Below are 144,179 nucleotides of genomic sequence, written 5' to 3' on the forward strand. Positions count from 1 at the left end.
CTTTGGCAATGCACAAGCTAATGGCTCCCAAATTAGAAAACCTTTCTTAATGTGTAGCTTTTGCCTAATTTCATGGCATTACCTCTTTGGCATGCCCTTGGCAACTCCTCTATATGTTTAAGTCTCTTTCCGCTTGTTACCACTTCTGCCACATCACTCCTGTCAAATGCCACAGCAAAGGAGCAGATTTGCAAAGGTGGCAGTTTTTAGCATCTTCAAAAATTTTCAAAGCAACTCTACGTAGAACGGTGTGGCTGCTGGATTGGATGGTGAGCAGCTATTAGGAAAGGCTAAAGGAAAGGCAGAATTACACAAAAGTACAGGGACAGACTTCTGCTAGTGGAGGCATGACTGAACCATTACTGAGGAACAACAGGCTTTCCTGAACGTTGCTACATCTCATGCAGTCTATTTATGAAATGCTAACAAGAATCTGCAAAGAAAATACTTCAAGTCAAGATTTTAGGTTTCCTCTTGCTGTTTAAACCTTCCTGTAATGGAAACAGAAAGATTTCTCTAGCTGCAATTCTTCTGCATTCTTAAAATGTCACATTCATCCATGGGTAATTTTATGTGTTGGTTACAAGTACACAGGTAGCTTCCTGATGCAGCCTTTCTGTATAATGTATTTTCTATTATGATTTCTACCTATTCTTCAGACTGAAGTTGCAGGTCCTGCAATAAATATCCCATTTTAGAGCAAGCCAGTTGCTCAGTATGCCAGAAGCCCGGTTTAAAAGACCAGACTCTACACGGCGTACTTGTATTCACTACCTTCCTACCTGCAGTCCTTTCCTCCCACTACAAAGGTGACAATGCCAGAGAAATTAGAAGCACTTGTGTGGCTTATCATTTGCCCTGAGGTGATTCAGCATTTGATTTAACTGAAATCTTCAGTTGCCTCTATCTTCTTTCTTCAGGGAAAATGTTGCCCTATCTGGCACAGAGGAAGGTGAGAAAAAGAAAATCTTACTACTCTAGTAGTTATATCCTAAATTACATGGTGGCCTCGGGGGGAGGCTCAGAATGGTGGTTTATCACCTTCTGCCAGTTTCAGATCACAGCACACCCACTAGTGCCAGGCAGCAGTCTGAGCATGAGTACTACACCTCGTTTTGCTGTTACTGACTGTAAAGCTGGAAATCAATGGTGAGCACTCAAAGCTTATTTTAATGAGTTAACAGCACATAGTATAGGGTCACAGAATCAGAAAAGTAAAAGATAGGAAAGCCATTTTACTTCATCTAGTCTTGTGCCAGCTTGTTCCCTAAAACATATTTTCTAGATTGTGGCTGTCTCAAATCGGTTTCTTCCACTTTCTTTGAAGTGTTATATCCAATCTATTATCACCACCAAAGCTCTGTCAATACAGCAGTCATCACTAGTACTGAGCAGTGCCAGGAATTAAGTTTTATGAAGAATTTTCACTTTTTATCCCTTTGTACGGCCAACAACCCAAAATTCCAAAATTCTTCAGGAACGAAATTGCAGGTCCTGGGGAGAAAAGGGACGTGTTGAAATGGTCAAAACATCTTAAAATCATCCTATATTAATGTCAATTTTTCAACTGTTATATTCCAGTATACATATTAGAAGGTATACTGTACACATACTTAATACTTGAAATGAAGTCATTTATTAAACACTGTAGATTTTCAGCTTAAATATTGATTGGGAAGTCTTCATATGGTTCAAACATTTTCCTGTTCACTTTTTTTAAGAGAAGTTCCAAGCCTGCAAAATAGGCATTATTTCTTCAGAATTTTGATATTTACACACTTTTACTGCACATTTTCCAACAGAAAGCTTGTCAGAAATGTCGTCTTGCACATTTTATTTTTATTTTGTTCGGCCAGTAAATGCCAGTCTAGATATAGGGTAAATACATTCCTATTTTGTTCCTTTCATGTATACCAAAGTATGTACAGTGAACTCCAACATATTCTGAATATAAGTATAAACATTTTCCAATTCAGCTCATGCATTAACCTGTTGCACACATGTCCTTAAAATGAATTTTATTCAAGAGAGAGAAAAACACATCATGTTCTAGTTTAAAAGCAGGGAAGATGTGTGGGAGGGAGTTTTCTCATCAATTCTGAATGGAAGAAAGAGGGATGATCTGCTGTCATTTAAAAGACACTTGTGAAAAAATGCCTGTAATTTTATAGTTCCACACAGACTTATCACGGTTCTAAGCATTAAGCAACACTTACATTTTAATAACAATTCCCCAAGGGACTGTGACAACTGCTAGTGTTCACAGAAGAACTGCACTGTCAGCCATAAGAAAAGTTCAGCATTAGCACGAAGTCAAACAGTGCTGATGTGGTAGGTTAGGCTCCACCTTTAATTGTTTATACTTATGATATTATTTTTTAAAGAGTCCAAGTAAATCATATGATCCTGAGAAAGCAGAGAGAGGCTATAGTAGCCTTGGAGAAGGAAAATTGCCCAGGGTTTTGTTTTCTCATGTTGTCACTTCAAGGAAGGGCCCTGAACTTTGAAAATGTGCTCAGATTTAAATTATTGAACAAGTATTTTCAGAATTAGGGCTAATGTTGAATATTAACCAGATACTGCAAGTTTCTAATGGCTGTATTTCTCTCCACTCCTCCAATGGAGCCACTCACTACTGCAAGTTCCTAATTGTTATACCTGCTCCCTCTTACCCAGGAAGATACATGGCGAAGATACATGGTGTCTTTATATTTTGCAAAATTAAATAACAAGGCAACAGGACTCAACATAGCTTACAGAAAGCTTTGTGTCAAGACACTGCAGAACAAAGCTTTAAAACTTGGGCTGCTAAGCTGCACCAATACGATATGCATGCACACCCCATGCACATGTAAAACAGATTATTGCATATTGTGTTATTTTTATTCATTTGTATTTTGGTAATGATGACAACGTGCATGGCATGCTTTCACCACACACAGAGAAAAGACAGTTTGAGCACACACACATGCACACACACGTAGCCTTCTTTCATGCAGTTTGGGAGAGGATTGAAATTGTGGCCTTACATAATGTATAGCAAATAAGTAAGCAGCAGCTAACTGTAAGACAAAAAGTAATTCTATCGCACAATAGTCGAACCCCGCAAATGTGGCTTCTCTTTATTAAATTTTGGTTTTCATTACAAAGAAAACGGCATAATTAAATTAAGACAAGAAAACTGAACAGAAGAACGAGTTTGCTCCCAGTTGTTACTCCCATCTCAGCATTGGCTCTACCAGTGTTTGGAGTGGCAGCCTGGTTTTATTTTCATGCACTTAAATTATCATTTTCCTCACAGAGCTGCTGAGGAAAAAAAAAAGTGACATTTGTGCAGCAGTAGTGAAGCAGTGAGATAAATGTCCTGCATTTTCCAGCCATTTGCTGACAGGCTTTCTGGATTAGTATTAAGGGAATTTGCAGTTTCCTGGCCCAGTAGCATCTCTGAGTACTGTGATGGTGTTCAGCGGGCCTGGCAGCTCAGCCTCCATACCCTGACATGGTCATAACTCTGGTCTGTGGCATTTTATTTGTGGCAAGATTTGTGGCAATACACAAATCTTGCCATTCTGTAGTTAGGCCATAACTTGGAACAGAACTGGGAAGACAGCACAACTTTTATTTAGCATAATTAGTCTGGGATTGGCAGCTAATTCTAGGTAGTTTTTTCCCAGATGTCATGGTAAGGAAATAATGTTGTTAGACTTCACCACCAGCTTATAGCTGGAGCCTTGGTGCAAAAAGGCAGGAGTACTCCTGGACTGTTGAATGTCTATATAATTTTATTTTCTAAAGAGAAACTAAACTCTAGTGTCATAGCCAGAATTATTCTAGCTTTGGGATCACATCAAACAAGTCAACACCTCTCTAAAAAGCAGTCTAGAGCAGTTGCAATGAATAAATATGCTCACTTGTGCCTATTTATTTCAGTGATATCAACCCAAGCCAGCTCAATACAGAAAAAGATTTAGAGCTTGTCTGCTTTCTTCAGGTTTCATCAAGATGCTGTACTTCATTTTAAGCGTACCATCTGAGCAGGCACACAGGGGCAGCATCCTAATAGCTTTCATTTTACAGTGAGTTAGTGCTTTCAGATGAGGAAGGTTTCCTCTGATGGCTTCACTTGCTTATAGCAGTCCTGACCTCCATTCATGGTGGCATTTCTCTAGCAGCTGGATGTGGGCCATGAAGCAACTAAAAACTGCTGTGCCCCACCTCGGGGTCACACAAGTAAAATCCTGGGAAGTTCTGCCATCTCGTGATCTGACTCTTTTGAACAGCCAGCGCCAGTGAACAGCTACAACCACCGTGGAGGCAACTCGTGCTTCAGCCCGATAGTCAGGCAGACGCACTACACACACGTCATGTGTACATTTGACGTGATGCTGATCGCTGCAAGCTGGCTGCAAGCCAAGCACTGTGCTAGTCAGCAGCTGTGACAGTGGCTTTAGTGGCCACAATCACAGGTTTCTCTGTCTCTTCTGCAGCTGCTCAGGAAAGAGCACAAGCATGAAGCCAAGGAAAGAGAAGAAGCCTGGGTAGCTGCTTCAGTGAGGACAACACAGAATAGCTTCCTTTAGCACATTGTTGTTCTGGGAGCAATAAAGAGGCATTGTCAGGGAGAAGCAGTTGGTGCTGCAGACCCAGAGCAACCGATGGCTGCAGAAGACAAAGATCCATGCACTTCAGCAAGAGGAACACACACAGAGGTCCTCCTGCAAGCACCTAGAGTACCTGAAAGTTTGTGATGCTCCATTGCTGCCTGCAGGTGCTAGCCAATACAGTGCTGACAGCCTGACAAGAGGAGCTGTTGTGATGAATGTGGGCACATCCCTTGAATTACAGATATTGCCACTGCCTTGCCCTCAGCAGTGCTCAAGATTGCTACTGACTGTTTGGATGCAGGGACATTACTGTGTGTTGTCCTATCTTCTGAGTCTTCCTGTTTTCTTCCAGCTACCACAGCTGACAAAGACTTGCGTATACCAGGAACTGTCTAACAGTCACCAAAGCAGCTGCAGGGTAACCACAGAGTGTGTTTTGGGGAAACAGTGATCCCTGGTGTGCAATATCAACCTCAGAACCCAATTCTGATGTCTGGGCTGCAATATCGTCTGCAGCATATAGGAAGCATTGCAGAGAGAGAAAGACACCAATTTTCCAGGCAGTCTGAGCGCACTAGGAGATGCCACCTCCTAAGGGAGAATTGCTGGGGATACAGTAATCAGGGATGTATCACATAGACACGTAGACATTCATTTGGCAAAAGAGGCTTTGACTGACATATTGGGTCACCTGTCCTAGCTCACGGGGTGTGACACCACTAGCCAAGGCCCATGCCCTCCTGGGCCCATGGTTGTGCTGCACCTGCCATGTGCCTTATTGAGGGTACAGTGGTATGAGATACACTTACTGAGAAGAAGGTAATAAGCGTACCTTTGCTATGTGATCTATTTAAGCATTTTGGCTTATTGGCTCAAAGAAACGGTGGCTACTCTCTGTGGAATACCTCCTCAAATGCTTAGTAAAATGGTATTTTCTTAAAAGAATGGAAGAATAGCTCTCTCTGGCCAGGAGCATTTGGTTTAATTGGCAAAAAGAGAAAATCAAATCACATTTGAACAAACAATATCTCTGTATTCCTTAAACTGCAACTGCTTACAGGCTGTGCAAACAGTGGGGGCTTGAACTGTAGGATTAGAGACATCTCAGTTTGGAAACTTTAATCTTGGGATTCAAAGTTCCTTGTTGCCTCTTGGAGCCCCCTTGAGAACCCCAGAGGCTGAAGGAGTTCATGAAGCACCAGCTGCACCTCCAGAGGAATCAAAGCAACTCAGCTTCCATGGGCCACTGTCTTCACTACAGAAGGAATCACTAGCTGAAGGGTTATGACACTTCAAGGTATGTTCCTTGCAGGAGGTAGAGTCATTCATGCCTGTCAAAGGGAAATCATCACCAAAATTCATTGCCCAGCAGCACCAGCCCTTGTACTGATCCTTTGCAGAGCAGCAGGAAATACCTCGCCAGCCCCAATGTTTCCAGTGTCCAGGTCTGTGAAGACTGCCTGTATCCACCTCTGATTTGCTATTTCTTTTGAAGCACTGCACCCTGATTCACTTCGTTTTTCCACTTTCTCATTGCCTCCACTCTTTCACTTTTCATGGTATGAAGAAAGGAAGGTTCGTTAAGTGGAATTATATCAATGACAAGATAAATATTTCCAATCAAAGAAAACACAAATGCAACCCTAATTCATATTTAGCAATAGCAATATTTCTTAGCTGCTTCAGTACTCTTTGCCTATAATCTATCAGCCAGGCCTAGATGTGACATTGGGGAGCAGGGTTTGTATGTGCTATGATGCATCGTGGGGCCCTGGACCCTTTGCAGGAGCCTAGGTGAACACCCAGCTGCACAGCAATGCCGTGTCAGGATGAAACAGCCCACAACATCCCCTGTGTCCTGTTTTCCACACAAGGGAAGCCCAAGCACAGAGGCCAGAATGAAATCACAGCACGGCCCAAGAGCTCCACTGATCTAGGCGATCACAGGGCCCAGGATCTGGGAGGTAGAACCCAAAGGACGTTTGCTCTGCAGGGTAAACATAATCTCCGTTACCCTGCCTCCTGTGTAGTGTCCTCAGCTCACAATGACACCCCTTCCACCCAGACCGTCCACTCTGTAGTCTCTGCATCTAGGTGGGACATCCGATACACTTACCACTGAGATTGTATGCTCTGGAGCAGTATCAGCTGCCTAAAGCAATCACACATAATGTATTATTAATATAGATGAAAGAAGCCTGTTGCTTTGCTTGACAATGCCTCTGCTTTTTTCCCAGCTACTACTGGAGTTTCTGAGTCACAGGTTCTTATGGGCAGCTATTCCCCATGCGCAGGGTTTTCAGAGACTGTTGCTGAAGGGGCTTCAGGTTAATGTAAAGGCAGTCAGACAGCAAAGAGGAAGAAGTAGAAGAGCAACACGAAAGCATGCTTTTTTAATTCATTTATCCACAAGATCTGCTTCTGCAATGCCTTTCCTGTTCCCTGATTATAGCAATTTTCCTTCTTCAGCAATTCTTAGGTTTTGCCTCCTTGCCCTGCTGCCTTTTTGGTTGTCCTCCATATGTAACCCATCCAAACCCAAGACTCTCTCCTTCATTTCATCATGTTCACATAGTTTACCACACATTTGTTTGCAGATGTTGTGCAGCACTTAGCAGCAGTGTTCCATGAAAGCTCTGAGGCACTTTGAATGTAAATTTTCTGCTGCTTATCATTCAGATTTTGTGATAGCAAAGCCAAACACAAAAACCAGTAATATAGCAACTGGCACTTATGTTAAACTAGGGGAATATGCTGCCTATATGCAGATCTTTTTATATCAATGCACCGTGAGTTACTACTAAGCAAATTCAACATGCACAAAAGTCCCCAGGCACAATCAATATTGATACACAAAGTTAATCTTTCTTTGTTGTGCTGTCCATGCTGCTAGCACCTGGTCATGCAACACTGAAATCAACTGAAAGTATTTATTAAGAGTTAATGAAGGCCAAATTCTATCACAAAATTGTTCTTGTGAAATAGAAAAGGAGGTCAAATATAAAAGCAGACCTACAAACCCACTTGAAATTAATCATGACTTTGCACATAAATCAGCCATCACACTATTTGCACTTAGTGTCATAGCAACTGTCCAGCCTACAGCAACACCATCCTCACATTTTTAACCAATTTACATCAAATACACATTGTCCATGTCATTGTTAATGTCCCTGGCCTACAGACATCCCTGAAAATGCCACTCCTCTCCTCCAGACTGAAAATAGCAACAGCTGTCTCTCAATTTGTTTTTGCTCAGTGAATCCCATATATTGCGAGGAAAATATGTACTCTATTGCACAACATATCATGAAGCATCTAGATTGTTTCACTGATGAAGAGCCTTCCCGGATGATTATGAGAAGCTTTAATGGTTAAACCTCAGCAGAGGAACTGATAGATTTGTGGAACAAAAGGGTGGGTAGTTGAGCCACTCTCCGGCACCCCATTGCAGATAACTCCAAGTCTTGCTGTATATTGGGTGTGGGTCTCTGAGCTAGGCATTTGTGCTAAGTATTTTATCTCCATGGAGAAATTTATGGGTCAAACAATGTTGGTATAATTATTTCAGTACAGCTATATCAGCATAAATCCTTGCATGAACACTCTCCTTCCTAACTAAGACTTCTCACATGGGAATTTATTCTAGCATAGCTATAGCACTATAATTAGATCAATATAGTTCTACCGGTAAAAATTCCCATCTAGAAAGTGCTGTCAAAACTACTAGAAGAAACAATACCAATTCACCTTCATTTGTTCAGCCACATTTCTTCACTCCTATTTTTGTACATAGAGAAAGGAAAATAAATTTATTCTCTGTATAACGCAGAAGGGAGAATTTTTTACGTTGTCTGGTATTATATCTTCTTCTGTGTCAATGGTAATTGCTATAAAACTTCATATCAAGAATATGGTAGTATAATGTAACTCAGAACCCAGAGAATCACAAGGCAATACAGACCCCCAAAAAGACTCAGTAGAGCTCGGTGAGCTATGATTAAGGGGGAAAATGGCAAATTTCCCATTTGCACTAATTAAATGTAATCACAGCTGACAAGTAACTGTTCCCCCCAGGGACTTACTGAATCTGTTTGAAAGCTCTAATTCCAGATTAAATCAAAGTAGAAACAGTTCCAAAAAGCATCAGAGATAGCATGGTCACTATTGGAATATTAAAATACAACATAACATCAGCCATCTGACACAAATCAACTGATTTCTTATCTGGCCAGTTCTTGTCATGATGAAAACCCCTGTTCATCCCAGTTCAATACCATTCTTCTCCTCTGCCTGCATTCAGTAATTTGCTCCTTTCTCCACAGCCAGCAACAAACTGTGGAGGTGGAACAATGAACTGTTTCATGGCAAGAAAGAGAAGAAAATAAAATGCCTTTCACTGGACATCTTTTGCTCTTGGTCTCTCTCTTTTCCTGAGACAATGGCTGCCTACACATTTTCAAAAAAGAGAAGGCTAAAGAAGAGATTATTAAAGTTATAATGGTCAAAGAGGACACCCTTTTCATAGCACATCTCTTACCTATACAGTTTCAACATTCAAAGGGCTAGATCCTTATCAATTATAAGCAGGCACCGGCTTATAAGTGCTGGAGGATCTCTGCAGGCACCCGTGGTTTGACACCGTCTCTCCTTGTAAGCTATGAGGCCTCTGTGCTGCAGGTCACTGCAGCAGGACAGGCACATACGCCCCCGATGGGGACCACGGATGGGCTGATGCAGGCACAGGACCCTGACGTGCTGGAGCGCGGGTTTGGGAAGTGAAGCCAGCACTCCTCACCTCCGTGCACATGTGGGAAAACCAGTGTAGCCCTGTTGCACAGCATATGAAGTGGTGCACCCATCAGATGTGCTACAGCGGCACAGTGCAGGCACCGGGCTGGGCAGAGCTCCTCCTTGTGCCGCAGCACAATCCATTTGCTTGGCTTGCCAGACCCACTCTAGTGCTGTCACCATCATCGTAAAACATCCCCAGCCAATGTAAGTCTATGTTGGTAAAACTGTAAAGCAGAGACCAAGCCAAGCACTGAGATTTCCCAAAGCTGCCAGTTATCTCCCTTTAAGACATTATCCTAATAATTAGTAAAATCAGTGGAGCTCGTGGTGGGTAAAGGAGTTTGCCCACATGGAGCGACCAGTGACACTGGAGCTTTCTTCTCTTTTTCAGTGGTGCACCAAGAGGTCGAATATTGATTTCCATAAGGATTCCTGAATTTTTTTTAATAGGATCCCAACAGATGCTTACGGTTTTAACCTCAGCTGGTGGAGCTGAAATCTGTATTCCATCCTCTCAACCCCAAAGATCTTTTTCCATGAGATTTTTATTTTAAAAATATGTTCTTATTGTTCCTCTGAGTCTTTTCAGATGCCTGCCCTTCTTTAAGAACAGTGTCTTAGGCTGTCTCAAGGGCTTTGCTTAAATATTAGTTTATTTTCTCCTCCAACATATTCTTTTCGTTAGAAAAATACTTTGTCATTTGCTACATGGTCTGGGTCCTCTGAGAAGTTCAGCAGCTCCTGAAAAGTGCGAGTGCTTAGCTCCTCATAGGGGAGGCTCAAGACAGCATCCCTCGGAGAGCACTGAGAGGGAACTGGGAAAAGGATGAATGCAATTCCCATCCCACTGAAAAGCAGATGAATAGCTGCTGTGAGAACAAAGCTGCGTTCGCTGGCAGAACGAACTGAAACTAATCCAGCATTATAGGCCTGGAACTTTGATTCTTCTTGTAGCATCTTCACATTTATATTCAACCTCCCAGATTGGAAAAGGACAGGAAAAGGGAGAGCATTCCATGTCATCCAGGAAGAGAGGCCAGTAGCTCAGGCTGCTTTACACAACTCTGGTTTTGCTGTTTAGCATTTTAGGAAACTTAAGTCTCTTGGGCTTCTACCACTGTCAGTCACTCCTTTAGTTCAAATAGATGAGAAAAGTGTTAGGATTCCTTATCTCTGCTAAGGACCCATATGAAATGTGGTCAGGAGAGCTCAAGAAGATTCCTTGTTTAGCTTAAGGGGTGACTTCCTTTTTAAAAATCCCAGGAAATTACATCCCCACACTTCCAGCTTCCTTCCCACCATAAGAAAAGCCTGATGTGAGGGAAAAGTTAACAACACAAAGTCAAACACTGAAACGTTCATAAATGTTAGCATAATGGTAGGCAAAATTTTGAGTAGAAAAAAATGTATGCAACAATATAATTAAAGCTGGTAGCATAATGCATAACCTCAAGGGGCCTGAACTAAGGCTGCCCCAGCAACCCTGACTTTTAAATATTAGGTTTCACAATGCTCATGTTTCTCTCTCAGAGGTTTCTGGACTGCGATGTTCCACTGTCACCTTTGCTTGTGGCTGTATGGAAAGCAACATTTTTTAAAAAACCTGACTTCAAAGGCAACCTTGAAAAACATGGATTTTTAAAATACTCTAAATAATATTTGTAGGGAAAAAAGAAAGTAGTAACATACTTTAATTTGCAAAGTTTCAAGTTCCATGAAGTCTGCCTCTTCCTAAAGTCAAACAAAATGCTATGGTTACAGTGACCATGAAAAGGTACACTGATTAGGACCCACTTTTGAATTTCATAAAATAACCACAAAACATTCTTGCTAGAAAACATACATCTTAAATCCCAGTTCCTACATTGAAAACCTAGTCTGGTTGCTGAAACTTGGGAGCCACAGCGTTCCCAGTACGAGAACTTCTCTTGTACGCTCTTATCTTATTTAGCAAAATTCTGCTGAGCTGATGAATGAAGCCTCTACTGCTAAATAACACCAGAAGCTCCTCACAAATGTACCAGCATCTTCTCTCCTTTCTGCAGAGGTGAGCGTGCACAAGGGTAACCAATTCAGCAAAGGGAGTCTGCTAACCTAAAGATGGGTGATTCTCTGTGACGCACATCTAACACAGATTCCCAGGCATATCTCCAGCTCTTTGGTTCCTACTACTACCAAATTCAGGAAGTTTGCTTAACAATCCCTGTTTCCATCCGTGGGATTTGCTAGCCTGGTTGTAGGTCAAACTCTAACATGCAGAGATCCTACTAATACACTATGACATAATATTTCCCATTAAGTTACTCAGTGGAAAGAGAGAACCAGCAGATGGCATTAAGACTGACAAACTGGACATTGCCATCATTGATGGATCTTAAAAAAGCAGGTCATCCTGAAATATTTTGAAAGCTTCTAAAACAAGTGCAAGACCAAAGGTCACAAGGTCAGCATGTCTGAGTGTTACTACAGTATTTTGTCATTCGTCACCGGTTTGGAAAGGCTTTTTGTAACAGCTGGGTGATTTCAGGCATGCAGTGTGACTTCTTCAGGACAACCTTTTAATCTCATGAGCTTGATTTCTTGCAGTACAAAGTAGCTTAAAATAAAACAGAAAAGCAGACTTTCAATAGATCAAACTGCAAGCTTCTCTAATGAGTGACACCTTTTTCCTCTAAAGTACTAGCTTTATACAGAAGACTGAATTTTGTGTTGTTTTAATGATAGTAAAATTCAAAAAAATAACTGCAGGATGTATCTATTTTGCTTTCAAATCCAATCTCAAATCCAAATTTCCCAGTTAGAAAAAAATTAGTGTCAGGGTCACTGGGAACTGAAAAAGCATAGAAATTAGAAAGTGTTCATGTAACCTTAGAAAAAGCAGATGAAAAAATCTTTAGTGAAACACTGGAGTTCCTGAGCCAAGGGAAAGTGATGAAGATGGTGCACAGATAATTTTCATAAAAATCAAAATTGTTGTTAGCAGATGTTAAGATTCTTCAGTGGGTGATAAACACTAACATACAGCTCCTGTCCATTCCCCCAACCAGTAAGAGTTCATCTGATATCAGACATGAATCAATGTGTGGATTAATGGTGTCATGACCCCCAAAGTTAGAATATACTGTAAGGCTTCAACAAAGTTTTTCATTTCAGTATTATAAGCAGCACCGTATACTGAAAATCATTAATATTAAAAAAAAAAAAAAAAAGGTTGTCATCTTTGGAGATGTAGGTGAAAATCAACACACTAAAATCTGCAGTTTTAGATACTCCAAAATTTGATCTGGCCTAGTAATTTGCATTTCATATCAGACATACAGTGACTCACAGTAATTACAGACATGTAGACAGAAAGAGAGACTATTTGCATATAGGCTGCACATCAAAGATGAGTATAAACCTTTATAGCTGGTTTGTTCTTATCATTTGACCCTTTTGGGACTCAGTTAAATGCATATTTTAATAATACTGTGGTTTCTAGAAAGATGGTGCTCAGGATTTATTTCTGCCACCAGCCCCTGTGAGCTGCCAGATAACTCCTTCAATTGACAGGGTGTGACCAGAGCCCCGTATGGCCCTTTTGTCATCCTTGCCTTACCGTGCAATAGGTTGGCTTCCCCTGTGCTCCACCTACACACTCTGATACCCTGTTAGTGTGATGTAATTTAACACTATCCTGACCACAAGAAGGCAAAGAGGGAGGCATTTTTACACTCCACAATTAAAAGAAGGAATAGTTAGATATACTAGAGCGGCATGGGGATGGGGCGTGACGTCCAGGGCTAAAAGCAGGAAAAGAAGGGAGCATGACAAACCTTGCCAAACAGCATTCCACATGTGAGAGTAATAAGGAGTTGTATCTTTTCTCCAAAATATAACAGCACGTAAAACGTAGGGAGGAGAAATCAAGCAACATGTAATACAAAATCCATTGCCTACACTGTGACAATTAATTTGAAATTTTGATTAGAGGAAGAGGAGCAAACAGAGTGTCCAGACACTGGCACCAGGCAAAATGCCACCCAAAGGCAAAGGCAAACAAACATAGCCCAGTGGGCTCTGCAAATCTCTTCTCTGCAGTTTTGAGCTTGTACCCAGCCAACAGTCCACTCATTTCCTTTAACAAAAACCACGGTTCATGACTGTAACCTCCCCAAAGTCACTAACCCACCGGCTTGACACGAGCACTTACAAGCATGACTAATTTTACAGTTGAAATGAGCAGAGTCCTTGCACAATGGGGAGACAGGAGGCAGAAGTGTGGAAAGCCTTCCACCACCCTCCTCCCCAAATCTGGACACAAGAAAAGGTAGCAGCGTGCAGACAAGCCAACCCTTTGTCTGCTTTTGTTCCTAGAGCACACATCAGTGCCACTACAAAACAGCTGCAAGCTGGAAGGGGACTCGGCGCATTCACATTCATCTGCTCGGCCAGGAGTCAGGCCAGAAGTGCTCACTAATTCCTGGATATTTAATAGCAGCACCAAGGCAATCGGAGAAAACCAAAAATCTGTAGTGGGCTTGAGTGTGCACTGGCTTTCTCTTTATAAAGGGAATGGTAGAATAAATCAATTAAGCAGTGGATGTGCCAAGCTGAGTTTCTAAGTGATAAGCTACAACATTTTCATTTGGTGTGGCTGGTTTTTAATTTTGCAGTATTCCTGCTAATGGCTGCAGGGCTGCTCTAAATCCCAAGTAGAGAGCCTTCATACTAGTATGAATGAAAGCAAATACATTGAATGTGTGAGTTAAATGGCAGGGTTGTTGTGATTTCTGTATCACAGCAGGGGGATATGGACAGATTCATCATGACGCTCTACTATAGAGGATTGCTTCACTGTGAGAAGATGAGAAAAGAAGTAGATAGGGAAGTAATGCTCTGGCCACCACGTCCAAGTGGGGCAGGAATCCTGGGCAGGCCACGGCCAACATGAGGAGGCAGACGACAGAGATATGCTTTACCTCACCACTGCCTTTCAATGATCCTATTTTCAGTAACGGTTTATGGGAGACACATCTTAGAAAATTCCCATATAGAGCATCAACAAAAAGCTTCTGGTACATTCCCAAATAGAGAGGTTCCAAGTCACTTGGGCCATTCACAGGATCTCCACAGAAATATCACTGGTATCATATTCAAAACCTTTCCCAACTTACCCCCTCCCTATTTCCTGTGCACTAGACTCATCAAATCTAGGCCCAGGCTAGAAACCCGAAAAAGGATTTATCTTCCATTCAGTGTAGCTCAGTCAACAGCTTAGCACCTTTGAGAGACCGCAAAAGCCTAAACTGAAATAAAGCCAGCTAAGCTGGTTAGGCTGTGGGTAAGCAAGCACCATGAGGATTTTCCCATTGTGTTGTGGAGCAAACACAGAGGAAGAGCTGCTGAGGCAGGACCTTCCCTGTTGCTCCTATAATACTGTCTTGCCGGCAGTGTAAATCAAAACTCCAGCAGGCAGTCACCAAAAGGTTGCCCTGAACTGACTCACTCATGGCCTCACCAGCCAGGGGCAATCCCTTGCTTGTGCCCTGGCTGGCAGCAGTGCTTACCTGCATCCAAGGAAGGGTCTGGCTGCTCTCTCCTGTCTTTTTGCCACAGGGCAGAGTTCCAGAACCTGAATTTATAGGAGAAGAAACCAACATAAGTCCACACAGCACCTGGGTTAATTTTGCTGTGCAGAGGGAAGTGATTGCTGCCCAATACTCAGCCACAAAACTTTCTAAGTGTCTGTTGGAAGGGCAAGGTGAGATATTATGACCAAAAAGTTCACGTCAGTGTTGTTTTTCATGGGAATTGCTCTGAGAGGCTGAAACTACAAGCAAGAGTTACACTAAGAAAATCTGTAGGTAGAATTTCTATAGATTTTTTATTTTCCATTCATTACTACAGTTTCATCACTTTATATTCTTTTATAATCTTATCAGTAATGACCTTAATGCTTGCTGCACTTAGACTAACAATCTTCAAAACGTTCTGGGATAGCCTCAAGTGTAGGGGGTAAACACACTGTTTCCTTTAATAACAAAACATTGGTATTTTTCCCAGGGTATAGCAAACAGAAGCAGAGAATGACAAAACACAAGTTATAATCTCTTCACGGTTCAGATGCCCTGACGCCCTGAGACTGTTAATGTCATTTTCTATGCTTTGGCATCTTTGCATCTTTGGTACCTTCCTTTGGAAGAAGTACTTCTCTTCATTACCTGTTAGCCATAAAATCAGCCTTCCTGAAAGAGAACAACTGGTATTTGGTATCTTCCGCCCACGGGTATTTCCACAGGGTTCCAGTTAGGCTCAGCAAATGCTGCGTTTATCTGTCTTTGGCCCTCTTCTGTTGTCCTAATTGCAAGTATGCAATGCTCAATATTGTTTACGTTTTGCTCCACTACAGCCAGTGAGAGTTTCACCACTAATTACAAAAGGAGCCAAGTTACATATGTGATAATATATCAGCCCTAATTGTACTCCTCCATCAGCTGTCATCTTTTATAATTATTTCTTAATCTCAGTTACTTTATTTTAACTACTTTGGAGTCATCATTTTGAGACTGAGGACAATCACATTTATGTTTCTTTTGGTTCTTTGAATGACTCAGCCAATTTCCTAAGCCCCTTCCTTCCCCTCGACCCAGCTTTGATCCTACCAATACTTGGCTTCAATTCCACTTTCCTCATTATAGCTCCAATATTGATGAGTATACAGGTCAACTAACTGGGCTATGCACTTTGTGCCTCAAGTGAAGTGGGTCCCGAAACTGAACCTTGGATCTCAGTGCATTGTCCCAGTTTGTACCTGACAAGTAGCCCTGGAAGAAACAGAAAGTGGCAGATATGACCTGTTAGCTGGTCTTTAGGCAAGTAGAGATGTTTAATTAGTGGATTTACTGGCAGACTGCCTGTCTGGCTGCATGCACCTCACCGCCTCAGTAGCACAGGCGTGCCCAGGTTCTCTGTCCGATCTCCCTTCTGGCTGGTGAGCCCATCCCACATGGCAGCACTTGCACTCTTAACTCTCTTTTTTGTCAAAGATTGTGCTTTTCCACTGACATTAGGAAAGCACTTTCGATCTCAAATGGTTTCCTAATTTTCAAAGGACATAGGAAGAAGGTTAAGATTGCAAAGTGAATCAAAACATATTACAAGATGCCAGTGTTAATGTTAAGTCTGCAAACAAGTTACAATGCAGACATGTCTGTCTTTGCCAGAGGAAGCTTCCTCTTACACAAAGCTTGCTATATTATACTGACAAATCACTCCTGTTCCAGCAAAGTACCTCTAGCACTAGTATAATAAAACCTCTCCCCTATTGCTCTTGCAAATGAAAGAAGCCACATGGATGAAAACATAGTTTTGTCATTATAGAAGTGCTGGCATCAGGAGAGCCTGTAGCAGAGTCGGTCTGAGATAACATCGCCAGGACACATCTGTAACATAAATGTGCCCCACGGTTATCTAATCACTAATTTGGCTAAGAGGCAGACAAAAAACAGGGTCTCACCATTAGCAGTTGTACCTGCAGGCCTTATTAACAGGCTGTCTACTTAAATATCCACCAGCTGTTTTTATCACTTTCTGTGGACTGGAGCAGCAAAAAATTCCCAAGCTATCAGTTTAAAAAAAGAAAGATGACACCAATATAATTTTAGATTATTAGTTATACTTTAGACGTAACTTTCTTTTTTGCTAGTGAAATCAGACTTCATGGAGCTCTTCCATACTCTGTATTTACCTTTGTTTCATGAGCTGTTTTATGAGCTGTAGTAATAATTTTCTTCAAAACACTGCTCATAGGTGTATCGCCTTTGTCTTGCAAAAGCTGGTTCCTTTGTAGCAATGGAAAGGAAAGAAATGTTTTCAATATTAAACTACACTCTATGGTGTAATTATGCTCTACTGTGCTTTTCAAACTTTGAAGTGATAAATCAAGTGAAGTGGAAAGATGTGAGTGAGATAACCCACCTCCTTCAACAAATAGCTTGACTAGTAGGAGAGAAGGGAAGAGACCAGGCTAACAAACTGACATTCAACTACTTGCTGAAAACTGACCACTTAAGAAAGGTACCTGACCACTGGATCTCTTCCCAGGAAAAAAAAAAATTAGTTTATCTTATGTGCACCTAGTTGGAACACACTGAAAAGAAGGCTTTCTTCAATTTGTACAAAGCACAGCTTCTTTCTGATGAGACACTGATGGTAGAGGGGAGGTCTTGTGAAAAAGCACTGCAATTGTTCTGGAAATGCCAATACCGTGACCTTGTGGACACAGAAGTGGATGGACGAGCAAGGACCTCAATTTCCACAGGACTGAGAATCCAAAGCCCCAAGAGTTCAGTGCAATCTGACAAATTTTCAGTAAACTCCTCGGTGGCTATTTAACTTTAAAATCTGCCTTAGTCATAAACTGTGAGACATAAAAAATAAAATGTGGTGCTAAAAACAGAGCGTAATAGGAAGGTTATCAACAGTGGAACCCCAACAGAAGGAACAAAGCTAAAAATTCAAAAGTGCATAAAACAAGTAAATTAAGCCCAGGTACTGAAAATGTAACAGGACGAAAATATATATAGGATATATAGGATATATAAGACATACTGCAAAAAGAAGCAAGAAAAGACAATTATAGTCCGAAGACTGAGTACTTCCTTGGAGTTCTGTTAAATTATATATTTTCCCATATGGATAAATCTTTATGACATAGCATCATCATTATTATTATTATTGCTGCTGCTGTTGTTGTTGTTGTTATTATTATTATTATTTTATTGTTGGAATGCTTATTTAACAAAAAGCCAACAAGCATTTTCAGGCCTATGATGACAGACTATGCAAGACCACTGATGGGCCACAGTGAACAAAGCCGAAGTACCTGGGGAGGTATCACTGGCGTTGCTCAGGATAGACCTGGAAATCTCCCTTAGTACTTACAGATTGAATGCCAGCTTTCAAAGGAGACTCTCTTTGCCTTTGCAGCTTTCAACCCCAGATTATCAAGCAACCAGATTTACCCAGTGGCAGAGTAACTAAACTGTCCAGTCTCTGCCAATCAGCACAGTAAAAATAGTGATCCAGTGCCATGAAGAGACTCAGTTGTATCAGTAAATTTGCTTCTCAGGATTGTACAATGTCTAGAAACAGATTTAGCTGAGTTTCTGTGAAATAGCATGGGTGGGATGGGCTAACCTTTTACAAAGAGGAGTACTGTGAGTACTGAAGCAGTCTCCTAGGGATTAAACAAATGGCAGGGCACCAAGGCTCCTCAGGTCCTTCTTTGATTCTCCCACTGTCATAATATGTGTCCTTGTCCCAATCTCTTAGGTCAACCTGTTCGACTAAAGTTAGGCACATAAATCCATATTTAGGTATTGACCTGCTTTCTAGAAGTGTTCAGTGTAATTCCCACTTTGATCCCAGTACAGCAGGCCCTCTTCAGCCGAGGAGATAAATGCCTCTTCTCCCTAGCAGTTGAGGATTTCTAAAAGAAGTAGTAAATGTAATGAGATGATCAGCAGGAAAATGGCTATACATTTTATGTGTCAATATTATAGACCAATGTTGTGATCACTGGATTTTTTTATTATTTCAGATTAAAATGCAAGGGAGCATACAGCATTACCCAAAATGGCAGGACAGTCTTGCAAGTGAACCTGGATAGACAGTTCCCCCTACTGCATCTGCATTTCCTCCTGTATCATCATTGTCTTATATTCAAGCCTGGGTAAACACTATCTTTATTCTTTTATAAACAAATTCTCTTTATTATTTTATTTGTAGTAAGACTTCCAAAAGGAAAAGCAGAAGTTAGAAACTGATGCTATCAGATACCTGGAAAGGATCAGGAATGCATAGACAAAGAAGTCTCCTAGTGCTGAGAAACAAAGAGGCAAGTAACATGAAGTTTCCTCTAGGCTTGTGGTGCCTTTGGAGTGCAATGAAGGAAATGCTTTCTCAGATTTGCGTATTCATTATGTTTTAAACCACATTCTCAGCAGTGGCTGCATGCTTTTTCTGAAAGTATCTTACTTCTGGAAATGAAACATGAACAACCACCTGACATCTTAATGAAAATTACCTACATTTGTTTACGCTTACAAGGCTTTTAAAGTAGACTATGTTACAGAGAGTTTAAAGACTTGCCAAAACAAGCAGACAGACACTTGTGAAAAGTCACAGAATCGTAGAATCGTATAATCACAGAAGTCTGAGGCAAATGGCTTGTGAGTGAAAGATCTTAATGAATGTTTTTAAATTCACAACTTACGTAAACATCTTCTGTGGCTCCACAGCAAGAACACTGGACTGGCATGCAAAGAGTTCATTTGCAGAAGCCCAAACTGGCCACTATGTGAAACCAGCGGCTGTCAAAATTAGACTAATACTCATCTTGGTTTTCCTGAGTTGCTACATACCTCTTAAAAGTCACTTAAGATTTTCAAAAGCTTTTAGGAATTTTGGCTAGATGGATCTCTAGGTGTCATACCTTGGATACCATGAAGGACACATTAGGCTCATGTTCAAGGTGTGGCATACAGGAACTTTGCCAAATCATCTTTTTTAAAGGATATCTCAGTCTGGGTGCATACCAGACTGCTAGCTTCTCTGGAGAAGTAGTGTTTTAAGCTCTGTGTGAGTTACAGCAGAAATCCTAGGGGATACAATGGGAATATTTTAGCTTTCTGGAGTGCTTGCAACTCTACTGTTACCTATAAATTTGGTGTTATCAGTTACTGAAACTCTACTCAATTAGTAACTGTGTGGTTACAGAGAAGTGCCTATTAAGTCACCTTAAAATTGCAATAGGTGCTACCATGCCATTTCATATACATGCATATACTACAGCACATTGAAGTACTATAACTGCATCTTCCACATGCCCCAGAACATTTTAAAAATCCTGAATAATAAGCAGGATCTCAGAACAGTGTTAGCATTTTAGTTAAAAAGGGTGCATGTATGCTTTCAGTTTCACCAAGCAACTTTTATACCAGTGAGTTCTGAAGGCAATATGCTTTATACAATAGAGACCAAATTTTCAGTTAGTTCTGTCCCAGAAGAGCATCTTAACATAAAAAACCCTAGACTTGCAGAGAGAAATTATGTGTGTACTCATCACTTTTCATCCAGTTTTGCAGGCATGCATGCATTTGCAGACATCATTTTTAGACACCTGAGAACTGAACCAAAGCTCAAACAAACTGCTTTTAAGTTCCCAATACTGAAGTAGTCTCTCCTCAGTGCAAGGATGTAAACAAGAGTAAGGGTGTATTGACAAGAAAATCAGCCCCCACTCTGTTACTTCTCTTAAAACATGTATTATTTCTATTTAAATGTATGCCCATCTAAAACATCTGAACATTTTTGTGTTTATTTATATAGTTTATTTTGAGAGCACACAAATATTGCTTTCAAACTATGTATTTTCCTTTGAAGTCAAATTGTATTTAGTAGTTTACTTTGTGTAACAATTACTATTTTCTTTGGTCTACAAATTATGTGGATTGTTATGTACCCATATCTAGCTCTGAGATCCAAATAAAACTAGAAATAACACATAATACACAATGTAAGTAACACTATAAAAGAATATAATAATATAAATAACTCTTAGCATTGGCGGCTATCAATAGTTTATCCCTGTCCTGGTTTCAGCTGAGATTGAGTTAATTTTCTTTAGAGTGGCTGGTATGGGGCTATGTTTTGGATTTGTGCTGAAAACAGTGTTGATAATACAGAGATGTTTTAGTTGTTGCTGCACTAGCCAAGGACTTTTCAGCTTCCCATGCTCTGCCAGGTGCAGAAGAAGCTGGGAGGGGACACAGCCAGGATAGTTGATCCAAACTGCCCAAAGGGCTATTCCATACCACATGACGTCATGCTCAGTATATAAAGCTGGGGAAGAAGAAGGAAGGGGGGGACATTTGGAGTGATGGCGTTTGTCTTCCCAAGTAACCATTACGCATGATGGAGCCCTGCTTTCCTGGAGATGGCTGAACACCTGCCTGCCCACGGGAAGTGGTGAAGGAATTCCTTGCTTTGCTTTGCTTGCGTGCGCGGCTTTTGCTTTCCCTATTAAACTGTCTTTATCTCAACCCTCGAGTTTTCTTACTTTTGCTCTTCCGATTCTCTCCCCCATCCCACCAGGGGGGAGTGAGCGAGCGGCTGCGTGGTGCTTAGTTGCTGGCTGGGGCTAAACCACGACAGTCCTTTTTGGCGCCCAACGTGGGGCTCGAAGGGTTTGAGATAATGACGGATTTGATTGGAATGTGCTAGATAAAATTTATAGCTGTTATTGCTGTTAAGCTATTAATCGGCAGGCTTCTGTGCTTGCCATAGGGCTTGCCTGCCTTACTGTATGTTAGAGTCTAGGGCTTGGTAGTGGCTGCCTTTTGCTTTCACTGCTTGCCGTGCTGCTGTACTGCTGATCATCTTACTCTGCTGTGCCTGGGAACATTTTGATAACAGCAATAGCCTTGCGCCTGGGCTGGCAGATGGCCAGGACATCACTGCTGTTTCTGTGCTGCTGTACTGGACAGGCTGGAACTCCGGTGTGAACTCGAGTCAAAGGGACTGTGACCTGTGGATGAATCCACGTGGGAGCAGGACACCCCAGAGCGTCTGTGCCCATGGATTAGTCCATGCCAGAGCAGGTATATCTTGAAACGTCTGTGGCCATGGTTATGTCTGTGCCACAGCAGGTATCCCTCTGAAGGGATTGTGGCCCAAGGATAAGTCCACGCTGGATAAGGTGCACCTCGAAGCATCTGTGGCTGTGGATGAAGTCCATGCTGCAGCAGGTACACCTCGAAGCATCTGTGGCTGTGGATAAAGTCCATGCTGCAGCAGGTACACCTCGAAGCATCTGTGGCTGTGGATGAAGTCCATGCTGCAGCAGGTACACCTTGAAGCATCTGTGGCTGTGCATAAGGCCATGTTGGAGCAAGTTTACTTCTGAAGGTACTACATTCTGTGGATAAGTCCAAGCTGGAGCAGGGGCAAGGGGAGGACTTCATTGCAATGTTAAACCTGATGGTCTGTCCAAAGGGACCAGAGGTGGAGATTGTAATGGAAATACCTTTAAATTGTTGTATCCCGGGATTTGAGTTGCATGTTGTGGGAATTACTATAGCAGGAACCCCTTGTTGCTAGCCAGGCTAGGAGCAAGGGGAGGAGTTCATTGCAATGTTAAACCCTATATCCTGGTCCAAAGGGACCAGGGGTGGAGATTGTAATGGATATACCTTTAAATTGTTGTAACCCATGATTTGAGTTGCATGTTATAGGAATTACTACAGCCGGAACCACCTGAACCAATGGAGGAGAAGCCTTACAAGAAGCAGTGCAAGTGCAGCAGTGACCTGACCTGAGCTGGCTTTGGTGCCCAATAACTCCAAGCAACACACCACCTCTCCTGTCCTGAGTAACAACCATAAGAGATGAAGCCCAAAGTCATGGACTAAATGAACTCAGTGGACATTTTGTGGACATTTTACAAATATTTTGTAGGGGTGGTCCATAGACTAAGGGAATGATATGTGTGTATTATATCAAAGGATGGGAAGGGTGACGGTGGGTAATGAGAATGTATTGGATAGTGTGAGACCTGAGCATGACGTAAATGGTATGGAATAAGGGGTGGATACTGTCCTGGTTTCAGCTGAGATTGAGTTAATTTTCTTTAGAGTGGCTGGTATGGGGCTATGTTTTGGATTTGTGCTGAAAACAGTGTTGATAATACAGAGATGTTTTAGTTGTTGCTGCACTAGCCAAGGACTTTTCAGCTTCCCATGCTCTGCCAGGTGCAGAAGAAGCTGGGAGGGGACACAGCCAGGATAGTTGATCCAAACTGCCCAAAGGGCTATTCCATACCACATGACGTCATGCTCAGTATATAAAGCTGGGGAAGAAGAAGGAAGGGGGGGACATTTGGAGTGATGGCGTTTGTCTTCCCAAGTAACCATTACGCATGATGGAGCCCTGCTTTCCTGGAGATGGCTGAACACCTGCCTGCCCACGGGAAGTGGTGAAGGAATTCCTTGCTTTGCTTTGCTTGCGTGCGCGGCTTTTGCTTTCCCTATTAAACTGTCTTTATCTCAACCCTCGAGTTTTCTTACTTTTGCTCTTCCGATTCTCTCCCCCATCCCACCAGGGGGGAGTGAGCGAGCGGCTGCGTGGTGCTTAGTTGCTGGCTGGGGCTAAACCACGACAATCCCACAAAAGGTATCTTGAACTCTCAGTGAAAAGTCAGCGTAATTCTTATCCCTCAGTTAAGTGCTGTAGAAAACTTAAGCAGGAAGCAAATTTTCAAAGACCAATAACTCTGAGTAATGTTTTGCATCATCTATAGTCTTCTGAAGTTAACAGGACTCTTTCTTATTCCTGTTACTGGGGAACATTTTCATCCTGATATGCAAGTTTCAGCTATGCCTGTAAAACTCCAGCCTTTTAAAAGCTCCATATTAGTAATAAAATAAATTTGGCTTCCATACACGGGACACCCTGGAAACCCGTTCATTACAATGTTGCTAGTATTGCACGAGTCTCCATATGGCAGCAGATGTAAAGCTTTTTCCTTTCAATGTCATTGATCTGGTCTTAGCTCCAAGGAATAAGAATTCCTGGGGCTCTTTTGTGTGAAGGATCTAAGCAGCTTAAAAGGGTAAATTTATTTTATGGTTCCACCAATTCACATTCACAATTTTCATTCTCTGAAGAAATTTACTATAGGTTGGTTTTGACCCAATACTATGGTACTCACGGGGTTCCCACAGAACAGCACATGAAAGTGTTGGGGTATAGGGAATGGAGATTAGAAGTTATTTTCTGAGCAAATTGATTAATTGACCCTGAGCTCTTCCCAGCATCAGTGAAAATAAAAATAGTATTGTCCTGAAAACTCCTGGGAGGAGAGAGTTAAAATTGTGTTGTTTGTGGGGTTTTTTTCTTCTTTAAGCTGAATGAGAACATTCATAGACCATTACCAGTGATGTTCTGCAAAATATTTACATCTCTGTGGTAAGCAAATTATAAACCACATACCCAAATTAGCTCAAAAGAATCCCACTCTGAAAAGACAGAAAGGTGACCTGCTTCAAATGAAGTCCTTCCTTTATTGCAGAAATCTTTTTATGTCACTCAGAAATCTGAATAATTGCTGTGCCCTGAAGAAATTATCTTTCATATCAGATATGTCCCAGTATTGGTCAAAAAGGATTAGTTTACTTTTACATCAGACACAAAGAACTGTATTAAGACAAGGCAAACTTTGCCCACAAGTAGAGCTGCGTAGCCTAGCAGGGTCTGTACAACTACATAGACACAAAGAATGCAGCCACCACCAACTGCATTACATGAATCAGGACATAACTCTGCTGTATTGAAAAAACAGGCGCTGCAGATCCACCTGCTTTTGTAATGTAATTATCTGCCTACCTCAGCCCTCTTACCTCCCCATCTATCAACACTGCAGCCACAACATCCACCTGTAAATACTTGCCTCCTCTGTGAAAAATGAAAACATATTTGTTGATTCTCCAGCACTTAGACCTGGTCACATTTCAGGCTTTCTATATCAGGACGCGTGGTCATACCATACCACAAGTACAGTTTGATCTTTGCTCAGGAGAGGCCCAAAAACACAGAGAAATCTGACAAGGAAAATGGAAGCAATGTTTAATTGTCAGGTTAAATAAAATAACAGATTGGGCAGAAATGTCCTGCAGTCTGAGTGACCATATCTGACTCCTATTTAAATGTAGCAAAAAAATCTAGAAAATGAAGATTATCAAGAGAAGTGGATGTACACCACCAGTACTGCATTTTTCTCACGAAAATCATTGTGAGGAAGATATGTGGCTGAACACAGCAAACAGTCTGTCCTCCTGTCCCATTAAAAAAAAAATTAAAAAACCAAACCAAACAAACAAACCCCAAACCCCAGCAGCTAACAGATGCTTTGTATAATTTTCTGACACTTCAGAATGACATCTTTTACAGTGCTCAGTGTTGCCATAATTCTGCTCTCACCCCAGTTTACAGTAAGAGTACATAAAAGTCACTGGAATTTGTACTTTTGACTGTGACGCAACAAGAATTAAAACCATGCAGAGATTTTCTACACTTCAAATGTTAGTGTTTCTTAAGCATTTTTTACCAGTTATCGCTCAGCTATTCTGAATCTCCACTGATGTAAATAAGACCAGAACTGGGTCCAAGAAAATGAAAAATTGAAAACGAAATCTTTAAGATTTGTGTATTTACCTATGTCCAGCTGAAAAGAAGGTCTGTTACCAAAAAAAAAAAAAAATCACCAAAAACCAAACCTAAGACATCAGGAAATTTACTGAGAATCTGATTTATCTCCCATATACACTTCTGATACAAGAGCTTTCAATTTTTATTTTATTGATGCACATATTTAAGTGTAACATGCTCCTTTTTCGAAGAACTCATAGGTAGGCAAGACTGAAACAGAGAACATGAAAGAACATGATGCAAAATATGAAGCAACAAGGGAAAATTAGAGAGACGTCTCAAGGGCATTACACAGACCAATAGCAGAAAAATTTTTGAAGATCATGAAAAAGCTGAAGTTGTTTACAAGATTTGAAATGAATCTATCTATTATTTATATTCATTATCAAAAATGCTATAAAACTCATTTACCAGCAACAAAGATTTCAGTGAATGAACAATGCACATACCCATTTCAGGACACATGGCTGATAATGCTGTTAGTGAAATTATGTAAACTTTATTTTTTGTCAGGCAACAGCTTCTGATTAATAACTTGGAAAGTAATATTTTTCATGAAAATGCTCATCTATCTCTACTTGTACGACATTCTACAAATTGCATACTTTACATATGTAAAACATAACTATGTTCATAAAGCCAAGATTTAGTCTACGCAACAGATTTTAGACAGACTGAGATACAAACAGCATACCCCCAACTCATCCTGTATACTCGTATTTCAGCACACACCCTGTCCCCATGGACTGGCAGCAGAAGATTCCAGAAAAAGATTCAGGAGGTAGAGAAGGGTCTCCAATTTGATGTGCTTAAAGCTGAACAATCAATGCTTAATACAACATGATCAACTTTTGCAATATATTTGAGTCTTGGTTAAAAAGCTTTAGTAATTACTTTATGAAATCGATGTATTTTTTCAAACGCAACTAAATACGTATGAGATCTGAGGCGCTTCTCGGTGCACAACACAGTGCTAATTCTGTGAATGCTGTGAAATTATTTTCTTATAGTGACCAGGTTCAGTGGATGTGATTGACTGATATCATTTAGATCAGTGGTTTCCAAACTTTTTTGATCATGCACCCCTATTAGTAAAACGTTTTTTGAGCATGGACACCCAGTATACATATATTTATTTATAAGTTATATACGTGCATTACTGAAGTTCTAATATTTTCTTCCTGCACCCCAATGGATCATCTCACACACCCCACTTTGGAGACCATTGATTTAGATGATCTAAGTAACTTAAACAACTGCAGTGCTTTGGATGACACAAACACCTGGGCTTCTTCCCTGCAGTGTTGCAGAAAACAGTTGGATGCAGAAATCTGTAGTCCCTATGGTCAGATATAGTTTGCCAGTCACAAGTAGAGGCTATCAAACCACAGATTATATTCTGCATATCGATTTTGGTTTTAAAATAATGCAGCAAGTAGTGAAACTAAACTAGTAGCCAAGCCAGCCACTGAGTAATCCATTGATACAAAACTATCTGAAGCACCATAAGAAAGCAAAGCACAAAAGTATTAAAGTATCAAAATATTAAGAAGAGCTCTTAAGGGGTGCAAATGAGACATATGAGAGCAGGATGCGAGGACACAGGTTGGCGAGAGAGGTGGTAGATGCCCCATCCCTGGAAACATTCAAGGTCAGGTTGGACAGGGCTCTGAGCAACCTGATCTAGTTGAAGATGTCCCTGCTCACTGCAGGGCGGTTGGACTAGATGACCTTTAAAGGTCCCTTCCAACACAAACCATTCTATGATTCTATGATTCTATGACTTGCACAAAGAGCGGGCATACTATGCAGAATAGGCCATGAACTGATGTGGCTTTGGGAGCCCATTAAGTTCTGAAGGTTAAAATTAGTCTGGACAAGACTGAGGTGCCATCAGCACAACAAGGAAAGGAAACTGAGAAGCACTGGCTAGGATCAACACAGCCAGTCTAGTTGAGGCACTCAACCACCACGTTCACAGAGGTTCACAACTCAGCATATCTTAAATCAAGGTCTGCTCTGGCCTGTTCAGGTAATGATGTAGATTACTTTTATCTGCTTAAGAATGTGGATATTTCAGTCACATAAAGGCCTTGCTCTAGCTAATTATGTGTTTTCTTCATTGTAACTAAATTACTGTAACATTGTCCATGTTGGAACTACCTGGGATTTCAGACTGATACAAAATATACAGAAGATTTTCCTGCCAAGTCCATTACCACTGTTCTACAGCTCAGACTTGCATCTTACCAAGCAGCAAATAGAACCGAACACGTTCAATTTGATAATTAAAGCCCCAAAACAACTTAGGACCTGACTGTCTAGGAGATGATGGCTTTTGCCATGTGGTATTTCCACTGATCGGAGTTTAATGAAGACAATAGATTTAGATGTTCAAAGAGAGAGCATGCAAGAAGGTATTTTCCATGCAAGCACCTTGTGGTGGGACAGCTTACACAACTGGAGTGTTGTGACAGATGGAGATGAGCCCTTCAGAAGAGACAGGCAGAGAAGAGGAGGAAGGGAGCTGCCCTCCACGTGAAGGAGCAGCTTGGATGTGTAGGGCTCAGGTGTGGGTAACAGCTTGTGGGTCAGGTTTGGAGGACAGGTTGCTACGCATGACACTGGTGGAATGTGTTACAGATCACTGACCAGGGTAAGGAAGCAGATGAAGCTTTCTCTGAACAAGCTGAGGAAGTCTCTATGTCACAGACCCCCATCCTCATCAGGAAATGTAACGCGTCGGGATGCCAGCCACCCAGGAGATTGCTGGAGGGTGTCAAGGACAACTTCTTGTTACACAGGTACTGGATGGGCCAAGCAGGGCCGATGGGTGATGCTGTAGTGACCATGAAATAGTGGAGTCAAGTTCCTGAGAGGGGTGAGGGAGGAAGGCAAGTAGCAGAGCACGAACCCTGGGCTTCAGGAGAGCCAGCTTTGGGTCGTTCAGGGAACTGGTAGGTGGGATATCATGGGAGTCAGGTCTGAAGGAAAAAGTATCCCAATAAAGTTGGTTGGGCTTTGAGAAGAGCATCCTCGAGCACAAGAACAGTACACCTCTACACTCAGGAAACCAAGCAAGCATACCAGGAAGCCAGTTTGGCAAAACAGGAAACCCATGATAGAGCTCAAACACAAAAAAGGCAGCATACAGAGCATGGAAGCAGAGACAGCCTACAAAGGGAGAATCAAGAAACACTGCCCAGGCATGAAGGGACCGTATCAGGGAAGCCAAAGTTCAGCTGGAGTTGAGACTTACCAGGAACATCAAGAGCAACAAGAAGACCTTCCACTACTACATCTGTGGTAAAAGACTGAACAGAGAAAATATGTAACTGCTGCTGAATGGAGTGAATGACTTAGTCACAGCAGACACCGAAAAGGTTGAGGCACTCAGTGCATTAATTTCAAGAAGTATGTGCATAAATTTCATTTCAGTAAAGCTGTATAAAGTGCAATTAAAGCAGAACTTTTCCCAAATAGAATGAGGAAAGTTCATGAAAAATGGTATTCACAAATGTATCCTTGAAAACATGTTATATAAAGATTTGCCAGCAGACCTTCCTATTCTGTAATCATGCAAATAATGATTCATTGTCTTTCAAATCCTCAACTGTAATAATAATTATTACTGTTATTATCTAGTTGTACCTAGGAACAGGAGCTGTATGTAGGCTCACAATACATTAAGTAGTATACAAATACAGAAAAAGAGAGCAAGTGCCCAAAGAACCTGTACTCTAGTCACTCTCTACCTCTCTTCTACTGCCTAGAATGAAGATGAGACCATCAGAGTATGTGTCATTACTCAAATGTCAGCATTACAGAAGAAAGTAGGGGGGAGAAAGTACTGGCAGCCTTTTACCACCCTTCTTAGGTAAAAGCTTACAATTATGTACCACAAGGTAGACTAATACATTTTAGAGAAAAAGAATCTGGAGGAAAGATGGGCATTCGTCCCTCTGTGTCAGGCTGCTCACCATCTATCTCTAAACACAACACATCTCCACCAAAACATTTCAGGGATGCTACATTTCACCTCAAGGCTCTCCAGAGGGCAGTTGCCCTTCATCAGGAGGTAAGCCTGCTCTCTCAGATGAGCGCCCAGAACCCTGCTCCATACCCTGTCACCCTCGGATTCCCAAACTAGGTATTTCCCACTTACCTCACCTGCCAAGGTCCAGGTGCCTACACCCTGGAGCAATTCACAAAATACAACCAGGAACAATAGCTGTAAGACAGGAGAAGGTGTATGTTTCTGCTCTACCTATTGACTTACAATGAGGATGTTCACCTGAGACGACTTGTTTAAAATCTTCTCTCTCTAACCAAAGTTGCCTGCTTCCTCAGAACTGCAGCTTACCTGTGATAACACAAAGCAGACGAACATGAGGTCCAAACTCATCTCCTCCTTCTGAAGCTGTGATTTCTAAGGATGCAAGTACCCTTTTGCTCTCTGGGTACAATGTTGAGGCTACCCTGGGAGTGGTCTCCCTTTATAGGTTCCCGGTATTCCAACCATTCCCACTTAGAAAAGGTCTCCAAAGTCATTTGCATGAAACTCACAATATTCTTGAAGGTACCGAGCTCTTAAAGGATAAGGTAAACTCCAAAATAAGAAGCAGAATTAGCTCTTTAGCATTGAATTAAGTAAGATGTGTGGCTACTTCTTTATTCCTTCATTTTTTTTAAATTATGTGAGGGTTTGCTCTGAAGAAGGAGAGTATGATCAGCCAACTGGCAATGAAATACATAATCACCAATTTAAATTGAAAGTTCTCTTCTGTTTTGGGGCAATGCTGCTGCATTTTTGCTTTTGATCTCACAAGACACCTAGAATTTTTACATAAATTTAGGTCAAATAAAACAAAAAATAAAAAAAAAAGAAAATCATATTTTAAGGGCCACCTATTTTCTTTAAGATATTATGTAGTGGGAGTGTGTCCCAATGACTCTAAGGCAAACAGACGTCCTGGAAGTCTAAGCTTTGGGGTTAGAAATCTCTGGTAAATATGCATAGGGTCACAGAAGCAATTTTTCTGTGGCTTGGGAAACTGGAGGGCCTCCCAGCTCTGCAGAACCCCATAATAAATATGATACTCTTAAATACTCATGCACTCTCCTGGTTTCTAGGCCTGAGACTCGCAGAAAAAATACTGCCTTGCTAAGACAGCTTATATACAGAAGTTAAAAACCATGAGAAGAGTGTGTAGGTGAAGGAGCTTAGTAGGGAATGCTGCCCATTTCCCATTCCTCTGGGACTCCTTATCTTTGAGACAAACTTTGTCTGTTGACATTCTTCTTGAACAATCACTCTGCTCTGTGAGATTTACCTTGGAAAACGCCAGAGAAGTTAATGACTTTCAGTTGAAACTGTTCAGTCTTCGTCCTCTGCCCTGCCATTGTAAGAGGTCAAAGTTACTCTCCAGGGCTACTACTAGTAGACCAACTTTTATTTTTACAATGAGATTTACTGTCATCCTCTGTTTTGGTTCTGGTCATAAAATCTCTGCAAGGGGAAAACAATACACATCTCAACTTCTTCCAGTTTTCCCCTCCAAGTGATAAAGTTATCCAACTCTCAGAGAGAGTCTTGAGAGCAGTGATCTCGGAAGACTTCTCTTCTACACCATAAATCAGGAAGCTGTGCTTACACATTTTCTTGTAATAGTTGAAACTATTTTGTACTACCAAGTAGGAACTGCCAGCCCAAACACTGCAGATAACGGGGTGTTATTCCAAACACAAGTTACAGAGCGGCTGCTGTTCCATAGCAGCCTTCTGCAGCAAGCAGAGTGCCCTATACTTCTGCAGTGTGCTATACTGCAGCACTGTGCAATTCCATTTACCTGAAGCTTTTGGGTCTCAGGAGAGATCTCCCTGACAAATGAGGAAAAAGATGAGTTCTAGAAGACACACCAGGCAAAAAAACACCTTCTAACAATTTCTGTGGTGTATTTCCCACAGAGCCATACATTCTGATTCTAGCCGTTTTCTTCAGATTAAGTGGTTTAGAGGCCCATAAATATATGCCCCAATATACTGTTCCCTTAGAATATCACTAGAACATGGCAGAAACTGTGTTTAAGAAAAGTTGAATTGCTCAGAAGACTTATCTAAAGCAACTTGGAATTTTGCAGCTGAAGATGTTCTATCCTTAAGAAAAACACATCATGCTTGTATGAATCCATGTGTGTTCCACTTCCCAGGAACACAGCCTTAAAAAAATTTTATTGCCCTTAGTTTACTATGACAAAGCAAGTAACCATCATCCTATAACTGCCAACAGCATTTTGAAGCCATCAGGTACCCTGTGTTGCTCTCGGAGTGAGCAGGAAGTGTAAAACAAGCAGCTTTATTCTCTTTCCTTTGATTTATTTTTCTTCCCACACTACCCAGGCTTGCCTGACCTTTTAATTCCCTCTCTCCACAGCAATGCAATCTTTCCTTCTCTTACCCACCTAGGTCAGTGCCACATCCTCTGAATATAATAGCCTCATCAAGAGCCAATAGACATGAAGTCTATTTACTGTACCTATACCATCTTCGAAACACAGTTTGGGCATGCAGAAGTACAGAAATATTTAATCTTGAACAACCCAAAAATTTGCAAACCTGAATGCAAATCAAGGTATGGTCTTCAAGTCCTCCCCGTGCTTCTACATGGTGACAGCCAATAGCTAGTAGCAAGCCCTCAAAACATGAGTGTTCAGTTAGAAGATACCTGGGCCTGTGAGACATGCAGCAAACCCCGGGCAGGCCAGGGCATGAGGGGGAACGGGTCTGTTGGATATGGGCCACAGCCTACCACAGTGGCCTGAGGCATACGTGTTTCAAACGGACACCTTTGTGTACCACAGAGATCATTTCGCTCTTACAAAGAGCGAAAATCAGGAATTTTGAATCAGCACAGCTCACAGGAAGCAGGACCAATTTCTCTGCACCATCCCCAGCAGAAAGAAACCACCGGCCAGCGGTCAGTCACCCCCGCCTCCTAGAGCGTCACCACAGCCCACTCGTGGGGTCTGACAGCCCCTAGAAAGTTGCCCCATACTTATTCGCCGTATGCTTAGCGTGGCTTGACGAATAAGAAATTGTGAGCGGACAAAGCCACGGCACCCAGCCAAGGGCGCCCATAAAGAGCGCGTTCAGCGGCCGAAGTAAGCGCCCCGATTCTCCGAAACACCGCAGCGTGCCGACGCTGGGTCACCCGGCACGGCTCCCGGGGCGGACCTGGAAGCCTAACGGCGCGCAGCCGCCCCGCCCCGCTCCGCCCGAGGCAAGGCAAGGCCATCCGCCCCGCAGCCCCAGCCCGCCCGCCCGCCCGCCTCAGGCAGCCGCGGCCACGCCCCCGGGCGGGGCGGGGCGGCCGCTCTGCACACGGCTCCTTCCCTCCCTCGCGGGGCAGACGTAGCTCTGTGACGTCACCCGGAACGGCCTCCTCCCCGCCCCCGCGGGGGGCGGTGGCACCACGGGCAGGCGGTGCGCGCGCCCCCGCCTCGCCTCGTGTGCGCCTTCCCCCCGCCCCCCCGCAGCTCCTCACCGCCCCTCGCCGGCAGCGCGCATGCCCCGTCGGCCGGCGGCGGGCGGGAGGAGGCGGAGGCGGAGCCGGTGGGCGGGCGCGGCTCCCTCCTCCTCCTCCTCCTCCCCCTCCCCCTCCTCCTCCTCCTCGCCCTCCCCGCCTCCCTCCCTCCTGCGCCTTCCCGCCGCCCGCCCCCCGTGCACGGCGCGTCTCGCCTCGCGCCGCCGCCGCTGCCGACACGGCCGCCGCTGCTGCTGCGGGAACAAAGGAGGGAAGCGGCGGCGGCGGTGCCGCCAGCTCCGCGCCCCCCGCCCCCCCGCCCTCCGCTCTCGCGGCAGCCACCCGGGGCCACACGCGGCGCCGTCTCCGACACCCGCCGCGGGGTTTCTGGCCCCCGCCGGGAACAGGTAGGTGGGGGGTGGCGGGCTGGGCTGGGCTGGGCTCCCTAGGGCCGTCGCGGCGGCGAGGGATGCCCGGGTCTCCCCGCGGGCGGCCCCGCGCCCTCCGGCTCTCCCGGCGGCCTCCTCCCGCCCGCCCAGCCCTCGGCGCGGGGGGAGGCCGCGGGCCGGGCCGGTGCGGGGCAGCGCCGGTAGCGAGGCAGTGAGGTTTCCCTGGCCGGCGGCGGGGCCGCGGGGGCCGGCAGCGGCGCGGGGCCTGGCGGCGGCCGGGCCGGGCGTGACTCAGGGGTTTACGATGAGCGGCCCGGCCCGGCCCTGCCGCCGCGGCTGGGCCCCCTCGCCCGCTGTGGCTGCTCCTCGGCCCGGCAGCCTCCGGGTCTTTTGTGTTCCGGTGTCTCCGGCGGAGGAGGCGGGGGGACACAATTAAGACGTACCGCGCTGCGGGCGCTTGGCAGCGGCTCCCCTTTTGTCTGACTCACCCAGCCGGGCTTCACCCTCCTCGGGAAGCGCCCGGTGTCGGTCCGCCTTCTCTGTATCGACCCCTCCGCCCCGCTTCCCCCGGGCGCGGCCGTGCAGGAGCGAGCGCCCCGAGCAGCCTCGGTGAACCCCCCCTTTTGTTCTGTTTCCGTGTTTCTCCTGTTTAATTGTGGCCTCTCTTCGAGAGGAGGATGTCGAGGTAAATAAGTATTTGGGTCAGCAAGACCATCGCTGACGCAGTTCCCGGGTTTTATGGTTGGTTTCGGTGCACGTTGGGGGTCTTTATTTCCGTCGTTAGGCTAAAATGTGGGATCGCCCGGTGGGAGCGGCGGGGCCTGCTGGCGGGAGCCGGGCCGTCCCCGCCGTCGCCTCGGGCACGGACGGGCGGCTTGGGTGCGAGGCCTGGGTCGCTGGCGCGATTTACGCCCCCCCCCCCCCCCCCCGCCCCGAGTTTCGCTGGTGTCGGCGAGGGTGCGCGGCGTGGATTGCTGCGGCGGTTAACACGCTGAATGAAAGGGCTCCTTTTCGTGTCGGGACGTCCCAGGGCTAAGCGGGAGCATCCCTGAGGTTAAGACCTGCTCCTCTTAGTGGCAGAACAGGCCTGCTCTTACTGTCTTTTGTTTTTTCTCCCCAAAAAGGGGAACGGTTGGGTTTAACTACCGACCCCCAAGGGCATTTGTGAAACGGTGGCCGCCCGCTAGGCCCCCGATCGCACCCAGCCGTGCTGCGAGCGGGCGGCGAAAATGGCTGTTGGAGAAGAGGGGCTGGTGATGCTGCATTTTCTCGGTTGCATTTCAGCAGCCGCACTCCCCGCTCCCGCTGGAAGGAAAGGGCAGTGGGGTTTCGCCGCGGCGGGCGGCCGGCGGGGCTCGGTGGGTCGCGCAGGAGCCGGCAGCCTGCGGGAGACGGAGGCAGGAGCCGGTGTCAGCGGGCCGGTGGAGGCGGCGGAGCGCCCCGGCCCGCGGCCCCGTCACGTCGCGGCCGTCTGACAGGCGGAAGCGCAGGCGCTCGCCCATGTGACCCGCCGCGGCGGGCGGGCCTGGCCGGCTGCGGGGACCGCTCCCCCGGCAGGCGGGGGCGAGCTGGTAAAGGAGGGTTTAGCTGCCTGCCGGGACGGCGAGGGGAAGGCAGCAGGAGCAGGGTCAGCCGGGGTGAGTGCATGGCAGCTGGCTTCCTGCTGGCGGTAGGCGCTTGTGGAAGAAACACGCGTGACGCCCGGGGCACCTTCCAGAGCCTGGAAAAGCGCGAGTTCTTAAGCGTTGGGTAACAACGATTTGACCTTTCGATTAGGGGCGTGAATGTCAAGTAGTGGAAGAGTGTGCTGACAGAGGAGCTCCGGAGACTGGTTGGTAGTAGGTTAATACCAGGATTGGCACGTAAAGCTCTAGATGTAGTGAGTGGTGAAGGGTGTTCACAGCACGCTAATTTGGAAGTGGAGCAAGTCGGTTGAGGGTGGTGGTGGCGGCAGTGTGTTTGATAGCACTTTGAGCTTACCTGCTTAATAAAAGGGCAGAAGTACGGTCTTTATTTCTATCATATAGATATAGGCCTACAATACAGATGACAAGATTTTTTTTAGATTTCTCTAGGTGGGTCATGGTTTCCTCTGACTCCCTGAAGAAGACTCCTTACTTTTCTTCTGACTTGACTGGTGTGTATGGCTGTAAAACAGTATCAGAATAAGTGTGAAGCTGTCTTGTAGTCCTGAAAGGAAACTATTTATACCTGGAAGGTATTACAAAGGCATAACTATTTATACCTGGAAAATGAGCTCCCATGACCCCCAGCAGGCAAGAAGATGAATTTTGCTTGTTTACTTTCTCCTGCTCTGGGTTTACTTTGATCCCAGAAATTTAGTTTAACTAGACAAAGGCAGCTGTCAGTTGCGGTTGTCATACTAGTGGAACATAAGTTTACCACTTGCACTGTGGTATTTCTTAATTAAAAGAAGTATTTCTCTATACACTGCAATGAATTCGCTTTCGGCGTTTTTGGCTTCTCACAAGCATCAGCAGTCAAATATCTCTTACTGTGACTGTTCCTGAATAGGAAGACAGCAATCTAGAGATTACACTAAAATGTCTCCAGGTGCCATGTACAGTGCTTCTACTAAATTTAAATTTTGGGAGGACAAGTGCAATATTACGTGTCCTCAATTTGTAGCAGATTGCTTGATTACTGTGTTCCAGTTTTATTGCCCTTGGGAATCAAGGATTTGGTTGCTGTTCAGTGTTTCTACTAACCTTGCTTTGCAGAGGTTAACCAGCAGTGAAGGTGAAATATTTTTATTACTGACTTCTGCAGTTCATGGCAGAGAGTTAGCATTGTCTGCCGTTGGGAGGCTGAGAAGTCTTGCTATAAATTTATTAAGACAAAGGATTTAACTGGCCTTTTTTTTAAATGTGCGCTGTGTAATAGAACATATTCAACAGTTTAAAGTTGTTAATTTTATTTCTCTTGGAAGAGTAAGACCCGGTCTAAACTTGTTTCAGAAATGCTCTTTAGATTCTCGGCTGAAGGGCCCGTTGTACATGTGTTGTTGCCAGTTAGTACTCAGTATTGGGTTTCATACACAACTTCTGCAGTGTTCACGGCCTTGTTTTGGAAACTCCTAAAGATAGGAATACAGACTTTAAATGGCTGCTGCCAATACTTCAGGGATTTTTATTGTTCTGTTTGACAAATGTATCATGAGAGTAGGAACTGCTAACACTGGAATCAGCATCAAAATGATGCAAGATCAACATTACTGAAAAAGTGGGACTCTTCTGCTGGAGTTGGGGGAAAAAATAAGCTATGTTATTTGCCAGAACTGTTTAGTAGATATGAACTTGGTCTTTTTTTCTGCATATTCCCCATTAGTGCTCAGAGGTTGGTAATAAAGGGCTTTTTTGGCTGTCAAATTGAATTTGGTCATAACCTGCACATGCAGCTCAGTGCCCAACAAGTACATTATTTCTCAGTATTAATATGATGACACTTTTTCTTCTCTTAAAGGTTCATAACGATGTTACTTAGCAATACAATTGCAGTATTGAATGGTATATTAACATCCATATAACCCTCTTTAAGAATGCTGATATCACTTTTTGGGGGGCAGGGTGAGCAGACATACTTTAATTCTATAACCCTGTAATTGATTTTGGTGACATGCCAGCTCCTAATGCAGCTCTTGATTTTATTTACAGCATCGAGATGACTCAGGAGACAAACCAGACCCCAGGGCCCATGCTGTGTAGTACAGGATGTGGATTTTATGGAAATCCTAGGACAAATGGGATGTGTTCTGTTTGCTACAAAGAACATCTTCAGCGACAGCAGAATAGTGGTAGAATCAGCCCAATGGGTAAGGGTGTGTGGGTGTTTTTGTTTTTTTTTTACTTCTTTTAAAATAAAACATATAGAAGATGATGAGAAATCCCAGAACATTTCTCTGGAGAACTTCTGAAAGCTGTGTTATAAAACGATATCAAAGAGAATACTACTTTAAATCACAATAAAGATAAAAATACTTTTCTGTGTAATGTGTTCTGGTCTGCTTGGCATTCAGCCATAACTTGCTTTCTGACTTAACCTCCTCTGTTAGCATATTCTTATACAATCTCTGTATTTTGGTTGTTAACAGTATAGCCTGTCTCCAAGTAAGAAGTAATATGCAGTAGCAGTGAAGATTGTATGCAGACAGTTCATAGCTGTATACAAGACTATTTGACTACCATATATTCTACAATTTGTTCATAACTAACTTGTCAAATTCTTGTTATATAGGAACAGCCAGTGGTTCAAACAGTCCTACCTCAGACTCTGCATCTGTACAGAGAGCAGAGACTAGCTTAAACAACTGTGAAGGTGCTGCTGGCAGCACATCTGAAAAATCAAGGTAAGAAGAAAGTATTACTTTGAGGTTTGAATGAGCTGTGAGTGTGCAGCAGGTTGAAGGCCTGCAGTAATCCTGCCCTATTGCAGTGAGTTTCTGCAGAGTAAAAAGACAGTCTACCTGACAGTGCCTTATGAATCTGTGTAAATAAGAGCTGATTAAAATATTTGGTGTTGGACTGCTACATTTAAAAGGATGGTTTTGATTTATCTGGAGAAATACTTGCTACAGGTTTGCCTGTTTTTCTTCTAGGGAAACTAAAATAGAGTAAATAACATGTTTTGAAGCTAGTAGAAGCAGAGGTCAGGAATGTGTATCAGTAATTGAACAGGTAGTTTATTAATGGGTCTGGACAGTTTAAGCTTTTATTATGAACACAAAACTAACGTAAATTGTGTGTCACTGTGCTTAAACAGAAATGTGCCTGTTGCCGCTTTGCCTGTAACGCAGCAAATGACAGAAATGAGCATTTCAAGAGAGGAAAAAGTAACACCGAAAACAGAGACTGAACCAGGTATGTTTGCAGAGGAACACCAGGTACAAGTGGTGACTTAACAGAAGCTGATGGTTTGTTTGTTTTCTAAGTAGTCATCTCCTGTTATGGTGATGGTCTTGAGGAACTGTTAAGATAATTGTTAAGGATGCTTTTTGAGCACTGTCTTTTCAGAATCAAGAAAAAGGACTAGTGCCACAATAGAGTTTTAAGATGCATGTTCAATGTTAGTAAAAAAAATTGACACCTGTTTTGGCTCCCAAACCTTTGTTTTAAAAAGTAAGGCACTCTAAAATTGCATTTGGGCAAGATGTTCAGTTTTGAAGTCAAAACGTTGAGATTTCTGTGCATTTTCTAGCAGTACAATTCCTGCTGACTCATGGCAGTCAAAATGGCTTGTTGCGTTTGGAGAATGGAGTTCTTAAAAAAATTCCATTCTACAGAGTAATGAGGCTGTGGGGGAAGGGAATACGTGGTTTAAAAATACTAACAAAAGCTGTTTAGAGTTCTTGAACTAACTGAGTAATCAGTAGATATAACCAAAGCATTGTTCCGCCAATGTAGGGTACTTGCAACCTTAATTGCTGGGTGTGAACTGTCAATTTGAAAGTTTTATTCTTGTACTGGAAGGTTGTAGCTGTAGTAGTTAAAGTGTAAACTACTTCTTGGAGGGAGGCAGGGAGGGGCAGCTTTCTTACCTACAACTAGTGAGTAATTGAATTCATATCAGTTTGTTCAAATGGATATCTTAACAGACTCGTTCTGTACTTATACATATCCACACATTTTTATTTAATTTAACAGTTCTGAAACAGTCTTAAACCACTGAAAGCTGACGTTTGGTAGGAAGTCTATTCACTCAGGCTGAAGATAAAATTCATTTTTTCAGTTTTGAAGTCAGTGAGATGAAAATTGCAGAAGATCCTACTGAGCACTGTATAAAAGTGATTTTTATCTAAATATATCTTTGCCAGCAAAGACTGCTCTAACACCTGATATTTAATTGCTCAGTATTTGTACAGAGGATTTTACCATTTGCAGTAAGTCACGCTAAGTCAAGATTGTGACGTGCACTAAAGTACAGTTATACAAGGTATTGGGTTTTTCATTATGTATAGACTGAGAGGAGAATTTTGCAAGTATTAACTTCCTGTAACTGATGTCAGCTGAAGAGGCTTTCTGTATGTAACTGAGAAATAATTTAGACTTTCCTACAATATTTATAAACCCATCTTGCCTTGTTATGAATTCCTATGTGAAATGTGGCAAGCAGGAAAGAGGAATACATAAAATGGTAGCAGTGCTGAAGTAATAGGTGACTTTATTCTTATTAGAACTGCCAGTAGGAATTTGTCACTTTGCCAGGTGTAAAGGACAATCTTCAGTTACTGTTGAGATATTACCTGTTTTTCAGGTACTATGGGTCAACTGTGTGATAGGTAGTGTCACACAGTACTCTATTGATTAGACTAGGGGAAAAAATCCAAAAGCAGCTCAAGATACTTATGTATTGTTGTAAATAATCTTGCAGGTTGAAACCAGTAAAAGCTGTCACAAGCTTGTGTAGAGATCACTGGAAAAACTACCAGAGAACTTAAATGTGTCTGGAAAAAACTTGTGGAACTAAACTGCCTTCCTCAGTGTGTACCTGTAAATTCATGAGACAGCCTCAGCTGCTGTAATGCCCACGTCCTCTTTTAAGTGCTACGGTTTGGCACAGATTGTAGGCAGCATAGGCTAGTGTCCTTATATACTATTCTTAGGGTTTGTTGGACATGTAAAATATGCAAAATGTTGGCTGTATTCAGTGGTACATTGATCTGTCTTGCAGGCAAGAGAAGCTGGCCTAGACATTTTATAAAAATCCCTGTCATGTCTGGACTAGTTGCTTTTTTCTTCTCCCTTTTTCCAGCAGCATCCAATATGTGTTGGTCTCTCCTCTCAAGGAGGAACTGAAACAATGGTAAATAATTCATGTCGCCTCATAAAAAAGCTAATAATTTCTCTGAGGTATAATCCTCTAAGATAATGCCACAGTCATGGAGTTGCTAATGAAAACACAGTCTAGCTGTCGTTTTCAGTACAGTTAAGTCTGATCCTAGCAACTGAATTTCATAACCATCTATCGGATAGTAACAGATCATGAACAAACAATGTAGCTTTCAAGCAAAATAGCTTGCTCTCCTTTTAATGTCTTCAACAGTATGAAGTCACATTCTCTTCTGCCAGATTTTCATTAGCAAATGAAATTTTGCATATTTCCCTTACAAGCCAGAAAGTTAAAAATAGGATTACATCTGGTCAACTGATTATTTTTTTTTTAGCAGTCTGTAGCATGAAATTATACTTGTTTGCTGTTGGAATTGAAGCAACCGACTTGACGAGGTGGTGAAGTTGAGAACAATGAAACAGTGAAGCTTAACAGGCTTATTTTTCTTGATTTGTTTGGTTGGTTATTTTGGTGTGTTTGTTTTTATTTCGCTCAGGTTGAGGTTGCAACCTGGATTCTCATTCAGAACAAATCCAGTGCTAAGATATAATTATCTTAACATTTGAAGGAAGAAAGGCATGATGGATGTAACTGACCTAGTTGGTTGTAATTCACATCTAATGTGCTATGTTTTCTTGTAACTTCATAGTTCAACTTACTTGTTTGTTGTAATTTTATAATTGAACAGTGGCATATGTTCAGTGCAGTTGTGTCTGAACTGCTCATAAGTCAGAGAAATCTAAAGGCCTGTATGTCCAAACTCAAATTCATAAGTGGGCACTATTTACAAAATACTTCTTATAGGATTTTGATAAGCTTTTACACTTCTTATTAAGGATTGAATTCTAGTACAGTCTTGACCAAAGTCAGACTATACCTAAAGCATTTTAGAAATATCATTCATAATAGCTTTTTTTTGCCATGCTGAGTTACTGGAATTAAATGCAAAACGTAGCAAACTCCTTTCTTTGTGTTATGCTATGAGAGCAATATATCTACCAAGTTGGTGAGGCATAGTGGAGCCCTTGAGAAACGTGGGGGTTTTTTTAGCAGGTATTCAAATGGAAAAGAAAGATCTGTACAAGAAAGAGTGGTTACTATGTAACTCAATTCTAAAAACAAACTTTTGAAAATAAGTATGTTTAAACAATCATATTGTTTCAAGTTACAGCATATTTTTAGCATTTTCTTGTGCTTTCGTAGGTCATTGTCTTGCTGAATGATGAGCATCCAGTCAGGTCTGTCAGTGTTTCCAGAAGTAACTAGTATCAGTATCTGTCGTAGGGAGTAGTGTGATGAGCTATCATTTTGTGAAGCCGCAGCTCAGAGTAGCACTGCTTATAAAGAAAGTGAACCAGAAATTGAACTGATTATGGTCTTGTGTGAACTCCATATTTAAAAAAATACCCAAATACTGTTAACTTACTGTATAATTCCATCCATGTTGTAGCTTACCCTTTCTGTTCCTGAATTTATCAGCTTCAGAAGACAGCACGCAGTGGCGGTTGGCTCGCTTGCCTCTTGGCTTTCTACCAAGCCAGTGTGATTAGAGTTATCTTACTGCTGTCCTGCGTTCAGGTTGAGTCCCTGTTGTAGGTTACCCTCACTTCTATTGTAGATAGAAGTAGTGTGTTGTGTCTGTGATGTGTACAGTGTGTTGCAGGTAATGTTGTGAGTAAGAAGCTGAGTAGACAGCTAGGTTATGAGATACAGTAGGCTCAACGGTAACTACGTGATACTCCTTAGATCTTGTTGTAATGAGTGCCTTGTTAATTCTGGCTTGTCTTCACACACGGCTATAGTATTTTAACCATGTTGCTATCTGTAGACAGTTCCTTTGTAGATGTTGGTAAAATTGTCTGATATAACAGCTGTCTTGTGTTGAAAATAATTAGCTCATCTTCATGTTTCCCATGTCTGCTGTAGCTTCAGTAGATGCCCCAGTTGAAACATTTCTGAAGTGGAACCAGTAGTCTCTTCTAAGCCCTGAAGCTGTCCACCTTGGAAAACAAGACTGGGGACCCAACTGTTGGTCCTGTGCTTGTTGGTGATAGGATGCTATTATTATTTTATTTTAACAGCAGTATACCACACACATCAAGCCTTCATGCTGAACAAATTAAAGCATATTTCTGTGTGATACTGAAACTGGGGTATCTTTAAATTGTATTAATGTAGCAGTAAAGGTATTCAATGTGCCTGTTAGAGTTGGGCACATGGGAGATCAGTTGCATGCTGCAGAATATTTCTATTCCCTTTGGTACGAAATTAAACATGATGGAATTTTATTATGCAGCCTTTCATCATGGGCATGTGGGTTGGCAATGGCAATTGTAGTTCCTGAAGAATAAAGTATTTACGCTCAGGAAGTTTGATAAAGCATAATAAGTACTGCCCATCTCTTCAGACTAAAACTTTATATACAAATCCATTGTGTTAAAATGCAATGTAAGTATTGCACAATCTCTAGTACAGCTTTCTGCTCTGGTACTGCAGAAGTGCAGTCTAGTGTCTTTCTGATTACTTTTGACTCACCTTTTTTCTCTCATTTTAATTTCTCCAGTTCTTCCATGGTGAGACTTCGGGGTTAGCTTCATCAAGTCAGAATGCTTAAATCAATTTTTTTTGTTTTCAAGACTTTTCTCCACTGGTATGCTTACCACTTACTAGTACCATGAAAGTCATGCAGTTTAAGCTGTTGAGATCTTATTTTGGTTCATTTTTGTTTAGTCAGAGAAGCTTCTAAAAACTTCTTGGTGTTACTTTGGTAGCCCTTTCTGGTTGCTTTTGGTATGGGGAGGGTTAAAAAGTAATGTTGCTTTATTTTTATCAGGTTTTATTCAACTGAAACATTGGATTCATTCCTTTCCAGTGTGAAATCTCAGTGGGAAAATACCTGCAGTAGGCATGCTCTTTTGCAGCAGGCATACTGGTTTATATAAAGAAAACTACTGTCAGTTTTGAAAATGCTGTTCTTAGAGTGGTTTTTAATTTTGAGTGGCAGTGCCACATAGTTACTGTGGCTTAATACTTTGAGGTGTGAGACACCTTTGTTCTGCAGTTTGTAGGACCTTTCCATGTATAGGTTGAGTAGCTGTCATGCTGTGGCATGTAGCTAACTTCCCTCATCAGTGGCATTGCTGTTCCCATGTGCCTTTTGTAAAGATGCATCTTATCTTCAGACTACACGTGAAGGAAATTTTCCCAAATTCATGATGCAATGCTGCTATTTGTGGGTTTTTTTCAGACACCTCTCCAATACTAGGATTATGTTAGTCTTTATCCTACCAGATCAGTGGTGGTCTTCCTTGTACATGATGGTAATGCATCTTACAGTGCCTACAGATAATAATTTAAGACCAAAATAATAGTTAATAAAGGCCTGCCCAGTTCTGAAAACCTGTTGCTCCTAAGGTTTTTTTTGGCCCTAAAATAGGAGAACTGGTCTGGTAAAATTCAAGTGAAGTAAACCTGATCGGGTAATCTCTTGAGCCAAAGGTTGGGAAGAGAAATGACCAAGGTGATGGAGAGGGGTACATGCCAAGAGGAACTCTGTTAAAGTGATAAAATCTGTTTTAGTGGTGAGGGGTTTGCTTCATCTGAACACTGTTGCTGAGAAAGCTGGTGTTCAGGTACCAGTAACTACTATCTTCCAACTTTCAGCATTTGTTCAGTTATTCATTCCATGGTGATCATACAGCAATTATTTGGAGCATTTTACCTGATGATTAACACTGTGATTTCTGGCATAAAATTAATTTAATATATTGAGGACTGGAATTGTACTTGCCCAGTTGGATTTGGCTTCTGTGCTAAAGGAAGGCTTTTGTGACAAGCAGTGGTGAGGATAGTATCTGATGAATTTATATTGGCTCCTGATGTCATGGCAGACAATTTACAGTATTTTTCATCTGAGCCACAGGTTGATGAAAAAGGATTTTTGTTCTGAGCTTTGAGTAAGGGGCAGGGTAGGCAGCTTTGCCTCTGTCCTAGCCATTACTCCAGAAGCACATTTATGAAGGTTTAACATGATAAAAACTCATGATGAGACTTAACTCTGCTGGCATAAAAGAATAGGAGAATCCTTTATTCATGGAGAGTAATAAATCGAACATTTTAATTTGGATTTAGGTGGCTATGTCCCATCTTGTCTTGGGACCTTTTAGTGCCCATTACTGCATGTTGTGTACTGCTTTTCCTTCTTGGAACATATTTTAGTTGTGGGGAAGGATCCTGTTCAGCAGCCCTTTCAGGAAATGTGCCTCTGAAGTTTTAGGTTCACTTTAATCGCTTTCCAGTTCCTGGGCTGCCAGTTCTCATAGTTTCTTCATGCAAAGGAGGAAGTATACCTGTAGTAGTGGTAATATTTTTCCCCTAGATGGATTCGTTCTCGATGTCTTTGTTTTGTGGTAGAGTGATCCACTAGGCTGTCTCTTTGCCTTGGTGATTCCTGGGAAGTTGCTGTTTCCACTTTTGCCTCCTTGTTGGCATGTTAGGCAGTGATAAAGGTTGCTCCTCTTGTTTTCGTTTTCTCTTAGTGCACCTTGTGAGTGACTTTAATTATTCAGGTCACCATTGATTTGCCCCTTCTTCTGCATTTTCTTTTGCATCTGATTGAAACAGCATGCATGCTCCCAGGGCTCGTATTTATAAGTTGGTTCTGATGCAGATGAAGCTTCCCCTAGCTAGCTATACGCTAAATTGCAAAGTGTATGAGCATTTCTGATTCCTCTTTTTCACCTGCCGTGGCTCATGAATTTTTAAACAAATTGGCAATATAAAAACATCTAAAAGGAGTTTGACCATGCTTTTTGGGAGGTGTTTGGTCATTTTTTTAAGGCCATAGCTGATGGCTGTTAGCCAAGGTGCATAATATCCAGCAGGTTTACACTGTTTATGATATCACTGGTTTTTAACCTGGTTTTTGGTCACAGGCTCTCAAATAGATTAACTGATACCGAAGACTGCTTTCCTTGGGATTTAAAGACAAGTTCAGAGGATCATATCTCTTCATCTAGAAGATGTTAACCATCAAGACAAATAAATTTTTTTCTCAAAAAAAAAAAAAACCAAAAGCAGCAGGAGAAATTACTCCAAAAAGTAGCAGTAGTGATTGTAGTTCTAGTGCCGTAATAGTTTTCTTATCCCTCAGACTTGGCAAAATAGCACTGACACTGAACTTCCTAAATTTTTTAGAAAAAAATCTGTGCAAGGTGACAAAATAAAGGTAGTAAATGGCCTTAGTTGTTCATTAGGACTGTTGCTATAATGTATAAGTAAACTATAAGAAAATATTAACAACCATTGTTATACTGAATTTTCTTGGTGATGAGCACTGAAGGTTCCTTGTTACCTCTTGAGAGCTTGTTACTTTTAAATCTTGTTTAGATTATGGCTGTCTTGTACAGTGAATTGTGAGACTTTCTAGGTATTAGTGGTAATAGTGAGCTGGTTTTTAGAACACCTATGAACATGGTAATGCAAATGCAATTTTAAAAAACAAGTATGAAGATTAAAGATGGAAAAACAGTCAACATAACTGTTTCTTCATGTCTGGGAAAAATCCACTTTTCACAGGACACAACATTTACTGATCCAAAAGATCCAAAAGAACTAACAAATCCTATTTGTATGCATAAAGTTGATTACAAATATGTCCTTAAAGCTTATATACTCCATTTATTCTAGAATGTGTCTTGTAGTTTGTTCTATTTTAGAACAATAGATGTCATGATACAGCTGTGAGTGTTCAGGAAAACTAACTGTACCAGGAGCAGGTGTTAAAGTTGTATACAAACACACCTCTCAGCTTTCCTCTGTTCCAGTTGATATAAAGAGGATACTAAAAAAAGTTAGTTTGATTGAAAAAAATACTTTTTTAAACAAAATGAACAGATTCACAAAAGGACAAGTTTTTGTCCTTCAGAGAACTTAAGTAAAAAGTTACTCAAGTTTGTCTGAAGGTGTTAATGACAGAGGCAGTAGAAAAATGACTCATTTTGACTATACCTGCTTGAACACTAAAGCTGAATACAGTACAAAAATACAGATATTCAATGTAAATCTGCAGTTAGTTCTTTAAATTACTGGAAGTGTCAAAAACATGAGGGCTCTTTTGAACTGTGTGTGTTTTTGTAGCTGTGTTCTGGATCTGTTACAGAATCAGTGGCTTTGCTGGCTGCTGTCTTGGTGAACTGTTTTAGGCATCTGACTTCACAAGTGTAGTGGCAGAGTAACCCAGTACTATGTTAGTAACACGTTACTGAATTTCATTTGTTTCTAAAATATGTTCCTATTAGTTATATTCTCTACAGGTATCCCCTCTGTTCAGCAACTTCAGCTGTGACAGTATTGTTATTGTTTTAGATTAAATGTTACTTTATCATACAAGTTTTTTAAATATTAAATGTGTACATGGAACTTCTGGAGTGCTTTCCAAGCCCTTAACACCTGTATACACATGTATAGGTGTAACGAATAAGTGCCTTATATTTTCTAGCTGGTGGAACTGTGGGGAAAATCTGATTGTCTTGTGTAGAGCCAAAAGGGAAGAATCGAATATCTAAAAATTCCTATTTCTGATTTACATTTTCGTAGGCTAGTCTATGTAGTACTTTAGACAACAAAACATTAGGGTCTTAGTAGGGGAAATTAATCCTTAACAAATACATGCATGCTACTGAAGTCAAGAAAAGGAAATTTATTATTTATTTCCTTTGCTTGCTTTAACAGTTGTTACTCAACCAAGCCCATCAGTTTCTCAGCCTAGTACTTCGCAGAGTGAAGAGAGAGCTCCTGAACTGCCCAAACCAAAGAAGAACAGATGTTTCATGTGCAGAAAGAAGGTTGGCCTTACAGGTATGAGAACACTTTGTCAATTGTGAACAGATCTGTATGATTAGTTGCCTCTTGCTAGATTAAACTTGATGAAATATCTGTGCCATTAAACTTATTTGCTTCTTCAGAATCCAAACAACTTGGTACAGCTGTTCATTTTTCTTAGTCTGTATGTTAGAGTGGACAAACATATCCCCTTTGTAGTGACTAAGCCCTTAGTTTACAACTTAATTAAATACGAAGCTTCCTAGTGATATTGTTTCTTTTTCTATGTACAGGATTTGACTGCCGATGTGGAAACTTATTTTGTGGACTTCACCGTTATTCTGACAAGCATAACTGCCCATATGATTACAAAGCAGAAGCTGCAGCAAAAATCAGGAAAGAGAATCCAGTTGTGGTGGCTGAAAAAATCCAGAGAATATAAATTAACCTGCTTGTGAAAAGACTGACTGACTTTTTGTTTTGTTTTTTGATATATCCTAGGAAAACACAAAAGAGCAGGTGCATGGCCATTTTCCTTTGTTGTCCAAAGTTCTACTTTTAGTCTTGTCTGTCTTAAGGATATTTCAGAATGTTTGGGTGTTTGTTACAGGCAGAATTGGATAGATACAGCCCTTGAAAATATATATGCCCTCCCCAGAATATAATTGGATGATCAGAAACCTGCACAGGAATACACATGCACAGAGGACAGACTCTCTAGTTCATATGTGCCAAACAGATGTATGGTATCTGCAGGTTTGCAGCAGATCTGCCTTTTGAGATGTGTTTGAGGTATATAATCTTTGGCTAGTGTTATGTGCCTGTTTTGGAGAAGGAGACATCAAAAAGGTTGGCAGTCTACTTCTATCATTTCAAATCTCATTCTAATTTTAGTTTCCACACTCCATTGTTTTCCAGCAGAATGTAAGCTACGTAGAGGGGTCCACCATCCCAGTAAGATCAGTGTTGGCGCCATGTTTAAGAAAGTCACTTATTAATTGCATTCAGAAAAATGGAAAAAAAATCAGATACATATGTGAATAAAACTGTTTTGGAAAAGTTTACATTAACTTTAGAGCCATGAAAATAGGTTCCCAAAGGAAACGTCCTGCTAGGAACTTATGAACTGGCCTGCAACAGAGTTGTCTGTTTTTTCTTGCATAGCTAAAAATGTTGTGTAGATCAATACTGTAAGATTGGTTTACCAAAAAAGTTACATATGTTTTTAGACACACCATAGCAGCTCTATCAAGCAACACGTGTCTGAGTAAGTTGCTAAAGTATTAGAGCAGTTTATTATTCATATACTACTTATTTTCTGTGTGTTCTGAGTTCAAAAGAATATTAGGAGTTAATTTTTTCTAGTTCTAAATGTAACAGTTGCACTGTTCTGCATGGAAAACCATACCCAACATGGCTGCTGTAGACTTAAGTGGTAGCTGGAACCACTCTTGGAGGGCTGCTTTATCATTTTTAACTGTACTTGGGTGTAGGACTGTAGTGTTCTTGGGTGTATTGCATGGGCTGCATTATCTACAGCATTTTACAATAACAACTCTAGAAAAGGCAGTATACTTCACTGATGCTTGTCTGGTAATATCACTTCTGTGTTATAATGGAAGGGGTTTTTGTGATGTATGAAACTTGTGTTTTTTATATAAACAAGTACAGTTTAGACTAGTGATGTGGTAATGCCTGTTCTCATCTGTAAATAGTTATGTATGTACACAAGGCGCTATTCCTGAACTTCTGATTTTTATTGCAGTGTTCAGTCTTAGTTTTTACTTCACTATTAAAAGCATCAGGTTTTTGCTTCTAACTTTGTTCTTCTGAGTTATTAGATATGCAGACCTGTACAGATAGTTCATATTTATGTATTGCACATAATCATGCTACCCAGCATCTATGCTATATTGTATTATGTAAATAATAAAAATCATGTACAGAAGGAAATACTTCCTTTTGTGATAGTTCTTTGGTTTTAGTTATTGCTGTAATCAGAAGGTGACCTTGTAGAGGGAGAGGTGCAAAGTTAGTACTAAGTTCTTATAGATGTCATCTTCATGCTTAAGCCTGCCTGTGTCCTTATTTCTTATTTGGATATACCATCTTCTTTTAGGATAACTTGCATGAGCAGTTGGAATACAGATAACTACTTGATGGCCCGACAAAAATGCCAGCAAAAAGTAATGTGCTTAAAAGGGAGCAAAGGAAAGCATTACCAATGAACTTCAAAGGTTTATTCTTTCACCTACAAAACTTATTTCCAGTGGATCTGTTATAACAGTCAGTACACTGACTATGCCATTCTGTCCACATCTTCACCAGCAGACCTGGACAAGTTATTGTCAGGGTCAGCACCCAAATGCAGATGTTAAATATGCCAGATTTATCCTTCCCAGTGAGAAGAAGGACAGAGCACACAGCACATGTTGCCTTGGAGGAAGACATCTTCACTGCTGGACAATGCATGAAAATTGCTTATATCAGAAATGGATAATGTGCATCCCACCAGTCAGCTGATACTCACATGATTAGTTTCTACTACAACCACTGTATATACCTCCAATAAGGGAACACAGGCATGCTCTGGGACTTCATTTTCCAGGATGAATTTTATGACTTAATCATGGAACTGCTTTAAAGCACCAAAAATATGATTTTTCTACCTTTTGTATTAAAGCAAAATCAGCTACTCCACTGCAGCATAAAATGCTTTTCTCCTTTTTTCTCTTTTTTTTTTTTCTGTAACTGGATATTTGAGGAGAATGTGTCTGGTTTTGATACTGTTGTGGCTAGAGTGTTTTAGGACAGGTAATAGGTAGGATAGTGGTAGTTAATGATTATGATGGTGTTGATCTCACTGTCTGCTTTTTCATCTGAACAAAAGTTGTAGTTGGGAAGATGTGTTGAAGTAATTGATCTCAGTAGATCTGCGGAGGAAAGTATGGAATGAAAAATCCCTCATTGTCCTGTAAAATCATGAACTGTATCATAGGTAAATTGCCCACAAGTGACTTACTCAAAAGTAAGTCTGCAAGCTCCCCTTAATTATTATTTACACAATTATTTATAAAATTATTATTATTTACACAATTATTTATAAAATAATTATTAATTATAAAATTATTTATATAGTGTCTATAATCATTCAGGAGCCCTAATTCTGTTGAAGCTCACTAAACACTCAAAGAAGAGGAAGGTTGTTTAAAAAGAGCAGGTATTGACAAGGGGGGGTGGGGGGGGAAGTATTTAAACTTGGGTACAAACACTGTGGTACATCTTACTTGGCAAAGAGTAAGAATGTAGTTTCAGACCCCACTCCCCGGGGTCTGACTCCGGGCTAACTCCCACTGCTAACTCCCACAGCACGGCCAGTCACAGTTTTAATACAGTGGTATTAAAATGCTTTGAGAAAAAGAGTCTGTCTTCTATAATGTCTAAACACAAGCCATTCATAAAGCTGCTGTCATTTGCTCTTTCAGTTTAAAGTGACAAACAGCTACGAATAGTATACCCATCTTCCAAGAAAGAAATGAGATTGCTTCACATGAGACTGATCCTCCTTTAATGTTGGGCTGTTAGACTGAGATGTTTTTAACTTGTAAACACATGCTGTTCCTGGAAGAGTCTTCCTCTGTCCTGAACAAGTTTATCAGATGATGGGAACTCTTTTTAGTTAGGGAACAAAAAGGAACATACAAACAAATGAGTAAATGAAAGCAGCTAGGTGACTAAAAACTGTTCAGTGATCTTCAATCTGTGAAATGCTTGCCTAGCTAGTGTTACAGTTGTGCAATACTGTGTTCCACAGGATTCTGTGCAATCACCCACAGCTGTTACTGTTAAACCTGAAATTTGAAGTGTAATGATGAGTTTCCTGTGGTGTTTCCAACCTGTTGCTGTAAGGCTTATGAGCTGCCAGGTGACTTGGTTAGTTGTGGTGCGTAAGGATGCCATGACTATCTTCCTGGTACATAGCCCTTTGAAAACATGCTTCTGATAATCAGTTGCTCTGCCATGTGTTTTGGAAGGTCATTATTCACAAGTGTAAGGGCATGTCTTAGACACTTGCTTGTATTTGTCATGTCTCTTAGTCACTCAAAGGATACTTAAGGATTTGACTGTGTCTGGTGTCTATAATGAGTCAAAATGCATGTCGGTTTCTCGGTGTTCCTAAGCAGCTCTACAGTATCACCTGATGCCTATGCTTGAAGGAGGAAATGCACAGCAAATAAGGAAATTGGTTTGTTTCAGGTATCCAGGTGTGTTAAGTAGAAATTATTCAGTAAGAAAAGGAACTTTGCTCTCTGTATAGATGTGTGATTTTTATGTTTGTTTTATTAGTTTCTCAGCCAGCCAAACAATGAAAATGCTTCCCCCCCCCCCCCCCCCCCCCCACAACTGACGTATTACTGACTCCCTTGATCTTTTTTGTAATTAAACTTAAACACCCAGGAAATTTGATGGACTCTGGTCTGATTCAAGAGACACAACGGGCTCTGGCAGTACACCTGAAAGCACCTGGACGCCATTGGAATTAATAAATTACAAACCCAGTTAACTGAGGGGAACAGTTAGAAAACCTGAGGTGGAAAAATAATGAGAGTGACTACCTGTGGAACTGTTAAAACATAGTCCAGGAGCAAAGTTCTCTCTGAGAGTGTGGTGAGGATTAGTTATCACCACAATGAGGTCGATATCTAGCAGAAGAGAGTTTTAAGTGCCATTTCACAGCCCTGCGTTACCCCTTAATCTACTGTAAACACTTCAGCAGAATGCGCTTCAGCCTTTAAATTGCCCATTGTAGTAGTAATTTAGTGATGGCCAAAGAAGGAATAGGGTTGGGTTGGGGTGGGGTTTTGTTTGTTTGGTTTTTTGCTAGACTGAAGAAAATACAGAGACTGTTTCTGCTTGAAAGGGCACATCAGCACAACGAAACAGAACCAAGGACCAATTTCTGACTTGTATAAAGAATTTAATTCAGCGGAAGAAGCAAGTCTGGGCATGTGGGATGCAAAATAGCAGAGCATCAGCAGCCTGTGATTTAAATGAAATGAAAATAGAGGTGTAAAACTTAAAGATGGCAGTACTGAAATAAATGCAAGAATCACCACCTACAGTGGCAACCCAAAACACTGCAGCTTGACTGCTTATTTGTGTAGGTACAAATCTGTACCATTTAAAAAAAAAGCGTCAATTATTGAAATGACTAGAGTGACAGCTTCCTGAAGAAGCTGTGTCTCAGTATTGCCTTCTGTACTAGATGGTAAGATCTAGATGACAAAATTTTTTTTAATGCCAATTTCATTTCAGTGTGCGTTTCTCTCCTATAAGCTTGTGGCCAGTATAGTAGCAATGTTGGAAGTTGGGTTTCTCAGGTGAGTGTTACTTTGGCTCAAGCCCCCCTAAGGAAGATATCTGTATCTTTACTAAACCTCTTTGTAGTCCTAGCTTTTTCCTTCCTGTATTAACAACCAGCTCACAGCATTTATTCCCAAGCAGCAATAAGCCTGGTTATCACAAACTGAGGTTTATTTATTATGGAGAGAAAATTAAAAATAAATAGGATAATTATATCTACTCTTGCACCTGACTACAAGCATGCAGGGTAGACTATATTGTGTAATTAGTCCTGACCCAAGTTGTAGTCTAACAGTGTAGTCTAACAAGAGCTGGTGGAAGGCCAGGGCTTACGTAAAGCTGATAAGGGGGATTCAGGCTGGAAAGCGGAATGTCTAAACAAGAATTACTGTCCTTGGGAGAAAAGCACGTCCTGGAGAAATATGTAAGCTAAGTAAGATGTTTTGGGAACCATCTGAAACAACTAGTAGAAGTGCGATAAGAAGCACCCTCACGTGAACTATCCTCATTATAATACCGAAAGTCACATCCCTTGAGCTGGAGACCCCGGCCCAAGCAGAGACCCCTCACCTTTGGGCATGCGCAGAATATTACAGTAGCACTGTAGCTTTAAGTTGAAATAAGAGAAATGTAGACCAATAGAAAACTGCTTTGTGTAATTACTTATGCATATGCATAACTAGACTGTATAAATACTGTACCTGTATGACCGAACTGTGCGCTAGCTTTGTGGAGCTACCACCTAGCACCCATCTCTGCGCAGACATGAAATAAAATACCTCTGCCCTGTGTGTATATTGGCATCTCACACACCGGGTAAACGACCTCACACTTGTGGGATAACAGTTTTGGCAACCCAGATGGGACTGCGCTGTCAGCTTTGCCTGGTTCATGTTGCCACATCCGACAGGGAGAAGGGCCCTGAGTGGAGTCCAGCGCGCACCGACCTGTTGATCGGGGACTCCTTCAGCTCCTCTCCTGCAGTCAGGCGGTAAGTGACACAGTGCAACGCTACTGAAAAGAGGTATTTTTGGGGATATGAGAAAAGGGGGTAAGGGCAAGATCTCTCGGGAAGCAGTCACCATCTGTTCTGTTCTGGGCTCTGCATAAGTCAGCATCAGGGAAGATAACGTGGCAGTAGCATAGTTCTGTTTGTTTCTACACACTGTTCTCTTCTGTTCTGATTAACAAAGGGAGATGTCCCTCGTTCTGGTTTGTGTAGAAACGCTGGGGTTTTCGGTACTGATATGGGTGCTGCTGCTTCCCAGGAGGCACCCCTTTGCTCTCCTCTAGGATGCATCCTGAAGAACTGGAATAAATTTGGGGGGGATCCCATGACTAAAAATAAGCTAAAACGATTTGTAATCAATGGCCACATTGATTGGTGGCCACAATAGGAATTGGAAGGTGGTGAAAAAAGGCCTGAGAATCCTTGAAATATAACACTATATTGCAATTAATGTTGTTTTGTCGGAGAACTGAAAAATGGGATTAAATACCTTATGTGGATATGGTTTTTTTGTTAAGAAATGATTGGGATATTAGGAAGAAATGTGGTTTAGTGGATCCTAAACATCAGATTGGAATATTTGCGTTAAAAGTGAAAAAGGGAAAATAGTGTTGTATTGAATTGGAAAATTCAGAAGAGGATATTTAGCTGGTGGTGGCTCCCCCAAAACAGCTGGAATCCAATAGCTCAAGTGATAATGGAGTTGTGAGTCCTACCTCTAAAAGAACAAGGGGACAGAAACAAATAATTCAAGCTCCCCTCAGACAGGCTGTAGGGCCTGAACGAACACTGGTGTATGTCCCTGTGCCTTCTACTACTTCTGATTTATTACACTGGAAACAGGCAGTTGGATCCTATCGAAACAATCAAGAAGGAACGTATAGTACTGTTAAAACTGTAATGATGACTCATAATCCTAACCTGGGAGATGTACAGGCTCTCTTAGAATATTTATTTACCACTGAGGAGAGGAGAATGATTTTAGAGAAGGCTTGAGAGGGACTGATCCAACAATGGGGGTGTGTGTGTGGGTGTGTGTGTGCGTGTGTGCCTAATACCAATATGTACCTCCCGAAAGAGAATCCTGAGTGGGATCCAAACACAAGTGAGGGATTACACAGGGTAAAGGAATATCAAAAGTTAATTTTGTTTGGGATTCAACATGGAGTGCAAAAGCCTAAGAATTTATCTAAACTATATGAAGTAAGGCAAGGGGAGAAGGAAACCCCATCAGCCTTCTATGAGAGACTGCGTGAAGTAGCTCGAAAATGGACAGATCTGGATCTGGAAGATGGTAGCAATTCAAAGTTATTTAACATGCTGCTTATTGGTCAAGCAGCAGCAGATTTAAGAAAGAAATTACAAAAGGTAGAGGCTGCAGATGGAATGACAATCTCACAGTTACTGTCAGTCACATATAAGGTGTATAAAGTTTCAGCAGCCGACCATCTGGTTCCAGTCAAGCTGGCGAATGAAATAATAGATTTTTTTAATTGATAGCGGAGCCACACATTCTGTAGTAACTAGTTGTAGAGGACCCTTAAGTGATTACTAAAATAAGTCTTGTTGGTGCAACAGGGAAAAAGTCTTTAAGGCCACTTTTACAGCCTATGGAATGATCAATTGGAAATACTAAATTAACTCATGAATTACTTTATATGCCAGAATGCCCCTTACCATTGCTTGGATGGGATTTACTTTGTAAACTGAATGCACAACTAACTTTTTCTGAAGACCCTGTTCAGTTGCATATTCCTCCAGAGACTGCCTGGAAAGCCCAGATATGTTTGTTAACCGAGAAAGATCCTAATGAAGAAATGAATATTCCAGAGGAAGTACCGATTGCGGTGACACCTCTAGTATGGGCATCGAAGATACTCGGACAAGCAAAGAATGCAACCCCAGTAAAGACTGAACTGAAACCAGGAGCTCAACCGGTAAGAAAGAAACAATACCCCATTAAGCTGGAGGCCTGAAAAGGATTAGAACCTATAATAAGCTCTTTTTTAAAACATGGATTGTTATGGGAGTGTCAATCAGAGTTTCATACTCCCATCCTACCTGTAAAGAAGCCCCATTCTTCTGAATATAGACTGGTACAGGACTTACAAGAAGTTAATGCAAGGACAGTAGATGTCCACCCTGTGGTTCCAAACCCATATACCCTCCTTACTACAATCCCTAACAGTAATACTTATTTCACAGTATTAGATTTAAAGGACGCCTTCTTCTGTATACCTGTGGATGAGCAGAGCCAGACCATCTTCGCCTTTGAATGGGAGAATCCAGCTATAGGACGAAAGACACAACTCTGCTGGACTGCTCTTCCCCAGGGATTCAAGAACAGCCCTACCTTGTTTGGTAACGTGCTACCCAAAGAATTGGAACTACGGCAAAATGATCATGATGCTGTAACATTGTTGCAATATGTTGGTGATTTACTGATTGGTTCTGGCAGTTATGAGGCACATCTGGAAGCCACCATCAGTTTGCTTAACTTTCTGGGCTCGGCAGGGTACCAAGTTTCTAAGAAAAAGGCTCCGATTGGGAAAAAAAAGGTCCAATATATGGGGTTTGAAATCACCAAAGGACAGAGAGAATTAAGTACTGAGAGAAAAGAGGCAATTTGTAGAATTGCTGTACCTACATCAGAGAAGCAATTAAGAGGATTTCTGGGAATGGCTGGATGGTGTCGCTTATGGATTCCCAATTTTGGACTAATTGCCAAACCACTGTATGCTGCTGTGAAAGGACCTGAGGGGGTTCTTGAATGGACACCTGAATGTAGGAAGAGTTTTGATGAAATTAAAAGGAAACTCATGGAGGCTCCTGCTTTGGGAGTCCCGAATTTGAGGAAACTCTTCCACTTATATGTGCATGAACAACAGCAAGTGGCATTAGGAGTTTTGACACAAAAATTAGGGAGCTGGAAAAGACCAGTGGGATACTTTTCAAAGCAATTAGATGAGGTCAGTAAAGGCTGGCCCGCTTGTTTGAGGGCAGTAGCGGCAACTGTGACTTTGATTGAAGAGTCTCAGAAATTGATGTTAGGCCAACCGATTACTGTATTTGTACCTCATACTGTGTCTTCTCTTGAAGATAAAGAGCATTGAAAATAAAGAGCATCATTGGATCTCCCCAAGCAGGTTAGCTAAATATCAAGCAGTGCTGCTGGAACAAGATGAGGTTGTAATCTCCCTGACCGCTGCTCTAAATCCTGCAACTCTGCTCCCGATTTCCGAATCTGGTGAATTGCATCATGACTGCTTAACCACCATCGAACAAGTGTATTCTGGTAGGCCTGACCTGCGAGACAAACCCCTACCAAATGCAGAACTGGAATTATTTACTGATGGAAGCAGCTTTATGGATATGCAGTGGTAACACATACTCAGGCCTTAGAAGCTAAATCTTTGCCTAGTAATACATCTGCTCAAAAGGCAGAATTGGTTGCACTAACACGAGCTTTGGAGCTTAGTCAGGGAAAAAGAGTCAGTGTTTACACAGATGCTAAGTATGCCCTCAGAGTAGTGCACGCACATGGGGCAGCTTGGAAAGAAAGAGGACTATTGAGTTCACACGGGACTCCGATCAAATATGGAACAGAAATAATGAAGCTCTTACAGGCAGTCCTTCAACCAAAGGAGGTTGCTATAATGCATTGTAAAGTGCATCAGAAGGGAAACAAGGAAATCATGAAGGGAAATTGAAAAGCAGACCAGTTAGCAAAAGAAGCAGCATTACAGAAATCAAAATTTGAAGGAGCTTTAATTCCAGTACCTCATTTGGAATTACCACCCCCACAATATACTGAGAAGGAAAATCAATTGGCAGAGCAATTAGATTGTTCCAAAAATGATCAGGGTTGGGGGGTGACACCACTGAAGTAATTATTAATTTCTGAAAAGATGATGGAAATTCTACTCGAGAAACTGCACCAAGAAACACTCGGAAGCAGATGCATTAGTACTAATTGCCAAAAGACACGTCATTGGGCCAAGAATGAAAAGTCTAGCAGATATAGTAGATTAAAAGTGTGCTATCTGTTGCGCCAATAACCCAAGAATTGCAAAGAAAATCATGGGAGGAATCGTAAAACAAGAAATAACTCCTGGGGAATACTGAGAAATAGATTTTACGGAATTGTCAAGGTGTAATCTGTATAAATATTTATTGGTAATGGTAGACACCTTTTCTGGTTGGTCCAAAGCTTTCCCTTGTTGCACTAACAAGACCAGGGAAGTGATTAAAATTTTATTGAAAGAAATTATCCCCAGATTTGGTATTCCAGAAGGTATATCCTCTGATAACGGACCCCACTTTACTGCAGAAATAGTGCAGGGACTTTCTAGATTTCTAGACATTAAATGGGATTTGCATACCCCTTGGAGGCCACAGTCCAGTGACAAAGTAGAAAGAATGAATCAAACTCTAAAAAGACAGATTTCTACAGTGTGTCAGGAAACTCACATGAAATGGGTAGATATTCTACTCATGGCATTAATGAAAGTATGAATTATACCCAGAGTTAGGGAAGGTGTGAGTCCATTTGAGATCCTGTATGGGAAACCATATCCAATCAATCATTTAGCCACAAAGGGAGACCAAATGCATATAAAGGGACAGGCTGTAATTAAAGGGTATTTGATTTCTGTCTCGCAGACTTTATTCTCCCTGCATAGGTACGTAAACCAGGAGACTCCCATTCCCTTGGACACTCCAGTACACCCATTCCAACCAGGAGACACAGTCTACGTACGAACCTGGAAAGATGAACCCTTGAAAGAAAAGTGGAAAGGACCTTATACAATGCTATTAAAAACTTATACAGTGGTAAAGGTGAATGGGATCAATTCCTGGATTCATTATACCAGAGTAAAGAAGGCACCAGACCAGGACAAGTGGACCTCTATGCCAACTGGAGAACTGAAACTCCAACTAACCAGGGACCGTTGATGAGTTGTATCAAGGTTTTCCTTTTAGAAAACTATCATTGAAATTACTCCTAGGACACTCTTGGAAAGTGTTATTAATTTAGCATAGTTATAATGAAAATTGTATCTCTGATGTTGATTAACCTAGCATTTACTTTTTGTAACAGAAATCTAGTCCTAAAACTTCTCCAATCCTTTGGAAGAACCCCTAATGTCACCACTATAATGGCCTGTTCACCATTATCTAAATCTGCAGCCGATCCCCTCGAGTGGGAAATTTTAACTTTAGATTTAAACTGAAACTTTCCTCAGTCTCCAAATTACCTCCTTTCAGAGTCGAATGTCGTACAGTCTAACAGGACAAGGAGAACTATTAGCAAATGCAACTAGAGCAGGATTACAAGATTTAAACCACTCAATTACAGGAAACTTCAAAGATGACGTTGCGGAACAGGCTAACCTTAGATTTAATGTTATTACATGAACATGGGGTATGAGGGTACCTAAAATTGAAAAACAAAGGTTGTTGCATCCATATCCCAAATATAACTGAACATTTAGATCAACAAATAGACGAAATAAAAACCAGTGGCAAAATCAAGTAGAAATATTCAGGCCTCTAAAGAAAATATTACAAAGTTTTGGATTCTCCCTGACTGGATGGTTGGCAAGTTTACTTCAAACAATAATTATAATTCTACTCATCACGATAATCATCTGTATTGTTGTTAGTTGTGCCTTAAAATGTGTTAGATGACTAATTGTACAAGTTATTAATGAGAACTAATAATTAGATGTATGAGGACTATGAAGAAAAGTCTTATAGTCTCAAAGGGGGAATTTGTAGTCTAACAGTGTAGTCTAACAGGAGCTGGTGGAAGGCCAAGGCTTACGTAAACCCAATAAGGGGGATTCAGGCTGGAAAGCAGAATGTCTGAACAAGAATTACTGTCCTTGGGAGAAATACACATCCTGGAGAAATATGTAAGCTAATTAAGATGTTTTGGGAACCATCTGAAACAACTAGTAGAAGTGTGATAAGAAGCACCCTCACGCGAACTATCCTCATTAGAATACCAAAAGTCACATCCCTTGAGCTGGAGACCCCAGCCCAAGCAGAGACCCCTCACCTTTGGGCATGCGCAGAATATTACAGTAGCACTGTAGCTTTAAGTTGAAATAAGAGAAATGTAGACCAATAGAAAACTGCTTGGTGTAATTACTTATGCATATGCATAACTAGACTGTATAAATACTGTACCTGTATGACCGAACTGTGCGCTAGCTTTGTGGAGCTACCACCAAGCACCCATCTCTGCGCAGACATGAAATAAAATCTCTGCCCTGTGTGTATATTGGTGTCTCACACACCAGGTAAACGACCTCACACTTGTGGGATGACAAAGTCAGGTTAAGCCTTGCATTTAACTGACCATATGGGCACCTGAGAGGGTTGTAGGGTGCAGTGCCTCCCTCTCTGCAGGTGTTTCACAGTGAGGTTACCCATGGCCCATGCCAAGCGAAGGTATTTCCAGAGCCCCCCTCCTCCTTCTGAGTTCCTGTCAGCATGCCTCTAATGCTAAATGACTACTGTTGCAGCATGATGCTATTTTTAATCCAAACACAGGTGACAACATTTCTCAGTTATGTTACGGTGACTGTGGAGCAAGTTCTTACTTCGTTTTGTTTGCTTTTTTAATTGTTGTGCATGTATTTTTTTTTAAATATGTATAGGGGGTTGTGTGTGTATCAAGGAAGTTTATATATACAACATAAAGTGCCTTCATCTTTTTCATTTTTCTTCCAGTTAACATTCCGTATCTCAAAGGATTCAACTGAACACAAGCCTGATGTTTGCAATGTCATATATTGTAGTTATAAAGTCACCATCTCTGTGTAATACCAGCCTGAATGTCAGCGTAAGATGACCTTCCCTAATGATAGACCAGGGCCGTGTTTGCTAAATGAACCACCAAGGCGGCATTGCTCATGAAAAATGTTTAAATCCAAGGAAAGAGTTAGAGTCACTGACTGCATAATAGCCAGATGTACTTACTTAACTGGACTCAAGACACCTTAGCTGCCCGCCGCTTCACTTGCTAAGCTACTTTAAAATGCTGGTGCATCTGAATTGGTTTTACTCTCCTCCATACTCACAGCCAGCCAGCCTCACCATGATTTGGTTTGCTGTTAGGGAAAAAATCAACAGTTTTTAAATGCTTTGTTTGGGGGTTTTGTTAGGTTTTTGAGGTTGTTTTGATAGGGCTGTGAGCGCGGTTGATGGTAAGTCACTTTCAGGTAGGAACCTGCTCTTCCCGGTTCATGTGTTTCCAGGTTCTTTCTATAGCTCCTTCTGATGGTACAATAATGAAATCAATATAAATGAAGGCAACATGACCTAAAGGATAAACTGAAGCCACAATTCAGTATGGGGCCCTGCTCGGAGCAGAACTTTTCTTTCAGCTTAATTTTCCCACTGCAACCATAGGTACCTCAGTCCCTTTGTCCAGTGTCTGAAAGGTATCATTAAATGTCAGCCAGACATATTTGGAGATGTGTATTTGGACTTCACTTTATTGATTGATTTCATTTTCAGATTTCATTGACAGTGGTCTTTACATGTAGTTAATGTATTTTGTTTTCTGAAAGCATTTTGGTGGTGATGTTTGTCAGCTTGTTGGTGTACTCTTTTGTGAAAGAGGTGTTAGAAGCACAAGGTGTTTGCCGAGCTACTGCATGGCAAACATGTATGTGGAGAAATGCTCTGTACAGCTCAGACCTTTCATCTTTGCAGACCTACAATGCCCCTCTCTAATATTTTTGCCTGACTGGTGATTTTGCAATATAGCGAGACAGGATGAAGTCCCATTGTGAATCTTCACTTGTAATATCACCGTGATTGTAGCATGGATCTGAGGAAAAGAAAAGCAATTTAATTCAATGTTCCTCATTCCTGTTTCTTTACCATAGTGTACATTTATATTTATGTTGTTTAAAAGCCACCCAACCTGCCTCATTTGCTGATGAGGATTTTCCTTGAGCAGACAGCATTTTTACTGTAGATTTGATTAAAGTTTACTTTAGTAGGTCAGCAAGACGTTGGGCACATGATGAATATGCCCTGAGTTCCCAAGGGAGCCTGTGAAACGGTTTGTGCACAGGACCATTTGACTTTGATAATGGTTCTGGGAGACCAGGTCAGACTAGGTTTAAACAGGATTAGGCTAAAGTAGATTTTCCTTAGTTGTATTTTAAGTAGCATGGGATTTATGAGGGGAAAGTAGGTTTATGACCCTCGAAAAATCTTGATTCCTTTCAGTCTGGTTACAGTCTTCAGAGTGAGACTGAGCTGGCTCCTTTGATTGCTATACTGGACACATCTGATGGATAATATCCATACAGATTTGTGTATTTCTACTAGAAGCTCACCTTCTGACTGACCTTGTAGGACCAAAGACTTGGATGTTTTGCTGCCAGTTCAGTCACCACAACAGCTCATGGAAAGTTCACTGAGTACTGAGTTTAGTGCAAGCAGGAGGCAGGGACAGGCAAGAGAGGTGAGACCCCCACACACGGATTTGCACGGGCTGCTGAGGAATTGCAGTTTTGGTCTTGGTGCCAAGATGAATTGGCTGGTGGCTTCAAGTATGTAGCAGTGATGCAAAGGTTGGCATTTGCCATCATGGCTTCAAGGTTTGCTAGCTGAGTCCAAGCCCTTAACCTGCAGGTTGCAGAAATGGTTTACATTTGATTTAAGGTGATATTTTTGCTGATAGTGGTAATTTAGTCTCTTACATGTTAGCACCTGGCAATAAATAACGGACCAACAGTGGGAATAGTTAACTGGCTCCTCAGCAAGATTTTCTAAGGGAGAGTTTAGAAATCATATTATGTTAGGAAATGGCCTCAAGGTACAAGTTAATTTACTCAGCTATTCACTTAAGCAGAGGTTGTTGTGTTTAACGGTTTGTCATCTGGTGAGGGTGAATCACAGGTCAGCACAGAGTCATTTTTTGGTGTCAACCAGTCTTCGGTAAATAGAGGCATTTAACACTCATCTGCAAACAGCTGCTGGAGACCAAAGGTTGTGTCAGTGAATAATGACATCAGGACTTTTACACCCTCTTCCTCTTTGTTTTCCAGAGCCCTTCACGACAGTGGGTAAGGGTTGCTGTTCCCAATGCACAGAGGCGAGGATGAAGTGCGGAAGGGGTCAGCGAGGACAGAGCCCTGCGGTCCTGGCTCCACCTGAGCCATATTACCAGGCTACTGCCACCAGCTGCTTGACTCTCCTACAGCCCTAGTTTTTCACCCCCTCCACCCTAACATATGCAATTGCTCCCTGATTTGTTTTTGTCCAAGTGATCCAAGTTAAAAAAGCCACATTTTAAAGAGCAATACCACAGATCACAGAGAGGGTGGGTGAGTTACGTTGCCACGAGAAGAGGTACAACATCTGGGGATGCCCCAAGTGCAGACCAAACCCATCTTGCAGTGAGAGGAGCACATAATTCATGTCCTAAACGGCCCCTGGCTGCATAAAGCAGCAGAGACAGTGCCAGGTTCCAGACCCAGCTCTCCTTGCATCTTCAAGGGTGCCTCTGCCGCATCCCTGCTTCCCCCAAGCTCTGGGGTGGCAACAGGTTCTCCCCCTCCCCGGGGGCAGGGAGGCCCAGGGGACGTGCAGCAGCCTTTTGGCTGGGGCCTGAGCAGGCACTACACAAGCCACACCTCCATCACGTTGTGCTAGCAGGCGAAAACTTATGAAGCCTAGAGGTGACCGTTCCTATTTTTACCTTTCAGCAAACATTGCCCCAAAATATCTGTGTACTCCAGTATGCTTCTATGGAGGCTAAAATCCACCCACCACCACACTTTGTCCTTGATCAGGCTATTAAAAATCTTCAATTGCTGGCACTTCAGCTCAGGAAACAACTGTGTCACACCCACCCCAAACAATAAAAGCAGCAACAGGCAAGAATACCCTTACTCTGTTACAGTTCTGCTCCCAGACCTCAGAAACTCTGTCTTACTCTGAAACTCCTGCAGCAGCTTCAGCTGGCCTTTGCTTTTCTCTTTCATTTCATCCCCCTCTCCTCCTGGTAGCCCTTTAACAGTCTGAAGCAAACCTGTCTGTGATTTTCTTAAAAGCAGTTCACATACATAATTTGAAAAGCTGCTGGGTGGCTGTTATTTTTTAACTAACCGCAGTAAAAGGTGATGCCAAGAACATTATCTGCACGCAGCTTATTAGTACTGGAGAAAGGAAGTTAATATACGCACAGCCTCCTTCTGAGTGCAAGTAGTATGCTGTTTTAGGCTACAAATAGAGGGCTATTTTTAAAAAAGCTGACACAAGAATGTCACTATTGGCTGCAAGTCCTAAGCAGTCAGGGTAACTTCCACTTTTTTCTGCTAACTATGCCTTTTTTTAGGGCATGTTTTACTAGCATCAGTTAAGTTGTTGACTTCTGTCTATTTTTTTAACCAAATACAATTTAGTTAGGTGGAGTACAGGCAAATGGATTGTATGAAATCCCTGTGTTTTCCCAAACCTGGTCATTGGGTTCTTTTTAAAAGTCTGTTGTGCAAACACACCTCACTGGTGCGCAGCTCTTTTCTAGATGAGAGCTGGACCTGAAAATCCCTGCCCCTCAATCTTCCACCTGAGTTGTCTGAGTGCTGTGTGCAGAGAAGCAAAGCCTTGTGTTTTTCAGAGATCAGATGCACACTTTTGCTTTTCTAAAACCTTTCATGTATGCAGGGTTACAGCCACGAGCATAGTGTATAGCTTTTTTGTTTCCTACTTCAAAGAAAGAGCCATTCTCAGCCCACAAAGGTAGTTACACAACCAGCTCGGGAGTCTGATTCAGCTTAAAATAACCGGTGGCTAACCACAGTCTTCCCTGTGCCTCAGCTCCCTGCTGACACGGCCAAAAGTGACTGCCGGGGAGGTCCCAGCACTTCACAAAATCTGCTGGAGAGAGAGGGTGGCCAGGACAGCCCGCAGGGTCTGCCTGTTGTGGGTTGAGCCCTGACACTGCCATCCCCATGTGGGCGGGAGTCCCAGCTGCCATCCCTCTCAACAGCACGGTTCGGGCTGCCCGTGCCCCTCCAGCAGTCCCGGGCTGGCTGGCAGGGCTGGGGGGCTCCTAGCCGTGCCCGCTGCGGTGCCACCCCCAGCCCATCCTGTCCCGTCCCGGCAATGCCTCCTCTGACCACAGCAAGCCTCTCCCTTCAGTGACTCAGCATCTGAACAATAGCCTTTTTTTTCCTCTCCCCGTGTCCTTACAAGGAATTTCAATATAAGGAAATCGCATTTGGAACAAAATTAAAATAAACGAAACTAACTGGTGTTTTAAGGTCCCCCCTTCCCAAGGCTACAAACTAAGGACAAAGCTACCCCATTTGTTTAGTTAAAGAAATCATCAGGCACATCAGCTAGTCCCAGAACAAGGTTCCAGGGCCAAGTAAATACTCTGGGCAGGCGTGTTTATTTTATCTGCACTGATAGTGCCAAGGTCCAGCACCATGAAATCTGACCACTTTGACCGTATCCTGCTGAGCACCAGAGCTCAGAGGGACATCAAGAAGCCCAAAAGGCTGTCCAAAGGGCAGGGTTATTCACGGTACCCCAGGGGCTGTCTATACTACACCACCGCTGGATGCGGAGTTTCGGCAGGCTGTGGATGCGGTCAGCTGCCAGGCCCTGCCTAGACCAGCTCAGCCCCTGCCAGGTGCACTGCGAAGGGCGGCGAGCATTTACACCCATGGTATTGCCGCTGCTGGTCCCCAGGATGCTGGGGCAAGTGACTAAAAGATGGAGAAAATGCTTGAAGTCGGCCAGGCAGAGCTGAGCCTGCATGGGGGCAGGACAGCGTCCCCCCCACCAGCACTGCTCCAGCACAAGTAGTCTCATAATCCCACCCTCGCTGCAAGTGCCAGGGAAGACCGAATTTCCCCAAGGGGTGCTGACCTTGCTTTTACCTGTGCTCAGAGGCAAGGCACAAATGTGCCACCAAAGCCTGCGCAAAAGCCTTGCACAAGCCTGCCATATGGATCACTCCAGCGAGGAAGTGTTGTGTCTCAGGTCCCTTTTTTGCTTTTCAAAAAGTGACATTTTTTCTTTTAAAAGCGATGAAGATAGATAGAATTTCTGCAATATGCGGTTGTCCTTTATAGGGCCTCCGCGTGAATTTTGCCCATACCTGACCTGACTTGTGAGATTTTACAGCAAAATTTTCCTGGCTGCCCATGCAAACTGCAAGGGGAACACCAGAAAAAAACCAAGAGAAAATGCAAAGGAAGTTATTTCTTGGCAGGGAAAGGGGGGAGTACTTCTTTTCCTGTCTGTTTTATGATTTTATAGAGGTTTGCAACCAGGAATTTTATGTCATGTTTAGGTGATCTGACATGCAAGCAGCAATAAATAAGAGCATTTGTTCTATTTTTATGTTGATACAATAAAATGTTAAAATAGGAGTCTCAAAGTCCAGTCTACCAATATTCTAACCTCTGGCATCATGTTAAACTGTTATTTTAGTATTGAAAAGGCCACGGTTCCCTAAAGGTGATCACCCTCTGCACAGTAAATGGACCAAGGGAAATGCAGAGGGGAGTGTGGGAGCTATTTATGCCAGTGAGAGACACCACACAAATCATGCTCATATTTAATTTTGTCTGATTATTAGCATGCATTTGTGTGGGCAGTAGAGGAATCTGGTTATTAAATGCCTCTTTGAAATCCATTAGCTCAGCCCCCATATTTTGCAGTTAAACATGTAGAGATTTAGTGAACTCAGTGAGTCACCATCTCAGCAAATGCAAAAGACAGTTCAGTGCATTTAGCACTAATATCACATATACAATTAACACTTCAGAAGCCTGGCTAAACAACAAAACCACCCAAAGCAATTATTTAGGCAATATTAGTAACTAGGGTGCAGCATTCTTTGCTGAGCAGGCAAGAGTCCCCTTTATAAGCATCTTCCCATGCTGCTGAGGCTGAAAGTAGTTGGTAAAATTATGCCTGCGGAAAGGTTTAACTCTACCAAAGCAGCACGGGCATTCAGAGGGGAGCAATATGATGCAATCTTTCACTGCCTATCAGGGCAGGTTGCTTAGACCTTCGCAAGTGGTCAGCGGTGGCTTTCCTTCCTCCAGAGAGGGACAGAGCTGGCACGTGAATCTTTGAGGCCAAGGGAGATGCACATCATTATGTCCCCTCTCTTGGCAGAGAAGCAGCAGCGTCCAGCTGGTCTTTCCTGGGCTCTGCCAAAGACAGAAAAAGCAATGGGGCCATGCTGATTTTCTTGCCCTCTAGTGTAAAAGAATGAGTAAGTCTTATTAAAGGACTGTCATGGTTATTACAAAGTAATTGCTGGTAATGTCTAGGATCTTGGTTTTGTAACCTTCCTCCACAAGAGAAGGCCAGCTGAAATTTTCATGGTCTTTGCATCTATGAGAATGTTGGGGTTGCATGGTAATCTTGGGTTTAAAAAACAAGTTACAAATGCTTAGCCTTGCTATATACTAATACCATGCAGTTCATCCATCCGTCCCACATTTGTCACCACGGTATCTGAATGTTTAACTACTTGCACTTGGAGGACAATTTAGAAAACAAAATGTAACTGTTCTGAGTGCTCATGGGAATAACAGGAGTGAGTATGAATAAATAAAAATAAATCCAAAGGCATATTTTGCACTTTGTGCATCTATTTGCAGTTAAGCTATTTTAACTTTGAATTTTCTGGGGTTGGAGCTCAAGTATGTCTGTAGTTTCATGCAGATTTTTAAACTTGTCCAAGAACATAAAGTTTTGGTAGTGCTCACAGACTGCACATTAGCAGGAACTTGCAAAACATCTCTGGAAGGAGTTGTGAAGGGTGACACTGCTGCCAGCTATGGTGCCTGTTCCTCTTGTGTCCTTATTAGGAGGGTAAAATAACCTTGTTCTTATTGTACTCCTTTTCTCTCAGAAAGGATCTCTTTTAAGAATTGGGTTTTATGTAAGTAAGGGCCAGTGGAGAAGAAGGAAACATCCTCCTCTTGCCGGTCTCCCTGCTTTCTACGCCCTGGCATACAGTTACTGCTCTCTTCTTTATAGCAGCTCTCATTTGACACACCACATTTGTACAGGGAGGAAGAAACCATAGACACTTGATACTGTTAATCAGTCTTGGATCAAGATAAGGACATTAGCTGCACAATATTTTTTCTAAAGTCTGTCCAACCGTGAATCTGATGCCATCCTTCAGCGATGCCCAACTCAACATGTGCCTTGGCACGGAGAGACCAGACATTTCCGTGGTGGCAGGCAAATCCCAATCTGTTTGACCCTGGCACAACATGTACAAAATGTTCTGCTGCTTCCAGGTCTGTGAAATGGTCTGTTTTGTTTGGGGATATGTAGAACTGGCTGTTACTCCATGCTTTCTGTGAAACCAGCCCAGTCTACTTCCCGTGTAACTTGCTGTCCAGCCCTAAGCTTTCTCTATCAAACCAAATTGCAAAATAAATACATGAAAACACCCTTTTGATAAATCCAAGCCAAAATGATAAGCAGCACAAAACATTCCTCCTATTTCTTGAAACCAATTTTAAGGATGGTGATGCTAATGGAAAAGGTGACACTATATTATTCACTGTAGCTTGCAGTCTGGGAAGCAGGGATGTGTTTAGGCAGCCAGCTTAAAACAAACAGAAGAAATGATTTTGCCACCCAACAATGAACAGGTATGACTCACAGTCACTGGATGGTACAGAGAGCAAAAATGTAAATGTTTCAGAACAGGATTAGACAAACTAAGGAGTTAAACCAAACTTCCCTGCTGCAGTGTGGGCTTTAAACTTCTTTGACTTGTTGGCTGAAAGCAGGGAGGCTATGAGAGAAGGCTTGTGCTGTGTCCTGCTGTCCTCCTTGCATGTCCATGTTTATCAGCCTTACTAGAAAGAAGACAGTTGTGCTAGATGAACCTTTAGTCTGACCCAGCTCAGTCCCTTTTACATCCTTGCGTAAGGAAGAGCGCAGTTACCCCTGCAGGAGGACTGATGGGGCGAGCAGTGGCTGGTGTGCGATTGAGGACATACCTGCTCTCCATGTGAAAAACGTAACACTGTCAACAGCTATGGTGTTCCTGAGCCCACTCCCCTTTGCTGTAGTTTTTTTCCAAATGGATTATTTTAAATAAATGAGAAAGGGGTGGGGTTTTTATGGTCTGAAGATGGAAGGGCCAAGGTCATCAGTGTGACGGCTGAAGTCCTCTGAGGATTCACAGAAGAGGTATTGCGTAGGAGCAAGAGTTGTTCAAGCCACCTTGATGCCTAGGTAGTCCCACAACAACCTAATATGCCCAGCAGGATTTACAAGTAACATTTGCCAGGAGAAAATCAACTCTATTTGCAATGGATTAATTTTTACTTTCTTTCTTCTTTTTCTTTTCTATATTCTTTTCGTTCAGTTGCATTTCAGTTAGCAGAGGCCACTAAACAACCATTAGCTTGCAGCAACTTTCTGCTGCTGACAGCTTAAGCTGGATTTAGTGGATACCCTAGAAGTGACACTTCATGAACTAATTATAGGAGCAGCTGTTTTTCAGCATCCCAGAAAAATGATTCCAGACTGACACAGGGATACAGAAAACCACTGCTGCCGTGATCTCTTAGCTAAGCACTTACCTCCCTTGGTTGCTCAGAGATATGAACTATTTCACTTGAAGCCCATGCTGGATACATCTTGCCAGTTGCAAAAATTTGTACTGAAGAACATTGTCCCTAAATGATGGTTAACTTCCACTGGAATCGATGAAATATTGGAAACAACACTTTTGTCAAAAGACATTTTTCCACCAGAAAATGTTTCACATCGAATTTTACAAGCAGCTCTATGCTGAATGTTGCAAGCAGGGCAATCGCCTGGCTCTTTTTGCAGGGAAAAGCTGAGCTGATGTTGCTGATTGTGAGTAAGAATCATTTCGCATCTTCGCTGGTTGTATTTAGGGTAACCAGGGGTAGGTGGCCACGTGTTTGGTGGGGAACTGATCCATTTCTGACATGCCTCTGCAAATCCCCACCATCATTTCAGGTGACCCCAAGCCCAGCCTGTGACCAGGTGAGGAGGGGGAAGGGTGCCCTGGGCCCCATTGTCCCAGTGGTTTACATGCTTCCTTTGTTGCCTCCATACCTGAAATCACCCATCAGTTTAATGAGGTGATGTGATAATGAGGTAATGACATTTACTTTCCTGTGTTTCACAAAGTTTTGGTTTTTACTGTACCAATAGTGTGTCTCGCTCTTTCTGCACAGTCAGTTGTGCCTGAATACTTGCATCTCTCATTACAGTTTACCATCCTGGCTAGAAACAAAAGCCACCCCTGCCAGCAATAACAACAGATGCTCTTTACTCAAATGGGCATTAAAAATGCTCCTAAAAGCATATATAAAATAAATTTTGTTGTAATCCATTCTTCTTGTTTGACTTTATCTTTCTTGTCTGGGGTTCAAATGAAGCAAAAATGCTGGAACATTACTATAAAAATAGCCCTTCTTGGAGACCGCAGTTGCACTGAATAGGACTAGAAGAGCTGGCTGACCTTGCCTCCCACGAGGAAAAGTAGCGTTTGCACTGGGTTTGTTTTTCTTCCATAAGCTTCCCCTTTGCAGAGGGAGAAAGCCGTGCATTCCTTGCGAGGGCACACTGTTGTTATCTGGGCAGTGGGAGGCCCCGCTGAGGCCCTCCCGCCAGCCTCGGAGGGGCAGACGCGGCAGCAGGGCTGCCGGCACGCTGGACTAGAGCCTGGGCAGGTGCCAGCCCACCAAGGACGCCTCTTCAGATGAGATTTTCTACCTAGTCGTACTTCCACGCTCTTAGCAGCTGGCATCGAAGTTCACTCTTGGTTTTGCTCTTAGAAATCCACTACATTCACTTTTCTGAAAGCGACTAATTTGGGAGGGAGTTAGTGCTATCAGCCTGGTGCTGCTGTGACCCTGTAAAAGACTTCTTTGAGCTCACAGGCCATCATTAAGCAGTCTTTCAAGGGCAAAATAGTTTAGAATAAGATTCCCTGAGGCTGCATTAAAGGTGAACTGCACTTACAATGTGTACAGGTGGGGAACAGGAGGCAGAAAAGTAGAAATGGGCTTTACCATTCCTTCTCCCATCCCACAGCTCTTACTGTGTGCTTCTTTTTTCATCACCTTAAAATTGTGTCTGCTTTCTTCTCACCCAGCAGCATCTCTCTTTGTGGGAAGAGGTTACCAAACCAATTCCAGGCACACTGGAATTAAATTAATTTAATTTAATTAAATTAAATCACATTTTTACAGGAAAGACCCAGAAAATCATAAAGAGGGTCAGCTCCAAGCACAAGCACACCGGAGCCTACTGCTACGTGTCCTGTAGGGGGGCTCAACCACAACGCCTGTCACAGATCCTGCAGCCACACACGTATGATGGTGCTGGTGACTTGCACACTCATGGGTTCAGCACATGTTTCGTGCTTTCACAGGCTGTAGCCTTCAGCATTGCAGCCTGTGTAGTATCTGCTCTTTGGACAATAACCGTCAGGTAACTCCACAGATCCTAGAGGGTCCACATTACCAGGGTTTTTTTGTTGTTGTAGTGGTTTTAATTTCAATGCAATTTTCATGGCCTAAACACCAAGGAAATGAGTGTTCCTTTGGGCAGATTGTGTCCTCTTCTTCAGTGCAGATCTCAACACTGCAAGAAGGCTGGAGGACTGTTCGAAGAAGTACTACAACTGTCAGACAGTGTAGTACCTAAGACTCTCATACCTTTGCCTACCCTGTATTTCAGCTATTACCCCCACTGTCTGTATGGGTCAGACTTTTTTAATGGAGGGTTTATATGTCACTGGAGTCAAAAGCGTGAAATGACAGTAAGCGTGTAGGCCAACGGCCGCATGTTGCTTGTGAGTAGTTACTTCCCTAGGTGATGCACTGTACTTTGAAGGTGTGGAGATGCTCACAAAAGGTGATGGCACGTGATACTGTGAGGGGGCATTATCAGAGGACTGTGGCTCACCAGGGGGCTAGGAAGACTGTAGATGCCTGGCAGCCCAGCCTTGAGGAGACATGCTCCAGGAGAAGAGGCAGCGGGGCTGTGCAGGGACAGGGGCAGAGCAGCGCAGGTGGGTACCACCCTCCGCTCACAGCCTGCCCCCCACCACCCCTACCCCTGGGTTGCTCCCACTGGTCTGAAACACCTCTGTAAGTTACAGCCTTGGAAATACAGTAGGGAAAAGCATGAGGAAAAGGCTTGTTTCTTCCATTTTTTCCCCTCTCACTCTTCCTTTCATTATTTCTTTTGTTCTTGCTTTCTTTTTTCTCTTTTATTTTCTTCCCTTTCCCTTGCAACTCCTCAAAGGGGTTTGCAAAGCAGGGGTAATATTACCAACCACTGTTCTTTTCAAAGAGAGAAAAAAACTGATGTGCAGGAGTTTACGAAGGTTGCTCATGCCATGTCCCACCCCACACTGCTTCACCTTGTCTCAGTCCCACATCAGGACCTACAGCCAGATGTTGCAGCTGCTACAGGGCAGCAGCAGCTCCCAAACCAGGCAGAGGTGCAGGCGAGAGCTGTCTGTGCACATGAACTGCTTTGAGATGGCTTTTGTATCAGAAGTGCAAGTATAGCAATTTGAATTTAAATTTATTCTTGCCAGTTTGAGATGGTGTTGACGTGAGGATGCCTGAGATGGTGTTGAGGTGAGAATGCCCTAGTGATGGGGGTACCAGCCCAGGAGTGCAGGAAACTGTGCTCAGCTCCCTGCTCTCTGACAGGCCTCCAGTGAAAGTTTGAGCTGCTCTTGTAGGCTGGCTGAGCGATGGGGTGTCCAAGCAACCTCCCAGACTCTTAGCACAGAGTTCAGCACAGCACCACACTTGAGGGAACAAGCCCCCATCATAAGTTGAGTCGGCGAGTGTTCAGCATGTGCGTGGTGTCATGCTGCTCTTACCTACTCTGCCTGGAACGACTCTAGCCGTGGTCACTCCAACCCATTCTGTGCATATCCTGGCTTTCAGTGAGACTTTCAGCCCCACAGGTGGGTATGTGATGAAAGCACGGTCTCATGGGATGCCTCAGCCACCCCACTCTCAGGGCCTGGAGAGGTCCAAGCAGAGGGTTGCAACAGTTCATTTCTCTACAGGTTTAGGCTTAAAATGTGAATCTCTCTTTCTGTAACAGCATCTTCTGCACACAGTTCAAATGCTTCTCTTTTCCCTCAGTTATCCCCTGGAGCATGTGAATCTTCATATAACAATGCTGGAAATGCCCCCAACATATGGAGCTGGGGTAGGGAGGATTGCTCAGCGCTGGCTGGCATGTGCTGCAAGACAGCACTGTTCTCGTTTGGCACATCTGTTTGCTGTTTCACAAGCCATAAAAATACAACAATAGTGACTCCTCCTCAAAAATAAAAATTCAGGAAACAATTTTTACAGCACTGAGTTAATACAAAGAGCATTAGCGCTGCCCACAGCTAGCTGGAATTGATATTCTGTATGAATTATCAGAGGAGTTGGGTTTCTTACAGCTATGAACCTCCACCAGTGTGCTGGGAGGCTGAGATTTGTTTAAGTGGGGGCTGAGATTAAACTTGAGCTACTGTTTTAATACTTCCAGTTTCTAAGAAGCAAAATACCTTTTATATTTTGAGATGGTACCTCTAGGACAAAATCTGAAAGGAAGTGGCACTGCTCATATTTCATCTGGATTTCATGGCATTTCTGGCCATATTTTTGGGTTAATTCCTAAAGGACAGTTTTAATCAGAATTAATGCAAGAATGCAGTCACAAACTCATTACTTCGGAAGGAAGACAGCTAATTACAGAGTACAAGTATAGGGCAAGCAACCTTCTTTTTACATTTTAACTGTACTCTTAACTCATGAACTATAAACCTATTAAGCTCAGTTATAAATGATTTAGTATCTGATCCCAAACCAAGAAGAGTCTTTGTAGTCTTCTTAATAGCCATGGGAGAAGACTGATGAAAATTACACTAGTAATGTGTTCATGATTATTAGTGGCTTTTTTTTAAGCTTGCAAATTCTGTGTTCACCTGTGCACACCGTGCCTGCATCAACTCATTGCAGTGAAACAGGTAATTGTAACCTGAGATGTACTGACAACATACCCAAAGGCTCTCAAATTTTCAAGCTGGCTCACAAACCCTCTATTACCGTAACAACTGCTCACATCTGGGGGTTATACTGCTTTAAATAGGTAAGTCTCAACATAGTACTCTAGCAAAATGTCGCAAAAGCATTTCTTACTGCTATTTTCCTAAATAAAATGTTAAGTAGCAGAATCCCTATACTGAAAGCCTAAGTGGGCCCTTCTATTAAGAACAGTAGTCGGTAAAGAAGTTTTCCTTCACTCGCCTTTTCTCTCAAGTTTGCATGACTTCCACTGATAAGGGGGTTGACGAAAATACAGAACAGCTTTATTTCTTGTGCACATGATTTTGCATAAGTTGGTAACACCTTGCACATAATTCTCAAAATTTCAGCATACAATTCATCAGTGTGTAATTAGTGGTTGTCCTATGGCAGTTTTTGTTCTAAGGAAATCCACTTCTGGTAAGTTTCAGAGCTGCTTAGACTGGGGACACTTTTATGCCTAAGCTTTGAAAAATAAGAAAGTGAAGAAAACCACATAAAAGGAGATGTGACTCTGTATGCTTGCTGCCAAGCACAAGAAGAAAGCATTTCAGGACAGTCTGCTTAGACACAAAATAATAAAAAGGTTACTGAAGCACTGGCTTTGACTTATCAAGCCAACAAATCTGGTAATAAAGATACATCAAAAGCTGTAAGAGTTTTGAAAGATCCCCTAAAATAACATCATGCATACTTAGTAGAGTTTGCAAACCCCTATGATGGGTGTGCCCGAGTTCCCCAGGGAACAGGTAAGTTCTGTGCATCTCCAACACTTTGCTGTGTATTATGGTCTTCACTGTAAATCTTCATTAGTCAGCTTGCCACCTTTCTCTCTCTTCTCCAAAGTCAAACTCAGAAAGAGATAAGAGTTGGTGTAAACACAAGGCCTCTTTATTTTGTTTCAACAGTACATGACTTCCCATTTAGCATGATCAAAACCAAGCAGAACAATGGAAATCGCATATACCATTTTTCCTAATACACTGCTCTTCCTTGAAATTATACAAGTACTACAGGAAGGATAAATTCCACAACATTAACTCCAGTTAGGCATTTTTCACAGACAAAAGAACCAGAGCCTACGCACAACAGGCAACGAGCAGACAAAACCAAGGACCAGAATCAGAAAAGCTTACTCCAGTGAGATGTGAACTCTCCTTTGGGGAAAGAAGGTTTGTCTTGAAGCAAGGGCTGCAAACTTCCTCAGCTAAGGAGCATGTGCAAGCGCTTTTTAAAAGCTTCATCAGCAAAAGCTGTTAAAGGAACATACAGCCCAGCTCTGAAGCCACAAGGCCAGACAGGACACAGAGATCAAAGCCTTCAGTTGTCACTAACACTACTCCCTTCTACTGAAGGCTTATCTCCAGGCAGTTTTTGTACCTACATGCACCTAGGAGCACTTGACTAAGCAAAGCCTTTGGTGACTTAAGTGCAGATCAAGGTAAAACATTTTTATGTTTTTGTCAGCTGCTCACAGTATATGTCCTGGTCTTGGCTGGGTTTACTTGTTACCAGCTGACTCAAGTCATTAAGCCAAATCACTGAGTCTAAGAGCTGTGCAAACATAGTAACATCTACCTGATGGGACAAACCTTTTGAGTTGAAGAGTTTGGTGGGTGGGTGTAAGATTGCCTTTTAGCCTTATCCTTCTCCCAGCTCCACTCATTCAGCATAGTTATTTTCAAACTAAAACCAAGTGTATGAGAAACCACAAACTAAAGCCAGAATTAAAGTGAATACGCACTTCCAAGTCCTGACCGGGGGAGGAAGTGTGAGTCTAGGCATTACTATTGCATTCACTTCTACAGAAGTGACTGCCTCTGCAGAAGCCACAGGGGACCTCATTGGTTGGAGCACTCTCTGTTTCAGGGCATTTTCCAAGAAAGAATTTCCACTGAAATTTCCAGGAAACTGCCCTCCAAAAACATTGCTCAGTCTTTTGAGAAAAACTAACGGGGGTTCTATTAACTTTACAAAACAGATTGTTGTTGATGTTACTGATGTCCTTTTGGCTTCCCAAGAATTGTTTTTGTTGCTGGTTTTTGTACAGAGAGCCTTACAGATGTCATTTGCTGGCTCCTCTGTTGAGAGAAGCACGAGTTGTTGCACATATAGTACAAGGGCTTAAAAACCCCTCAACTATAAGCCAAAGTTCCTAGTACCTAGAAGTTCACTATTACATATACGGTCATGTAATCTGAAACGTGCTGTGCTCTCTGCAGTGTGCTTAACTTCAAAACAATCTGATTTCGAAAACAGCTTGTTTTCAGTTACTATAGTTGCACCAGATGCTTGTCTTCCTGTGTCAGACTCAGTCATCACTGCACCACAAGGCACATGACAGGGGACGACGTTTGGGGCATGCAGAAGCACAGATTCTTCCCCAGGACCAGACTAGTTCAGTCTCTGACCTGGCCAATGCCAAATGTTTCATGGGACACATGGAGATAAAGCATAACATGCCCTTGCATTAGGTTTCTTCTGGAGTTGTCACAGGTAATTTTCATTTAAATCTTGAAGTAGTGGTTGAGAGGTTGAAAAGTGTTAGATAATTATGCTATGATTAGCTACAATTATTTGGGCTTGTATTATTAAGCATGTAAGTAACTGCTTTGGAAATCTGCTCAGTTGTTGGGCCTCAATGACTGTCAGAAGGAATGAGGTCCGTGATTTAACAGAACATTGCCTGAAAACATATCTTCTTTTCTGAGTATTTCCCACCTAAAACTTCACTGACATGTCATCTTGTTTTTATGAGTTCCTCTGATCTAGCTTCTTTCTACATTGCATTATTTTGTATTCTGCTACCACCCTTTTCAAATCTCTTCTCAAATTCATTTTATTCTCCCAGTCCTTTCTCAGATTTCCAAAATCCCTTAGCTTTTTTTTTAAGTACCTTCTACTTGTACACTATCATTTTGGAGATGTGTTGACCATTGCTACACACAGCTGCAGATAAGGCAGCACCATTTATTCATACAAATCCAGTATTTTAAAAGCTGTCCACCTTATCGTCTGTTATGGATTGTTCCTGGAAATGCTTAAAACAATATTTTTAAACAGCTTGTCTGAGCAATGTTGTTAATATCTTTTCCTTTTAAAACTGGGATATTCTTCAAAGAATTTGGGCTTTTTATTTTTCAAAACTTGCATATTCTTTTTAAATGTATAATCAAGAATAGTTACATTCTCCTTTGCTCAGTAGAACAGTAGATATTTAGCAAGAATTATTACCTTTTGCTAATCTGCATTGCATAATCATGATTAAAGTAAAAAAAAATCTATTTCTCTGTAAATATTTTTAAATTAAAACATTACTATTCATGTTGGCTTTCATAAAGCCATTATAATTTTTTCATTCATGAGTGTATAATCAGGCACAGACTTTTAAACAGGGTCATTTTAACATTTCTTTTTCTAACAGGAAGTCCACTTACAATACTGAAAATGTTCAGTACAGTAAACAAATACATATTTTTTCCCCTACAAAGCTTTCTGATTGCACAAAAACCACAGAATAAATATAAACATTAGGCCAAGGCAACATTTTAAAGTGCAGAACTCCACTTGCCACACATGAATAATTCAAATAACGCTGCATAATGCATAGGCGATACTTACTAGCATTTCATTAATAATCAAAACCTAAAGTGACACAATGAGATCAACATTTAACAGTAATTCAAATACATTCCATTTATAATAAATAACTGCTCACCTGAACATAGAGCACATTAGCCATATTGTCCCAACAAGCAAGCTTTGCACAAACGACCCTTTTTTTTCCTTTGTCTGAATGGTGTGCTAACATTGAACACAAAGACACATTAAGAAACAAAGATCCTATCCACAGTCTGGCAAGAGAACTAATGGGGAGTGACATCTGGAAAGAGTTGCATGTACATTTTTCCAGAAGTTTTAGCTTAAGTCAGTAGTGCTGTGTCAATTTATACTGACTGAAAATTATCCCTTTCTTTTCTTCCACTTACTCATCTCCCCTTAGTCTTTAGTTGCCTAATTTTTACTTCTTTTTTTTTTTTTTTAAGAGGGAGGAAGAGGGAAGGAGGTTGCTTTAATTTGTCTTCAGCTACTAAGTTCTGTGACAATGAGGATGGAGGGGGAATAGACCAAGTCCTAGCTTCTATTAGCATTTTGGTTTGAGACAGTAGTGCTGTTCTGAGGTGACTTCCCAACCACCCTCCCTTACTGAGCCTTGTTTCAGTTTGCAGGGTGGTGTTGGTACACAAGGATTAAGTTTATTTTGGAGGAAACTACACTGGAGGCTCAGCTGCATGCCAAATATACTCCTGCCTCTAAAAGAGACATTAAGAGTCTGAGCCAATTATTTGGCCTGCTTCAAACTGCATATGCAGTGGGGACATCTATCCAAGGAAACAGACTACATGTAGTCTTAAGCTGCATATAGTGTAGATGTACAAGTCTCAGCAGTAACTGCTTTAATCTACTGATCCTCCCCTACTGCACCAAGTATCCTGGCAATCTACACATAGCCAGAGAGTCCCAAGGACCAAAATTTCACAGTGGGATCCTCAGTCACTTCCCCAAAATTGCTTCAGAGAAGTTTGGCTACTACATCCTCTGTATCTCCTAAACCCTCAAAATTTCTGTGTGTAAGCCATCTGCCACTGAACAAGCTTTTGGGACTACCTGGGAGGACCCCACTTCAACTTTTTTTCTGGCATTACAGTCTTTCTCCATTCAATTCTATTTAAGATGCTGCTGTTGAAAGTACCTCCCAATTTATTTGTTATATTAATTCCTCCACGGGCTTCCTCTCACATCAAATTCGGGCTTCTTTCCTTTACCCCTAGGCACCTCAGCATTTAGTGTAATGCTATCCATCTTGGTCCTCACTTGGGCAATTGCTGGGTGTTACAGGACCCCATGGCACTACCTGCAGGCAGAGCTCCTCCTCCAGCTGAGATTCTTAAAAAGTTGATTCTCTGTTTCTAAGTCTGGGTAGTGTCTGAGTACTAGACACTAGTAAAGCTAGAATCAAAAGGCTGAGCTCCTACCTTGTGCCTGAATTTAACAAGAATCAAACTGCTCGTGACACAGCCAATATTCAGATACAAAGCTCATTGGCAGCAGTTATCCTAGGGAGTCCCTTTGTAACTGGGCCAGCAGTATAGAGTTGAACTTGTAAAAGTTTTTCTGTATTCCCAGTTTGCAAATAAGCAACCCCTCCTCCCCTATAAATCTTTTAAGAAGAAATGCTGAATCCCATTCTTAACAACACTACAAAATAGAGAGAAAACAATGAAGCCAGAGACAGTTAAGACTACCACTAAAATTAAAGCGTTGATTTAATTCATAGCTCTGGAAGCTAAGAAGTAGGGCACAAACATACATTGTACACAAGGCTGTGTAATCTTTCTCCGCCCCAGAAAACATTCTTGCAGGAAAGCCAAAGCTGAAAACCATGCAACTCCCTAAAAATAGTTTCAAACAGTAACTGGGAGGATTAAAACACATGTCTCACAGATCTTTGGTTTTGGAACATGAAATTTGGTCAATTAAATTCATGTCAAAATTCATGAGGAAAAATGCTCCCTGAATCAGGAAACCAAGTTAAAGAGCTGAAGATCGTATTTGCCAAGCAAGTGTGCTACTGTGTAGGTGATTGGGACACATGAAAAACAAAATGGTTAGGAAAACACCCTGCTGGAATGTGGAAACCTTAATCCTTAAATCTTTATTCCTAAAGCCTTAGGAATCATTGAACATAATGGATACAAAGGCTGTACCTCCACAAGCACATGGCAAGGTGCAATGCCCTGTAAAGACACCTGAGCTAGCTCTCAATGAGCAAGCCGCGTAGCTGCACTCGGGTGGTGTCTGCAAGCCAATATCCCCTGCTGTTCAGTAGAGCTACTTGGCTTCGGCAATAAAACCACACTGAAAAGACTGTACTGCTTGAAGTGCCCAAGCTAGCTTTTACACTTCCACTTGACACTATACTGTCTCAGGTAGGTGTAACCACAATGGTACGTAAGCTCTGAAAATGCTTGTAAAATCAGGAAGTTATCAGTGATGTTGGGCGAAGCACTCCCTCAGAAGTAGACATGACGTGAGACTTTGGTGCAGTGACCTCCCTTGTTATGTGAACAGAGGGAAGTCCTGTGCCTTTGTATCACCAGGCAGTGTAATAAAAGTGTGAAACAAAGCTTAGTGAAATCAAAGGAGTTTGAAGCAGGCCTTAAAATCATATTCAATGCATGTTTATAGTAACTCAATACAATATTGTCTCTATTGACACTGAAATTAAAGCTTACACCCTTTGTGTTGCAAAAAACATAATAAGGAAACAAGAAGCAACTCCTTTCTGAAACTAATCTCAAAAAAAAAAAAAAGTCTCTCATAAAAAGTAGGGAAATGTGCTTTTTAAGAAAGGAAGTCACACAGATTTCCAAAAAAAAGGGCACATTTTAAACTTGGAATTGTACAGGGCTGGAATTATGGTTGCGACATTGAAAGACACAAAAGAGCACGTTAAAGCTGAGCTGCTTTTTCCAGTGATGATTTCCACCTCAAGTCAAAGGTGGTAATGGCCAGAAATAGCCTATTTCTCTTGGATTTTTTTAAAACCCACTCTCTTCCTTTACAGAAAGGAGAAGGGACATCGTATCATCCTGTCTGAACAGTCAGGAGCAAATGAGCTTGGGAAGGTTCTGCAGGAGGCTGAACTAGATGAGGCACTCCCTCTAGTCCAGAAAAACTTCTGAATTTGTTTGCCATCGAGTAGCCTGCTCAGATATCCTAGCGCCTGCTTCTAATTTAAGACAAGGTTCATTCAGCTGTCGCTCAGCTGAAGGTAATTCAGTGGAGTGGGTGGAAGATCAGGCTGACCACTTCTAGACTTAGGAACAAAATCTGCGGAAATGCAGTTTCAGCTGACAGCATCACAGAACAATGCAGCCCTTCCGCTCTCCCAGCCCATCTCCCTGTGACTAATGCCCCGTTTCTTATTTGGTTCTTCCACCAGTTCTCTTCTGACTGACTACGAATGACAAATCTGAACTCTTTGATAATAAGGATCCTTATTTATTTATAAATACACACTTCTTATCTAATTTATCTTAAAAAAATAATGTTTTAAATGAAATAATTACTTTAAAAAAAATAAGCTCCTAAAGAAAACTGAAAAATGTTCTAAATGCCCCAGAATGTCACTGATTTTTCCATACTTGGTGATAATATTACAGAACTTGCATTCTTCCGTGATATTCATTATCTGCAAAATCAATTTACTAGCACTGGCTTTTTTTAAATTCAGATGCATTATAGATAATGAGAGTCTCATTGTTCTTTGTAATGCTTCCTACACTATTATTAAAAGGAACAGCAGGTGTCCTCTTTAATTAAGGTATTTACCAAATCCCTCATCAATGCACACGTGCTATTTTTACAGAGACGTTTAAATATCTGTTTCCTCTAGAGCTGTGACAATTTTGGTAAAGTAATTCTTGAAAGGTCTAACAAAATTTCTAATGTTTGCAAGTTTTAAAACATTAAACAAAAATGAGGTGTCATTCCTGATGATCAGGCACTGTCTTTAATCAATCTTTTCCAAATCAAATGCAGAATGACCAGTAGAGTATTTTGCAAAAGTGAAATGGATTTATACTGAACTTGAAAAAGGAACCACTTGCTTTCCAGCCACATACACTTCAGAAATATTCCGATCATCACCTGAAATAACATGGTAAAAACAGAGACTTGCACATAAATCTATGCACTGATTTAGCTAATGAAAATTATGCAATCCACAACATCAATTTTGGAATACATCATTTGCAGTGACTGTTTCCTAGGACTGAGAAAGTTTATTTGGAGAGAAATAGTCAGGGCTACCACAAAGATCAACGGAAGTTTAAACTACACATACTTTTTTGAAGAAATGAACATAGCATTCATCTGCTGCAATGGTGTCATAGGTTTTCTACACATTTAGTAGATTAAAACCCTGAAAATGTTAAAACCCTGTACAGATGATGCATTATTGCACAGTATCTGAACTAACTCAGGTACCAGGCAGCAGTAAATTGGTTTGCCTCAGCCAGCTTCTCAAAAAGGCAAAAGCTTAATTAGAGAATGACACAAACGTGGCCAGAGCTAACACCAGTTACCTCTACATAACTACATAATGGGCAGCACAGGTCTTGGTCCAGATGATGCCCAATAAAGGACATCTATTCTCGTAGGGGAGTAAGATTGTTTGGGTTGGGTTTTGTTTGTTTTAAAGGCCATCTTTTTTGTTTGGGAGTAAAAAAACCACAATGGCAACTGGTCTGCAGAAGTTCTTCTGAGCTGAACTTGTTCTGAACTGGTGATTAGCATGTCAGTGTTACTTTACTGTGAAACATGATTTAGCTCATACTGTAGATAAAGATAGGTATGGTAATAAATCTGACAAACTTAGTGCATCTGATCATGTTAAACTGACTATTTAACTATGTCACAAAGAACAAAAGTTAAACCACTTAATTCTCACTCAGTATTTATGAATAAATATTAATAAATGTAAGGAAATGTATATTTAATTAATGTAAATAAATATTAATATTAATAGAGACATAAATATTTATATACAATGCAAATAAATATATTTAATTTCTGTAAACAAATGTATATTTAATTATGATAAATAAATTTATTATTAACCTCCACATTAATTTAGGCAATTTTTGATGTATGAAACAACAAGAGAATTTTATGTGGGCTGAGAATCAGAACATACCTAGATACAGGAACTTCTGGACAGTGTCCTATAAAAAAATGGGAGAAAACCAAATTCAGAAAGCAGTATCTGCTATCCCAGATCATAATTATTTGAAGCTTGAAAGAATTGATAAAAATAGTTTTCCCAAATATTCCTGCTAACAGTAAAATCAAAACTTAATTTGCATGTTTTCCCATAAATAACTTTCAGTAAGGAGGCTCCATATCTCAGGAAGAAAACACTGCACAAGTCTGACGGTGTAAACAAATATATGCCTAAAACACTATACTTCCCCTTCCTCTTTTTTAGAGTTCTCAAATTCATTTAGAGAACTAGAGAACTAGAGTTCTCAAGTTCTCAACTTATTCAAAAATAATTTTTTTTTTTTGTCAAAAGCATTTTGTCAAAAGCATTTTTCATGTCCTAAGAACTGCTAACTTAGCTAAAAAAGTTTAGACTTAAACAGGAAAATATTTTTCCAGAATTATTTGAATTAGGAAGAAGATTTAAAACTTAAAGAATTTAATCTAATCCAGATTATTGTGTCTGACACAGATTAAGGAACAATTACCTCACCATTTATGCCTACATTTCTAAGTAAATGGTGACATTCAGACTAGAGGCGGTGATAGACAGTCTGGCCACATCAATAAATTCAAGTAACTGTTGTTCATTACCTTTTTTAACCATAAAAGGTTTTTGTATGAGAAGGTGTGCCCATTGCATAATGAAATATTGCTTATATGTTTGCATAAAACCTGTGCTTTCAACTCAAATTAGCTATCTTGAATTCTTGCTTAAATTTACAATAGCAATACAGTCAAGGCAACCTAGCCTTTACCTGGGAACAGGTTGCCATTTTTGAGTTTGAACTCAATTTGTTAAACGAAATTGCTTTTTCTTGTCTGCCATTTGTCACTGCAAATAGCTAACTCTAATTGTCAGCTTGGGCTAATAAAATATGCATTAAAAAATGTTACATGCATGTTTGCTCATGGGGATATGGGACCGTCACTGAGGACAGCAAGATTCTAAAAAAAAACAACCACTGAACCTCTTGGTCTGAAACACAGACAGTAGTGGTGCAGTACACTCAATTCCTGTTACTGGAATAATTCTCAAGAGACTTATTCTGGCTCTGTCATGGACCTTCCCCACATCATTTCCAGTAATTTTTTGGACCATTAATCCTTTTCTGATTACCTCAAAATTATCAGCAGAGAACAAGTCAAAAGGGCTGTCTGAAGCCTTCGTGTTGATTAGCAGTGCATCAAATTCTTTGCCAACCTCAAAGTTTCCAATCACGTCGTCTAGTCCTAGAGCTGAGGAAGAAAATAAGCTCAGAAACACATCTTCAACACAAGCCTCTTCCACAACCATGTGGAAGCACCTGGCAACTTACTTGAGATGTTCATAAGAAAAACTATGAGAATTTAGATGATTACAAGGAAAAACATGAAAGCAAATTAAACAGTGAGTATGTTAGCATCTGAGTTCTTAAGCAACTTCTCAGTAGAAACGTGTATTTTGATGAATTTCTGAAGGGCATCTGTTAAAGGTAAAAGAAATGTGAAAAACAATTTCAACTCCTCTTTTGATTTTTGTTCTTTGAATGTTCTCCATTGATTGTGTGTCATTGCAGACCTGATGTATAGGCCACAAACTGTTTAAAGTGGGATAACAATCATTTACATTGCAAAAAGCTTAAAGCTCCAAAGGGGGCAATGAAATGAAGTCAGAGAAACAGTAAAGTATATAATAATACTCACCTTGCTAAGGCAGTATTAGATTTAATTGTTTAAACAGTTTAAGCAACTTTGACAGGTTGTATAGGCCTATTACAATAGTAACATATAATAATATGGTAATAAAAGGTGTGCAGAGAGGATAACTAAGGGTAATTAGCAGGAACAAAGAACAATATGGTGTGGAAAAAAAGACTTATAGCCAGATCTGAAGGTCTGATACCCACTTGTAAGGCTTGTCTTTTCGTCTATTATTTAGCTTTGTTATTTCAAAGCTTCATTACAACCTCTGGTTCTCAGATCCACAAGCACTGAAAATCTACAGTTTCATCTTCAGCAACTGGGTGCTTGCAAGTGCTTAGAATGCCTAAAGAGAGGCCTCTGTGTCTCCTTGGAAACGGTTTAGGATAGTTTTAAGTTGTACAAAGTATTTGTGTATTAAATCAACTTTTCCAATTCTCTGGAGTTAAACTAAGTTATCAAAGGGGATAATATCTGCAAATAATTTGTTCACTTGTTTTCAGATTGCTCCTGTCCAACAAAGGAAATTCAGCCTTCAGTGAAGTTTATGTGTGGCAGCAACTTCACAATACCTTAAAGATGTTTAAGCTCCTCCAAATGGTGAAATATTTTGACTACCTATGAGTTTCAACTAAAATGATCTCATATTCCTTCAGGTTTGTGAGCAGAATGCAATTTTTAGATTAAACACAAGAGGGTGACAAGTGTTTAGGAGTCTCAGTAAAGCAAATTATTCCAACAAAGAATTGCTCATTTAAATTTCCGCAAACTGTACTTGTCCAGGCTACTGGAAGCTTGTACGAGTAATTTATATTCTACCCTTGAAAGTGATTCAGTAAGGATAAAACAGCTCAAAACCAACATATAAAATAAACACATTACTAAGTAAACCTAAGAACCCAGATAAAACAAGTGCAAGAGTAGCTGGGAAGGGAAACCATGTATGAGTTCAGGATTTTTATAAGTTTTCCTTTCCATATCTCAGCTAGTCTATTCTTACCTTTTATGAGAACAGTATATATTGTGGGAAAAAGACCTCTCCTCTTTTGTCCCCTGCCCATTTCCTGTCTATTTCCCCATTACACCCTCCAGAAATTCAAATACAGTCCAGAGTCATTACAACTTTCAAACTTCCATTAATAGTTCCCAATGGTGTTTTCTGACAACTACAAAAATGTTACACTGAAAAGACTTGGGACAAGTTCTTTAGCAGGTAGTGAGCTCATTTCTGCTAACTGAAATAGTAATAAATTTTTACTTATGTGAGGATTTGCTCTCTGCTAAATCATACAAGTTCCACTAAAACTTTGCTAATTGTATAAATCAGTATGTGCATACTGATCATGACAAAACATACCAGTGAACCAGAACAACTGATATACTATATGACTATATTCTGCAGATGCAACTGTGTCTTAAACAACCATGGTGCATATCCTGTTTAAACTTTGTGCTTTTCTCTGACTGAGGAATGATTTGCATGATGTTTTGATTTGCTCTAAAGACAGTGACAAACTGCCTCACTGAGAGCGCAAAAAGCAGAAACAAAATTAGAAACTGATGACAAACAGGATGCATGATTTTATACTAATTGCACAGCTTTTCCTCTCAGTGTTGGTCGCTGAGAAAATAAAGTGTTTCCAATTGGTGTGATAAACATACCAGCAGTAATGATTAAGAAGTCTGAGGATATTTGCAAAGAAAATGTACAACCCTGAAAAATCATTAAGATTCTATTATTAAACTCTCAACATCAATACAAATAATCTTCTGTAATGAGCCTAGTATGGGTATGAGAAACTGAAGGATATCTCTGTCCGGTAGATACCATTTCAGGTATCTTCACTCCAGCACCAGAAAATCTGTGAGTTCAGCCACCTTTTAAAGACAGGGAGACATAACATCAAAAAGACCTGTAGTTCTCTGTGTACATCCTAAAGAAATTTCTTCTTACCTTGGCTTCCTCCTAGAGTGGCTAGTTGAAATGCTTCTTCAAGAGTTAGTCCTGTTTCATTCACTTTATTGATCTGAAGGCTATTAGATGCCATCATTGTTTTCCTGATGGCATCAAGCATAGAAGCCGAATATCCACCGGCAACATCTAGAAGGGATCAGACTCTTAGAAACAAGCTTTGGGAATAATCCTCTGGGTTAAATTTTTATGAGCTTTAACTAAATGTTATGAAGTGGCAGATGCGGTAAACACAAAAAGTTTTACTGCTAAGTGCTGTCTCTGAAGGTATCATTCCTAATAAAGGTGCTCTCACATACAAGGTCAGGTAAATAGAACACAACACAGAATAACAGAAACCTGACAAGTTGTTGTTCAAGCCCTGTTTACTGTCACAACAGGAACAAAACTTTCTTCACTCATTTTTAATTTTCTTTTTAAACACTTTTGGACCAGCTCTCTATTTCAGAACTCTAGACTTCATTACTCTAGAAGTAGTGGGAAAAAAAGCAGGTCCATAAGTTGGAGACATGCTGACTTTTAAATAAGAACAAGTAGGCATCTTTTTGGATCTCTCAGTGGTTTCCAAAAGAAATCTTTTTTACAGAAAACTACTAACCTGTGCCAAGACCAAGCTTCACGTTGTGTTTCAGGACCTTTTGCACATTTAAGACACCACTGCGCAACCTGGATTGGAGAAAGAAACCTGTTCTGAGTGATACATGCAGAGAAAGTTCAGGAAGAGTAGGGCTGCAGGGCCATTTCATGACAAAGGCTCTCAGAACGTGTGCAATAGATGGGGTTTAATCACTAAAAATAAAGGCAGTTTTTCTCAATTAAAAACTCTCACAGTTTTACAATTATCTGCTGAAAACGAGCTCTCAGTATACCTGTGAGAAAATCCAAATATGATGTAATGTATATTCCAGAGGGTGGGAGGTCATTTCATGAGCTCCAGTAAGTCATCACAAACAAGATATTGATTATGTTAAAGGCAAAATGACTGTTAACATTTAGTACAGTATCCTGGCTGCATACCATACAGTATCTCATTTCTGCTTAATAGAAAGAAGACTATATAGCCCATTCCCATTTCCCCAAAACATGTGCATACTTTAGGGGGAAGGGAGATGGCCTGGATCTGCCACTGATAGAACAGACTATGTGAACAACAGCTTTATTTAATTGTACACCGTTCTTTTCTTTCTTTTTCTTTTTTTTAACTTACGAAAAATTAGAATTGGGGCAATGTGAAATTGCAGCTCCACGAAGACTGAAAAGTTTCAGCTCTTCTTCAGAAAGATAACAGGCATGAGCCATCACTGTCTAAAGAAAAACAGAATCACCAATTTATTCAATATTGCATTTACTTCAGTGCCTGTGATTTTTGATGCACTGCTTTTAATAGCCAAAAGGACACCCGTTACCATCAAGGGAAGTTAATGCACTTCTCGAATGAAGCTCTTGAAATCCACAGCCAAGAAACTCTCTTTAACTTCAGTATGCCTGACATATCACTCTCTCAACTTTTTTGCCTTTATTAATGTAAGAAGATAGGATGCTGAGTCTTGCAGTGACTGCTGTGACCTAAGAGCTTCAAGGAACAAAAGTAAGAATTCCCCAGTTGCCCTAGCACTGTAGTAACTTTATGGTTTATATTTTGTAACTAACAGAGAGATTAAGTACTGGGGCTAGGAGTACTTCAGATACACTGGAAGATGTATGTACTCTTAGCATGTTTCCCATTGTCTCTCTAAAGGTTTGCAGCAGGTAGAGAGATATATAATATATATATATATATATATGGAATATTCTTTAATTAAAATAATCTAATTTGTTATGCAACTGATTAATGACTTTTCTTTCTCAGCCTACATAGCTGACTTTAAAAATAAGTTCACAAGCAGTATACGCAAAACATAGACGTATAGGATAGTATCATTTAATAGGACATAAACCAATTATTCCCAGACAAATCTACCTGGAATTACCTCATATGCCAAATGCCCACTCAAAGAGAAGAGCAAGAGCTCTGTTAAGCCTTGCAATCTGCTGATAAAAATGAGAAGGGCACAGGGACTGTTTCCACTGAGCATCTCCTAATAGCACTGTACCCTTGCCGTCTCTACTCATCAAGATCAAATGTAACTGAAAATGCAATGAGAATAGCCACATCTTAAGGACATACATATGGTAGCTGCTGAACCATATCTCTGCTGATCTGTACTTCTTTTTAAAGAAGGAAATATTTCAGCCACAGCTCTGAAAAACATACTTTTAAAACATTAAAAAAAAATTAATTTGATATCTTAGTTTTGGTGGTTGGGGAGGGGGGAATGTCTGTGGTTTTGTTATGCTTGTGTTTAATAAAATGCTTCCCCAAATAACCAGGAGCCTGGTGCCAGAAAGCCCTGGTAACCCTGATTTTCAGTGACCATTTTCAGTGCTGTGCATATAAAAGTCTGACAGAATTAAGACCTATGTTTTTGCAGCACTATTATTCTCTTTAGTACGCTGACGCAACAAATCAGTGTGCATAGGACTGTGCGAGAGAACAAAAGTTAATACTGTGTAATGAAGCTCTTGAAATCAACAGGCAAGAAACTCTCTTTAACTTAAGTACTACTTAAGTAGGTACTTAAGTAGTCAATATCGATTTCTTAGGTAAAAAGGACTGTAAATAAGTAATTTACTGGGGTGTGTTTTCTAACAAAGAAATGGGAGTTCAATAGCTAATTCCCAAGGAGTTCCCAGCTGCCCTTTCTTGCCTCTGAAAATTCTCTCCTAAAATTTTAAATCAATTTGACTGATGTTTAAGCACTCTGACTGTAGTTACGCTGTTCATATTCACTCTTGCATGAGGTCTCCACTATCTAATAAGGTGTGCCCTGGCGCTCCAACCTGTTCTTAGTGTGGGCTGGTGTCAGATTGCTTGCATTTATCTCACCAGCATAAAGCTTTAATGAATTTCAAGTCTTCACGCCACTGTGCCTCTCAATACTTGGTAAAACCAGTGCTTTTGGATAGGCAGAACAGTAAAGTGTACCTGTCTGCATGTGAGATTCACACATAGAACACAACAGGACAAGCTGCTTTTCTGTAGGAAGTTGCCAAAAAATGAAGTTGGTCCTACCATAACACCATAGAACAAATCTTCAGGCAAAACCAGTGTGCAAGAACATTGTAATAGAAGGATAACTGGGTACTACCCAAGAATTACAAACTTCTACAACACCAGCTTTACCTAGTCTCTTTCTGATCCCATTGCCCCAGTTCTCTTTGGAGCCCTTGGAAAACGGATCAGGGAGCATAAAATACCTTTACTTTTCATCTCCCCTAAAATGCTTAGGAAAAGTGTGGGCTTGTCTAAAGTTCCAATACCTTGACCAACCTGTGCAACAGAGAACATAAAACCAATTTACTTTCCCCCAGATGTCACTGACCTTGACAAAACAATACAAACTTTTCAGGTAACTACAGTTAACCATTATATTCTCTACATGGATAAATCTAAGCTATGCTGTGGAAATTTTTATGCAGCTACCTTGCTAGTAAGCAGCTTGTTTTTATCATACAATTCAGTGTAATTCTGGTAGGCAGGAAACATGTTCTCCACAAGTTTGAGTTCTTCTTCATTCTCACTTACGTGACTCTGCAATAATAAAATACATAGCAATGAGTGCTTTAAATAGCATTAAACCTGACATTACAACCTTCTGAGAAACCTACTGGTGCTAAACATATAATGATAGAAACTAGGATTTGTAAAACATATAGTTAGATCCAGTCCTTGGGTTTCTCTTTTCACTGGAGAGGCCCATGAGACCCAAAAGAGTAGCTCCATTTGTTCCTTTAAAAGTGCTATGAGACGGTATGCCTGGATAGTCTATCCCAGCAGTCTGGTGACATAATGACCCACTTGGTATTTGGTGAATGTTAAAATAATAAATAAAATAATACATATAACTGTGAGGTAAAAGAGAGAACCAGCCTACCACAGAGTGGACCCTGGGATCAGCGCAACATATAGGTAGCTGCTCCATGTACTTTCAGATGGGGTGATTAATTCCTAGTCTCAGATAAAAATCTGATCCTCCTGTACTCCCATTGGAGCATATATTTTCAAAATGCCCACTTCGTAAGACAAAAAATCCTAACGTAGGATAGCTTTAAAAGAGTATATGCTTAGAACTGTGTAACCAAAAAAGAAACACCTTGAAGTTTCAACAGACCTGTAAGCTTTAAAATATGTCTTTTTTAAACACAGAAACTTCATCACACTAGAAATCCTACAGCTATGTTAACAATGTCAAATAAGATACAAAGGTGAGTAATTCTTTTATTTACTGAAATCTGCTCTGTACAGGAACAGCAGAAGGCAGAGAGACAGATGTAACAACCTTGGACTAGAGAGAGCAACCTTTAGCAACCCAGGGGTTGCTCTAACCTAGAATACTGGATGCCAGTCTCCTAGTGACCATGCTCTGGGGCTTGCTGAATTGTGCATCCTTCCAGCTATGAGCCTTCTCATTTCCTGTGCAGGTCAAACACTGTTCCAGTGTTCTTTCAGAGTACCATTAATAATTTCAGAGGAATTTAAAAGACAGGCTCCAAGGTAAGAATGTGGTTTAAGTATTTTGCTGAAATTATGAAAACTCCATGGTCTGTATGCTACCTATCCAAACTATTTAAATTGTATACAGAGCTCTCAGAGCTTACCTGCACATGGAGATCACAAGTCTGTGCTAAATCGCCAAGTGCACACAGCAAATCCTCTGTGCAGGAAGGGCCAAAGCGGGGGGTTATTATAGGCTGTACCCTTGGATACTGGAAATATTAAAAAGACATGCTTGGCATTCTACATCTATATATCAGTAACCATAATTAAGACAAGCATTTACACAGCAATTACATTTTGTCTCCATCGCTTATTGCTTACTGCATCCTTGCCAACTCAAATTAAGCCGTATAGTCATTTCCTTATTTTTATTAGAAATTTCACCACAGAAAGAGAGAATCAAAGTTTTTTCTGAAAACAGTTTTAATGAGCCTTAGTAAAGAACTTATTTTCATTAGAACTCTTTCAAGTCAATGACATTTTACCAGACTTCAGGAGAAGCACTGGATGCTTTTTTGTATTTGCTGACAGTCCAGTATGCATTACAAGAAATAAGTCAGATGAACGACCAGACGTTTTTCTGAGTCCTCCTTCTATGAATATCAAAGATGTAATGATGCAAAACTGGAGAGTTCTGTAAAACCAAAGCCGCCTTCTTGTTCAATCTTCTCCATTCATGATGGCAACAAACTGTCCCTATACTCCCTAGATAGGAAGATCAGTGGTAGCACCAGCTATGCTACGCAGTAGGAAACAGTGGAGAAGACACCAAGACTAGAGCTACAGATGTTTACTTTACACCTTGCACTTCTGGATTAAAATTTTCATAAAAAATAGACAATGGCATTACAACTCTGCCTTGAGTCACAGGCAATAGTTGTGCATGTGGCACCACTAGAAGACACTATATGATAACTTGGTTTGCAGTTTCTTATACCATCTCCCAGATACAAGGAGGTCAGGACTCCTGCAGATTAGCTGACTTACTCTACTAATACATATGATTTAGGCATTAAACTCTAGGCATCTGTTCTTTAATATTTTGCAGCACAAATGTCAACAAATTAAGCCATTGAAAACAAAAAGCTGATAAGAAAAGTATCCCTGCTTGTAATATTGGAGTGTAAACCTCTATCTTTACCTCAGGAGTGTAAACGTGAACTTCTTCAGAAACACACTGGAAGAGATGTGCTGACCCAAAATACTAATTTGGTAATGGAGTAGTAACTGTACTATAAAAACACTGATTTCTGCTGGTGAGAACTTCTTTTACTAGTCTATTTATAGACCACAGAGTGACCGACTGACTTCCACCTTTCTTTAACAGAAAATTGTCCTTTCTAGCAAGCCAAATATATTAAAGTCAATAGAGAACATGCACAGAACACTACTCTGCTGTGCACTGACCACACAAAACTTAATTTACACTGCTACAAGTCAACTTCTCAACACCATGGCTAGCAGAACATTTTTCAAACTGATGATGTCTACTACACAGAAAGATGTATATTTATTGATTTGTCACTAAGCCAGCAGAGTTTGTCAGCAGGATTAACTATTTCAAATATTCACACAGCATCTTATGAATACAGAAGTGACTACAAAGGAGAACTCTACTTACTTTCTTTTCCAGTAGTTCTTTAACAAACCTGAAAAAGGGTAAAAAAAAATCTGTTATAAATCTGTCATCTGTGTTATAAATTATGAAAAAGATAGAAAATATTTAGATACCCTATTAAGCATTTCAGACATAGATCTTTTTTTACAGAAAGTTGGGCCAGATTCTCAGATGAAATAAAAAGAAGCAACACAATGAAGTCAGGATAGTTACACCAAATTATGCTAGTTGTGGATTTGACCCTGAATATGCAGATTTTTTTTCTTTTGCAATAATTAGACATTTGCAATAATAGACACGTGGTAATTACCTTGAGTTCTCAGGGAAAACCAAATCCATGTTACATTAAATTCATTGAAAACATAATTATAAGCTACAGCTGCAACATGGGAGAAAAAAAGCACTTAAATTTGTCTGTCCATGAATTTAAATTACAGCATTAAATATAATGTATTATTTAAAATCCTATTTTTAAAAGATGCTGCAGTATGTCATACCTCACTTGCAGTAGTTGCATATGTCCTCATTCACTTAAAGGACCCTTGATTTTCTGGAAATGCTTATATTAATCTTAGTGTATAGATTATCTACCTTATGGAAAATACAGTATAGATTTAGTTACTTTGTTAAATAAAAGAAGCTACCTCAGGGACCTCTACAAAAAACCCCAAGCAGTCAGTATGGATAATGCAGATGAGCAAATAAAACTTCCTCTCACTTTGCAAGGAAGAAATTATTTGAAAATTCATATGCACAGTTTATGCACATAATTTCCAAAAGCCAGTTTGAGATGGGTTCTGGACAGGATCTCTGTGAATTTTTATGTCATAGTTTATATTCAGAAAAACCAATAATTTTGGTCACAACAAACATTGAATCAATTTTGTCAAATATCTTCAGATGGAAAAGCAAATAATGCTGGAGGCTAGATTCACAACACTGAAGCTGTAATCAGATCACCAGCTGGAAGTGAGAGACCTAAGCTAAACTTCTGCAATGACCAAAGGAGTTTGACCCCACCATTGTCTAACGTTGTGAGCCAAAATGCAATGTGAATTAGGCATCGTCTGTCTGTCTCTCCTCTTAACGATTCACCTGATATAATAATAAAATATTCACTGGAGCAGTAACTGTAACACAAGTAAAACTCTCAGGTGATAATCCAAAACCTCCAGATGGCCATTTTCATTCTTGGGTCCTTTCATTCTTGGGTCCTTTCATTCTTTCATTCTTGGGTCCAACATGGGTCCTCCTCTTTCCAGATGGCTACAACTATTAGTAGCATATAACATATTCTAGATTTCAGTTCCCTAACTTTTTATTCAACCCTCTTTGCAGGAGAAGGGTAGGTTCAAATTCTTGACTTGAATTTAGATTTAATATATGAAGCACTTGGAATTGTATATTATTTCCATGCATACAATAGAAGTATTTCAGGAGGTTAACTGTAAAGAACTGAAATCAGTGTAATACATTTTCTGACAGCATGACAGATCACATTTCTTACGTTCTTAAAAAAAAAAAAAAAAGTTGCCCTTTTAAAGGAAGAGCTTTGTCATCCTTCTGCAACTGTATTGCTGCAATTCAGGCCTGATGAGGTAAGTACTCCTGATCCATGCTGACAAGCACACAGCTCTTTCCTCCAGACAGGTCTGGAGTACTTCTGGCACACTCTCATCCAAAGCTGAGAAACTTATGTTATTAACACAATCACACAACACGGGAGTTGGAGGCACAAAATAGGTATTTAAAAGAAAGCTATTTAGATCATTCTGAACCTTTAAAAATATCAGAGCTGGAAGTTCTGCCACTTTCAGGCCCATTCGGGACTCGTGCTGTATAACGAAAACTGGGGATTTACATGAAGGAAAGCAAATGTTAGCAGAGTGCAGAAGACAAAATTTCATTTTAAAAATGTCTTTAAATATAAACACCATTAGAAATCCACAACCATTTCTAACTTTCAATGGCATTCTATCATGATTTGCAAAAATAAGGTAGCAACTTCACACAAGTGCCATAAGATGTTTACATTACTGTTAACTATTTTCTGTTTCAGCATGATATTTGAAACATTTATACAAGTAAATAAATAGTCCTGTGAGAAAAACTGTATTTCTGCTTAAGCATTTTTCTGAGCATGGATGTGAAAGACAAGGGACACCTAAGACAGCAGGCTGCCATACTCCAGTCTTGGGTACCCTCTGCCATGTACATTGCCTTGATTTGATTCTGCTTCATTCTCTCAGCTGCAAGTTAGTGTAATTTCACTGGTGCTATGCTGGAGGAGAGGAGAACCACAGCATGTTTAAAATGGGATATTATGAAAGCTGACTCCTACAACCTGAATAAAGCTTTATCCTAAACGGAGGAAGGAAATAGCTCAGAAGTTAATGGGGGCAAAGGAACTGATTGCCACCCCACCATCCCATGTCAGGTCACATCACCTCCACAGAGAGCTGTGAAGGGAAAAGAGGAGGCAGGAAACAGGCAACAACATACACATATTCTCTCCAAACCCTAGAGCTATAGCTTCTCCCTTTCTTTGGAAGAGCTAGAGAGAAAGCGCTTGGGCTGTGCAGCAGCTCGGTATGCAGGAATTGCCAGAACTGTAGGAAACAATACTGTCAGAGGAAAAAAGCTGTTCCTAATAAATTTACACCTGTAAGTTCTTAGTCAGCTTCACATTTCACTTTTCAGATATATGAAAAAGTCTTATTTCTAAAGGTTGTGCCATCAATTTGATCACCTTACCTTTCTGTCTCTTGGACAGAGTCAGCAGTAGTCTCTTTGTATTGTGGCACACTGTCATTCATATCCATGCAGACTTTTCCAACAAATGCCCGTTGACCAAATTTATCTGTTGAGATGCATAAGAATGTAAAACTCAGAATCACTGGTTCTCAAAAACTGCTGTCAAAGCCTGTACCGAAATCAAAATAGCAAATTCCACCCCAGCCACCTTCATTTAAGAGGAACAGAATTTATGCCCTTTTCTTATCTTTAAGTTGGGAAAATCCATGTGACAGTTAAGGCTAAAAAGGAAAAAGAAAAAAAAAATTAAATAGGAGCTCTCCTCTTCCACATTGGTACCCAACTTTATAAATGTTATAATTGAGGACTACATTGCTGTAGTTTAACCACAACCAGAATTCATAATGGTAGTGTATGAAGAAAACCACTGTGAAGTAGAGGATGAGGAACACAAGCATCAAAGTACCGTAGCTGTAGTAGATTATTAGCCTGCACTGAGAAAAGGCACAATGATCTCAGCAAACCATCTCACTTTAAGAGAAAGGAATGAGGTTCCTAAAATGCCTCCCATGTGCAGTTGGATGGAGAAAATTACCAGAGCTACTTCTAGCCTCTTTCTTGAGATTTATCCAGGCTTGGACTCAGAACTGATGTGTAGGACTTAAAAGGAATGCATATAATATTAAATTCTAAGCTTTTAAACATGTTTCTAAATTAGATATCTTTTGTCCACTTTTACTGTCTGAGTTGTTGAATACAAGGTCTTCAAAATTTTAGGTTTTCCTACAAAATCAGGAAGACAGGAATTTTTGATGGAAACTGAGATTCTCATTAAGATGTTCTGCTTTGGGAGCTGGTTGAGCCTTGAGAAATCCTGCAAGAATCAGGACACTTTCAAACAGCAGGCATTTGCAACAGTGAACAGAAGGGAGGGATAAGATCCTGACACAACTCCCACTGTTCTGGTTTCAGACGGTGTGTGGAGATTTTTGATGTTGATCCTCAGCTGAAACTTCAGAGTATCAGGAAATTAATTGTTCTCATTTTGGCTGGGACAGAGTTAATTTTCTTTATAGCAGCTAGTATGGGGCTATGTTTTGGATTTTTGCTGAAAAGAGTGTTGATAATAGAGGGATATTTCAGTTGTTGCTAAGTAGTGCTTATACTAAATCAAGGACTCTGCAGCTTCCCGTGCTCTGCCAGGTGCACAAGAAGATGGGAGGGGGCACAGCTGGGACAGCTGACCCCAACTGACCAAAAGGATATCCCATACCATATGTCATCGTGCTCAGCATATAACGCTGGGGAAGAAGAAGGAAGGGGGGGACGTTCGGAGTGATGGCGTTTGTATTCCCAAGTAACCGTTACGCGTGATGGAGCTCTGCTTTCCTGGAGATGGCTGAACACCTGCCTGCCCATGGGAAGGAGTGAATGAATTCCTTGCTTTGCTTTGCTTGCATGTGCGGCTTTTGCTTTCCCTGTGAAACTGTCTTTATCTCAGCCCATGAGTTTTCTCACTTTTACTCTTCTGATTCTCTCCCCCACCCCACGGGGGGGGGGGTGAGCGAGCGGCTGTGTGGGGCTTAGTTGCCGCCTGGGGTTAAACCACGACATTAATGCACTGAGTGCACCTCTTGTCATTCTGCCCTTTAATCCTCAAATAGCAAAAGGCTAGAAAGAGCAGAGAACTGCAGCTGAAGAGCAACTCCAGCAGACCTAATTCAAGCTCAGACAGCAGCTGACTTGGGAATGAAGAGACTAGCAGAAACAACAGTAGGAGAGAGGCAGTTAAGTGAACAAGGGACACGGTATGACAGATACAATGAATAAAAACCAAATTAGTAGAAAGACAGATCCCTAGCTTGTCTAAAACTCCTCAGCTCTGTTTCCGTCAACTAACACAGTCTGCGCAACATCCTTCAAAACTCACTGTTAGTCTTACCTATAATTTCAGCAAGAAGAAGAGAAGTATCTGTGTAAATTGTTGCAAAGTAACAAGCTGTAGTCGTGCCATTCTTTAGAGTTCGTCTCTATAAAAAGAAATCAGTTTTAACTGTCTGGAAAAAAAATAGTCAAGCTGCCAAAATGCAGAACAGGCAGTCTGATTTCAAACTGCCAGAACATTTAGTTATTGTGAAATTGTGCAGTGAATTGGGAAGGTAAAATAGAGATTTTTAATTTCATAATAACTTTTTAAAGTCTGAGTGTTAATAAACAAAAAAATTCCTCTTCCAAATCCATACACAATTTTAACAATGGCTAAACCCATAGCAACCAGTCTATATCTCCTTCACGCAAGCTGGAAATAAATTCTGTCTTACATTTAGAAATACAAACAACCAGTCTTTTATGTTGTTTCCTAGTTTTGAAAGGCTCTCTAATTTTCACACTGTTTACCTAACGTTAGCAAAGCAAGGCTTTTGGGAAAAAGCAGTGGTGTTCATCTGGCCACCTGATGTGGCTGGGAAAAATAGCCAGGCTTTCATGTGTACAAGCTCTTTGTTATCCTTGAATACAAAGTAACAAACTTCAAGGTAAAAGTAAACTGAAAAGTTTCTAAAAGTAGAACAACTGCTCAGAGTCTAATTTAGGTATTTATTTAATTACACCATTTGGAAAGAGAGGGTGGTTGATACCTGTTCATATTACTTTTGGAGGACATAACAGGAAATGAAGAGCCATTTAAAGTTACATTAAGCCACGATTAAATTTATAGTTTCACTTGATCTTGGGACTAATGCATACTATATTGACTACCATCCAGCATACAGGTTTAAATTACATTTTTGGATTCTGGCAACAATGTAATTTGAGAATTTTATTTTATTTTTTTAATGAGATAGAAGGTGGGACATCCAACGCAACTTTTGAGAATGGCTAGAGCTAATTATTTGACAAAAATGAAGCCAAGCTCTGTCTTTTCCATACAATATTCAAATTAAAGCCAATAATTAAAAATATGTCTTGAAAGGTTCCTAAAATGAGTCTCAAAAATAACAATGTCATTACTGAGAGAAACTACCTTTGTCTTTCTTAGCTTTTAAAACCCAGAATTCTCTACTCCTGGATTCCTAACATCATTGTTAAATGAAATCTAAAACCATTCTGTTTCCAAAACACCCGCATGAAGAATTGGCTTTCCTAAAATTTGAGGGATGAGAGAAAGTTCCAGATAAAATCTGGCAAATTTCACCCAATTTGTTTCTTTTACCAAGTACAGAAAGTGTTTATTGGAAGCAGAATTTTAATTTCAAAAAATTCACGATGTTTTCATTACAACTCCAGAAGCATAAAGATACATGTGAAACAATATCTGCTCCCTGCAGGTTTAGTCCTGTTTCTAACTGTTGAAGGTTATTATCAGCCCCATGAAACATTGCAGAGCAACTGGTGTTCTGCAGCATTTGGGGGTGAAGACCTTTTCCTGACTTTGTCCTATTTGATACACATGGGGAGAGCCTAATGATTGTGTTGAAGTTCCTTCAACTAACTTCCATCCCTCACTGGCAGTCCTTTTCCAGGTGATGTTATTAAACACCTTGCACAGTGAGCATTTTAGCCGTGCTGATGTCACCCAATCTGAACTGATGGAGACAGTAACAGTATGTTGAGGCACACAGCTGGAAGGTGAGTTCACCTCTATGTTTTAAGTAGCTGAAGGCATGTGTGCTTGTCACTGGAGTTTATGACCAAGCTGCTCCTACATGTTTTTATTATGGCAGATGGCAGAAAGTGGTTTTTTTTTAAATTTGTAGGGCAAGGACAGCATAACTATTTATATCAGATTCACTATGTTATTATTTTGACAACACATGTTGTCACAGTATTAGACAAATGCAAGACAACTTATGCTGGCCAAATCATTTAATCTGTTGAAGATATTTCAGTCCACATATTAAAGGATACATTTCAGTTATAGGATAGAATCAGTACTCTGCAATGGGACCCAGCTGCTTATTGTTCATCAAGTGGAATTTGACCTTAAAGCCTTTATATTGCTCAGAACCAGTCTAGCTGGTTCAAACACGGTCTCTCTGTGTCACAATACCATTGACAGACTTCATCTAAAGCCCCTGCAGTCAAAGATATTCCTGCTACAAGGACCTCATCTGTAGAAACATCTTCCTTAATTACTCCAAAACACCCCAGATTTGTTGTCTGTGAGAAGCATCTTCTCTTCAATGTAGCCTTTGCAGAAGACAATTTCATAATAGAGGCTTTTTGTGCAGAAAAGGAAATATCCTCTGAATTTTTTTTTTTCATGCTTGGTTATTTCTGCATTAAGGTTGTCAGCACCTGCTGGCTATACTAACTCTGAGAGTACTGTTAAATGTCAGTCATTGTACTCAGCAGAAAAGATGGTAAGTTCGTTGTTAACCATGTGATTAAATGAACTGTCTTATCAGCAACAACAGAACAAGACTGGAACTAGTAGGTGACAGCCTTGGCTGGCAATTAGAACAGTGGCTATACTGTTGGTTTTATCTGGTTTTCATGACATTAAAACATGCTTTACTATTTCTGCTGACCTTCTGAAAACATACATATATTTCACAAATATGAATGTCATCAAGTAGGTAAATGACATTTCCAGTACTTACAACAACTCTCGTGTACACTTCTTCTGCAAAATCTCTGTCTTTGTATTTGGCTTCTGTTGGGAATGTGTAGGTAGTCAACCACTGCAAAAGAGGTAGATCTACCCTTGTACCCGTAAACGAATACTGAGGGGCATGAATGTGTGTATCAACCATTCCTGGCATGAAGAATTCACTAGGGAAAGAAAAGAAAATTGTAATAGTCCAAAATGTCACAAAATTTTCCATGCTAAGTAGTTTTGCTTTAAAGAGTATGTTTGAGCAAAATCCACCAGAGTAAACAGCAAGTACAGATTAACCTTCCTCTTTCAGCACCAGCCTATCAGCTCCTACCCATGCTCCTTTTATGGTATGAAGCAGCTGAATAATAACTTTTACACAGACTTATATATAGCTAACTGAGAGAAAAACAATATAAGGGCATGATGAATCCAATTATCTTTCATATTTACCCAGCCTAAATACCAACATATAAAGCCAAACTGACTTCACAATAACTAAAATTACTCCACCATAGAATCCACCTGAAAGAGAAGATTTGGGGACAGTCATCCTTCCTAGTATGGATATATTTGGAAAGCCCCTAGCTGCCAGACCATTATATTTACAAAACTGTGACTTTCCATATCACAGTTTTCCTCTACATTATATATGTGTCTATATATATACACATATATTCAATCAATGAATTTCAAGGTTTAATGGAAGAACAGCCACTGCGTCTACAAATGCAGACACAGACACGGGTGAAAAAAACCTCTGCTCAATATCTTGACAGGAAAGGCATATTTACCATGGAACTGTAATATTGTTTGTTGTCATGTAGTGTTCATGCAATAGCAGGGATGACTATATCAACATTACCAGGAAGTTGCTATAATTATTTTGTTTTATGCTGGAACTCCATACAGTATAAAATTTCTCTCACTCCTCTTCCCTTCTCCCTGACTACTGAATGAACAGTGATTTCGTCTCTTTGTAGTTCCCCTTCTTCCTGTTTTACTGCATGCTAGAAATGCTGAAAGACCTTTCTCAACCTGATCCGTATTCCTGGTACCTTCCATTTGCCTCAGGCTATTTCAAGTGAAGAAAACATCTGATGACTCATATATTCTGTATGATTAGCCTTCCAACAAAGCAGACATATTTTTTAACAACAGAACAGTAAAACGATGCTGCAGCTCTAGATTCTAAGGCACAAGTCATTTACAGTTGTGCTACCACATGCAAAGCATAGTAGGTACAATCCAACACTATTTCACTTCACCAGAAAGGTCGGGGATTTCACCGGCTGAAGAAAAAAGAAATGCTCTAGCTGCAATACAGCTACAAACCCAAGGCTCTGTGTTTAGAGGGTTAAAATCTTCTAATTTTATTAGCTTTTATTAGGGAGTGTGTCAAAGACCAAGCAATTGAGTTTTATATCTGCAGTGTTAGCGTTACCTATGTTTACTAAGTCCAGAGTTTCAAGCTAGTTAGGCACAGCCTGCTGCTAACAAAAGGGATATAAAACGTAATCTCAAGAAAGAACATCATTTACTTCTGTAAGCACAGAAGAGGTCACGTATGAAAGCTAAATATGGCATTTTGTTCTGTGCAGTGTAAATCAGCCAGCACAGTTCAGCCATGGCTGCAGTCCCAAACCAAGGAATGCAAAAAGCAGACGGACCGTCCACCCTCCAAGTCAGCTGATGCAAGCAGCTCTTGGGTTAAGAGCTATCACAGACCTGAAACGGAGTTTTGCCCATGAGACTGGATTTAATGAGCTCCCTGCCAAAATGTATTCACGGAGACTCGCGTTACTTAACTCAGAGAATAAACTGCATTTGCTGAAATTAATCTAAACAAAACACATACTGGTTACTCAGTTCTCTTATGTCAGACGTTTTGAACCCCCACTTCTTAGCCAGTTGCTCTTGCTGATCACTTTGTTCCAAAAACACAATCTAAAAGAAAGAAAACATAGTTAGATATTTTAAACATGTATCCCACATCAGCTTTACATGAAGGCAAAATGAGTGATATCTTAAAACTGATTTTACACACCACTTACTGTAAAGGTGACAGGTTTGCATTGAAATACTTGTTCTTCCTGACTATCAAGCATGATTTTGAAATACCTACTCACAATCCAGTGAATAACCAGACCCACTTTGTAACTTGTAAGAAAACAATTAATTCATTCTCAAGTAATACACGGGCAAAACTGCCCAGACTTCAGCGTCCACTGGCATTCCTGTAACATACCACCATGTTAGCAGTACGGTCATTCATTGGAGGTGTGCAACAGCCTTACGGGACTGCAATTACAGTATTCAAAACTAGAGGGGTCAAATTAATTGCTTTGCCTAGGGCTGACTGGCACTGAGCTAAGCATTTTCTAATTTTCTGCTTGTGTCAGCAGAAAATGTTGGGTTTTTTTCATTTTTTAAGTGCCTAGGAAGAAAAAAAAAAATTGAGGGAAAAAACGTGGATAATCTTTTGATTTTCCAGAACAAGCTAAAAGCATGCCTAAGATCTTTGTTTATTTCAAAAAAACTACAATCTGGAGCCTAACTCAGCCCCATTTGACTCCTAGAGGACATCGACTCTACTGCTGCTGAGTTTCTGTTGCCAAGTCAGAATTTTAGCACAATTTATTTTTAAATTCCATGGTATTTTAATCTACAATATGACTCTTGGCAGCTGAATTCTCAACTCTTTAATTCTCTGGTCCAGCAATAATAGGCACGACAACTCTCCAAGAAACAAAGAGCGGGGAGTCCAGGAACTACAATGCCTGCTACAGGCTCCAGGCAGGATCAGGGTTTCCACAACACTTGACAGAGTAGAGGACCCTGATGCCTCCCCCAGCCGAAGACTGTCTATCCTGGGCTTTCAGTAATTCTTGCCTAACCACAGTTTCTGCCAGAAACCAACTCATGGTCTTCTAACTCCCTTGGTATAAGAGCTCGTTCCTCTAAGTTCAAGGGAGTATTCTCACTGCTATCAGCATCCTTCTGCTCCTGTGAAGATTCCCACACTGAGGGCCTGTATCACCCTCATGACAGCTGTTTCTCTAAGGCAGCAATTAAAAAAAACATGTAAAGGCAAGATCAAATAGTTGTAAAAAGGAAGGAATTTAGGAGGAAGAACAAGAGGACCAAAAAAGCACTGTTTACCAGTTATTTGCACACCCGTTTTTTATGTGTATGACGTTACCTTTTGCATTTTCTATTTTTTCTATAGAGATAAATAAGCAAAGGATGCTAAACAAGAAGTTTTTGGCTGCCTAGTCTTTTAAATGCACATATGGCTTATATGATTTACATTGTCTAAAGAGCAGATGTTTTAAATTTTTAGTCAGAAAAAACCCTATTAAAATCATACCATATAAATAAAAACCACACTAGCAAAAATTGCAATATTGTAGTCCATTAATACTTCACATAAAGCAGTATCTCTCGCCTTCTAAAGAGGAATATAGCCAGCTTAATTAGCTATATATCTGGAGAGGGCTTAGAATACAGACCTACTGCAGTTTCTGATGAGCAATAAAGAAAATGTCACTCAGATGCTGAAGTCGAAATGGATGCAGAATGAGTAATGTTAGAGCTGCTGAAAAAAAGGAAAAAAAAAAGGAAAAAAAGGAAAGAGAGAGAGAAACATGAAACACCAGATGGCAAATTCTGGAAACAGGCGTTGCCATGGAAAAGAAGTGACTATTATATACTCTTAGGGTGCAGCTAAATAAAACACTTCAGTCATGGAAGAATGAAGAAAATATGTTTCAAGGGAGCTGGACACATGAAGTCAACTCTAAACCTGACACCTAGTCCATTATTGTCGAATGCGGCTATGGATGAATCAGCAAGATGTCTATACTCTTTTCAAACAAACTTCCCAACAGAACTCCTTGGTCACCCAAGAGGTGTTCCCCATTACTTTAGGATGCATTTGCTCTGGCCACCTTTCTAACACTGAATCCTTTAAGGTCTTTGAGGTCCCAGGCTTGGGCATTTGCTTGAGTATTTGCTTGTACATTCAAGGTAACCAACTTGGTGCACTGGTCTTTAAATTAGTTCTGGACCTTAACACCGTAAAAGCAAGAAAAAACTATACAGCAGAGTCACTACAGAGTCAAGAGAATTGCACAGGCAAGACTAAGACCTTCAGCTTGTAAAAAAGGAAGTCAAGGACAATAACCAGCACTTTGGGAAAGGTATATCACAAAAAGCAGGATCAACGGCTGCTAACACCAGCGCCCAAACACTTTGATCATCAGTTCTGATTTGTCACCCATGTGACAGGGCTAAAGGATCCAAAGATGAGGAGCTGAGACCTCCCTACCCTGGCGCCTAGCTCAGGTCTTTTTTATTCCAAGAGATGCCCAAAGCTCCTCCATCAACGCACAGCTGGTCCACTAAACAATGCATCAACCCTGATGCAGTAAACCCTGACTGCCTCCAAGCACCACAGTGCAAATAACTTTGCTACCAATAGAATGGAAAGTGAATTATACTGGCTGAAGGAACAATACTGGCAGTTTTTTGGATCCAACAGTGCCTGTGTTACTTTGTTTCTGGCTATGACATTCATAGACTGACATAAGTAAGGGGTCCATCCTTCTTTCCCCTCCCACATGCTCCCACAATGATTAGCTGACTTCTGCAATTAGAGACATGATGCCTATCGCTTGCCTAGTTCCCAAAACTGGAATGTGAGGCCAGGTGAGAGACAGGAGCACTTATTAGACCCAGCTCCTGAACGAACAGCCCAACCTGCTGAGAAAAGATAAGCAATGAACTCCAGATGGATATTGGTGCCTTGGTACCTTCCTCCTCGTACAGTTAACACACGTCACTTGCTATCCCAGCTAGCTTAGATCAAACACTTAATGTTTGGCAGTACTTAACAATATTAACTCTTATTCCTCAACTTCTGCCCTTTTCATGCCTTCAACAGGCGCTTTTAGCTTAATACGTGTTCTATTTACTTAATATTCTACTCAGCTAAGTTAATTACACCAACATTTCAATGATAACTCACATTTTGCACTGGTTTCTATTTTCTTTACCCTGAGGAATACTACTCTTTCTATTCACCATTCCTCAAGAGCGGCACCACACTGCTCTGCAAACCACTCAGTTAAACACAGTCCTTATTTTGCTAACTTAACGATAACTTGGGTCTTCATACCTGACAGCAGGGTTTTCCTTGCTAAAGCTCCCTCTCCATCTACAGGCAAAGCACAGAGAGCTGACATTTCGTCTGTGGCCTTTACCAGCCAAGTATCCCCACATGCAATGGGGGTCTGGGCAGTATTTCTGCAGCACTGGATGTATGCTCCTGTCTCTTGGAGGACAGGCAGGGGCTCATACCGGAGAGCAGGATCTGGCTGTTCACAAAAGCTGATCTGTTTACCCTGTCAGAGACTGTGCAAGATTTTTCCATGATGGAAAAATGACAACATGAGGCAACATGAGGCAAAAGAACGATACCTGTTTAGGTAAACTTACTTCTTTGGAAGTAATACTGAAACAGTTTGGGTGTAACTTTGGACAATAAAGATAAGAAATTTTCTAACCACCATGTTCTTCTTGAAAAGCCAGCTCTTCTGTGATTCCAGTGGAAGTTCTGCATGAGTTAAATTATGAGTAATAGGCTAAACTGGTACCAAAACAGGTACCAAAACAGGGTACCTGTATCGGGCCCTGGAATAGTAAAATGCCAAGAATTTGTATTAAAAAGAGAAGAAAATGAAAGTCATTGTTACTGTAGTCTGGTGGGAATTTTCGTTTTGGACAACAGTGTTTTACTGGAAAATATTTTTTAAAAAACAACTGCATAGGAAGGTGCCAATTTATGCAAGGAAAACAATATCCAGTGAATCCTTTTGTTCACTAGGAGAAGGGAAGAGAGTAACTGAGATCACAAATCCCCAGGTATGGCTTACCAAGCTACCTGTTTTTCAAGAAAATCACTTAAAGGTCTTGATTTCCTAAGGACGCTGAGTAGGGACCCTTTTCCGGAAATTGCCGTTAGAGGGAGCGGGATGGGATATGAGTTTCTGCCTCCTGCACCCGAGTTACACAAACCAAACCCTTTTTTCATTCAGCTCTATTGTTTTTAGTTGACACCAGCCAATACATAGTTATGTAAGTTTTTCTCCCATACATCAAAATACAGCTTCTCATAGACTTTGCTATGCCTTGCACCAGACTGCTCAAGAGCTATACGAGGGCTGTCTTGAAACAGGCCCTAATGGACCTGTATGAACAGAGAAAACAAACACTGTAAGGGCTCAGAGTGTGCTTTGCACAGATTTCAAATGCTGCTGAAGCCTGACACACTGAAGGCTGTTATTTAGCCACAGGAAAGAAAATGACCTTTTTAAATTATATATAGGGTACCTATTTATATCTTATTTAGCCTATAAGAAATTACCAGTCTACCTACACAATCTGCACTGTGAAACTGAGTTTAACCTGTGATATTGTTAAGGGAATGATACAGCTTCCCTGCCAGAATCGATCCTGCATTATCAGTAAGTGCAACGCTTGTTTTAAACTTGGCTTGTACCACTAACATGCCCAACGTCATCATCTTCCTAACTCTTTGTGGGTATACGCCATGGTTTTTCTTATGACGTGAAAAAAAAGCCTCGCTCAGAAGGCTGTGTGTGAGTACAGTGGGTACACTGCAATTACTCACAATCATTATTTTGATACTTAGAAACTGAAAAACCCACTTGTGAAACTGAAAGCAAACTGAGAGAATCTGAAAGAATGCCCGGTCCAGGCATGCTGGACCAGGCGTGCTGCTGTTTTGGAAAGATTTAGCACACTTCAAACACGGATTTAGGCTACCTGCAGACTCCTGCCAAGGAGGTAACGTGCTACCCCAGTTATCGCCAGCTCCTGCCAGCTTGAAATCCCTTCTCTGCGGCTCTTTTCTCTCGCCGACAGACTCCGGCTACTTCGAGTGCCAAAATTTTCCACTTTCTCCCCACAGACCGGAGGAGACGGCCCTGCCCCTCCCCACCCCCGGACCGGGACTCGGGCCGAAAAGGGTCATTTTCACCCCCAGCCAGGGAGACACGGGGGGAGGGCGGGACACCGGGAGACCACCGGCCCGGTGGAGCGGAGCGGCTCGGGACGGCGGCCGGGCCATCTCCCCCCGCCTCCCCCGGCCGCCCGGACCAGCCGCCCCCGCAACGCCCCTTCCCTCGCCCCCGCGCTCACCGTCCCGCTATCGTCCACCCCCAGCAGGTGTCCGCGGAGGATCTCCATGGGCGCGGCGGGGCTGGAGTGCACGAAGGTCCCCCTGAAGACGTGGGCGAGCGGCGGGGGCTGCGGGGAGCCCATGGCGGCGGCGGGCGGGCTGGCGGCCGCCGGCGGGGCTCGCTTGGCCGTGGCGGAGACGGCTGGGAGCTACCACCCAGCGGGCTGCTGCCCCTCGGTGTCCCCCCTCGGTGCCGGCGGCGGCTTCTTGGAGCTGTCACCATTTCCCCACCCCCTGGTGACTTTCTCTTCGGGGAGTGGTTTCGGCGGAGGGAGGGCGGGAGGCCGGGCCGCCCCTTCCTCTTCCCCCGAGGCCGCCGGGCGGGAGGCGCCCACGGGCGGCGGGGACGCGGCCGAGAGGTGCGCGGGTGCCCCCGCCCCAAACCGTCAGGCACCCTCACCGCCGGACACCCCCGTCCCCGCAGGGATGGGTCCTCCGCCGTGTAAGAGGCGCAAAAGCCTGGAGCAGTGCCTGGGGAGTTTTGGGGTCCCAGTTACTTCCTGGGAAGTGGTGAGCGGTCCCACAAGGTGCGTGGCAATACTTTACGAGTGTCTGGCAACTAACTTTTGCAACCAACCTGAAGGCTGTAACCACTTTCAAAAGTTTGATTTACAAAAGGTTGAGTTTGTAAGCTTGCTCTGCCGCAAGCTGCCAGCAGCTTGTAACCTGTTGCTCTGTGCCTGGAGCACTAGGAAATACATTGGACATTCTCAGAAGAAAGACTTAATTTTAAAACATTACAAACTTCAAACATGCATTTTGAGGTGGCAGTTACTGCTTTGTTTCACTTCTTCTGTGGTACTCAGTGCTCCAAGATTAATCTCTCAGACTGTCTCCTCAGTCCTTGGCCCCTGTACTGCACATTAGTAGGGTATAGGAGTAGAAAATAGGTGCCAGCTGAGGCACCAAAACTACCAGATGTAGGCAGCCAAATGCCTCATTCAGTGGAGATGGTCTACAGAAAAAGAGAAAACAGCCTCAGGAAGACGAAAGGCAGAGAAAAATGAATTTTGTTGACCCAGAGAACTGTAATTCCAGAACCATATTCTGCGCCAACAACCCAAGTCAAAGTACATCATGAATACGTGCTAAGAAGATCGCTCTTGAGAATATTGGGATAAGGCTTTATGGGCTCAGAATGAGGTACACCAAGGATAACACAATGAGTGTCCTCCGAACTCCTGTTTGAACCCACCTTTCTTTATCAGGTTGTCAAGTGATGAATGAACTTGGAACCAGGGGCACTGACAATGTCATTCTCAAAGCTGGATTGCGAGTTTGTTGTTACATAGTTTATCATTAAAAGACCTTTGCACTTCCCACTGTGCTGATACCATACAAATGCATGGCAGATTATCTTTCCTACAAGCTCTCCAGATCAATGGTGGGAGGAGAGAAAGACACAGTGGGAAAGCACAGAATGAATTTAATTTTGGTCTGCTATGGGCATGTCGTCAGCCTTTATCTTGCCTTCTTTTCATAAGAATGCTTTAGGCTACTGTGAAACAAGTTTAAAAAATAGTGGATTTACTGACTCCAACTGAAAGATCTTACCTTGACTTTGCTATCAGCTTAGGCCATAAAGAGTGTCCAAAATAAAATGGACATGTGAAAGTGACTCTTACATGCTGATATTGGTAATTTCTTGTGAGAGGTCTTGTAGTTTAAGACGACTCCCAATGAGATAAAATATATTTTTTAAGACACATGGTGGGTTTTTATTGTATTTCTAATCTCTTTGACATGAGAAGCTAGCAAACAAAACAAAACACAGATTGGTCTTGCAGGTTAATCTAGTTTGGAGAAGAAACTGGCATGAGAACCTTTCATGCAATTCAGTTTGCTTACAACACTGTAATTCTTCCTGCTTCCTTGAACAGCAGAGTAATAAATTTTAAAAAATAGCACCAAAAGTCTTTTAAATTAGCACTTGCAAAAGCCCTCTTAGGGTGATACTGAGGGTGATACTGCTGTGCTTATTAAGGCTGCAGCTGAAATGAGCTGTATTCCAAGCTATGACCCCAGGTGAGGGCTCAAAGAGGAGTTGTGAATGGATTTAAATACAGTTGATGGCCAGTCACAAATGGTGTTTCGCAGGGCTCCGTATCAATGATCTGGACGAGGGGATCAAGTGCACCCTCAGCAAGTTCGAAGATGACACCAAGTTGTGCAGGAGTGTTGATGTGCTTGAGGGTAGGAAGGCTCTACAGAGGGACCTGGACAGGCTGGATCAAAGGGCTGGGGCCAATTATATGGGGTTCAACAAGGCCAAGTGCAAGGTCCTGCACTTGGGCCACAACAACCCCATGCAATGCTACAGGCTTGGGGAAGAGGGGCTGGAAAGCTGCCCGGCAGAGAAGGACCTGGGCGTGTTGGTTGACAGCCGGCTGAATATGAGCCAGCAGTGTGCCCAGGTGGCCAAGAAAGCCAATGGCATCCTGGCTTGTATCAAAAATAGTGTGGCCAGCAGGACTAGGGAGGTGGTCGTGCCCCTGTACTCGGCACTGGTGAGGCCGCACCTCGAATACTGTGTTCAGTTTTGGGCCCCTCACTACAAGAGAGACATTGAGGTGCTGGAGCGTGTCCAGAGAAGGGCAATGAAGCTGGTGAAGGGTCTAGAGCACAAGTCTGATGAGGAGCAGCTGAGGGAACTGGGGTTGTTTAGCCTGGAGAAAAGGAGGGTGAGGGGAGACCTTATGGCTCTCTACAGCTACCTGAAAGGAGGCTGTAGAGAGGTGGGGGTCGGTCTCTTCTCCCAAGTAAAAAGTGATAGGACGAGAGGAAATGGCCTCAAGTTGTGCCAGGGAGGTTGCATATTAGGAAATTTTACTTCACTGAAAGGGTTATCAAGCATTGGAACAGGCTGCCCAGGGAAGTGGTTGAGTCGCCATCCCTGGAAGTATTTAAAAGACATTTGGATGAAGTGCTTAGGGACATGGTGTAGTGGTGGTCTTGGTAGTGTTAGGTTTATGGTTGGACTTGATGATCTTAAAGGTCTTTTCCAACCTATACGATTCTGTGATTCTGTGAGGAAAATTGTCTTTTTGCTGTATGAAGGATAAGGAGTGAGAGAGAGATAAGCTGTTTTTGCCACTGAATAACAAAATGTAAAGGCAGTAGAGCTGAGAAACAGGGTGAACAGAGACCAAGCCCTGCAGAGGCAAGCTCACTTGCTCCTCCTGTGTACAGGAGAGTGAAAACAACTTTCCCCAGCAATAGCTACTGCTCCATACAACTTGCCTCTGCCCTCGTGGCAGCAGCTAGCCCGATTTTTCAAGGTAGCTGGGTCCCACTGTATGCTGTCCTCTCCAGTATGCTGTCCTAGGTATCTGTGTGCTTCACTTAACTCACATCAGGCTACACGCGGCTTTCGGCTTCAAATCCTGAGCTCTTGTGCTGGCTGCTACCCAGGCACACGTACAAAGTACATACCCAGACATACCGTCCAAGGTAATATTCAGCAGAGCTCACTGACCCTGAGAAACCCTTTGGTTGCTTTTGCTGGGCATGTGGGCTGCTCCTGAGAATCTGAGACTGCTTCAAACTTGGTTTTCCATTAAAAGTCTCAGGGATTTCCTCCAGCTGCCTTACATAAAGGGTGATACTTACTCCACTAATTTCAGTGAGATTTAATCTAGCCAGTATTTATGCATGAGAAGAAAACTGAAAACACTGACAGTTTCTTCCTTTAGCACTTTTAGGGAGAAATGTCAATAGCAAACACTGTTAATGATAAATTTATTGCCATAAGTGGGTTCCAAACACTGAAGTTTTATAATTTCACTGTTAAAAGAACTAGAGGTCTCTTCTGCTTTTTCCAGCTGTCATGTAAGAGAGCATGGGAGCCCCTGAAGACGGCTGGTGGAAGAATGGTTAACACCCTTCCCTCCTCCCAGACTTTTTTTTGGTTATTAGTTTGCAAGTTAACACATGCATGCCCTAGATATTGACTATGGCTCAAGATGAGACCTCAGCCAGCTGTGAAAAACTGAGTCATTCTTCCAAGTTATTATAAGAAGATTACACTGTTTGTTGTATGTTTAGTTTCACTGGGATACAGTGGGCTAAGCACTTTACCTCCTTGGATAGAAATGTAATGTTCTGTTGTGACTCTTACATACTAATTAACGTAAAGAGTGATTGAAATAACTTGCTCTTTTTTGCAAAATGGTTAAGGGACTGGAGACAGAGATTTCGCTTCTTACAAATTACACAATGTTTTGTTTGAATAGCATTTTAAAATAAATCTTAGCTTTAGAACCTCCTTGAAATCATCATACCTGGATTAACACATTTACATTAAAGTACATAATCACTGTACTTTGATCTACTGCTGTTAAAAAAAAGTCTGTCTCACCATTCAGTAGCTTTTCAGACTGTCTTCTCAATCATTGTCTTCTAGTCAATTATAGAAATGAGTCTTTAGGCTAAGTCTTGAAGCCACACAACTTCAGAACTAGAAGAATAATCCATCAATGTGCTTCTAGGACCACAGGGACAGATTTTAGCAGGATTAGAGTGTCTTCCTTCTCATTAACACTTTCACTTTCTGATCTTTTGTTTCACGTGGTACACTATACAAAGCAAGAATTCAATGCCTTGTTTCAAAGTTTCAGAGCACTTAACCTGATCCTGCAACATCTGAGAAATATAAGAAAAAGGAACTTGTTTCTCCCCACTGCTTTCAAGAAATAGTTAATGGGGTATACGCCACCGAACAGAAGCTCCTATTGTCAGGACTCTGCTGAGGTAAGTGCCTGCGGAGCATGAGCATCAGGGTACAATAATTATTGCTTTGATACAGAAGTGAATGTTCTTACCGCATTTTATGGTCAAAATGTATGTTGTATATAATTTGTAACATAGCAACTAAGTCAAAGGAGAGACAAAATATAATTGATTTATCTGCTATTGAGTGATTTTTGTCTGTAAAAGAAAGAGCTGAGTATGCAGCAAATACTTGGGTTTATTCAGAAAAAGAAAGAAAGTGAAGCATGATAAAGATCTACTCACAAGTGTGAAATTAAGTTGGGAGCTAGGCTTAATCTAGCACAGGCTACTTCAAGCACTTCATTTTCCCTGAAACATTTATATCATCAACATCTGTTTACAATATTTTTCCAACTCCATCTAAAACTGAAAATTACCCCACCCAAAAAGGGTAAGAAGCAATGACCATACATACAAGCTCCATTTCATTTACTGCTATGGGCATTTAGCGTGCAGGTCCTGGACAGAGCTTTCAGCCTTTGATTCCCAAGTCTACAAAGGCTTGGGAAGGCAAGGGTCAGACACCTCCAAGGGAAGCTGGAGTTAGATTCTGATGTTTTCCACCTCCAAAAGGGGCCAGTACTGGCATAGTAGTGTCATAAAATATCCCATCATTAGAATTTAAAGATAGTACGTCTTACTTGTTCACTGATACATAATTACCTGAAGCGCAGATTGGCTGATGTTAATTTTAACACTGATAAAGATTTTCTGGTTTACTGCCTTGTTCCTAACAGGAATTGTAGTAACTAAGCCAGAGGTGTTCTTAAGAAGAGCCACATACACAAATATCAGTAAAACTCATCTTTCACTAGAAGTACAAGCATGAGTGGGTGAAACATGCCAAAAGATTTTGTTGGCAAACTTGTTTTCAGTTTCCACAAGACACACAGGATGAACCAATACACGTGCTAGACTTTACCTCTGATCGTGCTAAGAGAGAATAGAGCAGAACTTGGGTGTCTGCTGTTGTTAACAGAGGTTTATGGGGAACAAATTGGACCAGGACTTGGTGTAGTTGCCTGAGCCCTTTCACTGAGAAAGCTTTATCTGTGGAATTACATTACACGGTGAATGTGCGTTCTCCTCAGTCCTCCCAGTACTGGGGGAGACTTTGGAAGAAACAGGCACACCCAGGATATCAACACCTGGCTCCAGGACTGGTGGCTCTGCCAAAACTTTGGGTTTTTAAACCATGGAAGAGCCCTTGAGAGACAAGGTATGCTTGGGGCCTAACGGGATCCATCTGTCCCGATGAGGAAACCGGGTCTTTGGGCATAAGCTGGCAGGACTGATCAAGAGAGCTTTAAACTAGAATCAATGAGGGAAGGGGATACCAACAGGATTGCAGTATGTAAGTCAAGGGTTGTCGTGGAATCGCCTGACAGTGGCAAAGTTAGTGGGAATATTTACACTGCTCCTGGGAGCATGGAGGGCTCAGGAGTATATCTGAAATGCTTGTACACCAATGCACACAGCATGAGAAACAAGCAGGATGAACTGGAAACATTGGTCAGCTCCCAGAGCTACGGTATCATTGGTATTAGTGAGCCTTGGTGGAGTGAGTCCCACGATTGGAGTGCTGGGATGGAGGGCTACAGGCTGTTCAGGAGGGATAGGCAGGGCAGGCGAGGTGGAGGTGTTGCACTACAGTTAGTGATGGTGCGGCTGAGAGCCTCTGGGTAAGTATTAAGGGGATAGAAAACAAAGGAGATGTTGTAAGTGGGTGTCTACTACCCATCACCCAGCCAGGATGTAAGCACTGATGAGTTATTCTATAGGCAATTAGGAGAAATTTCTGGATCAGTAGCCCTGGTCCTTATGGGAGATTTCAACTTCCCAGACATCAGCTGGGAATACCATACTGCCGTGATGACCAGGTCTTGGAAATTCTTGAAGTTTGTAGGAGATGATAGCTTCTTGTCATAGGTACTCAGTGAGCCAGCTAGAAAAGATGCCATCCTAGACTTGCTACTTGTGAATAGAGAAGGATTCGTGGGGGATGTGATGGTAGGTGGCTGTCTTGGCCACAGTGATCATGAAATGGTTGAGTTTAGAATTTTCAGTGTAATGAGAAAACAGGACAGCAGAGTTGTTACTGTGCTCTTCAGGAGAGCAAACTTTAAGCTATTCAGGGAGCTATTTAGTGAAGTACCCTGGGAATCTGCTTTTGAGGGTTTAGGAGTCCACGAATGCTGGTCAGTCTTTAAGAGCCACCTTTTAGAAGTGCAGGAGCAGGCAATCCCACTGTGTCCTAAGCGAAGGAAGCGGGGCAGACGACCAGCTTGGCTGAACAGGGAAGATCAAGAGCTTGTGGAGCTCAAGAGCAAAACCAAATTGTATGATCTCTGGAAGCAAGGTCAGACTTCACAGGAAGAATACAGAGCTGTGGTTCATATATGCAGGGAGAAGGCACGAAAGGCCAAAGCTCAATTGGAGTTGAAACTGGCCAGTGTTTTTTCGGATAACAAGAAGGGTGGTGGATGTAGTTTTTCTGGATTTTATGATACTGTCTCTCACAGCATCCTTCTGGACAAGTTGTCCAACTGTGGGATGAGCAGCTTCACAGTGCTCTGTGTGAAGAAGTGGCCAAAGGGCAGGGCTCAAAGGGTTGTAGTGAATGGGGCTACATCTGGCTGGTGACTGGTCACCAGCGGTGTTCCTGAGGGTTCAATGCTAGGGCGAGAATAGGGTTCAATATGTTTATAAACAATCTGGATGCAGGAGCTGGATGCACCACTAGCAAGTTTGCTGATGATACCAAACTGGGAGGTGCTGTTGACTCTCCTGAGGGACAAGAGGCATTGCAGAGGGATGTGGATAGATTGGAGCATTGGGCTATGATTAACAGGATGAAATTTAACAAGTCCAAATGCTGGACTCTGCACCTAGGACAGAGTAATGCCAAGCACAAGTATAAATTGGGAGAGGAGTGGCTGGAGAGCAGCCCTGCAGAAAGGGATCTGGGGGGGCTGGTGGACAGCAGGCTCCGTGTGAGTCAGCAGTGTGCCCTGGCAGCCGAGAGGGCAAACCGCAGCCTGGGGACCATCAAACACAGCGTTACCAGCCCGTCAAAAGAGGTGATCGTCCTGCTGTATTCAGGATTGGTGTGGCGTCACCTCGAGTACTGTGTGCAGTTCTGGGCCCCACAATTTAAGAAGGATGTTAACGTCCTTGAATGTGTCCGGAGGAGGGTAACAAAACTGGCGAAAGGGCTGGAAGGCATGTCCTCTGAGGAGCGGCTGAGGACTCTGGGCTTGTCTGCTTTGGAGAAAAGGAGGCTGAGGGGCAACTGCATTGCTCTCTACAGCTTCCTGAGGAGGAGAAGTGGTAGAGGGAGGTGCTGATCTCTTCTCACTGGGATCCAGCAACAGGACGCATGGGAATGGTTCAAAGCTGCACCAGGGGAGGTTTAAACTGGACATCAGGAAGCATTTCTTTACCAAGAGGGTGGTCAAACATTGGAACAGGCTTCCTAGAGAGGTGGTCGATGCCCCATGCCTGTCAGTGTTTAAGAGACATTTGGACAGTGTCCTTAATAATATGCTTTAATTTGGTCAGCCCTGGAGTGGTCAGGCAGTGGGACTAGATGATTGTTGTGGGTCCCTTCCAACCAAAATATTCTATTCTATTCTATTCTATTCTGTTCTATTCTATTCTATTCTATTCTAGTAATAGAACAGGATCAGTTGATTTCTAGTCATGACATCATCATAAACCACTGTACTTAACCGTTTTAAAAAACTGTCTTGCTAGTCTCATTTTCATGCTCAAAACCCATAAAACCAAATAATATACGTCAACATATTGTCAGTGACTAGACCTTTATCTAATTTTGCATTGCTAGCAGAAGATAAAACCCTTAAGACATGTAGACAAAAATAAATTGTCATAAGGAATTGAAGTGAGAAGTTACTATTGATTTCCTCTTTAATGCTGTCCACACGTGAACACCGTTCCTGCTTTAAGGAGGAGCAAATGACTGCTTCTTCCTCCTTCAGCCTTGCCTGACAGTGGTGACTGATAATCCTGATGAACTCAGCTGTCCAATGTACTTCCACTTAACGCTGGAATTCATTTTATTCTCAAGTGATTTGTCAACTCTGAACCATGATGAGTAATCTAACTTACAAATGTAATTAATAATGTATGCATCCAAACCTGCTCCTGTAAAATAGCTTAATATTGCAATGTATTAACCAGCAGTTGCATTTCTAAGCTGCACGGTGGACCTCTTCATGTGTGCTAGTGTTCCGTCAAGTAGTAGAATCATCGTGAAAGGTTTTGTGATCAGGTTGAAGGAAGTCTATTAGAAATATAAAAATAATATTACAGTATTATTATTTCATCACTTTCTTCCTGAAGATATTAAAACATAAATGTATATACTGTGATAAGTAAAAAAAAATTCAAACACTTACTGAATTCCAATGGTAATAGTGATGTGTGTAAACTGAATTAACTTACTTATTCACAAGTACGTATCTTTATGGATTACCAGCTCTGGAATTGAAAAGGAATTTATTTCTATGACCTGTTGGCAGAAAATTTCCTCTTTCCATCCAAACCAGGGTTTCTAATCCTTCTAAAAGTGGCAGTCTCTTATTTGAGGTATACAACATTTCCAACTTCCCAGTAGTTCCTCTTAGAGAAGAAGAAGGAGAGTGAAGCGAGGGAAGGAGGAAGAGGGGGAGAAAGGAAGGAACTTATCGATGATATCCATTATGTAGATGTGCATGTCAGTATTATTTAACCAAGTTCAATCTGAGAAGTTGATAAAAGCCCTCTTACATTCCAAAAAGGCAAATATGTGCAACGATTGGGAAAAAGTGGAATTTTGGTCACTTAAAGGTTGATCAGAATATTCGTTGTCTCACAAATGCTTCCCAACCTCACTCCTTTCCTAACAGGCTTTTACCCTGCAACCTAGAGTACTGGTCAGTATCCTCTGTAGGGACCATGTGTACACGTCAAAAAATATGATTTCCTAAGGCTGCAAAAAAACAGATGTTGACAGGCCTTAATCTTTCCTGTATCCATTTCCTCAGTCCTAGTTTTTGTCTACATTTTGCTTGTGTTTTCCAGAGAGTTTTCAGTAGTGTGAGTCTTCTTCTTAAAATTACTATTTTATCTTGCTTGCTGACTCATAAGCATTCAGTGGTATAAATTCCAAGTACTACATGTGCGTGCCACATGCAGTAAATTGCAGTAAATTGCAGTACACAGCAATTTACTGGGCTGGACATGCAAATTTCCTAGTCGGGATTTTTTTTTTGGGGGGGGGATGCAGATTTGTCTTGTGCCTACATTTAGAGTCATGCAGTGTCCTTTTGTGTTCACCACTTGTGTGTTTGGCATGGTTTCACTCTTGGTCAGAGGAAACCCATGATGACATTGCATGCAGGAAGCTACACAGAGGTCCCCACCTGCAATGTGTCTGCAAGGTCCTTCAGCAGTTTGCTCTTTACATGTGCACAGTTTTCTGTTAGTAAAGACTACGCAGTCTGAGATGTTTCTACAGAACATCTACGTCTGGTTTCGCTTATCATTTATAGACATATTCATCTGGGAATCACTTTTTAGGTGTGGACACATGGTGCATACTAAAGATCAGCAACTAGCATGAACTCTGTTGGTGGTAAACACAACTTGGGTATATGATCCTAAAACCACAACAGATAGCATCAAATCAAATCTCTATCCCTTTGAATCACACCAGTAAGTAAGGTGGGATCCTTAAGCCATTAAGGACACCGTCCCACACAACATCCTTGTCACTAAATTAGAGAGATATGTGTTTGATGGATGGACTATTAGATGGGTAAGGAACTGGCTGGATGACTGTATCCAAAGAGTTGCAATCAATGCCTCAATGTCCAAATAAAGATCAGTAACAAGCAGTGTCTCTCAGTGGTCTGTACTGGGACCGGTACTGTTCAATATCTTTATTAATGACATAAACAGTGGGATTGAGTGCACCCTCAGCAAGTTTGTGGATGACACCAAGCTGAGTGGTACAGTTGATATGCTTGAGGGAAGGCATGCTATCCAGAGAGGCCTTAACAGGCCTGAGGAGTGAGCCAATGTGAACCTCAGGAAGTTCAACAAGGCCAAGTGCAAGGCATGCACCTGGGTTGGGGCAATCACCAGCATCAGTGGAGGCTGGGTGGTGAATGGATTGAGAGCAGCCCTGCAGAGAAGGATGGGGATACTGGTAGATGAAAAATTAGATATGAATCAGCAAATGTGCACTTGCAGCCCTGAAAGCCAATTGTATCCTTCACTCCATAAAAAGAAGTGGGGCCAGCAGGTCAAGGGAGGTGATTCTGCCCCTCTGCTCCGCTGGAGTACTGCATCCAGTTCTGGCATCCCCAGCACAAGAAGGACATGGACCTGTTGGAGCAGGTCCAGAGGAGGGCCACAAAAATGATCAGAGGGCTGGAACACCTCTCCTGTGAAGACAGGCTGAGAGAGTTGGGGTTGTTCAGCCTGGAGAAGAGAAGGCTCCAAGGAAGACTTTATCGTGGCCTTTCAATATATGTTCTTTCATCTATATATCTTATATAATTATTTCTCATAAGAAAGGCAGAGAAAGACTTTTTACCAGGGCCTTTAGTGATAGGACAAGGGGTAACAGTTTTAAACTGAAAGGGGGTAGATTAAGATTGGACATAAGAAAGAAATTCTTTACTACAAGGGTGGTGAGACACTGGAACAGGTTGCCCAGAGAAACTGTGGATGCCCCATCACTGGAAGTGTTCAAGGTCAGGTTGGATGGGGCTTTGAGCAACCTGACCTAGTGAAAGATGTTCCTGGCCATGGCAGGGGGGTTGGACTAGATGAGCTTGAAAAGTCAAAAAAACCCAAATCATTCTGTCATTTTAAGTATCTGCCTGCTTGTGAAGATACGAGTCTTTTTTTTTTCAAAGGTAATAACAGTGTTCACGATTTTATAGTGTGCTGTTTCTCTTGAATCTCAAGTTGACATCTGGGAAACAGAGCCACACACCCCATGCTGTTGTTGATACCTTAAGAAGGGAATCCTAACAGATTTCACAAAAACATCACAAGGCTTCTCCCAAAACCAATACCAGGGCAAAATTGTCCTGTTGGAAATGCACCTGCAAAAGCTGAGAGAAACCATGCTGACTGGAGCATTATGAACACATACACGAACAGGATACTGTCACAAAGCAGGACACCATGGCATGGAGATATATTGGAGAGGCCATGTATTAGTGGTAAGAGGCATTGGGTCAGTTCTCCTTTTTAGCCATGTATTGTCCAAGAACATTGTTTCATCATGCTTGCCATTCTTTATTTCTTCATCTCAATTTATTGACTAGCATCGTAACTAACAGCTCTTTTTCAGTTCTGTTTTTATGTGACTCCTGTTTATGCTGCAGTCTTTCTGCTGCTTATGAATACTATCAATCAGATTCAGGTTTGTTTTCAGATGTGTTTGTTGTCTTGCAGCATTCAAGGATTTCTATGGTTTGTACAATGTTTTCTTCAGACTTCCTTAAAACTTTAAGTAAAATTCCCAATTTTTTTAAAAAATGTGCTTTTGAATTTTTCACATTAGTGATATTAAACAATTTCCTTTTCCTTTCACATTTTAAGCTGAAACACTACTCGAGGTTGTTAAACTGCAATGTGTTCCACGGCTGTTCCCTTCACTCGTACATGCAGCTGAATTTATATAAAGAAGAAGGGACAATTGTGATCCTGTAGTCTAATGATCTATGTAATATGCACCATTGGCAATGAGGTTATGCATGTTTGGGTATATCTCTAGGAAGATCTTGATACATAATTTGCCAGTAATGGAGAATTCATTATGGCCTTTAATAAGATATGCCAAATTATTTTTATTTATAATTATCTTTCCTGGCAAAAAAGGAAGAAAAGTATCTTATTTATAAATTGAATTTGTTTACCTTGAATTTGCAGACACACAATATTTTTATAATGAGTAGAAAAACCCCTTATGAAAGCTGCGCTTTCATTGCAATCAAGCAGATCCCTTCACTCTCTCTTTGACAAGCCAAATAGATTGTGCTTTTTGTCTTTCAATGTATAGCTTGTTTTTTCCAGCCGTAAATGTTCCTTATGGCTCTTTTCTGGATCCTGTCTAATTTCAGGGTCTTTCATGGACATTGAGAACTGGACGCGATATGCCAGAAGCAATCATGCTAATGCCAAATGCAGAGATTATGTAACATCCCTATTTATACATCTGAAACCAGCCTATTTGCCATATTGCTTGTGCTGCTCCACTGAGAGGTCATATTTGCTTGAGTATCAATCACAGTCAATCCTATGGCACAGTTAGCTGCCGAATAAATACACCCTACATTCTTTATTCCTAAGCATACACGTTATAGTGGTTTTTGTTGAAATCCATACTATTTCTTTGATACAAGGCAGTTAAGCTGTCCAGATCACAGAACTGGACTCTCTATTATTTACTGCTCTCCCTGCCTCCTTGCCTTTTGCAAATTTTACCAGTGACAATTTTGTATTTTCTTCCAAATGACTGGTAAAAATAGTGTAAAGCCAAGCAGTGGTATCTGCACACTTCTACTAGAGACACACCATAATGTACGTCCACATTTATAGTATGCCTAGAGATCTGTCTGCCTTCTCGTATGAGTTGGTGGGGTGGTCAACAGCAGACTCCGTATGGTACCCCATCTTCTGTTTTATCTGATAAAATAGCTTTGCTAAACATTCAGTGTCAATTTTTTTCTGAATTTTCAATATTTTGAAAACAGAATTGCTTTCTTTTTTTCACATTTTATCACTTCACTATAGCAAAAAATTCTTATTTCCAAAAAAAAGGCAATCAAAAACACTGGGGTAGTTGCTTTCTGTGCTTTTTTTTAATCACTTCTTTCAATACTTGTGGAAAAGAGCAGTGGGATCGCCACTCCAAAGCATCTGCGTGCATCAGCTGGCACACATTAGTAAATGTCAGCTCTGAAATACTTTCAGAATCAGTTAAAAAATGTATGAAGCAGCCTGTCAAGCTGTCACGGATAAGGCAGATTGAATGACAACCATCAAGGATCTGGGTACTGGGGTTTGTTTAAGAGCCAACAGGATTAAGGCTTCTTCACACACTCACTCCCTCACTTCCCCCAGCATTAGGTTCCCAAGCTCTCGACCTCCATCCCCAGCAGGGACGTCACTGCTGATCCAGTACGGTTGGGCAGAAAGCCATGTAGGCTCCTGCTGTGAAGCTGCTGGCAGTTACCTCTCTTTGGTGTTACTAAGGCTGCTGGGTATCCCCCGACACTCATCTCCACTCAGCTCTCTGATCTCCAGGATCTTCCCCCACTTCCAGGATGTTTCTTTCAGCCAGGATCTTCACCTGCTCCTTTCCAGACCCCACCTTTCCCAACCTGAATAGTCTGTGTGCAGAAGTGGGATGTGTGATCGGCCTCTTAAGTGGTGTCTCATGTCCCTTCATCAATTGGAGGGTTCAGGACATGCCTCCTGTGTTTAGACCAGGTGTTATCACCATTTACAACTGTCCCCCATGCCAGTTGCAACTAGCAAGTAGCAGGCTTCTGCTTGGGAGTGTAAAGTTCAGTTTCGGACATTTACTCACATATACACAGGCATCTAATTATCTGCCGCCTCCTAGCATTCACAGCTAAGCTATTTTTTCATCCATGGCACAGGCAAGATTGTTTTTGTGATTCAGAAGTACTGTCGTGACTCACAGGCCCTTCTGATATGCGAGTACAACACTTTAAATAGTACACTGTGACAGAAAGACAGAGCAGGCAATGTGGCTTGTCTCCTTTGAGAATCTTGGTCCCTGGTAAATCACACTCATTCACACACTTTAAGTGTTAAACTGCTGTGTTTTTGTGGTTTTTTGGATTAGGTACAACAGAGAAAAAAAATCTAAGCCTTTGTAAAAGGCAAATAATTTATGCAAATCAAACTGGTTCCTGTTTGTCAGTCCTCCACACAGTCAGAGTTGCAGAAAAACAGCCAAGGCACCTACAACAGATTCTTAGCGAGTGCTTCATCGTCTGGGGGCAGAGCAGTTTTGTCCTACTGCCTTGTCAGTGCAAGAGAAATGGATGTCTGGAATAACAGGCAAGTACCAGCCAAAAGTACTGTTTCTGCTCTGGCTGTGTCATTTGAGAAAGAGGACTTCTACTCTTTGACTCTACAGCTGCACTAGTTTTGATGTGTCACTACCCTAGAGCTCCCAAGGCACATACTGGCAGAAAGACCTGCTGGGCTGAGGGAGAAGAAAAGAAACTCCCATACATTCCCAGGAGAAGTTCCGTAACTCCCACAGTATCAGCACTCATTTCTGGTTTTGTTCTCAAAATAGGTGTCAGAGAAAATGCTTCACTCTACTTTTTGCTTTTTAACTGTTTTTTCAAGAGATCTAGGTAAAACATTCCCTGCTAAAAACTGGGAGAGTGAGATGAAGAGCTTGTAGCTGTTCTTGCAGCAGCTATATGCCTCCCAAGGAGCCTCCCAAGACTGCTAGATCAGATGTATGTGTCTTGTTCTTCAGTGGAGACTCTGGATAGATGGATTACCAGATAAAGTTGGAAGGATTTTGAAACTGTAATATAACTGCATTATAACAATTAAATGTAAATTGTGATCCAAACTAAGCTGTCCTGAGACACTGCTGCTAAAGATATCCATTGTATAGCCCTACCCTTGCCTGACAAGAAGTTAATCTTATCTAAACAATGTGCCTTTGTCTGATAAGCAGGATGTGGCTGTCAAAAGCAGAAGTTTAACTGATGTATTACTAGCCCAGTTAGTAAACCATGAAGAACTGCTTAGATCTGCCAAAAAGTAGGACACTAGGGGAGAGGTATTTCCGGCAGGGGGAGATTGTGACCACCGACTCACGGACCACCTACCCCAATTATACCATTGACTCAAATGATGAAGTTGAAGAAGAGCAACTAAGCATGCATACTAATTTACCTGCTGGGCAAAGAGATTTTAGCCAATCATTTAATAGAATAACACTGCATATGTATTAGGAAGTTGAATATGTTAATGCTTTGTGTATAAATAACTGTTAATTTGAAAGCTTGCGCTGCTGTCTTGAGACAGTCACCCATATCTGCGCAAATATGCAATAAAATACCTCCGCTCTGTGTGTGTATTGGTGTTTCAACACACCGGGTAAAAGAACCCTGATTTTTCAGGGACAACAACTGGACTCCAGTATTGCAGCGATGGTTCATGAAAGGGAGGGCCATCTTCACCATGCAGAAGTGGATTGCCAATATCCAGGGAAAATCCCAAGTAGCTACTGATCAACTAGTTGATGATCTGGAATCAAGAGATGCGTGGTAAATTCTGTTTTTCTAGGCAACACGTAGTATGTTTCAGAGGTGTTTGCACAGCACAGCCAGTGTGCCAGGGGACACTGAGAGACTAAAGAAGTTAGATGTGTCTGGGCTAGACCAGAGCCATGTGCTACCAAACCTTAGAGTGCTTTAAACAGGAATTACCATGCTCCAGTGATGCCAGATTTGGTGTGTCACACCAGAGGACTCGTGCGGAAATGTAAAATTTCCAAGCAAGTTTCTGACTGGAGAGTTTCATGAACCTCTCAGCTATGCCTATTGATCACTTGATATGAGTGGTGACCCTCCCCAGACTCTGACCTCAAAGTATGCTCTGTTGTTGCAAAAGCTAGGTCCTACGTACATCTGGGAATCCTGAAGCATGCTGGAGCTGCCTGAACTGAAATAATGGGTAGTGATTTTTAAATGATTACTGTTATACCTCCTGATTTTACCTTAGCTATATAACCGCAAAATTGATCTCAAAAAAAGTAGTGACATAACAAAGGCTGACCTGCACAGGGAGCCTAATTTGCATCATTCACTGCACAGCTGAACAGTCAAGTTCGGACTGAAAAAGCCAGGCTACATTGCCCCAGGCAAACTACAAAAGAAGTGGTCAGTTGAGGATGTTTTTCGTCACAAAACAAAACTGGTGGTTGCATTTGTCTATACTTTTGGCAGTAAAGTAGAGTAGAAATACGAGATTTTATGTGTATTAAGCCTTTCTTTTATTACTAATAGGGACCCATTTATTTCTCCAGAGAGAAGATTCATAGGGAATGTTTATATTGTGAAACAACTTTGTACAGTGAAGGAGTTAACCAGAAAAGCCAGCTTGTACTTCACTTTCTAGGCAACTTAATTTAACTAGTTTTGAGATTGAGGAGATACCTTTGTCAATAACCTGTAATGTTAAAGATTAAGCAACTGATCATTTGAAGATTGTATTAAAACTAATAGGAACCTCAGTTCACATGCCTTAAACAAAAATAGCAACACCCACAAGTGTTCGTTAGCTCCTCACCACCAAATACTTTCATTCACTTCCCACATGCAGCCACCCACTCTGTTCATAACTCATTCCTTTAAATCATGCTCAGATGCACCAGATTAAATACAGTCTTGAGGTTTTTTAAGGGTGATAGCGCATTATATACTTTCACAGTGAAAGTCTGTCTGCTAACAAAATACCTAAATTCACTGGGGGTGTAGCTAAGCTTGCACATGCAAGTCTAGTTAGTGCTTTTTTTTTTCCTATTTGCTGATTTAAACTTCTGAAATTGCATGTTTCGCTTAGCAGCAATTCTTTGTGTTGTCCCTGTCCAATCTCCACTGGGTGCTTGCTTTTACCTCCAAAAAAAGAGAGTTTTAATAGCTTTCTGCTTAACAGAGCAACTATAAAAAGTTACAGAGAGGTGGTTTCAACGTAGAGGATGTGAAACAGCTTACTATACCATCCCTGTGACTCCTGCCACTGAAGTGTTTTGTTAAAGGGCTTATGAGATTTCTACTTACGAATTTGAAAGTTTAATTTTACCTCAGCAAGCACTGTATAGGGAGACAAAACTGAGGTCACCCTGCCCCTTTTAATGGAGTGGCCTCCACGATTAGTTGTTCTTTCAGCTAGTTCTTTCACCTAATAAGTTGTTCTTTTGTAATCACTCTTCCCTTGGAATCAAAAGCTACAGCAATTTCTGCCATGTCAAGATCTGGCTTCAGATCATATGCCTGTTCCCTAAACTATTTCAAGGCCCTAATTAAAACAATCTGCGGTTGGATTAACTTTAGATTAAGATTCTGGGTTTTCAATAACATGAGGACAAGAAGATAAGGGAGAAGAGAAAACTATTCACCTCTTTCACAGGCAAACTAAATACCTTATTTCCCACTAGAAGTTCCAGAAGTGAAGGTTGTAATGCAACTCTCACCTGCTATGCAACCAAATAATGAATCTCTGCAGCTGCAATAGTAAGGGTTGTTTGATTAAGACTGCATTTATAAGATTTGTGACTAGTACAATGAATAGCACAATGAAAAAGGACCAAATAAACAAGTTGGATGTGTTTTTCTGCAAAAATCAGCCCAGTGTCCTTGAAAAAAGGGAAGGGAATTTTTCCTTAATATAATTCCCTTCTTTCTCTCTTGGAACGCTGGATAAAACTGCTTCTTCATTCTTCCTCATCTCACTTCTGTAGATGCATAGGTAGATATTTGAGCAGAAAATTGACTGATTTTATATTTGAAAGACAGTGCTTGAAAGATTAGGGACTGCTTTTTGCAATAGGGAATCTCCGTAGAATTACTGAGTATGTCATGTGTGTTTCCATACCATTCTTCTACTTCACAGTAACATCATTTTCGGTATGTTTTTTATTTAGCTAACTATTTGGGAAGTATGATTAAATTTTAATTTCAGTTGTTAATAATGGGGAAGGTTAGTCCTTTTCTTATGTCTTATATCAGCTCATAAAAAGAGGTAATTTTCATGGCTATGCTGAATTTCCTTTCCAAAGACCCTCAGTGTTGCATATATACTAGACTGACACTCACAGGCCACCTTGCCTCATAGATCAGTGCTTAAGGGAGCTGAACTGACTTCCACTAGCTGAAAATGAAGCCTTGTATTTCCAGTCAATCATCCTGAAGACTCACTGAACACTAAAGTATGCACATATATTCAAGAATCTAAAATATCATTACAGTTCTTTCCTTTTGGATCTTTGTCTTCCTTAACAAACCAATGTATTTTACTGAATCATGACTTTGCAACTCTTGTTCAATATAAAGAAATAATGAAGCACTTTTGCCTTTTACTGTCTGTAACTATATGGAAATAAGAGCGGCTAATGCTGCTACGAGGATGGTACATATTGACTATTTCATAGAATGATCGTTCATTGTATCCAGGGAAACTCAGTAGAAAGTAGCAAAAGAGGCATTCTGCATAGTATGAACCCTAAGCATTCATACATTATGCAAGTATTTCAGCAGCCCACATGGCACAGCCTGCATACAAAAGAATAAAAAGAAGCAAAAGAACATTTATTTTGAATTAAAAAAAGAGCCAGGTGATCTTCCATCTAGTCTTGGGGGTTACAAGAAGTTGGCATTGGCTCATACTTTCCAACCATCGAACTTTCAATAAAAGAGTAAGCATTTCACAGCAGAAATAAACATTATATAGCTCAATATGTGTTTACTTCAGTAGAATGCCTCATTTATTTCTGCACAATGTAAATTCCTTGGATTAAGAGTTTTACTGAGAATCTTTCTCCTGCAGCAACAAATACAACCCAGGAGAGATGCTTTAAGGCAATAAAAGCGTTTGGTGCTGGCATGAAATCAGATCCGTGCAGGGTTTACTGGTGCATTTCAGTGAAGCCATGACCAGTTAATACCGATGACTTACTCTTCTCTCTTTCCCATTTTTAATAGTATTGCTTGCTTCCATCAAAGAACATGACTTCAAGAAAGACAGCTCCAGAACTTGCTCCTTTCATTATTAGTGTCAGCTGTACTGAGGCGTGCAGGCAGAAGAGCTCCAGAACCCTTGTTGCAAAGAAGGCACAAAATAGGGGTGAACATTGATATTTCAACAAATGTAGGGCTTCGCTTCTTGCATCAGAGCCCGTATGAACTAACCTGTTCTACACCACTGTTTTTGAGCTATTTACCTACTGAATTACTTTGGAAAGCAGAGCTGGCTCTGCTGTGTGTTTGCAGGGCTGGCTTAGGCATATGTTGGTAACTGTTTAAGCCAGTAGGACTTGATATGTGAAAGTTATGACCCTTTCAATCATTGCTCCCACAAAGGCACATTTCAGTTATTGCACTGTGTTTGAAGTAACACAATTCATGTCATTATTAAGGAACAGATGGAAGGATTAACTCATAAAGTTAGGAGCCTTGTCATACTGCACAGTCCATGAAAAATCTCAGTTAAGTGCTTAAAGACAGATACTTTCCATTGTCTGTAACATCCTAGGGTAGCTTTGTACTTATTTTAAACTAGAAACAGTAAGCTTCTTCTTAATATATCTACAGTTAATGTCATCCCAGACTGAATTCTATAATCATTTAAAGATTTATTATATTTATGGTAATATAGCAGCAGGAAGGACCTTCTCAGTCACTGAGATCAGCCATCTGATACCACCTCATGTAGTCCCATAAATCTATGCAATTATAATTTCCATCTTAAAGCTAGCTAGGATTTCTGTCCTGACTCTTGTGAAGCGACAGCCATTCCAGATCCTCATTTCTCTAATGGAAAAGATTTTTCTTCTGATTTCTAGCCTAAATGTATTCATGGACATCTCGTAGATCGGATGAGCAAGGTCTTTTAGTTTATGGATGAAGTAAAATTCTTCAGATACAGATATATTCTTTCCATGCACCAGCAGATTTGAAATCAGACTGATTCCTGTTAACGATCAATTATCAATTATCCTTTTTTTTCTTTCTATTCATGCAACACTAAAACTGTAGTTAGGTGTCCCAGCTATTATTACTGCCTGCTTTCTACAGGTTTCCAAATTTAAACATTTCTATCAAAACTCAGACAGTTTTTATTTGCTTCAATTTTTATGAAGGGAACAGTAACAGATATATGAATGGTTCCAAAAAATGGTATCACAATACAGAGCCACTGTAATTCTAGGCTCTTAATAGCATGTATTACTCCCTGAAGGAATCGTAGTGCAGGGTAGGAAAGGGACTTTTGGCCATAGTCTCCATGATTATGGATGCCATATAATGTCAGCACTTGAGAGGCTACAGTAAAAGTAAGAGTAGAGGACCTTTCATTGCTACTCGTCCTGTGGTCAAGAAATAGATTTGTGAATTGTAAAATAGCAGCTCAGCACTGCATATGTGCATGGTGTATTTATTGATCTTAGCTTTTGTTCATAGGCAGTACATATTTTCTTAAAACTTTATTAAGTAAATGACTTCTACATGCTGGAAGAAAAAAATATTTCACTATTTTTTTCTAAGTTTGTTATTTACTAAAGCACTAATAGGCTAGATGAAAGCAGATAAGGCTTGTAAACATGAAAGGGGCATACTTTCAGATCGTGTTTTCAGAGACTGCACTGTCTGTTATATGCCGCTGCCCTCAGAGGCACAGTGCTGTGGCTGCAGATGTGCAACGGACCTTCCATCTGTTGTATCCTTCTGGTTTGTTCAGGGGCTGAAGGCACATAACCAGGTCCTCCTTTTATTTGTTTAACAGCCAAAAGGACAAATAGTTACAACTGCTAACATAATAAACATAGAATCAGAGTGGACATAAAGGCATTTTGTTTGACCAGCAGTGTGTGTCTCCATGACAACTATGACTGAATAAATGCTGAGATTAACTAATCAGTTTTAAATAAACAGTTCTCACAAGGACGTATCTAAATAATCCCCTAAGGAAAAGTTACCAATGATCCCAAAAGATTTCCATTTTCTGGATATGCATAAATGCACCATTTTGGATTCAGGCAGTTCAAACACAAGTTGTGGTCTGAAGAGCTGTTCAGGGCTCTGGCTTTGCAGTTTATAACTTTCAGGTTCATGGCAGCAATGCCCTTTCTGTTGCTACATAGCAATGGTTATCAGTCCGTAACAAACGCTTTCACAGTTTATTCATCTTATTCATACAATCACATTAACTGGATCCTTGAATGAGGAGAAGTGAGAAAGGGACTGAGAAAGGAGATAATGGACAGAACTGAGTTGAAATCCCCTTTATAAATGTAATGGCTGGGCCCATGTGAATCTGTAGAGACAGTTTCCTCCCATGGTGCTTCTGCTGGGTAGACTTCCATCCTGCTCCAACAACCAGGATCTCCAGAGCGGTCTGAGGCTCATACCTCCTGAAAAACAGTTGTGCACAGCACATCTGCAGTGTAAGCCCAATGTCAAATTCTGCCCCAGCTGTGGTTGCAATGGTAGCCCAGTTTTGTAAATACTCAACATGCAGCCTAGCTTTTCGTTAAATAAGCAGCTCAGTCTGCTGCACCAGCCTTGAAATTATTATGCCTGGGCCCACAGATGTAGGATGATGGCTTTAGCACTGCTGTTTGCTTTGGCTGACCTGTGCCCATGTTCCTTTTGATCCAAGCTTCAACCAGGTCTTTTGCCATTTCCAAGCTGAACATGGATGTCTGAGTTTCTTCCCAAATATTTTTTAACTGCTGTATTGGCCCTTTGAAACTCAAGATGATGACAGAGGACATATGGAAGAAGGGTGAGAAAGTAGGCAGCTCTCACTTGCAGAACTGGGTACTTTTGCTCCTGGAAAGACTGCAGGCTCATGACTGGGGCTTTTGCACTAACATGGTAGTTAAAATACTAACCATGGGAAGGGGCATTTCTCAGAACATGGAAGTTGCAGACAACCTGTTAGGATGATGGGACCTCAGGATTGTGAGTGTGACCAACACTCACACTCCTGAGGAGCAGTGACCAACTGCCTGCTCAAAGCAGGAACAGTAGTGAGATCAGATTTTATCAGAGCTTCACCCAATTGGGGCATGAATCCCCGCCCAGGCTGGAGACAAACCAACCTCCCTGGGCCCTTGCTCCAACACTGGGCCAGCCCCAGTCCCACAGCCTCTCCTTGCAGGGCAAGAGCTCCAGCCCCATCATCTCAGTGGCCTCCCCTCACCTCCCACCAGTTTGTCAGTGTCATTCCTGGGTTGGGGACCCAAACTGGAGGCAGTACCCAGGTGGAGTCTGGCAGTTGCTGAGCAGAGGGGACAGTCCCTGCCTTCCCCTGGCTCTTGAGGCCATGTTCTGATTACACCAGCCTCCGGGCAGTGTCCGACCCATCACCCACCACCCTGTGAGCCCACCACCCAACCAGGTCCTCACCCACCAATGTGTCCTCCCTCCCAGACCGTAATGTCCCCGCCCAGGTACAAGAACATTGGGGAGACAGGGCCGAAAGCCTGGCTATAGCCGAGGTAGGTGGCATCTGCTGCTCTCCTCTCGTCCCCACGATTTTGTCGCAGAAGGCATTCAGCTGGGTCAGGTATGATTTACCCTCGGTAAATCCTTGCTGACAGCTCCCCATCACTGTCTTCTCCTTGCTGTGCCCAGACGTGGGGTCCAGGAGGTCTCGCTCCTTGATTTTACCTGGGACTGATGGGAGGCCAGCCAGCCTGCAGTTCCTCCAGGTGGCTTTTGCCCTTTTTTGAAGGCAGGTGTAACATCTGCCTTTCTGCAGTTGTTGGGGACCTCCCTGATCTCCATGACTGTTGAGAGCCCATGGAGAGCAGCTGCACAAGGGCATCAGCCACCTGCCTCAGCACCCTGGGGTGCAGCCCGACAGGTCCCAGGGACATGTGTGGGTCAAGTGCTCCTGAGTGATCCCTGACTTGACCATCACCCCCAGCTGGTAGCTCTTCTCCTCCTTGAGCCCCGTCCCTAAGCACAGAGGCCTGGCAGACCTTGCTGGTGACAACAAAGGCGGCAGTGAGAACCTGCCTTATCTGCCTGTCTGCTGTCACTAAATCACCCACCCCACACTGCAATGTGCCCACATTTTCCTTGGTCAGCCTTTTGTGACTAATGTAGCAGTAGCAGCTCTTGCTGCCCTTGACATTCCTCGCAAAACTCAACTCCAGCTGAATTTTTACTTCCCTGACGCTGCCCTTACATGCCTGGGCAGTGTTTCTTAATTCCTCCTCTGTATCCTGTCCTTTTCACCTGTTCACCTTTTCACCTTTTCACTCCACCTCTACACTGCCTTTTCATGTCAGAGCTGTGCTATGACTTTCTTGCTTTGCCAAGCCGGCCTGCTGATGTGTCTCCTTGTTTTCCTGAGGATGGACCATTCTTGCACTTGGGAGAATGCTGTCCTTAAAAGCCAACCAGTTTTGCTGGGTTCCTTTGCCCTTCAGAGCTGCCTCCTATGGGATCCCACCTACAAGTCCTCTGAATAAGGCAAAGTTTTTGTCCTTGAAGTCCACGGTCTGTGCTCTGATGCTCACCTTCCCTTGTATGGAAAAAATGCACTATTTATGTTAGACACGTTTGAGCCCTTTTTAAAGGCTGGAACAGCAATTGTCACTCCAAAAGAATGCCATCTTCAAAACACTTAGATGTGAAGTTTTCTGTTCCTGGAAAGAAAGAACACCACACTCTGTTTCTAGAGAATTATTTTTTGTTTGTTCATTTTTCCTACAAAATCACTCCAGTTTTCAATTACAAGCATGAGAAAGGGGAACAGCTATGCAGAACATTAAGCATCATCACTACCTAAACTCAAACTGGAAAATATATGTGCAAGCATTTGTCCTCCACCAAGAACTTTCTGTGAAACAACAACCAACTAATTTCCTATTGTTATCTCAGTTAAATTTGTCTAGTAAATAAATCTGTGCTTCACACTTTCTGCAGTGTTTGAAGTGATATAGTGCTTAGATAATACTAATTTCCCAGAACTGAAAAAGACACGTTGAATACACAGAATCCATCAGCTGACATTTCTGACATTATTCTCCCTCATTTTAACACAAAAGAGGGTTGCATTTTCTACTTTATTGCTGAACATACAAATGTAAAACGTAATCATTGAGCCACTTGGTATTTTTATTTGTTCATTTATATGTACAACATAGCAGTTGCCCACCACATGGAATTCACTAGACTTACAGTATTTGAAAAAGACAGTCATGTGAAAAGGGATATTTTCCTAGAACATTTCTTTACTACATGTGACTTAAGGTAAAACAGGCAAACTCTCTTACCTCGTGAGATTTATATAAATTGTCCCATCCCACTCGCTGGGTTGTGAGATGGGTGAATCTTTTTGATTCCCCGAGGGTTTGTGTACTGACAAAGGCCGATCTCTGCTTGGCAGAGCTGCAGGACCAGTAGAGTCATGGCAATGACCCAGAGGAACAGTCTGAGTAGCAACTTTATTAACTGGCAAGTTCAACAAATGGACAAACTTAACGAACTGGCAAGCCCAACAAACGAACAGAGGCAATTTGGAAACGGAGCTATTTTCCTGGCAACGTGTCACAATTTATCCAAAACTCATGTACCTAAATATATGGTGGAAGAGTGGAGGAAAAGAGAAGCGAGAAAAGAAAAGGAGAAGAGAGGAGGACAGAGAAAGGAAAGGTATCACCACCCTTGGATCCCGCGATGACAGGCGTGGCAATCCTCTGCTGGTGGGCACGTGCCTCATTCCCTGGGGGCATCTCTTTTATATCTCCCCGCCTCTGGTTGCGCCCGGAGGTTCTTGTTCTAGAAGGTTCTCAATCTTCTGCGCAGGCGCTGGGGGAGAGGGGTGGTCGCGAGGGGTCTCTCAGGCAGTCGCAAGCCCCTTCCTCAGATAAACCCTGTGTGACCTCTGGCCATATACCGTAAGGCCTGTCGGAAACGTGCATCCTCCAATGCGCTCTCCACATCCCACTCTCCACTCTCCCCTGTCCTGTGCTCGCCAACCTGCCATCAACATGCAAACTGCGCCTCGCCTCGCCACAATGTTTGGGACATTAACTGTTTCAGTCTCTCACACCACCTGTGGCTCAAACATTGTCTATATAATCTTCGTCCAGGGTGGTGATTTTCACATAACAGATAGAGAAGATAGAGAAGATAAAGTTCACAAAATCATACATTTTAAAATAGCAAGGCCAACCATCAAAAATAAGAACCCACAGCTTAACATTAAAAACAATATTCAAAAGCCACTTGCCCCAGCTGCTAAATCCCAGTGAACTTAAGGGAGAGGCAACCCTTAATGAACAGTCTCTGACATCCACTCTGTGGCTCAAGCAGCGAGAGTTGGCGGAGGGTCCTTGATTTCATCTTCCAGGGTGGTAATACGAACATAATGAACAGCAGGAGAAGAGAGAGAGGAAGAAGAAGCAAGCAGACGGGTAATCACACGTCAAACAATAGCTATGCCAATCATTAGGAATAGAAATCCAACCAACAGGGTTGCTTATTCCAATTTGCATTAATCATTTCCCCCACCTCGTGAGTCCCCAGGATTGTAGGAGGGAGGCAAACCAAGATCCAGGTGCATGCCTGTTGAACCAGTCTTTTCGTTGGAGTGATCGGAATAGTTCAGCAGTTTCATCAGTGATTTATTTCATTTTGGTCCATGCCTCCTCTGTAGTAGTACTGGCCTTGTGAATAGTTATACAACATTCTCCACCACTTAAATTCAACATACCACATACCCCTTGTTCTTTTAACAATATTATGTCTAAGGCTAAACGATTTTGGAGCATCATTTTTGACACCTGTTGGACTTGTAGATTGAGTTCTCCTAGAGCGTATCTGGTCCAATTACTTAGAAGGTGTACTTGCCAGGTAATATTTTCTAGAACAAACTGATGTCACTTTAGGGTTACATATGGGGTAAAAATGTTTTTGTACATTAGTGCCGCTATTTGCCCATCCATATAGTAACTGGGGACTTGGACTCCACTGATCGCCCATTCGGGTTGGCTTTTTGGGGCTTCTGCCACTTCCCAGCACACTCGCCAGGGAGGGTCGCTGAAATTGAAAACACAAGACAGGCATAAAGATGGGATGACTAATCCACATTTCAGACCAGCGTGATATTTCAGTGTTAAGTAGGAATAAAATTTCCTGTTAGAACATCCCCAAACTAGTCCCAGTGGGGCCAGGTATATGCTGGTTTTACAGGTCCAGGTGTCATTGTGGTCCATGAAATATACACCAGGTTTTGCAGTGAGCGGCAGGCTCTTCAAAGGGTAGTGTATACAGAGTATACTGCAATACTTGACTCTACCATAATCCTCAGCTTTATAAGAAGTCTTATTGCACAGAATATCCCGATTTCTATATCTGCGGGAAGGATAACCCCAACAAATACACATGTCCCTTATCAGAACCCTTACTCTCTCCAAGAGCCAGGTTTTGTTGGGGGTCCCCAGGACCAGTGTTAATAGTTAAGAACTTTGGCACATGTAAACAGATCAGACCGGCTATGCTGGGGGGGGGATTGGCATACCTCAGCGGTTGCAGGAGGGGTCTAATTTGTGACCACATCCCCTGTAAATTTGTTAGGCCTCTAGGTTCACACCCCGTGCTATTGGGAAATTGTGTACACCAGGAGAGATTCTCATTTAGGGAATTATCGGCCTCATAAAAATCCGGTTGTTCTAACAGGTGAAAGAAGGAGTCAAATGGGAAATAGGAGCAAGGTATAGAATATGGGCCAGCTGGATTGTCCCAGAGCAGCGATTCCATTCTATAGGTAAAATTCATTGGTGGGTGAGTAGCACTGCAAGAGGACCGTTCCCAGAAACACAAATTGGACTTGTTATAATAAACAAAATACATGTCATTCTGCCCCCAAGTAAAGTTTTTAACTGCGGTACGGTGAATAGTTTCAGAATAGCTATTTGTCAAGAGGTAATTATCTTCCCAGTCAGTATAAGTTGTCCGGAAAGGGGGAACAAGACAGAGGGTTGTTCTATAGTTTGGTTCATTTCCAAGTTATACATAATATTGGGCAATGCAACAAAAAATCTCAATCCTTGTTTGGCTGACTGGGGAAAGGCAACGCATATGCCTTGGTCAGTTCTACTCCAGATGGTAGTAAACCCACCAATTAGTTCCCATGCAAGGCTTGAAGGAATATTGTTTCCACTCCCGCTGTGTCCTCCTTTCCCAGAGGAGAGGAGGACCACCGTCCATGTGAGAAATCGTAAATACATATTAGCACTACTATTAAGGCAACGACTACAATTGTTAAACAAATGCTGAAGTACAACATTGGCAGTACTCATTGAGATCCGGCGCTCCTCCAACGAGATCGGTATGTTTAGCAGGCGACAGTCTGGTTCTCCCCCTGCAAAAGAAAAGAAAACTTTTTCCCTTTTCAAACTAGTTTTAAAAGGAAGGGATTATCCACCTGATGTTAATTTTGTGATCTTTTCCATGGGCATCAGTAGCCACCCAAGCATAAAGTTTCAATGGAGTCTAGGGTTAGCGGAACTTCTCGCACTGTGGGTAGGTTTACTAGTACTGTTTGCCCCGGATAATGTGGGACTCCTTTGGAACCCATCGGTTCCTTCATCCCTGGGAGGAGACTCAGGGGTTTCAAGCAGAAAGTGGTAAGCCTAGGGCATCCATTTGCCCCCAGTTGACTATTGACCTTGGTTACAGCATGTCTCAGGTGTCCCGGCCAACCAGGATCATGTGGCTTTAGGGGACATTTCAAAAGTCTGTTGGTTTTTTCCACTATCCCATTTTCTTGGGGGTAGTAGGGAGTGTGGAATATCCACTGTAACCCCTCAGCCCATTCTTGAACAACCCCCACAGTGAAGAGACTGCCATTATCTGACTGTATTAATTGAGGCTTGGGTAGGAGGCTAAACCAGGACTTTATCCCCTTCACCAAATTTTCTCCCATTGCTCACGCCACAGCTTCGGCCTGAACAAGTCCAGACACGACTTCTGCCTCTACTAACACATATTGCTTCCTCTCCAATTTCCTGAAAGGCCCTATGTAGTCGACCTGCCAAGTCTCCCATAAGCCTTTCCCATCCGGGAGGTGGAGTGGGGGATCTTGTAGCGGGTGTTTTTCCAGCTGAGTACGACATAGGCCACACGCAGAAATCACAGTACCACACATTTTCCTAGTGAAAAGGCCATCCTCTGCTCTCGGCTTCCTTGAGGAGGTCTTTAATTCCCAAGTGGCCATGTTTAATGTGCAGCCACTCTAATAGGTGCTCCCATTTTTCCTCTTCTCCTTCTGTTGTCATCACAGCCAAGCAGGTAAGTAAGTCTACTTGGTTATTTAAAATGTGTGTGGGGTGGTTCCTTCCCTGGTGGGCAGCCACCCAACCTATTAATATGGAGGTTCCCTTAGCTACTTGCAGAATGTCTTCCCATTTTTCCTTCTGTCATACCGGCACTCGGTTTACCTCCCACTGATTCTGCTCCCAAAAAGGGAGACACTCAGTGCACCCTTTAAATACAGCATATGAGTCCATATAAATATACAAGGGATCGGTATGGTCTTTTTCTCTAGTAACTACACTCCAGACTGCCACCAGTTCCCCTGCCTATGCACTGCCTTCACCCTTGGTTATGATCTGCTCTCCAGAGTCAACACACAGAGCCACTGCCCGATACTTCCAAACCCTACCTTCCTTTTTCAAAGAGGGATCTGTAAACCACATATTTTTTAGCTAGGGTTCATAGGGAGGAGCCTCCCTTATGGAGGAAGGGGACGCCGATACCATGGCTGAAATCCTAACGAAAGAAATATACCCTATAGTGCAACTGAATTGGTGAAATTACAAGAAAATACAGCAGGCTTCCTAGAGAAACAAAGACAGAATATGTGTGGAGGGTCTCCCTCACAGCAGGGGACAGAATTAAACTTTCCGAGGAAGAGGTGCAAGGATATTGGGGTCCAGGCGTGTTTCTAATCATCCCCAAAACTCAAGATTCCTGGTCCCTAACTGAAAGGGCGGCATACTGGGCTAGAGGGCTAGATCCCTTGGAACAGGGTGACCATCCCCACTCTGGGACTGGATGAAATTACCAGAACCATGCAGAAAGCAGCCTGTCTCCAGCTCATGCATGACAGGTGCTTAATACCCCATCAGCCCTCCCCGGTGTTGCTAAAAGCTGACCCCAATCCAATGAAACCCCTGATAAAGGACCTTCCTGACCCCCTGAAGCTATATGCCATACAAATCCAGGACCCCCTAAAGGCAGCATTCCCAATTCAGGAGCATTTAACAGAAATGCTGACGCCAGGGAGAAACCTGTCAGAATTCCCCCTCACCTGGGGAGAGATTGCACAGGAGCTGATCAATTATACTTGCAACATGGGAATCTCTGGAGGGGAACACAGGGGTAAAGCCGTGGTTAGCAGAACCTAATTAGACAATTGGCCTTTAAAAGGCCTACGCCCCAGGAGAAACCTAGAGTTCGGGATGACAAGAAACCAACTCTGGAGAGAGGGTTTACTTAAAGAAATACCTAGAGAACTTATGGATGGGTTACCTCTGTCTAACCTGCAGTTATTAGTAAAAGTGTGGAAAGATCCAGATAGGACTTTTAGGCGAGAAGAGAGGGCCCTGACTGGGCCAAACTCTGCTTCTGCCCCACCTCCGGAACACCAGGGTACTGAAGCCAAGTCAGGAAACCTGTTCCACCATCCCCATTAAGTGAGCCGGGGGACAACTCATGAACTTATGTAAGACATCTCACAATGAATCAACAGGGAGACTTGATGATTACCTTCCCTACAGGCCCCCACAAAACACCAGTTACCTTTTTAGTAGACACCAGGGCACAAATGTCAGCTCTGCATGCAGACACACTGGGGAGCAAATGTCAGCTCTGTGTGCAGACGTGGCTGCCCGCAACAACACTGTAACTGGTAAAAAGAAAATATGGGTTACCGATGTGTTTGGAAATTTCCTGCCCCAAAACACGGCCACAGTGAAGTGTTGGTTGCCTGAGGAGGACAGCCCCATTTGGGTAGTCATGGTTGTTGGCCCGTACATAGTGAACATTCTGGGACTTGATGTATTAAAAGGGAGAAGGTGGGAGGACCCCAGCGGGAAGGAATGGAAATTTGGGTCCCTCACCCCCACCTCAAAGCAACTGTTAAAGACAGCTCCTACACTTCCCCCATCTAAAATAGTAAACGTAAAACCTTACCCTCAACCGTTGGGAGCCAGAGAAGGTATTACCCTGGTGCTAAAAGAGCTACAAGAGCAGGGGGGGATTTTCCAAACCCACTCCCCTTATCATTCCCCAGTATGGCCCATGCTCAAGCCAAACGGGAAATGGCGATTGACGATTGACTATCAGCGCCTCAATGTGGGCATGGGCCCACTGACAGCAGCCGTTCCTAATACTAATCTCCACTATCCAAGAACAGTCACATAATATTCTAGCCACTATTGACGTCAAGGACATGTTTTTCATGGTACTTCTGCAGGAAAATGATAGGGGCAGATTTGCATTCGCCTGGGATGGTATACAATACACCTTTACCCACCTCCCGCAAGGCTACAAACATTCACCTACCCTAGCACACCATGCTGTAGCCCAGGCACTAGCAGAAGCCCCTCGTCCCGAGGAGGGGGTAAGAACCTACCAGTACATCAACAATGTGCTGGTAGCAGGGGCCGATATCACCACAGTGGAGAAAACCCAGAAAAAATATAATTATCCACTTGGAAGAATAGGGCCTCCAAGTCCCCGTGGAGAAGGTACAATTAGCTGCCCCTGAGGTGAAATTTTTGGGCATGTGGTGGGAAGGTGGTGCAGTTTGCATGCCTCCTGAAACCCTGACTACCTTAGAGCAGGTAAAAATCCCCAAGAACAAAAAGGAACGGCAACACGCTCTGGGCTCATTGGTCTTCTGGTGAAAACACATTCCAGATTGCTCTATTATAGCTCACCCTCTGTGTGACCTAACGCACAAAAGAGCCACCTGGGATTGGACCCCTGTTCACAAGGAGGCTCTAAAGCTGTTAGTTTTTGAGGCAGGAGTATATCAGGCCCTGGGCCTGACACATCCTATGGACCCGTTTCAAATTGAATGGGGTTTTGCAGTCCATGGGGCATCAATACGGGGCATCCATGGGGCATCAATGGCAAAAGGGATTGGAGGGCCCCACTCACCCCCTTGGATTCTTCTCACACAGTTTCAAAGATGCAGAGAAGCAGTATTCAACCTGGGAAAAGGGGCTATTCGTAGTAAGCTTGGCCCTACAGGAAGAAGGAAAGATTATACGGAAACAATCTGTAATTTTGTGAGGGCCCTTTAAGGTTCTGAGGCCCGTCCTGGCGGGAACCCCACCTCCCACGGGAGTCGCGCAGGGAGACAGTCAGAAAATGGTATGCTCAATTAGAGCATCACAGCCACGCATATCGGGTGGGAGAGTGGAGGAAGAGAGAAGCAAGAAAAAGAAAGGAGAAGAGAGGAGGACAGAGAAAGGAAAGGTATCACCACCCTTGGATCCCGCGATGACAGGCGTGGCAATCCTCCGCTGGTGGACACGTGCCTCCTTCCCTGGGGGCATCTCTTTTATACCTCCCCCCTCTGGTTACGCCCCGGAGGTTCTTGTTCTAGAAGGTTCTCAATCTTCTGCGCAGGCGCTGGGGGAGAGGGGTGGTCGTGAGGGGTCTCTCAGGTGGTCGCAAGCCCCTTCCTCAGATAAACCCTGTGTGACCTCTGGCCATATACCGTAAGGCCTGTCGGAAACGCATGCCCTCTGATGCGCTCCCCACGTCCCGCTCTCGCTCTCCCTCATCCCGTGCTCCCAGCCTGCCTTTGACATGCGAACCCTGCCTCGCCTTGCCACAATATTTGAGACATTAACCCTTTCAGTCTCTGACATAAACTTAATTTGGAATCACACTGAAAATTTTGCACAGGGCAAGGCTGAGAATTCAAATCATATACATTTTGGATTTGGGATTTTGGTTTTGTCTGGTTCTGTTTTTTTTTTAAAGGGACAGTGCTGTATGGCCATTCACAATGCGTGTTTTATGCTTGTAATCATGAAGGCATACATGCCAAAGATCCATCCATCCATCATCCATCCATCCATCCCTCCCATCGCCTCAGGTTCTGTTTCTCTTCCTTGATCCAGACCTGGCATGTCCAGATAGCCATATACTGCTCCTGCTTCTTGGACACCAAGCAAAACATCTTTTTTTTCCAGTTCTGGAGTTCTAGGAATGAGAATGCTCTTACAGCCATTGGCATTTGGCTTGTTTAGGGTAGAGGTGGCAGAAACGGGGTCTTTCCACAGAGGCTCAGAGCAGCTAACAGGGTTGCAGCATTGTCACCCTGTGTAGCCCTGCAGCACAGTATTGCCATTCGTGGTTACAGGCCTTATGCTTTGTACTGAATTTGCAAGGCCTCGGGGCTGAGGCTTGTCAGACTTGTACGGTCTGGACTTTTTTTGACCTGTAGCTTTGTTTTATTTGGCTTAGCTGTGAAAGCAATTTCTCTAACTGACCAGGTGCTGATGATCAATCTGTTTTACTTGTGTGTAGTACAACCATATTTTTGTACCGATAGCAGTAACGAGCAGTTATTCTATGCGGAATGGGATATTGACACCTCTGACACAATGATACAGTGCAGAGAAACCCAAGTCTGGTGCAATAGCAGAGGCCTCGAGAAGCAGAAACACGCTATATAGCATGTGGTGATAAGAGATGGGGCACAGGCTTGGCACTGGAGAGAGACTATAAACACAGCTATAAACAACTCTCCTGTTATCAGTTAAAGAAATGCAGACCCAGAGCTGGCCAGAACTGGTTTTAGAGATAACGAAGAGAACAAATAAATGGCAACTAACATATGTAGAGGGCGCCATATACAGTAAATTGGGATGTAGCATGGCGCTAACAGACCACTGCAGAAAGAGGAAGATTTTTTAAAAAGCATGGTAGAAAATGTATACAAGTGACCTCAAGTGGATCCTGGGGAGAGAAAGAAGAAACCAGCAACATCAACATCATTTTCATCCCAAAGGACTCAGGGGGGCTGACAACTTCTGGTGTTGTCCTCTCTAGAAGTCCAAAGCTATTGACTTTAAGATGCAGGGGAGCAGTGGAAAGGTGAGCATAACGCCAGGAAAAAGGGGATAGAAACTACAGGATGTGTGCGTTTCAATTTTAATTTTATTATTACTGAGACTTTTCCATAGAGAAGTAATTCAACTACAATATTATTATTTCATTTTCTGTAATAATTAGATCTAGATGACTAAAGATTCTTGAATCAGACTTTTAAGACTTCCATCATCCTAACAAAAAATTTCTGGCTTTACTTGTATATAAGACACGATTCCTCTTTCCCATAAACAAGATTTTGAGCATAATGCTGCACCAGCTCCCAGGACACAGAGAACAAAGACATCTCAGCAGGACGTGGCGCCAGTTGCAGCAGGGGTGCAGCAGGGCCTGGGGTCTTTGCTGAAGGCTGTGCTATGATGGTGGTGATGGTGTCCATGGCGAGGTGCCTGACAGGGGCCAGAGTGATGAGCCACCAAAACATCAGCAGTGTCCAGCCAGTTATAAGGTAACTTTTGACCTTTTTCAGTTTTTGGAAGCACAGTCAGAGAAAGTTAGTCCTAATAAATTGGAAGGTTTGCTGTGCAAGGCTGAGTTGTAGGTACAATCTTATTATTCAGAAAAAGCTACAGTTAGACCAATTGGACTGATTACCAGCACTTCTGATACCAGCATTTTTGAAAGCCATCCTCAAGGTTAAATTGTAATAAAAATGTAACCATGGTAATCATGATAGTGTTTATATTCTGTTAGTTCTGTGAAGGATGTGAATATTAGTGTGCATAACACTGGAAAATAAATATGTAAGGGCAGCTAAAACAAGTTGTAAAAGACCTCATTTGTGCGAGGGAGATTTATTCCTCCGATATTCCCTGTGGTAATGTTTATCTCAGGTCCCTGGTGTATTAAAGCATAAAGAATGTTGTGGCAATATAAACAACGGGCTGATATAGTGGTTAACCACCTGTTGTGTAATTTGTATTTTGGTGGTGTTGCAACTGTTACTATTAGGTGTCTGTGGATTGCTGTGATGGAAGCAGCCCAGCCTTAGAACTTCCAACATGCTTTTATTTATATTCAATGACTAGGCAATCTGTTAGCAGCTAAAAATCAATCATTAATCAAATATATTAGTCAGGCCTTACGTATACCATACCATGACGTTCCTTTTCTGGCTCTGAAGTTCACAGTCTTGGCTGGCTTTAGGTCTCTGAGGCCAGGATGGCCAGGCTCAAGACCTCTTTGATGAAAGAAAAGAGAAACAAAGTTGGCTGGTTTGGCCCAAAGAATTGTTTCCTCTTTTTGTAAGTCAAAACCAGTCCATTGTGGCTCTTCCAGAAAGATATGTGTTATTGGCTTGACAGAAGGGTGTTACCAGTTAGGTGGCCATTATCTGATTCGTTCTAGTAGTTGCACACTAGATGTCATTGCCTTAGTTCTACTGTTTTTATGCAACTGTACCAAACAAACCTTACAAAATCTGTAAATTCTTGCCCTGCATCAGTCAGTCTTTTGGCATGTGTGGCTGCAGGCAAACAGAACAAAGTCACTAACAGGTCTTGATGCTATAAGAGAAGGTAGCATTTTCATTTCATTAATAAAGCATGTTAAGCCATGCATAGGTTTTGGCTGCAGTAAGGCTGTGACTTAAAAGAATTTCAAACTAGTCCAGATCCAACCTCAGAAAAAATATGGCTCTGTCTAATTTGGAGCTTATTTGACGGTCAAGAGATTGCACAGAAAGGCAAAGAATAAAAGCCCTCCCTCCCACCAAAACAGTATTTCTGTTTATTAATTTCTGTCTACCAACCAAAGGAAGGACTTTCTTTCTCTCTTCTTGTTCACTTGCTCAAATTCTCATCAACTCACTCCTAATTAGGAAGAAAAAGAGCTGGTAGTTCTGGGAGAGGGTTTTTCTTCCACCTTTATTCTGCTTGAATTTAGGAAATTCTTCAACTCTAATTCTTCAATAGCTGCTTACTTAACTGGGAAATACCTATCTAAAACTTAAATCTTCACTGAAAGTTTCAACCGACTCATGCAAGCAGCAATAACTCCATATTGTAGTTGCATTACCAGCCTGTTAACATGCTGTTTGGGTACCTTGCCATTATAAATGTGGCACTTATTACTAAACAACATTGTCAGCTTGCTATATATTTTCTCACTTAACTAAGAAACAGTCTAGAGAGGAGAACACAGTTTTCTTTAACTATTTCCTATCTGATCAGCTATGTTAGACAAGTGATTTAATGCTAGACCACATTAGCAATAGGCAGGGTCTGGCTGCACAAAATGATGCAAGGCTAAAACTGTAAGTCCGGGTCTGTAGAGAGATATATTATCTTTTCCTAGATAAAAATTCAGCAAATGATGAATACAAATGTCTGCCATTTGATAAGCAGAAGTCTTCCTGTTACATGTTATGTTATGTAAACCAGCAAGAACTTGCAGAGAGAAATTATTTTCCTATGTTACATCCAATTCCTAAAAAGTTATATCTCTTTACAAAACACAACTTCCTCCATCTTCATGCACTTAAGGTAACAATATTTTGTTCCATATACAGTTTACTTAAGTGATGGCCTGTGCCCTTTACTGCAGTACCATTTGGAACACAAGAAGCACTGTGGATCAAATTCAAATATTCCTTGAAAAAAGTCTGCTTTCAACATTTAATAGAGACCTAGACACTACCTTATCCATTTTAAAAAGCACTAGGAATATGCCTGCTTAGAATATCTGATAAGACACCATTAGATTTATTCTGTGATAACAAATATTAATTTTATGACATTTAAATATTAATAATTTTATTTGTACATTCACTATTGATACTAGCACTAAATCAGAACTGCATTGTGAAAGCTGTAGCTTTCATGTGCATTTTCCTTTCATGCTTTTGTTTTGCTCTTTAGTTATAAATACTTGCATCATAATTCATGGTACAAACGTGGTGACATCATCAGTTATGATTGTGACCAGACATTTGATTTTGACACTTTTATGATTTCCATTATGTAAAGGAAGAGTTCTTGACAGCTGAACATTGCTGGTGTAGCTAATCCAGTCACCACATTTACTGCAGTCAAGGCAAGTGATTCATGAGCTAAATTGTGAACAAAATTGAACTTTTTGTCTGCTATATCTCCCCTACAAAGTCAAACAATTAAAAATGTATCATTTGTTTTAAGAAAGTCTTAGACTTTACCTATAATGGTTCAATTGCAATTACCTTTCAACAGGGAAGAGCACTGATGCCCACCCCCAGTGTGATATTTTAAATATAGAAATACTGTTCTGCTGTTACCATAGAAATCATTTAAGATCACAACAAAAACTTATTGGGGAATTTAGGGAAGATTTCACTGATGCTATTAAATCTCATCTATTTTGCTTTCAGTGCACAAAATGCCCTCAGAGGCAAAAAACAGTCAAGCCTCTGTTCATTGAGACTGTCCTAACAGGGGACCCAGGGATTG

The 144,179-nt window shown here is 41.8% G+C and overlaps 2 protein-coding genes across 5 annotated transcripts; one reads left to right on the forward strand and one right to left on the reverse strand.

Annotated features, from left to right (window-relative positions):
• The first annotated feature begins 33,336 nt into the window (after positions 1–33,336).
• ZFAND5 (zinc finger AN1-type containing 5) lies at positions 33,337–50,212 on the forward strand. Of its 3 annotated transcripts, none has more exons than XM_072859625.1 (7): positions 33,337–33,575; positions 35,623–35,694; positions 37,232–37,389; positions 37,812–37,923; positions 38,337–38,434; positions 47,136–47,261; positions 47,519–50,212. In XM_072859625.1, exons 3-7 carry the CDS (start codon positions 37,239–37,241, stop codon positions 47,665–47,667), a joined length of 636 nt encoding a protein of 211 aa, XP_072715726.1. In that variant the 5' UTR covers positions 33,337–33,575; positions 35,623–35,694; positions 37,232–37,238; the 3' UTR covers positions 47,668–50,212. The 3 variants fall into 3 exon arrangements, with proteins under 3 accessions (XP_072715726.1, XP_072715727.1, XP_072715725.1); XM_072859626.1 differs by lacking the exon at positions 35,623–35,694 and adding an exon at positions 37,041–37,144; XM_072859624.1 differs by lacking the exon at positions 35,623–35,694 and having other exon boundaries at positions 33,338–33,575; positions 47,519–49,993.
• A 24,264-nt stretch (positions 50,213–74,476) lies between these two features.
• GDA (guanine deaminase) lies at positions 74,477–107,244 on the reverse strand. Of its 2 annotated transcripts, none has more exons than XM_072860177.1 (14): positions 106,990–107,244; positions 101,624–101,712; positions 99,770–99,941; positions 97,111–97,198; positions 95,169–95,274; positions 92,418–92,445; positions 90,898–91,005; positions 89,723–89,830; positions 87,407–87,504; positions 86,798–86,865; positions 86,182–86,328; positions 83,665–83,783; positions 82,480–82,507; positions 74,477–74,569 (listed from the first exon to the last, which is right to left on the reverse strand). In XM_072860177.1, the coding sequence occupies exons 1-14, from the start codon at positions 107,110–107,112 to the stop codon at positions 74,565–74,567; spliced, it is 1,287 nt and encodes a 428-aa protein (XP_072716278.1). In that variant the 5' UTR covers positions 107,113–107,244; the 3' UTR covers positions 74,477–74,564. The 2 variants fall into 2 exon arrangements, with proteins under 2 accessions (XP_072716278.1, XP_072716277.1); XM_072860176.1 differs by lacking the exon at positions 74,477–74,569 and adding an exon at positions 74,642–81,431.
• Between the last annotated feature and the right edge of the window lie 36,935 nt (positions 107,245–144,179).

The sequence above is a fragment of the Ciconia boyciana genome, chromosome 4 (assembly GCF_034638445.1).
Source record: "Ciconia boyciana chromosome 4, ASM3463844v1, whole genome shotgun sequence".
In the NCBI taxonomy this organism is placed as follows: Eukaryota; Metazoa; Chordata; class Aves; order Ciconiiformes; family Ciconiidae; genus Ciconia; species Ciconia boyciana.

What these genes read in the sequence shown, in the direction of transcription:
- ZFAND5 (XM_072859625.1), top strand. Translation starts at nt 37,239, where the DNA reads ATGACTCAGGAGACAAACCAGACCCCAGGGCCCATGCTGTGTAGTACA. An exon ending in TGGTAGAATCAGCCCAATGG is followed by an intron (nt 37,390 to 37,811) that starts GTAAGGGTGTGT and finishes CTTGTTATATAG; the next exon opens with GAACAGCCAGTGGTTCAAAC. An exon ending in AAAGAAGGTTGGCCTTACAG is followed by an intron (nt 47,262 to 47,518) that starts GTATGAGAACAC and finishes TTCTATGTACAG; the next exon opens with GATTTGACTGCCGATGTGGA.
- GDA (XM_072860176.1), bottom strand. Translation starts at nt 107,112, where the DNA reads ATGGGCTCCCCGCAGCCCCCGCCGCTCGCCCACGTCTTCAGGGGGACC. An exon ending in AAGAACTACTGGAAAAGAAA is followed by an intron (nt 91,006 to 92,417) that starts GTAAGTAGAGTT and finishes TAATATTTCCAG; the next exon opens with TATCCAAGGGTACAGCCTAT. An exon ending in CACTCTAGGAGGAAGCCAAG is followed by an intron (nt 83,784 to 86,181) that starts GTAAGAAGAAAT and finishes TTTCTTCCTCAG; the next exon opens with CTCTAGGACTAGACGACGTG.